Here is a 127550-nt window from a genome sequence, read left to right as displayed (position 1 = left end):
AATGTATATCAGTTCTCTTGGGAGTAGGCCAGTAACCTGACTAAAAAATACTACTTCCAATGTATACCAATTCTCTTAGGAGTAGACTTGAAACTTGACTTAAAAATACTACACTCAATGTCTACAAGTTCTCTTGGGAGTAGGCTTTGAATAAAAAATACTACACTCAATGTATACCAGTTCTCCTAGAAGCAGGCTTGTAACCTAACTAAAAAATACTACACTTAATGTATACCAACTCTGATGGGATCAAGTTGTAACCTGACTAAACAATACTAAACATGAATGTTTTCTATCGTCAAACTCAGGTGATGGCTGCCTAGTATTTTATCCTCAGGAAACTCATTAAGGAAGGCTCAAATAAGATATATTACTATTACTTTACACTATCCATCTTTCAAATGAATAATGATCTAACTATATGAAGCATTAAGGACTCAAATTCTAACATTAAGGGCTCAAATCAGAGCACTTAAGGCTCATATTTAAGCAATAAAGATTCATATTTTACTTGCCTTAAATTCAACTTGAGATTTTCCATATCCATAAATCAAGGGCTCGAATCCAATCAACAAAGGCTCGAATATGAGAATTGAAGACTCATATATGAGCAATGAGGTTTTATATTTTACTTGTCTTGGATTCAACCTGATTTATGAGCTTCATATATTATTTTTAGTATATTTTCCATATCCCTAATGGAAAAATAATTGTTAAGGATTCAATAAAAGAGAAGGTAATGAAACTATATGCAGGTGTTTTATTGTAAATTTGTCTACTCCAAGTGATATTTGTCCTTTTTCATTTTATATTTGCTTGGATAATTTTGCACCCATACTTAATGTGTGAACTATAAGGAATTGAGTATTTTCATTATATTTGTAAATTTGTTTGAAGAATTTTGTTTTAAGGAATGATATGTATATCTTTTTCTAATCGAGTACTTGTAATTAAAAATGATTTTTTTTAAAATTCATTTGTCCACTACTAAATATATGTATAGTATTTTATTTATATTTTTTTATTCTTAAATCTCTGTGTATATGAAAGCTTAAAAAGTATATTTGCTAATGTTTCAGTAATAGACTGAGATCTTTAAATCAAAGCACAATAATATAGTAAGCTCTCTTGACTCAAAGCTAATGATTACCTTAAATCAAGATAGTTTCGTCCACTGTTGATGAGAGTTAATATTTTATTTATAAATAAAACAATTACAAATCATCTTTATTTTCCGTAAAATAAGAAAATATTTTTAGTTACAAAAATAATAAAAAAATACAAAAAGATAGATAATAAAGAAAATATCAAATTTCTCTTTTACAATAATATTTCTTAATGAAATCTAGCACACAACTATATACAGGTGTCCACATTTAATAATATATTTAATAATATGATATAACAGTTACTATAATACGAACGTCAAACTTACAGTCGTTACAAAATACCTATTAAATTTTTCGTTTAACATTGCAAGAGCTTCCTATACCACTACCGAACGTTCAACATATAACCGAACGATTATATTTACAGAAAACAAAGAGTGAACGTTCGGTTCACCAAAACTATAATTCCTATACGACCGAACGATCATCAACTATTCAGCAGGAGTCTCATCGTCCAGCTCCTGCTCCAACGTAAGTCCTTCCCCCTCTGCTCACATCCAACAAGGATGATCATTGCAATAGAAGACCGGACGGCAACATGGATAAAACATAAAATAAGGGTAAGCTACTATAATTCAATTAAGCATGCATTCGTACATGAAATAAAGATACAAATCATTACAGACCGATTGCTTTAGTATACAAGAGCCAACATAGATATCACACATAACTTGAATATCATGATTCATGTACGACTGACACTTGACTTAACCATCCGGATTGTATGAATACGTAGCTTGAGGTCGTTCGTGCACTTGGGTGGTGGAGTAACTGAAAAACCATCAACTGTCACCCGAGGTTAGTCTGTTATAACTCACCCCAAGAACCTAGGGGCTAGGATCTCCCGCCATTCTCACACAATGACTTATCCATCTCTACTTGAGAACTGGTAATCATCAGAATATCAAGATGAACTCCGTGAATTTCACTGTCCGTATTCATACTTTACCACAACATTATCCTTACACTAAGACATTCCTCCCCGGAATTCTCTTCCACATTAATTGAAACATAAACTTTTACTTGAATACTAATAATACTTCCCATACATAATAGATCATTACGGAAAATAAACAACCAGCATCAAGCCATAACATCAGCATTAAAAGATCAACAACCTTTCACATAAGAAGATCAAACGCTCAAATAACACCAACCTTAATTACCAACTAACGGAAAGGATCTAAATAACAGACGAATATAACCGAACGTTTATTTAATAGATATAACTTTAACATGAGCTGAACACAACTTAAGGATAGAACACTCTAATTAAATCCAATACTTAATATAGGACTGAACCATATTTAACTATCCTCAATACTCGAACGAACGGTATTTCAATATCCTCAAAGTAATGACGAACGCTATTCTACTATACTCAAAACAAGAACGAACGGTATTTCACTATCTGACAAAACCGAACGCTTAGAGCTTATATCGAACACTTATAACTACTGATCCTTAGTGTAAAACCGAACAATATTTTACTTATTTTACAAAACCGAACGCCTAGAGTTTCTACCGAACACTTATAATTACTCCTACAAACTATTCATCAAACCTAGTACTTTTAAGGAAACCGAACGTTAAGACTTTTTACCTGAAATACCCATAAACTTGTATCTGATCATAAACGAACGTAATTTAAGCCTGGTCTAAGTACGAAGTCTACTAATAATAATATATGAGCTATCACAAACTGAAATACCAAATCCAACAAGACTGATTATAAAAGTATATAACTATCAACACTTGATATATTAATCACTTCCTATAAAACGAACGACTACAACTGGTAAGGTCAAAATGCTAACTCTATTGATAGTTTATTCACTGACCATAACCGAACGGTTGAAACTAAACACCCAACTATTCTACGAAATTTTTCAGAATCCTTATCGACTTATACAAAACCATCAAAATCCAGAAATCATATAAGTCATACGCTCATATACAAATCATCAATCCATTCATTCCATACATACACAAAATCAACACATGCATAATTAAATTTAATAGCTTCCCTTACCTCTGAGCGTGAACGAACGTTCCTAGAGACAAAATACGGTTTGCCTGACTACAATTTCCTTCTACCCTCAACGCTCAACAACTCTTCAAACCAAAATCAAACAACAGACCAAAATGGTTCAGAATGAGACTATGAACTCATGCAACCAGAACTTGGTTTGCATGTGCCAGAGAACGAACGGCAAGGACAAGAATAACTTACCAGTTCAGAACTCGAAATCGATCGGTTCAAACTGAAGCTCTGGACACCGGAAGTGCTTCTACGGTGCCTAAACGATGATCGAAGAAGAGAAAAGGTGAGATTTGGTAGAGAGAAGGGAGAGCTTTTAGTGAGAAGGATGAGAAATGAGATTTTCAGAGTTTGGGGAAGAAGGTGCATGCAGAGAGTGTGACGTAAATTTTTCCAAAACTTAATTTTGCTTTCCACGTCAAACGAACGTCCGCTCATCTACCGACACCTGCATTCCACTATCTGATTTCCGGATCCCCCGCTTGACACCTGACATCCGTCATCTGAGTGTCGAACCCCCTCTTGACACGTGAATTCCATTAAAACGAATCCTGAGTGCGTTTTAAATGGACTCTGACAAAATCTCAATTGATCACAAGACCAACTTAGATCCAAGTTGTAGGTTCATAAACTTTTATATCAGACTTCTTATTTATATTCAATTATGGGACTGGGATCTGGACAAACAGGATCAAGATAGTAAAGTTAACATTAATACATTATTGTTTTAAAGACATCTTAAGTGTGTATGCAGATTGATACATTATTGTTTTCAATATGAAAGAAACTTGTATCCTATGAAAACAAACAAAACCCCCAAGATAGATTGAATAACAAACCTAAACAACTCCATAACCAGATTACAATTTAGTTTAAGCAATACAGTCCACCTTTTGGCTAGCTTAATATGGTGACAAACATATTTGTATAGGACTTTCGGAAAACATGGGACGTAAATGTATAACTAATATTTGTTGGGAATATCGGCAACCACATTTTCTATTGAGAAAGTTTAAACTGAAACCTTTTAACCCAAGGAGGAAATCTAGTATCTTTTGGACCAAAGATGCTTTAATTTTTGAAGTTTAATTTAGAGAAGAGAAAGGTAAAGGTTTTAAAAGGAGGGGGGAGTTTGTATAAAACTATGAAAGGAATGTTTTAAAATAAAATGAAAGGTTTTTGAAAATGTGAAGGGTAGTGACGTAATTTAGTGAAGAAGAGAAGAGAGGATAGAGGTGGCACGTGCGGATGAAATGGAAGATTCGGAAAGTTGAGGTGGGCGCCGAAATGGAAGGTTCGTGATACGTTCAGAGCCAATGAAAGGTCACCTGTGTCAGAGTGAGTGAGTGACTCAGTTGAGTTGACTGTAGAATTATACAGCCGAATTCAACAAAAACCAAACCTTTATTCTCTCCGAAACAATACAAACAGAGAAACCTCGGTTTCCGTTCCCCCAAAATTCCCTCTCTCCATCATAATGGAATCTCGCAAATTAGCCGCAATACTTTCCTCCCTCATCTCGCAGCTCCTCCTCTTGCTCCTCCACATTTTACCACGCAATTCCCCTCTCCCCAATTCCTCCCATTCACTTCTCCCTCTCCTTCTCTTCTCCCACCAACTCACCACCACCCTCTCCCTTTCCCTCTCTCGCAAACGCAAACGCAAACGCGATTCCCAAGATGCTAATCCCCTTTCGCTTACTCTCACTCGCACTCCCGACTCCTTCCGCAACTCCTTCATGATGACCTCCTCCACCTTCCAATGGCTCTCCGGCCTCCTCGAGCCCCTCCTCGACTGCCGTGACCCCGCCGAACTCTTCCCCCTCAACCTCTCCCCCGCCCTCCGCCTCGCCATCGGTCTCTCCCGCCTAGCCGCCGGCCTCGACTACCCTGACATCTCCGCCCGATTCGCTGTCTCCGTTCCTGTCTCCAAATTCTGCGTCAAGCAACTCTGCCGCGTCCTCTGCACCAACTTCCGCTTCTGGGTCTCCTTCCCCAACCCCTCCGACCTCCGCTCCGTCTCCCAATCCTTCCAATCCCTCTCCGGCCTCCCCAACTGCTGCGGCGTCGTTTTCTGCACCCGCTTCCAAGTAGTCAACGCCCACACCAACTCCCCCTCCCGCGTTGCCGCCCAGATTGTCGTCGATTCCTCCTTCCGGATTCTCACCATCGCCGCCGGCTTCCTCGGAGACAAAACCGATTCCCAAATCCTTAAATCCTCCACTCTCTTCAACGACATCGAACAGGGAACCCTCCTCAACGCACCATTTACCCAGTACCTCGTCGCCGATTCCCAATACCCTTTGCTCCCCTGGCTCATCGTTCCTTTCGCCCAACCCCTCCCTGGCACCGTCCAAGCCGATTTCAACGCTGCTCATGCAACCATGCGCCTCCCTGCGCTCCGAACCGCCGCCAGTTTGAGGAATTGGGGGGTCCTCAGTCGACCCGTTACCGAGGAGCTTAAGATGGCCGTCGCGTATATCGGTGCGTGTTCCATTCTTCATAATAGTTTGCTCATGAGGGAGGACTTTTCGGCTTTGGCGTCGGGGTTTGAGGACTCTTACAATGGCCCGTGTGATTCGCTGGAGGGTGAGGCTGTGTCGTCCAAGGCTTTGGCTCTGCGTGACACCCTGGCTAAGAAACTTCATGATTCGAGGAACTCTTGATTGATGAATTATGAACAACGGTGCTTCAGGGTGTATGCTATTTTTCAGGTTCCATCATTGTTATGGTGAACTCGGGAATGTGAATATATTACCTACCTCTTGAGCATTGGGGATTGTTTTGTTTTGTTACTTCAGAAATGGTTCTTTACTTCTGGATTGATCCGCGTCTACTCTATATCAGGCCGCTTCATTCATATGTTGATGTTATTCTTTTGGGATCAATTTAAATGAACATGTGTTGATATGGATAGTTTATATGTTGATGAGGAGTGAACTCGTTGAGTTTGTATTTTAGTTTGTGTTGCCCATGTGGGTGTTTCTGTCAAAAGCAATCATAGTGCACCCAATTTTGGTGTACATATGTGAATATATATCTCTCCTTTTGTGAGAGTAATTTTTTTAGATTTTGTTGGTCACATTAGCATCTATGCCAACTATTTCCTGTAAATGCAGTCCTGATTGATTGATTCATTGCTTTGCAACTGACCAGTTGATATATTGTCATGCTGCAAATCTTTTTTAGTTTCAATACACGAAAAGTGTTTTGCAGATTGCACAAGCAATTCATGGGAGTTGCAGTCATACAGGATTGGTGGTTGGAATGTAATATATGCAAAACTTGATCCCTGCTATTGTACAAATGACAGTTATAGATGACACCCGGATGAACAGAAGGAAAAAAAGCTACAATGTTATATGTGCTTTGACCAACAAAACTAGTGCACTAGTCCCTAATTGATAATTTGTTTTCAGGGGAACTAAAACTCAGGATCTCTTATTATGTTTTTGTCCTCTGATCATTTAAATCTCTTAGAGGTTGCAAAGATACGTAGTTGATTACTGTATTGATTCCTCGTTACAGTAGTAAATTTTGTATTTTGCTGTCTTGTATATAGTTGATGAGTTTCTTCAGTATGGCACTCCAGTTTTCTGACTATAATTATGAGATTGCAAAAGAGAAAAGTGGGTGATGTGAGAGTTTTGTACTAACACGCAGATAAGCTAAGTGCTGAAAGGTATGAAATTAAGGCTGTTTCTAAAAGGACTGCAAATGTTAAACCTGTGTAATGCCACGCTAAGTTTACTGTGGTTGTCACTGAGATGAAAAGGTGTAGATGAGGATCAGTGCAGAAATTATCAGTATACTAAACGTCACTGAATATTCTACATTTTCTGAATTCTATAATTCCCTAGGCTCTAGTTTTTTGACAGTCATTATTAGCTTCAGAGTAATGGCTTTTTTATCATATAGCATCTTTTTGCAGCAGCAAAGAGGGACATCACAGAAATAGTGTATTTGATAGCCTTCTGTGGATTTGAGCGGTACCTGAAGGGCCATTTTTATGACAACGTTAGAATGATAAAGTAAATGTAAAATTGAAACAGAATTATTTTATAAATAATACCTAGTAAAACATATAACAGATTAAGTGTGAGAATTTTCTTTATAAATTAAAAAGAAATTTTAAGGATGGAGAACGAATATTTTTCAAATTAAAAGTTAAAAAAAAATTATGTGTAATCATAATTATAAAAGTTACACACACGTGTGTATATATATATATATATATATATATATATATAAGCTAACTTGCATAACGCTTTTTTTTTTTCAGTTGGTACATTTTAGCAGTGTGTACCAGGTTTTAGTAGACAAAAATACCCTCATAATGGATTCTAAGTTTTAAGGTCATGGGTATTCAAATAATTTTCATTCTCAAAATTTAAAAAAAAAAACAAGAAACCCCAAACCCTTACTCATCTCCCTCGTTATTCTCAACTCTTTCTCTTTCGTCTCTTTCACTCCAATCTTTTCTCTGTCATCCCTACTGTAGCCCCAACTAAAAAAATCAGAAACACTCGCCTAACTCTAATTCACATTCCTCACTTATCCAATTTGTTTCTCTCTCATCTCCATATTCTCTCTCTCTCCCACATACAGCAACTTACAACACCGTAATTTGTTGCTCTTGCTCTATTCGTTCATTTTGTTTTTCACTTTAATAACAAAATAATTGATGTTGTTGATGTTGATTTTTCATTGGAGGGCTGTGTTATATCTTTTCCCTTCTGATTGTTATTAAATTTCGTTTTTAAATTTTAGAATTAGTACTTTATCTTCAGGGAGATTTGATATTTTGACTATTAAGTTGTCCGAAAATATTGTCCAGAAGAGAAAAACCCTTGTGTGGAAAGGGAATTCTGGAATGGGTAAGTCATTGTCCAAAAAATGAATTTCTGAAGTCAGCTCTTAAAAATAATTTCAAAAACATATTTTCTGCTGAAAACACTATTTCAGAATATACTTTTCACCTTCGTACATATAACCAACGTCAAAACACAGCAAAAAAATGAAGGTCCTGCACACTGTACTAAATGATTTAACAAGAAAAAATTATTGAAGAGAGTTATGAACATAGAAAATTGTTGTTGTCGACTCCCTCCCCTTATTTAAAGAGACCATTGTTCGTTCCCTTTCGAATGTTTCGTATTGATAAGTATATTTTCATTTCATTTTTGAAAAAAAAATAAAATATTCTAACAAAATTACACATCTTCTATATCTGAGCAAATTGCAGAATATTGAATAGTTTCCAAGAAGAACTGCACTGATATACCAACAAATTAAAAATAAACTAGAAATTAGTAAACTAGTCATAATGAACCTCTTAGCTCTCAGTTGGACCAGGAAATTACTTTCCAAAGTAAATCACGTCATGTAATTTATTTTAAACAATTCACATCTCCAACTTGTTTGGTCAATATAAACATGATGTTTTCATTCTGATTTATCATTTGTCGTATAAGTGAAATTAAGAAAAACAAAACACACTGAATTTTAAATTGGAATTTAAACTTAATAAATTTGTTACCATCACGCTCATAGTTTAACTTATACTCTTTTCATTTCTATGATTTTATCAAAATTGATATTAGGAAACTAAATGTTTTGCAACTATTATGGGTTCATGCTAACGTCTTTTTGTGGGGGTTTTTGTTTTTTTTTTCAGTTTTGAAATTATTGAAATTATTGTAGATTTTAGGTTTTTACAAATTTAATAACAATCAGAAGGGAAAAGATATAACACAACCCTCAATTAAAAATCAACATCAACATCATCAATTATTTTATTATTAAAGTAGAAAACAAATGAACGAACAGAGCAAGAGCAACAAATTGCGGTGTCGCGGGTTACTGTGTTTGGGAGAGAGAGTATGGAGATGAGAGAGAAACAAATTGGATAAGTGAGGAAGGTGGATTAGGGTTGGGCAAATGTTTCTGATTTTTTTAGTTGGGGCTACAGTAGGGATGATAGAGAAAAGATTGGAGTGGGAGAGAGAAAGAGAAAGGGTTGAGAAGAATGAGGGAGGTGAGTAAGGGTTTGGGGGTTTCTTGTTTTTTTTTTTTAGTTTTGAGAATGAAAATTATTCAAATACCCTTGACCTTAACTTAGAATCCATAATATATGAGGATATTTTTGTCTACTAAAACCCGGTACACATTGCTAAAATGTACCAACTGAAAAAAGAGTGTATGCAAGTTAGCAAACTCATATATATATATATATATATATATATATATATATATATATATATATATATATATATATATATATATATATATATATATATATATATATATATATATATATATATATATATTATTTGTTTAAAATATTTCAACTCTTCAAATTGAGAAAATCTCATACAATATAGATAAATCTATTCATGTTTGGTGTTGATTTACAAGATTGGGGTAAAAAAAAGTCCATAAGATATAAAACCTCATAGACTACTCTACGTGAACGAGTCTTAGGTCAAGATAGATAGGATTGGTCAAAATCAAGACAAGTAGATTGTTTGAGTTAGGTCTAAGTAAAGTTGTTCCTAGGTTTGCCTAAAGTTAATAGAGTCCATATCGTGCTAAGTTGAATTAAGCCTATATTGAAAATAGTTAAGTAGGATCCAAGTCGAATCAAGTTAAGTCTAGCCCATAAAAGGTTGAGTTGATTTGGACTCGTGTAGGGTTGAGTCGGGTTGGACTTGCTTTAGGCAAGGCAAGCTGTACACACCTCATACCGACTTAAGTAGGTCCCACTTGAGCCTAGTTGAATCAAGTTGGATCCATGTTAGGGTCAATTAAGCTAGGCCCATATCAAGCTAAATAGAGTCAAACCCACATTACATTAGGTCAAGTTAAGCTCACACTGAACCCATATTAGGTCGAGTCAAGTTAGGGCCCCATTGGGTTTTGTTGAATCATCTATACCTGATAGTTGACTTGGGTCTACCCTCTCAATTGAGTCAAGCACACCTTAAGCTAAGTCAAGTCAAGCCCACAACGAGTTAAGGCAAGTCGGGTTCGCGTCAGGTTAAGTCAAGTTAAATCAAGTCAAACCCATGTTAGACAAAGTAGAGTTGGATCATCCTTACCTATGATTACGTAAAGTTGGACCCACCTCATACCAAGACCACCTCAGGCAAAGTCAAGTTAGGCTCACCTTAGGCCAAGTCGAGTTAGGCCCTCCTTTACCTGAGTTAGGCAAACCTATATTGTGATGGTGTTAGAGTTATGTTTTTCTAAATAATGAACGTTCTTTTACTTACATGTGGCATCCTAAATTGGAATGTTACAATGAATGAACTAAAGTTTTTCTCGGGATTGCAAATCAAGCAAGAAGCTGCTTAAGAAGTTCAAATTGGAAGAAGCAAAGGAGATGAAGACTCCAATGCATCCAACAACTAGCCTAGGGCTAGACGAGAGCTCTTAAAAAGTGGATAACACCATCTATCGTCAGATGATAGGTTCACTTCTATATCTTACAACATCTAAGCCTGATATTATATTTAGTGTTTGTTTGTGTGCTAAATTTCAATCAGATCCTAGAGAAACTCACTTAATTGTTGTTAAACGCATATTTCATTATCTCATTGGAACATCTAATCTTGATCTTTACTTTAAAGGAAGATAAATGTATATACTGCAGGGATATTGTGATGCAGATTATGTTGAAGAAAAAGTTGAAAGAAAAAGTACAAGTGGATGTTGTTACTTCAGAGGAGGAAACCTTGTCTCCTGGACAAGTAAGAAGCAATAAAAAATTGTTCTTTCCATAGCCGAAGTAGAGTACATATCAGCGGCTAGTTGTTACTTACAACTTCTTTGGGTCAAGAGTCGCTAGAAGACTATGGCCTCTATGAGAGAAAAATTCCTATATTTTATGATAATAATGTTGCTATTTGTTTATCTAAAAATCCTATTATGCATTTGAGCGTTAAACATATTGAAATAAAACATCACTTCATTTGTGATTATGTCCAAAAATAAATTATTGATTTACAATATATAAAAACTAAAGATCAGTTTGCTGATATTTTCACAAAACTATTAGTTGAAAAATAATTTGAATATTTGAAAAAATCTTTTTGGGCATGAAACATATTGAGTGAATGGTATATTTCAATGCAACTAATGCTCACACATTGCATCTAGTTCAAAACATCATAAGACATATCGTCTAGAGATGTCATAATCAGTTGTATGGTATAAGAAACATTGTCTAAAAACACCTCATATTTGCATGCATAATTGTGTTTAGTATTGAGCCCAACTACTTGACCCTTTTGAGGACCATCTAGGTTAAAGAAGGTTTCAAACCTCTGTCACCTTATCTAACCATACAAAATGCATTAATTATTTCCCAAAAACCATCATTACTCTAAAAAAGTAACCCCCCTTTTTCACTCTATAAATTTAAAGCCAGCATTTTAACTCTTTCATATCTTTTTTCCAAAAACTCCTAGATTTCTCATAATCTCTTAAGCCTTATGTTATCCCTCTCTTTCTCACTCTCAAAACACTCACTCTAAAAAACCCTAAAATCCTCAAACACTCTTACAAAAACCTTGTAACCTTTTTTCCCATGTCTTTGTGGATGATATCTTCATCGTAAGAAAACAAGATCAATCACCACCTATCTCTGGACAATAATCATCGTGCTTAATGATAATATGTCTGAACAATCAACTAGCATCTTACACTTATCAATTGATATCTTGGAAATCATTTCTTTTAACTATTACTGAGTTGCATTGCTTAATGAGTATGACTTACGTTGGTGTGGTGAAGTTTGGAAGATGACATACGATTATAGAGATGGTTGGTATTGGCACGAATTTCCTTTGATGGACCAGTTGTGTAGAGCTAATGGGTTGATCATGATTCCTTTTAAGGAATTGTATTGTTTGTTATGGTGTTGCTTGTTATAGTCTTATTATGTATTAATGTTATTTGTTGTGTGATGTAGACTTAATGGCTGGGATATAAATGTTGTATTAGTGTTTTTATGTTTATTCGATTAACTCACTCATATTTGTTTTTGTATGTATAATGTTTGTGTTGTACAGGAACATATGCATATATTATAGGTTTTGAGTAGACAGATATTATAGGTTTTGAGTAGACAGATATTATAGGTTTTGAGTAGACGCTTGCTAGAGGAGAAATGTTATCTCAAATTTCATATGAATTGTATTTTTCGTTGAGAAGGATTTTAAGAATTTATTTATTAGATACAATTGAATCTCAATAATTGGTTTTATACATATTAATTAACATTTGGAATTTATAAAATTTGGAATTTATTGATTGTATTTAGTTTATGTTTTTAGGATTTGGTTAATGTTGTAAAAAGTTTTTAGGCTTAATACCTTATTTTGTCCCCAGTTTCGCTCGAAAATGCAAATTAGTCCCCCCTTTAAAAAGTGCGTCAATTACGTCCTCACTTAATAAAATTTGCATCAATGAAATCCCTTCCGTTAAATCCGTACAAACGGCGTTAACTGTTTTATTAAGTAGAAGAGAAAAATAGTTAACGTCGTTTGTATGGATTTAACGGGAGGGATTTCATTGATGCAAATTTTATTAAGTGAGGACGTAATTGACACACTTTTTAAAGGATGGACTAATTTGACATTTTCGAGCAAAACTGGAGACAAAAGAGGGTATTAAGCCAAGTTTTTAAGTTTAAGGCTTTTCAGTGACTCTCCGAATTTAAGTGTTACACACATCTAACAAGTTTATATCACAATTGTCTACTCGTCATAACTCAAATAGTTTTTTTACTATAATTAGTTAATATTTATATTTATTGAAATATATTTAATCTTACTAAAATTAGTTAATCTTCAAATATATTTAATTTTTAAAATTTTTCTCTCATATATTTAATTTTTAAAATTTTTCTTTCAAATATATTTAACTTTTAAAATTTTTCTTTCAAATATATTTAATTTTAAAATTTTTTTCTTTCAAATATATTTAATTGTCAAAAACTTTCTTTCAAATATATTTAAGTTTTAAAAATTTTCTGTCAAATATATTTAATTTTTAAAAATTTTCTGTCAAATATATTTAATTTTTAAAATTTTTCTCTCAAATATATTTAATTTTAAAAATTTTTCTTTCAAATATATTTAATTTTTAAAATTTTTCTTTCAAATATATTTAATTTTAAATTTTTTTTCTTTCAAATATATTTAATTTTCAAAAATATTCTTCAAATATATTTCATTTTAAAAATTTTCTCTCAAATATATTTATTTTTTAAAAATTTTGCTTTCAAATATATTTAATTTTTAAAATTTTTCTTTCAAATACATTTAATTTTCAAAATTTAAAAGAAAAATTCTTTCAAATATATTAAGTGACCCTACCCTTTCTTTTACTCATCCATTCGTAACCTCGTATAACGAAATAAAAGTGAATAGTAATACTTAAAAGCCGCACGAAAATTAAGAATAAAAACTCCTTTTAACAAAAAAAAATTAAATATGGATAACTATGCCAAAAAGAAGTATTTTAAGCACGCCCGGTGGGACTCGAACCCACAATCGCCTGATTAGAAGTCAGGCGCCTTATCCATTAGGCCACAGGCGCTACTTAAATAAAATATTCTTTATAGAGTAATCATCCAATAGAAAACTGTTGACAATCATATCAATTTATTGAAGAAGGAGGTCATGGTTGCCGATTAAAAGGAAAACTAAGTTAAAAAGGTATAATATTGGTTTAATTGCTTCCTTTGTCCCCAGTTTGATTGAATTGTGTCAAATTCATCCTCATTTTTAAAAAAGTTTCATTGTCGTCCTCACGTGGTGTAAAAGTTTCATTGTCGTCCTCACGTGGTGTAAAAGTGTCAATTGAATCCAAACATAGAAAAAATTTGTGTCAAAATAGTCATTTTTCCTATATCTCTGTGTCTTCCTTTCATACAATCAAGTACAGATATTCATTTTACCTTATCCAATTTAAGGCTTTTCATAGCTCCAGAGAAGTGACATATGAAAGGAAGACACAGATATATAGGAAAAATGACTACTTTGACACAAATTTTTTCTATGTTTGGATTCAATTGACACTTTTATACCACGTGAGGACGACAATGAAACTTTTTTAAAAATGAGGATGAATTTGACACAATTCAACCAAACTGGGGACAAAGGAAGCAATTAAACCTATAATATTTAAGCACGGGATTTGTAGCCTTTGAGCTTGATGTAACCAAAGTTGAAGATGGAGTTATTGCTTGAAATAATGGAGATTGAGTTGTTGCTAATTAAACCAAAGATAGAGTTATTCTCGAAAAGATTGAGATGGAGGTTGAATTATCAAATTACATGTTATAAAGAAATTGTTTCATGGACATGTATTTATTCATAACAAACGACTGAGTTATTGACAACTGTAATGTAAATTCAACTTGTTAACATGTTAATTGTAAATAAGCCTTGAAACACATGTTTATAAATATGTAAATATTTGTAATAAAAAATGGAAAATTTCTAATAAATTTTATTCATATATTTCCTACCAATTACTTAAACTTATAAATTCTTTCATATATATTTTTTATAATTATTTTTTGGTTATCTTTTAAAATGAGGTTAGCTCTAGAGATGAGAAGAAGCCTAAATAACCTAAAATACTATGTTGAAAAATTTCACAAATTGTTATATTATTAAACGCTAAAAGGGTCGTCTAATGATTTTACAAAATGATTAACAATAATTTTTTTTACAACAGCCAATAGATGCAATGTGTGAATCATAGATAAAGATAATGAACACTTTAATTTTTATACTAACTCATCCCTGATCTAGGGTATGTCCAATTTTTCAATTCAAGTTGATTAGGATTTCACTAAATAAAATAAGTGTTTATAAGTTGTTTTTGTTAATTCTACCTCACGTAATGTTTAATAATGTGTACACAATGTCTTTTTAGTTTAAGTACACAAAGTCTCTTTAGCCATACGGAATTTTACAATAGTTATTAAATGTTGTCTCTCCTAATTTTGGAGTTAAACTACTATAGTTTAACTAAGCAATAGTTACTAAATGTTGTATTTATGAAAAGTTTTTGAAACACTATTTAAATCATCATTTCTCGTGTTTCCTTCTATTTCAGTTGCTATTGTTGTTAACTTCAAGGGTTAGTTCCTCGTCGGACTTAAGAAAACAACCTTAATAAGTGATGGAAAATGAAGGATATGTAGTAAATCGTCCTCCCTTGTTCAAGGGGGAAATGTTTGACTACTAGAAGCAACTGATGATTGATTTCCTTGAGTCCTTGATGAATGCATGTTTATGCCGTGATTTAGCCTTTAATATTGAATTCTTGATTGATTTTTGTACTTTAAAAGAATATATTTTCATGAAGATTTGTTATAATTGGATTTATTTAGCATGAGATACAAAAACATGTTAAAAATAGCTTTTTAGTTGCATAAATGTTCTTTGGATATTTTGAGGTGTGTTAGTACAACTATAACTTGAGTTCATTAAAATGTTGAAATAAATTTGTTAAATTTTCATGACAACTTAAAGATAAATCTAAAAATACAAATAATAAAAACCACAAGAAGTCAAGCCAAGTATAGCATGAAAAAGTGAAGAAATTTGGCTAAGTGAAGAAGAGAGAACAGACAACAAAAATTGGATCTTGAGATTTTCTCTATTTTTTTTCTACAAAAAATGGCTTTAATAATTGATAAATATTTATGATAAAGGATAATTTGGGGAAAATATATCATAAGAAATTTTATTTGATATTCTTAAATAATTATCTTATTTAAATATATCTGTAAATATCAAAAGATAATATTTGTCAAATGTTTTTAAATCTAGCAAAGATCTTCTCAAATATTTGTAGATCTCCATAATAATCAAATATATTTTGAAGATATTGGATTATTTAGAAGATAATTGGAGGAAATTACATTATCAAAAAGAAGATTATAAAAACAGAAAAGCCCAAAACAGAACCCAATCTAATTCCTATATAAAGAGACTTAGGAAAACACATTAGGGGAGCTGAGGAGTCCTTTGGGGGTTCAAATTTTGTCTTCTCTATTCTCTCACGTTCTCCCCCCTATCTTGTTATATTTTCATGTTATTTTTGTATTCCATGGAGTGTTGCGAATAATTGAATGGATTGTTGAGAATGTACTTTGATTAAAGGTGACAACTTTAACAACAATTAATCAAGAATGTATTTTGGTTAATTATCTTTTTACTTAAGAGGGAAACGAATAGACATGATTAAGCACAGTAATATTTAACTGAGAATGTACTTTGATTAAATTTACTATGATTAATCTTCAAAGTTTTTGTTTTTAATTGTTTAACAAGAATTTATCAAGAATTAAATTTACTATGATTAATCTTCAAAGTTTTTGTTTTTAATTGACAATGCATTTTGGTTAATAATGAGAATGACAACAAATTAATTGAGAATTTACTTTGATTAATTTGAAAATATAAGACAATAATTAATTGAGCTATAATATGTAGATAACCAATGATGAATCATATTTTGAAAACGTAGTAAATCAACCTATTGTTTTTATCTTTTTAAATCCTTTTATAATTTTATTTCTTTTTATCTTTTTTATTTTATTCTCTAATCTTTTATTGATCTTTATCTTTTTATTATTTTCGTTTTACTAACCCTTTTGTATGATTTTTATAAGAACTAATTTGTTATGAATCAATTCTATGTTCGTTAGGAGACAACATACGATTGAATTTATCCTTTCTATTTTGTTGGCTACTATTTTAGCAATATTGAAATTGTTATAGTTTAATAATATTAATTTGATCGTGTCAACGACAACATTATCAACGAGACTATAAATACATTAATTTGAATAGTATAACAAAAATATATTAGATGAGTCATTCCATACGTTGATTACATAAGTTTAGGAATACTTTGATTAGACGAGTTGTCGATGAATATATTAGACCAGTCTAGCAATACACATTAGACAAGTCATTCATATATTGATTAGAAGAGTTTAACAATATACATTAGACAATTTTTTTCATACATAAATTACACAAGTCTATTAATACACATTAGATGAGTATGTTTATTCACACTATTATATTAATATTCCAATTTATATTAGATGAGTATGTTCATACAATAATTAGACAAGTTTAACAATACACATTAAACGAGTCTATGCACTAATTAGACAAGTATTTTATGCATAAAACATAAAACAATTAATTCCATGCATTAATAAGATGAGTATAAGAATACACATTATGTGAGTCTATCCACACACTGATTAAACGAGTCTTGCAATGCACATTAGATGTGTTTGTTCATTCATTGTTTAAATGAGTCTAGCAATATATATTAAATGGTTTTGTTCATACATATATTATATGAGTCTATTAATACACATTAGACAACTTTATTCATTCTTTGATTAGACATGTCTTGCAATATATATTAGACGAGTTTGTCCATACACATTATACTAATGTAACAATATGTAAGGAGGGACAACACACACACATACACATAGATCTCCACACAGGTAAGATATTGTCCCCTTTGGGCTAAACCCTCACGGATTTGCTTTTGGTACCACTAAAAAAGGCCTCTTACCAATGGAGGTATCTTATGTGTATATAAACTCATCTTCATCTCTTATTTTATCTGATGTGGGACTTTGTTTGTACCCAACATCCTCCCTCAAACAAAGGACTATGGCTCTACTTTCTCATTTCTATCCAATGTGGGACTTGGACTCACACTTGAATTCCCAACAATCTCCCCGTCAAGGGACTATACTCGTCTGAGCCGGTCACTAAGACAAACCATCGGCTCTGATACCACTGTTGGGTCTTTCGAGGAGGAGGTTCCCTGTGGGTTACACACACCAATAACATCTGAGCCAACTATATAAGGGATCGACACCACTCTTTACCCAAAACCTTAAGGCAATGGGTTAATAAGTCTTTCATCTTTATATACTGCTCTACTTTCTCATTTCTATCCAATGTGGGACTTAGACTCACACTTGGATTTCCAACACACTACACATTAAGTCAATATATCCATAAACTGATTTATATTTATAATGAATATACTCAACATATTTTTGTATAGTTTACTCTTTATATTTTAGAGAATTTACTCTACCATTTTTCACATATTATATTCTTTTGTATTTTTATAGGTTTAAACCCTCATTTGGTCCTCGTATTTGTGTGTCAATCTCAAGTGGGTCATCACTTTTTTTCGGTCTCAATCGGGTCCATAAACTTGTAAAAATGAGCCAATTAAGCCCTCTCCGTTAAGTTTTCATTGACGCCATTTAATTGTGATGACGTGGTCCGCACATTATATGCTGATGTATAAATATTATATTAGGTGGAATTTGCTATTTAAATAAAAAGTGTTTAACATGGCACAAATGTAATTATTTCCTCCCTTCTCCTTTTTCTCTTCACTGTTGAGAGAAAAGCTCTATAGTTCCTCCGTCAACGATCGTCACCAGCGCCATCGGTCGCCGCCAAGCTCGCGGCCGGTCACAACTGTATCGTTTTGAAAGACGTTATACCAGGGACGCGGAGGAGACCTGAGGAAGAAAGGGAAGGGTTGGTGAGGCACGCGTGGGGGATCGACGCATTCGGCGAGGGCGACAGGGACCTCGGCGCGTAAGCCATCGAGCTCCTTTTTCTTGGTGCTGAGGAAAGCCCAAAAGCGGAAGGGTTGGCGGTTGTTGAGTCAATGAAAGGTGTTGATCAAAGTAATTTGAAACGAAACGGTAGTGGTTTTGGTTCATCATCCGGAGCAAATCTCAGGCCCCCAAATCGATTGAATATTGTTGTGCCTGTTAGTCAATTGGGTGTTGCTGAGAATCAGAAACCCTATGGTATACCACCCTCAAACCCTAATACGAATATTTCACCTTCTTCAGCCTATCCTCAGTTTTTTTGCCTCCCAATCCCATTCCAATTCGGTTTCTCAGCGTTTGGGTTCTCCCAATTTGAGTTCTGTTTCATACCATTCTAGGTCTCTGTCTCAGCCTTCTGAATTTGTTTAGTGTATACATGAATTTGGACAACATTGATACTCTGAATTTTTCTGGCCAAATTACACATTTGTCAACACCCAATTAATTCTTTTAATTTGTTAGTTTGAGCAGTGAATGGGCTTCATTTGTGGTTGATAGGATTTTTGAGATGGGTGCTATAAGTTTTGGTATTAATGTCTTGCTTTCTAATGCTTATGCTGCTGCTGGGAGATGGGAGGAGGCGGCGAGAGCGAGAAAAATGCTGAGGGATAAGGGAATAAAGAAAGAAACTGGTTTGAGTTGGGTGGAGGAGGGTAACAGGGTTCATACATTTGCTGCTGGGGATAGGTCTCATGGGAAGACCAAGGAAATTTATGAGAAGTTGGAGGAGCTGGGAGAGAAAATTGTGAAAGCTGGGTATGTTGCAGACACGTCTTTCATGTTAAAAGAAGTGGACGAAGATGACAAGAGTCAAATTATAAGGTATCATAGTGAAAGGTTGGCCATAGCGTTTGGACTTATTACTTTTCCTCAGGAGCGACCTATCAGAGTGGTGAAGAACTTGCGTGTTTGTGGTGATTGCCACACTGCCATCAAGTTTGTGGTGACCGGCAGCGAGCTTGGCGGCGGCAAGTTTGGTCCCTTTAAATATAGTTCTCCACGTGGAATGGTTGATTATACAACAGAAAACTCATTTAATTTAATACACATTGCCACCTCAACTAAAAAAAATTACAGCTCAGTAGACGGCGTCAATGAAAACTTAACGGAGAGGGCTTAATTGGCTCATTTTTACAAGTTTATGGACCCGATTGAGACGGAAAAAAAGAAACGATGACCCACTTGAGATTGACAAATGAGAATTTAAACCTATTTTTATATTTTTATACATATATCAACTTTCTAAACTTATAAATAATTTTTTATATTAATTTTGTTCAAAATTTAATTATAAACTGAAAAATATTATTATTATTTTATAAATGTCTAAATATCTTTTAATATAATATATATTTACTAAAAAAAAATACACAAGAAACATCAAAGTAAACACAGATTTAAAATTAGTTTTGAAAAAAATAATATTCTGCGTTCGTTGGTATCTCCTTTCGCTTCTCATTGACTAGCCACTACAAAATGGCTCGCCAATTCCGAGATCCATTCTCTTCCACGTTGTTCCCTTGTTTCTGTTTTCCTCTGCAACTGAATTGGACGTTAGCTTCAACTTTGTTTATAATAAATATTAATGAACTAGGAAAATCAAATTATAATCAATTTAATTTTTTAATATTTCAAATTCTTCAATGGTTTAATCCTCTAAATGCAATCTTATAATTTTAAAATATAATTTATTATTTACATGAAAAAATGGAATTAGATTTTAATAGAAACATATGTACAAACCTATTTATAATTAAAGAAAAACATGTTTAGTGGTTTCTAATGCCCTAAGAAAGCAAAAATATTCATCTTCACTTTCACTCTTTTTGCTGCCACTGAAGTAAATATCCAAGAATAAAAAAACCCACTCACCCACCCAAACCAAAACCCTCTACTACTCTATCTCATTCTTCAATAATCACGCGCTAATCATCTTCGGGATTCATCCTTTATTTGCTACCTAATCAGGATTGGGACTCCGGATTCTTGTTCGTGTGGCATCCGATTTGATTTCCCATCAACAACGTTTTAATTATTCTGCAATTACTGTCAATAATTATTGGTATCTTTCTTATTTGCATATTTTTGTCACCCTTCATTCTTTTTTCAATGAAATAAAAATATGTGTACCATAGACAGCACCGTTGTGGGATTTTGTGTTTGGGTTCCGGTTTTTATCTTACCAGAGCTCAAATTCTGTTCCGAATATTTTTTTTATTAGAAGAAATTTCCCTCTGTAATAAACCATTTGGAAGGGTATTCATGCTACCCGTTCCAGTATGTGTTTTTCTCTAATAGATTTCTGTGCTTTGAATTTTGTTTTTGCAGACCTAGGTTCAGGAATCAAATTTCTCTTTGGGCGGTTGAGGACTTTCCTTTTATAGGGGTAAGTGTTAGAAATTGCATAAAGTTTGTTTATTCTCAGTTGGCTGTTGGTGTTAAAATGTCAATGGAATTGGAAGGGAGTCTTGGTTCAATACATGCTGTAGTAATAGTTGAGTTTATGATTATTGATTGTGGGGTTTTGTTGATTTCATTTTCAATCGTTCAGTGGGGATACACTTTTATGATACTGTGATGGTGAACTAGGCTTTGTTTTGTAATTGTGATTCCTGGATGCGTATAAAATGGGGCGATGAATTGAAATCATTGTGTATATTGTATTTTTTATTTTCGAAAATGTTTCAGAACCTTTAATTTGGTAGGGATTTTTATTTCAAGAATCATGTTAGTTCTTAGTTTGATATTCTTCACCCATGTTTTGCACTGTGCAATCTCTGAATAGGGATACCTTGCATTGGACTCTCTTTGACAACCAGGCAGTTATGCTTCTTGCTCTAGCAGTTTAATCATTGTTTAGAAACCAGCGTTGATACTTAATAGTTCCTAGAATTGATTCTCTTAAGTCCTATCCTGTTTCTGGTTGAAGGGAAATAATCTGTTTTTATCCTAGTCCTGTGGGTCTTGTTCTCATAACCGCGGTTGCGTTCAGTGCCCCTATTTTTGGGTCATATGGCTAGATCATTCAAGCCTATATAGCATTACCTTATCAATGTGTTGCAACAAGATGTTTCAGGGATTTTTTTTGCTGAATGATCTCTTCACTCCATTATGCGTGCAGGAACATCTGAATTCCTAGTCATTGATGGCTACCCCTAGTAAATCAACACAAATAACATCTTCTGACACTTTTGAACAGAAGGGTAAGACTATGAGTGAGTCAAATGCAGCCATTCTTCAATGTCCTTTAAACCAGCAACTCCATAGCTCCTTAGATGGCCCAGTAGCAATCCTTTGGGATATTGAGAATTGTCCTGTTCCAAGTGATGTACGGCCTGAAGATGTAGCAGGTAATATAAGAATGGCTTTACGGGTGCACCCAGTAATTAAAGGAGCTGTTATGCTGTTTTCTGCTTATGGGGATTTCAATTCTTTCCCTAGGCGACTTAGAGAGGGCTGTCAGAGAACTGGTGTTAAACTTATTGATGTTCCAAATGGGAGAAAAGATGCTGCTGATAAAGCTATCTTGGTCGATATGTTCTTATTTGCTCTTGACAACCCTCCACCATCCTCTATTATGCTTATATCTGGAGATGTTGATTTTGCACCAGCACTTCACATCCTTGGTCAGCGAGGATATACTGTTATTCTTGTCATCCCTGCTGGGGTGGGTGTTTCGTCTGCCCTATGCAATGCTGGTAAATTTGTCTGGGACTGGCCTAGTGTGGCACGCGGGGAAGGCTTTGTGCCTCCCTCAAAGGCTTTAGTGCCACCCCGTGGAGGTCCAATTGAGCTTGCTGGATATCTGATGGGGTGCCAAATCAATGACAATTCTGAAGTATTAAATGAAGAAGAAGCAATAGTTTATAGAGGTATGTCACAGAACTATTACAACTCAAGGGAATTTTCATTAGTGTCACAATCACTGTCTGAATACAACTGTGGCACATCGAACATGACATGCTTGCCGACAACTATGAGATCACACAGCCTTCCATCTGTATTCAATGATGTTCAAGGAGGGTCTATGATGCCTTCTGGTGATCAAAATGAATGCCAGTTATGGGTACAACCTGGGGATTTAAATGGCCTCAAGGGGCAGCTGGTAAGATTGATTGAACATTTTGGAGGATGCCTGCCTCTCGCCCGAGTTCCGGCAGAGTACCAGAAAATTTATGGGAGACCTCTTTATGTTGCTGAATATGGGGCAATAAAGTTGGTCAATCTTTTCAAGAAGATGGGCGATGCCTTGGCTGTGGAAGGGAAGGGGCATCGGAAATTTGTGTATCTCAGAAACTGGAAGGCAGGCCCAAGTGCTCCCCCTCTCTCTCTGGCAAAGAAAGACAAGAAGGGAAAGGGAACCCAGGAAGAGAATGTGAATGTTGTCACTGGTGGGTGCTCTTCAGATGAGTTTTCAGATGAAGAAAGAGTAGTCATAGAAGAACATGACGAAAGAAGTTGCACAGGCAAGGGCAATCAGGAGAGTGCAGCAAAATGTGAAGTCGATGACTGTGTTATTGAGCACTTCAAGTATGAGCTGCAAGAGATTCTAGTAAGCTATTCTTGTCGAATATTCCTTGGTTGTTTTGAGGCTATATACCAGCAGCGATACAAGAAACAGCTGGAATATCAGAGATTTGGTGTGGACAAGTTGGAGGATTTGTTTGAGAAAGTGAGTGATGTGGTGGTATTGCATGAGGAACCAGTAAGCAGGAAGAAGTTCCTGGCTGCTGTGGGTGGTTAGAAAACTTGGCAACGAATTGCTATTCGCATTAACCGTTCTGATGTTTTAATCTTATGCTGAGAAATTAGTTTTCTCTTTAGCAACCTCAGCCTTTTCAGGTCATTTATTCCTTAGAAGACTTGTAAAAATGATATGCTGGACATATGTGTTTTTTTTATAGTCACTGTCCTGCATGTATCTGAAACTTTCCCCTCGAATTGGTGTTTATTTTCAGTCTCTGAAACCGATTAGCTACTTGTAGGAATCGGGAGACGTGTACAAGTAATAGCTTTTGTACTTGTATCTTGTATCGTATTTCAATATACAATTCTTCCATGTTGATTTATTTTTATACTGATTACTGGTTGAACATCATACCTTTTTATGCTTCCTGTACCTTGAAGTTTCAGTGGGAATCATTACTGAATATCGTAATAAAACTTGTGTACTCGTTCTTTTAATATCAATGTTACGGATATGCTTCTACAAATGTCAGAAGGCATTACAAAAATTGTGGCATGGGTGACCTGACTGGTAGCATAGGGAGAATCGTAGTCAAGAAAGATACATGGATTTATTTACTTTCAGCGTATTTGGAACTGCTTTGAGAGGCCCATTTGACGAAAAGAGTTCCGTTATAGACATCGCAGCTAGTTCTTGTTTTACATTTGTTTAATTTTGGACGTCAAAAATTACGTTCTCATTGTTTCCAAACACTCATGTATGCTAAGTTCACAGCTTCTCAATCAATATATCCCTTGCAAAGAGGAAATTTGCATGGATGACCATGATGAAATCGAAATCTGTTACTCTAAAAGGCACTTTGGTTTGAAGGGTTCTCTAATAAAAAGAAAATGAAGTACTATATTTCTCATTTCTCCCATGATTTTCATATAGACTTTCTCCTACTTCCCAAAAATCCACAAATTTGAAGTCAGAGTAAATGAGAAATTTAAAACTCAAGTCAACTTGAAGAATCTAACGATGTTTCACACAGAGAACATATTTGGCGGAGACTGTGGAGAGCCAGTCTCAAGTAAAAAACTTCTACTGCAATATGACCGGGATGTACTCGAAGATGAAGCAAGATATCTTCCCTCTCCGCTGTGAAACAATGCTTCATTTCTGAGCATTTTCCCCTTGCTTCTTCTGCCTCTGTGCTGACTTCCCTGACATTCTTCATCTTCAACAGTTTGTAGAAACTCACTGTGCATTGGTTCTGATGTTTCATACAGAAGCCTAAGTACCTGTTTTATTGAAGGCCTTGCCCTTCCTTCTCTATGGGTGCACCATGCTACTATAGATATTACTGTTTGGAGCTGATCCAAGTCAAAAGATTCCCTCACATTGGGATCTACTAGCTCCAATAATCTCGTATCTGATTCCATGTATGGTTGGGCCCATTCTACTAGATTCTTATTATCTTGAATGGCTCGTCTTCCTGTTACAATTTCAAGTAGTAATACCCCAAAACTGTATATGTCACTTTTCTCGGTGAGCTCTTGAGTAACAACATACTCAGGATCCATATAACCTGGAATTGAATTTAACATCCAAAATTAAGTATTGTCAATGATGAAGGTTTATAGCTGTAGTTCCCTGGATATAGAACCCTCCTTTAAATCACGTAAAAATCTAAAATCAGCTAAGTAAAATATAGTGAAGAAAAGAATTTGTTACCCGGAGTTCCCGAATTTCAGTGTTTACAGGTTCAAAGCATACCGATCCATCTTTTGAAGCTTGTGCAAGACCAAAATCAGCTATCTGTGAAAATGATGTAATACAGGTATAAAGGAATTAGTTAACAATTGACAGCATCTTACCCTATCCATACATAAATCAAAAATTCTTTGCAATGTTTCAAACTCGGGCTGAAAAGACAGTGAATATTAACAGGTGAAATGCTGGCATACAGTGCGAAAATCATCCAACCTTGGCAACAAAGTTCTCATCCAGTAAAGTGTTGCTAGATTTAATATCTCTGTGACACAGAGGAGGATCGCAATAGAAATGGAGGTACTCCTGCACGTGAAAGAATGTGAGGTTAAAAAGTAAAATCCATGCATAAAGAGAATAAAGGATGAAAAACATTCAGCCACTCGATTTTGATAAGCTTGAAATTAAACCAATGGCAGTTATTACCAGGGCATTGGCCACATCAATGGCAATTTGGATTCTTGTTCGCCAACTTAAAGGTGTTTTACCAGGGGCTGTACAAATGAACAAAAGTATCTTACGTGAGATTAAGGGGTTAACAGGGAAAAGAAGCAATGATAATTATCTGTTTCCTCGCTATTCAAATGCTATAGTTTTGTTGCACATGTTGAATTGTCATGTTTAATATGGCTGAAGGTACTGAGTTAGAAAAAAGATGCAGGAAAGAAAGCACATAAGATCCACATAATAGATACAAGCACAAGGGATGCAGATAGAAGTGCCATTTGTAATTTGACCAAATATTATCGAAAGTAGAATATTATTCAAAACAGTGAGCGTGAATGTATTTATTTGTTTTTTTTTTAAGGAACAACAATCTATGGAAATCGAGAGGCATACAATGAAGATGATCTTTCAAGCTTCCATTTCCCATGTACTCATACAATAGAAACCTGCCATAGACATTCAGAAGAGTTTGATTCATTGGTATATATGTCGAAGAATATAAAAAACACAGAAACAGATACCTCTCACGTTTTTGAATGCAAAAGCCTCTCAAGGAAACAAGATGCCGATGGTGCAGCCGGGCAAGAAGCTCAATTTCTCTGCAGAACTCATCCTCTCCCTGCTCAGATATTCTGTTCATCCGTTTTACTGCTGCGACCAGGCCATCAGAAAAATCAGCTTTATACACAGTTCCAAATCCCCCTTGACCAATGATAGTACTAAAATCCTCTGTAGCCCTTTTTATCTCCTTGTAGCTGAATTTTCGGAACATAGATGAAGAACCTGCTCAACACACCCCAACCAGGAAGCAAAATAAGAAAAAATGGTGTGCTAGTTTCAATAATATATCACTAACAAGAATGATCAACCAAAACCTTACCTTCCTGAAATTTCCATGTTGTACAAGGTGGTAAGGTTTTCGAACAGGGTTTACCAAAATTATCAGGCTTGTCTAGCTCTCTGCTTTTCTGGCGAATTAGAACTATCAAGACTATGAGTGTGATAACAGCAACAGCTGTAACTGCAATAGCAATACCTGGAACTAACGTCAAACGATATGAATGATGCTTTCCCTTTAAAGGTGCACTTAACAATGGTTGACTTGGGCCATCAGAAACAGGTGGGCTTGGAGAAGCCTTAGGAGCAGGCAAGGATGGGGTTGACTCTAAAACTGGCATCACAGTTGCAAAAAAGCATGATCAGCTATAAAATTTTAGTTTATTGGTAACTATACACAGACTTCATTGCATTCCTGGAATGAATATTTATTGGTGTAAAAAGAAAATAATACACATGCTTCATTTGGCACACATTAATTGTTATAACTACTAACTAGTACCCTTTACACAGTTTTTTCAATGCGTAGTTTAGTTATACTGTTTTCTATCCTTGTCATTCATACCAATGGAAAGTATATGTGCAACAATTGCTTGTTTATTTAGAAGCAATTACAAAGAGGAACTACAACATTCTGAAGTAGAGATCTCATCCATTTTATTGGCTTTACATCATAATAAATCTCAAGGCCATAATCATTTAATCTATGCAGTAGAATTAACACGTGAAGGAACTCATTCACACAGTGACCTGAAGAGGGAGCAGATCAAACTGATTATCATTAGCTTTTTTACTTTATAAAATTCTTACCAGGAAGCTTGAGAAGTCCTTGAACCCCAAAGAAACAAATTGCAATGTCAATGGTAGATATCTCATCAACTTGGCTTGCTAATGCAGCAAAAGTGGCATCACGACATGTACTAAGTGTTATATTATCTTCAATTCCGATATGATGCAGATAACCAATGCCAGCATTTAAACACTTCTTACATTTACTTTCCTCTCCAAGTGGCGCTTTGCAATTTTTTGTGACCTCCGTAAATCTGGGGGATTGCAACATTTGGACAACACTAGTTCTCCCCTTACATTCATAATTAACAGGAATTTTTGTTCCGAAACCACAGAAAGCTGTTGCATTTTGTGCAACTCCATTAAGTTGCAAGGTTTGAAATATGGTTTGGAGGCAGATGTCAGTCGCATTTTGAGAGACCCCTAGGTTGCCTGTTGCATTAGCAAAACGAGAAACAGCAATTGCAACATTAGTATTGATGTATCGGCAGCATTTTCCTCTGTCACCATGGTTAGAGCATAGAGAGGATGCAAGTGTGAAGTTTGAACCAGTAAAATTCAAAGGGCAATCTGCAAAAGGAGGAGCAATATTAGACCATTAAACCACATTTAATCCTTCACCTGAATTGCCAACAATTTACTATAGTACAATTAAAAGATTGACTAGTCAAGCTGAGATTATTAATATAAGGATGGCAGTTTTGCTAACCATTACGCTAAAGGAAATGGATGGTTCAAGAATCAAAAGGGAAAAATTTACTATAAAATATTACTTCCAAATATTACCATTGCATCTCTACCATGATTTCCAATAAAATCTTTCTATTTGTTAATCATTTCCCTCATGGCAACGGTTAGAGAAACTGTAAAAACATATTCAGTTTCTGTGGAAGTTTTCAGAATGCATGAGATAAAAACTACACCACAAAACAGGTCCAATCTTAGTTCATTTCATGACATTCTTGCAGTATTAGTTTTGAATACATAGTTCTATGATTATTACTGTTTAGTCTTTACAGTCACAATATGTGCACCATGAAAGTTTTTGGCACCTTGACCATGTCATGATTCCCCTAGAATAAATCTTGAACATGTCAAAATATTGTGGAAGAGCGTCTATCTCAATAAAATGATTTTACTGCTTAGGTTTGCAGTGCAAGCTCTGGGCCTGATGTTCAATAGGCAATAGGTATATATTATATTGGAGTAAAGATATACTTTGACATATAATGGAATGAAAATGAACTTATTACAATTTTATGGATTTTTTTTTACTCGTGAGCATTCTTATAGGATGGTTACGGCGAGTTCTTCAATTCACTTATTTTCCTTTTGCTGTGGAAAACAATAAGATTGTACGTGATTTATATCCCTAAAATGCAAGCAAATGACTTTTGGACTCAAAGCACAAGCCAAATAAATACTGATCTGAAATTATAATTTAAATGAACAGATTAAAGCCCCTTCCTAGAGAGACGCTAAAATTATACCATCCTCTATTCATATTTTAAAATTACACTTTCCTCCCCTCAGATTAATAATATGTGCTACAATTTAGTCCATCTTTACTTAAAGAAACCTCTTAAGGTCAAATGTTTCTCTTTTACTGACTGTCAACATTGTTTGAAACTGATTTTGAATCTTTTACCGTGAACATTGAGAGTATAGAAGATTAAATGAACACTTTTAAGGAAGTTTCAAGTTAATAATATGAATTCACAAACCATCATTTCATTTACTGAAGTCCAAAAATTCATAATAATCACAAAATTAGTTATCAGTGATTGTAAAAATTGGAATAAAAAGAAAAACAAACTTAGGAGGCCAATTCACAGTTAATCATCCTCACACACACTAATTATACTAAAACGGGGTAAAGTGAAACACTTATTGATCTCTGAATAGAGATGAGTGTAACTTTTTAACTGAGAAGTTGCGGGATAAGGGTGTATTTTACATTAATTGAAGTAAAATAATAGGGACAGCAATGATGAAATTCTTGACAATTGGGAAAGGCGTTGTAACTATTCTATGTCACCGATAACATGTTTTCAATTTCATCAGAGTTCAAAACAGTTCCATTTTCTAGAGTTTATATACCAGTAAAAAGTACAACACAATATCGGATTTGCAGGATAGCCTTATCTATTTCTAATATAGGTTAAATGTGGCCAAATGCTTCTGCTTTCTGCTCTTTTAGAAGGTAAAAACTCAGGTTTCTCTATGGGCAAACCTAGAGCAAATGTGAATTTGTGATAAAAGCTTTTGCATATTAATTTCTGCAACCATTCAGGTGGTAAAAGCTTTTGTTGTACCACAATTCCATCAAGATATTTGGTCCTAAATGTGACTTTGGTGTAGAAAAAGGGAAGAGAAACAAGGTGAGAGAAATGTTAGTAACAAATTGACAATGTGCATAACTGTCCAGATTCATTAACACCTGTCAATCCTTTCTCATCACATTGAAGTTTCCCAATAACGGGGAAAACAATCATAACTAAGACCAACGTATAAATGCGCCAAGAACATCACCCACAAGTTCCAAGTGTTAGCATTATTAAATAGCCGTTATCATTAATTCCTACCTCGACACCATTCCTTACCCGTGATGGGTAAAAGACATATTCCAGAAATGAATGCAGCAGTTTGTGTACCCAGTATCGTAATAAGGCAAAAGGGTGGAAGATATTGAAGCAAAGCTAAAAAAGGAAAGAACTTTTGAAGGAACTAACCAGCCATTATGACAGGAAGCTGCATTCCAAGAAAAGCCAACATTCCCAACAAAGGGAGAAGCCCGTAGAGCATGGTGGAGTAGTTGGTAGAGAAGAAAGATGAGGACTTGAAATGAAAGAGTGTGTTTATGTGTATTGTGTGTCTTAACCACCCATTTTGGGAACACCATTCACCGTTCTGGCTGCTACAATAGGTTTTATTAGACTTTTCAGAAAGACCGGTGGGTGTGTGGGCGTGTGAATGTGTGCGTGAGAGAGAGAGAGAGAGAGAGAGAGAGGGTTTTGTACTTTTGTTTGTTTGGCTCTGAATAAATGCGCACTGATGAGGAAGAACAACAATTTTAATTGATGCTTTCGTGGGGTATACCTTTATTTGTTTCATATTCCACAGTACACCAGAGGCTCTCCCTTTCATTTTTCTCATTCTTCATCAAACTTCTCAAAGACACTGCACACACCAAAAAGAAATTCATTCTTAATAAATATCAGTTTTTTAAATTAAATTTTAAATCTTTACGGTGTTTAATGGAGCACGTAATAAGAACAAATTATAATATAGATGTAAAATTCTCTCTTTACAAACGGTTGATTTGATAAGTGAGGAAGAGTTGAAACCAACACAAAGGAGAAAGACCTGTGAAATGGTGGTGTTGCATTTATGAGGCTAAATTTGATTACTATTTGATTTTATAACGTTAATTAGATTAAGTTTACCATTTGAGTAGTTTATCATTTTAGTTTGATACCACACAAGAAAATCTGAAAATTTCACATGAACAAAGCATTTGTTACTAGAACCAAATTAGTTTAAAAGATTTATAAGCTTTTCTGTAAATAATTTTGTTTATAAAAAAATGTTGGGAGCGTCGGCAGTGAGATTCTTTTCTTATGGAAGGTAAAAGTATAAAAAATGTTGAGTGTTTGTTATTGATATTTGGTTTTGTCTCATAAGTCTCCATCAGCATATGAATGATGGAAGAAAAATGTCATGGATTTAGTTGCAATGAGCATGTGAGCATGTGTGGGACCTATCACTTCATACATGTGCCTATATTATGTGCTTCTTCTCTTCTCTTGCCCTACAATGTCATCCTCCAATCCCTCCATATTCTCTTCAAATCAACCACTGCACATTTTTTTTACACTCTGGAAATCCATCCCTACCATTACCAATATAAAAAAACCAACACACCACGTTTCTTTAAAATCTAAATATTTACCATACATCCTTTTCTTCAAACTTTCCTATTAATGAGTTATATCATTCTAACATAAGTGAATTTTAAACCTAAGTTTCACATTAAAATAAAAGTGATTAAAAATTATTTGAAAAAAATTATAAAATTATTTTCTTAAAATTTTAAGTTAAAAATGATATTAATATTTTATGTAAATTAAATTCATAACCAATTGGTAATTTGTTATCCTCTTAAAAAAAACACATCAATTTCTTATAAATAGATATCAATTTTTTTTTATTTATTTTTAGTTAATGGAATACTTAATCCTCATACTAAAACTCTGAACATTCTTTTTCTTCTTCTTTCTTTCATACCCAAGTTTATATAATAAAAACTTGTATGGGAATCCAACTTACAATCCAACTTTTATAGCATAGTTGTTTCTGTTTGACATATGAAAAATCTCCGACTTATTTCATACAACACAAGAAATTATGAAAGTGTTACACTATTCATAGTCTTATTTTTCTATTCTGTTTACTAAATTAATATGCAATTTTGTCCAACTGGTTAATTAAATTTTAGTGTTTTTAATTTGGGTTGTTTTCATTTGTGTTAGGGTTATTTCTTCTTAATGTTCCCCTTTACTACTCAGTTATCATCCTTTTACAAATTTTGTCATTAAATTTCTTTTTAGTTTTGAAACTTTTGAATTACATGTACATTTTCTAATCTATTAATTTTGAAACAAAATGATAATGTGCCATAAAAAAATAATATAAGTCAAAACACGCTGTTTTTTGATAATAAAATGTCACTTCTTTTTTTTTTTACTTTCTACGGTCATACTTTAACATTTCGTCAGAACTTTGAGAAAAATTGATAAGGTGCGTAAATTTCTTAAAATATAATAATAAAATATAAGAGTGATAAATAATGGGAAATGACAATAATTTATTGATAAAATACCAAATTAGGTTTTATTTTTTATTTATTTATTTTTATGTTTTAAGGATCCTTAGATATTTAGATTACTTTCATCAAAACAAGCGCAAGTTAAACACAATCTTACATCTATAAGTTACTTTTTTTGTAAGATTTCTAAAAAAATTGTTTCGATCACGTTTAAGTTGACATTAATGTATTTTTATAATTTTTGTAGTATTTTAAGATTACATTTCTACCTACACACAAAAATACATTTGTATACTTATCCAGATATAAGCATATCGATTATTTGAACATTAATTTATCATTTTAAGATTTTAGTGATGCATTATTAAATTATTTACTTATTTTTATAGGTGTGCAACTTAACTTCAATAAGTTTGTCTTTGGTGAAAACTATGGTAAAAACAAACAAATAATTCACTTATTTTTTTAAAATGTTAAATAAAATAAGGATGTTAAAATACTATATATTATTTCTTATCAAATGATGAATAGTAAACTGTTAGTTGAATTAAAAAGGAAAATGTAATCTTTTCTATTTTGAGAGCATCTTTTGGAGACATGTTTTGCGAATAGATATTTCCTTAAAAAATTAGAGAAAGAAAAGGACAAACTTCATTATTCATTTGCCAATTAACGAAGTTCAGTAAAGCAATTCGAAGTGTGAATATTAAAGTATGAATTAAGAAATGTTAATATAGATTAGTGTGCAAAATCAAATTGTTTGGGGAAAGAAAAATGCCAAGAAGACCGGATCAATAAAATACATTACTGCTATTTGACAGCATGTGTGCCAGCTATTCTTATCTGTTTTTGGCGTTCAAAATTAAATTATTTTTTATTTTCAATAATTGGACTCAAAGTGTTTTAAAACTACGTTAAAAATAAATTCAATTCTACTTTTATAGAACGGTTTTTGTTTTTTAAATTTATATTTTAGAAAAAAAAAACTAAATTAAAAAGGTTATCTTCGTTAGTGTTTTTTTTTTCTCATTACTATTCTTATTATCGCAGTGATTATAACGATAAAAATATATTTATTATACGTGAAATAGCCTAAATGGTTCTCTACTGGAAGATAGAAATATATTTATTATTATTTCACAGATCTTAATATTCTAAATCTCCTTCCACTCAAAATTAAGAATAAAGTAAATTTGTATTTATAGATAAATTAAGGATACTACAATATTTTACATTGATATAAGGATAAGAATATATATATATATATATATATATATATATATATATATATATATATATCCATCTGATTTTTATCTATACATTCGTTTTGATTTAAATTTCTTAGACATTCTTAATTTATTAGTATATTTTAAAATTTATAAAATTATAAACTTTCTTTCACTGTTGTTGATATCGAAGAGAAGAAATTTGTGTTTTTAACTTTTCTCTAAAAGAAATATTTAATGAATATTTATTGATATGAGTGCAGTTATAATTATATTTATGTACATTAGAATGAAATATAGATTTTATACACGTTGAGTGTAAAGACAGGAATCAATATAGAATTTACTTAAAAAACGAGGATGAAGTTAGTCAAAACTCACATCCACTCATACTTGTCACCCTGGCCAAAACCACATATTTAGTGTTCACATATTTATTGTGCTTCTTCATGTTTAGGTGTTGAGAATCACAATATTCTATAATTCTTACATGCTCTAGAATAATATATTGCTTGTTATTCTTTCTTTTACTTCTATTTATCAATTAGTAAAATTCAATATTGAATAAAATATTTTGTACAAATATTAACATGAAAAAATCACATACAAGTCAAGAAAACCCATTAAATAATTCATAAACTTATTAAATGTGTATCATATACACCATCATCGACAGATGAAGTCGAAGTGGCTATCGAAAACATCTAATAATAAAGATAAAACATTAACATCTTAATTACACATTAACATCTTAATTACACATTAATAAGCATCGAAACTAATGATTATATTGGATAATAACTAATCAAAGATCAAGAATATATCACTACAATGGCAAAAATATCCGGATAAAATTAGTCATGGATAGTTGATATCATATTAGTCATACACTTAAGTATTCATTATCTGGAAAAAATTAATATAAAAATTTAATTTATATTTTATTAATTTAAATTTAATTTAAATTAAATATTATTTTATAATTAATTTAATTTATATTATATTTTATATTTTCTTTTGTAATTTTATTTAAGGTTAAATATGTTTTTGTCCCTCAGTTATCATGCGATTTTAGTTTTCGTCCCTCTCTGAAACTTTGATACACTTTCATCCTCTTCTTTTAAAAAGTGTCATATTTAGTCTTCCATGACTAGCAGAGTTAGTTTTTTTCTGACGTGGCTAACGGGTGCCACGTGTAAGGCTAATTTGAATTTTGTTTTTGATTTTAATTAAAATTAAAAAAAAAAATATTAAATTGTAAGGTCAAAATTGGAAACCTTTTCTTCTTGCTCACTGGTTCATCCTCATGGGGACACTCTTCCCTCTCCATCTTCAACGCAGTCATGGCCAACATCATGACAGAAAAACTCATAAGAGGGTTCAACCTCTTCCCCTAAAGACCCGAAAGACCCCATCAGCAAAGCTCACACTTGCATGGTTTTTTTTTACGCATCACACCATGCATGCTTACATCACAACAAATATAATTCTTAGACTAATTGATGAGCATTTTCAAAACTAATTTCAAAAATTTTTATTTGAATGTTTCTATTACTAATTCATGGTAAAATTCAATATACTTGTTTTTCCCAACATAATAATTATAAAAACATTATTTCACCTCAAAACTAAATTACGAATCTAGAATGAAAATAATGAACATATATTTATCTAAAATCACTTCAGTTGATTGTTGAATGTGATTCTGGAAACATGATGCGAGTTCAAACAAACAATTAATGTGTCTGTGATTTGGGTAGGGAATTTAAGGTGGGTTCAAGCAATGGAGTGGTCTGGTCAAAAAGAATTTGGGGCGTCTTGTGCGGTCCCATTTTTGATGGATGGTGAAGAAGCACTTCTTCAACATGACAAACTTCCACCATGAAATTGGGATAAGGAAAACTGGAATTTGGGAAATTTAGTCCAAAAGATGACATTATGCTTCATTTGCTTCTTTTTCCAAATCAAACTCCGATTCCATTCAAAGCCTCTCATACGCCCGAGTTTGCTCCCATTGTTGTTGCCAAGGCTGCCTCTAAGAGGTTTCCCAATCGGACTTCCACAACTACGTCATTCCTATCGCCAAAACCTACCATCGCTTCGAGGACATCTGTAACCACACCTCCAAGGAACAAATCAACGACCTCGCCAATGTCGTTGCCGCCTCTAAGGTCCCTGCGCTCTACTTCAAGGAGGACTTTTGCCTCGAGGACAGAGCTATGTTCCGTGCCGCCTTCCCCTTTGCCAACGTTGCCAAGAACCTCGCGCTGCAAGAGAAACTCTCACACTACCTCGATGTTGTGGACCTCCATCTCATGAAGGAGATCTCGCTCCTCTCGTCCTCATTCTTCAAGACGCAGGGCAGCTGTAGGATCTCGATCCGCTCATGACTGTTGGACCTGATGTTAGCCATGGCTGCCTTGAAGATAGAGAGGGAAGAATGCCCCCATCATGGTGAACCCGTGAACGAAGAAGAGAAGGTTTTCCGATTTTGACCATACAATTTAATATTTTTTCTTTTAATTTTAATTACAATAAGAAACAAAATTCAAATTAGCCTAACACATGGAACACCGTTAGCCACATTAGAAAAAAACTAACGTTGTTAGTCATGGAGGAGTAAACATGACACTTTTTAAAAGGAGAGGGATGAAAGTGTATCAAAGTTTCAGAGAAGGACGAAACTAAAATCGCATAATAGTTTAAGACTAAAAACATATTTAACCCTTTTATTTATATTTTATGTTAAACATTTATAAAATATCTTCTTCTTTTTTTATATATTTCCGGGTATCCACAAGTACCCTCGAGTTTTAAAATACCCGCAAATATAGTGGAATTCTTCTGCGGAGGAGACTGAATGTAGCTTACTTGGAGCGAATCGATATAAAAACACTTGTGTAATTATCTTTTCTCTTATCTAAATGATCCTCTTACAAAAACCTGTAGTTGCATTTTACTTACAAACACAACAATCTTCCAAGCTAAATGATAATTTTTCATAAAGGAAGTTCTTTAAAAACACTTGGCAATTATCTCTTCTCTTATCTAAACTATCTTCTTACAAAAACCTACAGTTGTGCTTTACTTCCAAACACAATAATCTTCTAAGCTAAACAATAATTTTTCATAAAGGAAGTTCTTACAAAACATTGCAAGATATATTCTGAATAGCACGACAAAAACTACTATTGTTTATTCATATTTATCAAGTCAAGCGTCTAAGCTTTTAAAAGAAAATTTTAGAGCTCGATAATGTACTATATTAGAAGGGTTGCAAAAAGTTTGTCATTAACAATATTCAACCCCCCTCTAGTGTTTTTCAGGTACTTCGAGAGTGACTACTCTCGAAATAGTACTTATTATTGTTGTTACTTGTTTTTATTGGATTGAGAGTTCACCATTGGACCAAAAGTTATGGTTAATAGTTAGGACACACCTCTTTCTACTTTTTATAGTGTACCATTTTAAATGTCATGATTTGATTATAACTTGGCCCACTTGACCTACACCATGGGAAAATTGATGCATTCTATAACAAAATTTTGCTTTACAATTGTTTTACTAGAAATCAAATTCTTTGATTATGAATGAACCCATTGGTCTACACCAAGAAATATATATGGAACATGAAATAGTCTCTCTTTAAACAATTTTTCAGTGAAAATCAAACTTAAAACCTTAAATCTAATACTAATTGTTGAATCAATCACTTACCACTAAACCAAAATTATAGGTCATAGCCATAACATAATTCTTTCTAGTTATGAGTATATCATCCCAAGTGTAATTTGATTGACTCGATCCACTTGACTTATTATAACATATAAAAATTTATAATGTAATATTTTTCATACATAAGCATTCTACTCTTTATAAATTATATAAATATTTTGTTATTATTTTTAAATAACATAAAGAAAAAAAAAATGGAAGGGGGTAGGAGCTTATCTCGTACTAATTTATAAGCGTGCTTGGTTAAAAATCTGAAAGTAATTAATACCTATAATGAAAGTAAATAAAAAAAATTAAGTATGGCTATAAATAGGAGGGATTTACGTAAAAAGATAAGGAGAAAGGGAAGAAAGAGAATGAAAACATGGAGAAGAAAATCAAAAGAGAAGAAAAGTAAAAGAAAGAGGAGAAAAGAGGGAAAAAATAATTTTAATATATTAGTCTCTAATTTCATTATATTTATTTATTTATATTTGTATTATTTATATTTATGTTAATGACGCTCCTAATCTCATTGTATTTATTTATTTATATGTATATCCAATTATGTACTACTTATATTTATTTATATTTATCTTTAATTACATACTAGTTATATCTGTTTATTTATATTATTATAGGTTTTTTAGTGATAGAAATGAAACAACGTGAGAACCAAAGTTCGATTTTGATTTTAAATGTGGTAAAAAGAACCTAAAGTTTTTACTACACAATATATTTTTATAAATAAACATTAGAAACCAAATAAAAAGAACATTGATGCAAATTTATGATTAAACTTCCCCATATATGGTCAGAAATGAAAATGGAAAGAGTAGCAAAAGCCAACAAAAATGTATAAATGAATCCCTAAACCACCATCATTTGGTTGTTAGAGATCGATCATAACTCGCAAAAACATTTTCGTTATTTTTCTATAATGAAAAAAGAAGAAGGAACCATGATTTTAATTTATAAAAAGAAATTTACATCAGACTTTCTATTATCAATGTAAAATATATAATTTATGTCAAACACTACAAAATCCAACATAAATTATATGTTTCACGTCAAATACTCAAACCTACGACATAAATCATTTTTTTTTATTTATAAAACGGTTAGTGTGATTTTTTTTATTATGAAGTCATTCATTATCAAAAATAAATTAGGTGAAGTAAATCACTAGTGATAGTAACACGAAAAATATTCAACTCTATATTGTTTTTAACTTGTTATCACAACTTTAATAAATATTGTTTTTAACTTGGTATCACAATTTTAATTAAGAGGACCTAAAGTTTTAACCATAACCTCATTTTATAGGTTAAAAAAATTGTAAAATATATTGTATATATTCTCAACTCAAACAAAGACTATCTCCAGGTTTCTTTTAAACATAAATAATTTTCACGAGATTAAATAACTATGTATAAACTCTTTCACAACTTCTTTTATTTCTATGTTGCTAAATCAAATTAGAAATCTTAATTTCAATTACTTGCTACGTATATTATGAGTCATGCTCAAATGATAGATAATAAAATTTAAATTAGATTAGCACAATTTTTTTTCTTGACTCTTTAATTTAGTTCAATATGAAAAATATAATCCCACGCCCCTAATGCACAGTGACCAGGACCATCACGAGTTTCATTGTTTTCTTTTTCTTTTTTAATTTTCTAGTTTATCTGGACTGTATTGTATATTAGAATAAAGTTAAATATTAAAAAATAAAAATAAAGATTTAAAATTAATTCATATTTTTTATAGGTTCCCTTACGTTATAAATATAGTAAATATCAAATAATAATAGATGATATTTTAATTCATAGAAACGATAATTATAGATTATGCCCCTAACATAAACTTTTATACAAACTAATTTTTATATTTTTATATGATTGTAAAATATTTTTCTTTTGAAAAAAAAAACTACACAAGTAAATCAGCCCTCTAGACCCAAAGACTAAAATTACCTAAATTGGCCCAACAAGTCTTTTGAAAATGTACTATAAACCTGTTACTATAAGCTATACCAAAATCACAAGGACATTCAATTTTATTCAATTTTTTTATAACCAAACATGTTAATTATGATATTATTAATTATTTTGCAAACAATAATTGTTCGTCCCCTCGTAATTGAATCTTCGAGCTAAACGTTTGTCGATTTTGGTCAATCAAACATTTATAACGAAATTATTGTACTATTTTGTTTGTCAAAAATAGCCATCCTTGTTCTACAAAATCTTAATGCAAATAACTCTTTCGGTAATATATCTTCTAGTAAAATCATAATTTCAATGGCTAATCTATATTCTCAAAGGTTAAACATTTCAAATTTTAATATTTAAGAGTTAGTTAATTAATTAATATATCAAACTTACACATATACAAGGGTGCATATAATTAATTTGAGCATTTGTTTACACCTTTTCTCTCCTTTAAAACTCTAATATTCAAATTACATTTTACTCTTCTTTTCCTCTTGAACGTATCATGCTTAATAATCCTACTGTTTTCTTCACCCATCTGATCAAATCTAAAATGCTTTTTCTTGTGAACATTCTACACAGATGAATATTGTATTATTTAAACGCAGAGATAGAAAAACAATTCTTTTTTATTTTTTCAATTTAACATTTATTCTGAAAAGGAAGACATGAATATAAACATAAATAATACATAAACACATCATTGCAACAAACAAGATTTTTTAGAACATTTTTAAAATTTTATCCATATATATATATAGAGGTGATAATAATTCGTTTTTAATTAGTATATTCTACATAATCGAGTTAGGAACAATTGCATAAGCCACTTCTATTTTTTGTTTTTTATTCCCGTAAGAGGAACATCTTGCAATAATACTAGGCTGTAGAACTGCCATATGATAATAATTGAATAATGCACGTTTTATAGTCATTTTCATTTTTTTTCTTTTTATTCTTGGGTCACCATCATGACGTTATTGTTTGGTTCAACTGTTTTATATTTTTTGAACGTACTTTTGCTATGTGATAAGACCAAAGCATTCCTAAATTACATAACCCTTTGGAACTGTTTTAGACAAATTAATGTTATCCGACAATCGAAATATGATTAAAATATATGTTAGCCATTCAAATATATGAAGTTTCATTTCCAATAAATATATATATATGAATTGGTTGGTTGCGTAAGTAATGCATAGAATAGCAAATAATGGAGGTACATTGCAATGTTAAGATTCTGCTCTGCATATTGCTTTACATTCAAACTTTCATCTTTGTTCTTTTGCAGAACTACCTTCTCATCGCTACTTTGATCAGCACAAGTCTTGTATTTGCTTGCTACATCGTTCTCATGGTAACTATAAGTATTTTGTATTTTCATAACATTTCATAAAAATAACTGTAAACATGTTCTAGTTACAGTTATATATATGTTCAATGCTTTCAGTGATTTATGAAAATCATGGTTATTGTGTGAAACTTGCTTGAATAGGTGGGAGAAACATGTTCTCGAGACATTAATGACTGTGACATGGGATTGCAGTGCATAGAATGCAACTCGAAAAATCGGTGTACACGAATTCGAACTATAAGTCCTATTTTAAGGGTCCTTACCATGTTCATCAACCTGTTTTGTACCTCTCAATAAATTTTGTATAACTAAGAGTATGGTGAATGATGTACAGGTGAAGGATCTTCCATTCAACCATTACTCATGGCTTACAACTCATAACTCGTTTGCATGGAGGGGAGTGAATTCAAGCATCGGTTTTCCAATTTTGGCCATCATGAACCAAGAAGATTCCATTACAGACCAACTCAAGGTATGTTAAGTAAATGTCAAAAACAGTAATGATTATCAGATGAATATCGTTTCAGATTTTCAAGACAACTTCATATGCTCATAGTATTTGTCAGACATTTTTGGTTGCAGAATGGTGTAAGAGGATTGATGTTGGACATGAGTGATTATAAAGATGACGTTTGGCTATGTCAAGGGATGTGCTCTAGATATACAGCTTTTGTAAGGCATTTTGTAAAAATTTCACAATCACCACTCTTCAAAGTTAAAGTGTTGTTTGATTTGGTAATGCTTAAACATGTCTTTGTTTGACATTCTTAAGGGTCCTATAATTTTGAAATACGAGGTACAATTTAACAGCAACCTGCCATTCATGTTCTAAAAGAGATCAGGGCATTCCTCGTAACACACCCAACACAAATCATCACCATTTTCATTGAGGATCATGTAACATCGCCAAATGGTGTGAATAAAGTTTTTAATGCAGCTGGGCTGAGGAAATTTTGGTTTCCAGTGTCGAAAATGCCCAAAAACGGTGGTGATTGGCCAACAGTCATAGAAATGATACGCAGGAATCATCGGTTAATTGTGTTCACTTCAAATGCAACTAAGGAGGATTACCAAAGAATTGCGTTTGTGTGGAATTATGTTGTCGAAAATCATTGTGAGTTTCACACATTCTTTCGGAATCAAATTCTACAATTAAATGGGTCTAATAATTTATACCAGTTTTGATAATATTGTAGATGGACATGATGGCATGAAAGGAGGTTCTTGTTCAAATCGAGCTGAATCACTTCCAATGAACACAACAACAAAGTCATTGGTCTTAATGAACTACTTTCGAAATGTCAAAAATTCTGAGGAAGCATGTAGGGATAACTCTTCTCCTTTGATGACCATGATGAATATGTGCTTCACTGCTGCAGGTAATCGATGGCCTAATTATGTTGCTGTTGACTTTTACAAGGTAAACATTTTATAGCACTTTGAAAACCACTTCCTTAATAGCATCAATTATAAGCTACATATTCATATATATATATATTCAATGGAACTTATACGTGGCTGAAACATCCAGAGAAGTGACGGTGGTGGAGCTCCTCAAGCATTAGACGTGGCAAATGAAAACTTGCTTCAGACATAAACAAGCTCATTGCAATCATCGTGGCAGGTATAGGGATACAACCAATGAATTGACTTAAGTTATTTTTTTATACATGTGATGAAGGATAACACACTTCAAATTAGGAAAAACTCTCTTTTAACGACTTTTTTTACAATAATCTGGATAGCACGTCATTAGTCTGTTTCAAATATATGAACTAATAAAATAATGACTCATAATCGGTTGTCAAAAAGTTGTTAAAATATCATGGTTCTTAAAAATATTTTTTTAGAAGTTTGTCTATTCTCACGCACCTAATATGCTTTAATTTGTCTCACGTATCTGAGTTGACGTATATTCATATCGACGTATATCCCCGTATATGAATTTTAGGATACTTTACTAATATTTATCAATAAATTATCTAATATATAAATCAATATATTAGTGGTAATAATATATAAGATTATGTTAAAAATTTTAATACATACGCTTTGATTTTAATTTGGATTCACAATAATAATTATATATTTATTATGTTTTTTAAAAATTTTATAATTTTTCAATATACATATATTACGTATCATACTTTGTTATTTTTAAAATAAGTATATTTATGTAAAACATACTTTTCGTATAACAAACATATCAAATTTTTGCATCATAAACTCACACAAGTTAATGTAATATCTAAAATTCACTTGAAAGTTTTTCTAGAAGGGTATGTGATGGATGTGAAGTTGCTTGTTTATTGGAATTAAAACTTGATTTACTTTTTTGTTTACAACAATGTAGTTTTTTACCCCTTAGCTTAAAATCAAGCATTCTTCAAATGAATCTTAGTCACGAAAGTTTATCCTTGGAATTTTTGTTTAGAGATATAAATAATTAAATAAACTGAGAATACAAGAATAAAATTGATGAGCATATCGTAATCTTGATTATGGTTGTCCTAATAATTTTTACCATTTTTAGTTTAACAATGTTCCAATTGAATTAAGTCTGAATTATGTTATTTTATGTTTGCTAAAGTTCATTATTAAAAATTAATCACTTTTATGAAAAAGTGTTTAAAAAATAATAAAAAGATTTATTTTCAAAAAATTGAACTTAACATTCACTTCATTTATAAAAGCATTTAATTTTACTTTTCAATATTTTTTTTTTCTTAAAGTCAACACCCTATTTATATTTCAAGATATAAATGAAAAGTGAATTAATTCACTTCAGAATATCAAAACAATTCACTTCACAAACTTAAGTTCACCTAAAAGTTTAGATTTTACTAAATTATGAGGGACAGACAAGTATATCATCTCCTGAATAATTTTATACAAGTCTTTCAGGTTAAATATGTTTTAGCATCTCAACTATCAAGTATTTTTGGGTTTAATTTCTCTTCCAAATTTTGGTTTACTTAGATTTAGTTCCTCTTCCAAACTTTGATTCACTTTAATCTTTGTCTTTAAGAAAACTATAATATTTTGTTCTCCATGACCAACGACAGTTAATTTTTTTCTGACATACGTGGAAGGCCAATTCAAATTTTGTTTCTAACTCTAATTAAAATTAAAAGAAAAATGATTAAATTGTAAGGTTAAAACTGGAATCTCTTTCTTCTTCGCTCAAGGGTTCATCTTATGGAACACTCTTTTCTTCTTCATCTTCAACCAGTCATGGCCAACACCAAGTCCATTTCCAACTATTACACTTACTTTCTTGTGACCATGATTCCATCTCATTTTGACCTCATTTTTTTTTCATCTATCATCAACTCAAATCACAAAATTTATCATATATTTTCCACTCTCACTTACTTTTTCTTTCCTTCCCTCTTTCCTAAACCTATTCCCCCAAAAATTAGGGTGGAGGGCATTCCACATTTCTTCCCCCTTCTCCAGCTATAATTATTAATTAACAAAGCGTTGTACCGAGAACACGAACAATCTCCGCAGTACTACCACCATCGTCGAAAACAGGAAGAACGTAAGCAACGCGGTTAGTGAAATTCTTGAGCACATCGTTGAAGGCGGTGCCTCCAGAGAAGACTAGCAAAACCCTAGAGTAAAGGAATCACTTGTGTGAGGGAGATCAACAACCTTTATTGTTCTGAAGAGTAATGAAAATGGGAATTAAAGGAAAGGAAGGTGGGGTTTCAAAGGAGTAAAGGAGAAGAAGAATCCTAGGAATTAATTCTAAGGTTCAAAAATTGTGTTTGGGGTGATGGAGGAAGCCTATAAAAGGGCAAGAAAATGAGGGTTAGAGGCATCAAAGCAAAGGTTTAGAACTTAAGAGTGAGAAAGAGATTTTATGAGGCACGAGTTGCAAGTTAGGAAGTTATTCAACTGGAATGCGAAATGTGTGAAGCTACGAAACCTAGTGGAAAGGGTAAAACAGTGAGGAAGAGCAAAGTGTCCAGGTTTGGGGGGTTATTTTATCTTGATGGGTTAATTGATTGGATAATAGTTTCACCTATGTCCTTTGTTCTAACTGTGAACGGATTGATGGTTTGTTAAATGTGTTTTTATAAAATGAAAATAGTGAGTACTTCAATAATTGTATAGGGGTTAGGGAGAAGATAAGAATGATATGATACATGTTCCTGTATTGGGTTTATACATTTAAAACTGGAATGTTTTGGTATGATTGTTTTCTAATGCGTAGTAATGGGAAAGGTTGGATATGTCTGGGTTTTGGGTGGTAACTTGAAATTGGTTTGGAACGTTAATTGGTCATGGTTGGTTGAAGATGGAGAAGAAAAGAGTATTCCCAGAAGATGAATCCATGAACGAAGAAGAGAAGGGATTCCACTTTTGACCCTACAATTTATTGTGTTTTCTTTTAATTTTAATTATAGTTAGAAACAAAATTAGAATTGGTCTTACACATGGCATACCATTAACCACTTCAGAAAAAAAAATTAACAAAGTTGGTCATGGAGGACGAAATATTACAATTTCTTTAAGGACAAAAATCAAAGTGAACCAAAGTTTGGAAGGGAGACTAAACCCAAAAACTCTTAATAGTTAAGAGACTAAAAACATATTTAACCCAAATCTTTAGTAATAACCCAATTCTTATTTGCTTCTCTTGTTTCCCATTCCCAAAATTATAAAAACCAGAAAAAATATTTAGTGTTATTAGAAGATTTCTAACAAAGAATAATAATAATAATAATAATAATAATAATAATAATAATAATAATAATAATTATTATTATTATTATTATTATTATTTTGTTATTATGTTAACGTGTCTAAATTAAATAAAGAATGAGATTAGAATGAAATAATTTTTACTATGAGATATATGATACTTTTTCATTCTTTGAATTCAGGTGTAAATATAAGCTCGAGACATTCTTGCATTACAAAGGGAAATGGAGCCTGTTATTCTCCATACATGTTAAGTTAACTTTCAACTCATGCATTTAATACAATAATACATTACTAATTTCTCCAATAAATTGTTTTTCGTGTTTCATGAGAATTCATTTTCATATATTTTCTTCTTTGTAATAAAGACTAAATTTTATGTCTTTTAAGAGCGTTTTATTATTTGTGTTCAATTAATCTATACGATTTCTAGAATTCACCATAAAAACTCAGTGATAATAATTATAATAAATAATAATAATAAAAAAAACAACAACAATAATAATAATAATAATAATAATAATAATAATAATATTATAATAAAAATAATGATAATGGTTATAATTATAATTATAATAATAATAATAATGGTTACACGAAATTTAGTTTATTGTACATGTAAATTTTAAATCATATATCTTAAATTTCATGAAATTTTGATATTATAAATCATAATTAAATATTCACTTGAAGATCATTGCAAAATACAATTGAATATATTCATGAATTAAGACATCTATATTAAAAATTATATGCACTAATAAACTATAAAAAGAATTATTAATTTTCTTAAATTGTCCAACTGGACAATTCAAGATTCAATATTATAAATTATTAGTATTATCTCCTTTTATATTTATTTTTAAATATTTCTTGTATTAAATATTAAATGGTAAACTAAGACTAACAACACAGCAAAACACACAATTAATCATACATCCAACGTACAAAAAATAAATAACCTACTACAAAATTATGGGCTCCTATTAAAAAATAAATTTTAAAAACCATATAGGAATTTAGAAGGTGAAAATCTGGCAACAATAAAGAAGGATACAATTACTCCCTTTATGTAACTACTTGGAGATAAATACAAGGATAATGATATTTTGACAATATTTTAACATCATGTCTCTAAAATTACTCCACAATCAATAATAATAATCATAAACACCAACATGGACCAATCACAAAATGACAAATAATGTTAAAATGTTATAAAAAAAATGTTGTCAAGTATCATTATCCTAAATACAAGCAACAGGTTAATCTTATGAAAAAAAAAAGAGAATCGCACTCACCAAAAGGAAGAAAATGAATAAGGAAAGGTTGTTTTTATGAATTAAGAAACTTAGTCCTACAAAAAACTATTAATATTTTAGTGGTTATTGTTTAATTTAAAATTATTAATGTTTGACAAATTTCAAGATTCAATGCTTAGCTTTTCACATTCCTTATATTTTAGACTAAATTTTTTAACATTTAAGACCAAATTCATTAATATTTTGATGAAACAAGTATAAAATAATATTTTTTTATCATGTGAAATCAATATAATTATATAACTATAAAATAATTGATAGTGAATATACATATATATATATATATATATATATATATATATATATATATATATATATATATATATATATATATATATTAGTACTCTTTATATCTAGTTATCCCTAACTAAATATGAGTTTTATTTGAAATGTCATCATTTTTGTTAAGACGGTATATTTTTAATAATGCATTAAGATTGAATATACTTTGGAACTCAACCATTCCAAGCAAAAAGTGATTAACATCCTAAAACAAATACAAGTTTGAGTAGATGACTATTAATACAAACAATATTCTTCTTCACACATAAAAGACTTAAGATTGCTTGAAAGCACCAACAATATATCTTCTTCACAAAGATTTTTTTTTATATAAAGATTAAAAGAAAAAAGTCTTTGCAAATGGTTTTAGAGTCGTTGTGAGGATTACGAGTCTTTGTCTTCTTTATTTATGGTCTATCCGTCAGACAATGTATATGATTAAGTGTTTTTTATGCAACACTAAATATACATAATTTCTTTACACAACTTTTTTTTGTACATAACATTGACTTATCAAAGTTACTTTCCACTTTCATTTAAAGTATATGATGAACAACTTGGATGCTTTTGCAAGACTCTTATTCTATCTTTTCAGAAAAGTTTTTTTTTGTATAGAAAAATTTTAAACACATTCTTAAAAAAAAGTTTGATGTAAACATAAGATTAATTTTTATAACCACTATATTGCCTTAGTTTTCTAAAAAAAATGGTTGACCTTGTAAGAAATAATTTTAAAGATCATGTGTACATTTGTCTTATAAATTAATAAATTAGCACACAAAATAAACAAAATCTCTTTTGATAAATTTTATTAGTACTTTATAACACAATGTCATTTAAATGGCTGTATGTATAATGATGATAAATATTAATAATAATCGTATCTAAAATTATTCATATTCTTAACAATATTTTTTAATAGTACTTTTTATATAGTGAGAAATGATTAATGTATTTTAAAATATGAACTTAACTTAAATGTCATAATACAAAGTAATACCTACTATATATTTTATATAACAAAAAGTAATTTTAACAAAAATCATATATAAAATTATAGAGATTCACAATTATGTAACACTTACCTAATATTACTCACAACTAGTATATATAGCATTTTCTCAAAGTATTTAATTTACACTTTGTACCTGTATTTTCTCTCTCTAATGTTTTGTTGGGTAGAAGTTATTTACTATTTGTAAGAGGGTAAGGAGATTGATTTAAGAATTTATGGGAATTGATTCGAAATGATTTGTAAGAATTATGTATATGTAGTGTTTATGCTGAAATGGGACGAGGATCTCCACCAAACGTCTTTCTGCCGAGCATTCTACCTTTCCTAACTCCAGTTAACCAAACACCGAATGAGGGTGACCTGCAGAAGATACTCCAATCCTCAAGTCAGAATTTTTCTTAGCAGGTATATTATGAGTAATCAAAAGTCAAAAAGTCCCCTTTTATCTCGAAAGTAAACCTCTGTTTGAATCTGACTAATTAATTTACCTCTTAAATGGTCATTAATCCAAATCTTAACCGCTCGACCGTAGCCGACGGTTGTCGGAATCGAGCGATTCCAAGACGTTTTCTTGAACGTCTATAGCTCATTTCTTTACAACCCTTATCGGTCGATCATAATTGGGCCTATAGTAACATGTAGTTTAATTGATTTGTGATGACTTGTATGAAAAATTTAAAAGAAAAATTGAAGTGTGAGATGAAAAAAAACATAATGAATTTAAGGAAGATTGATTAATAAATTACTATATCTGATGTTTAATTTTTTTTAACTTTATTATTTATTAAAAAAGTAATAAACAGTAATTTTAAATGATTAATATTTTTAATAAATAAATTGTTATTATTTTCTGAATTAATTGTTTTAATAAAAAATATTCTTTTAAAATTACATCGAACATTAGCTCTCACATTGCATTAAATACAACGTACCTACCCTTGTTAATTCAAGCAAATTAATCACATGTATAAATAAATTTTCTGCGCTTTCCATTAAATCAAGTTACATTCCTTGATGTTTCCTCCTGCCACCTGCAAAACAATGTTTCAAATTACATATCCTAATCCAGACAAAACATAAGTGGTACATAACTTTTACATGTATAAAATCATTTTTATTATCATTATCTTATTAATACTTGGTTTCCATTTAATCATATTATTTTCCTCTTATAAAAGTGGTGTAGGTTAGTTAGAATATCAGTAGTTACACCATAACAGATAAATATGTTGTGAAAAGGTTCACGTTCAGCTCACACGTCTTGCTCACATATTACACTCTTTGGAATTCAAATTTCGCATTCAATCTCTCTAACTGAAGATAAAGGCGACAGTATCTCATCTTTCCTCTCACCCTATCAGCACAACAAATAATCATCATGCAGGTATCTTTCTTCCTTCTTCCTCATCCTCTGTTCTTCCTCTGTTACAAAACACAGACTTCACTTTCCTCTTTCTTTCTCGCAGAATCCAACACTTGCGACAACCCTTTTCGCCATTTTGCTCCTTGTCCACTCCTCACTCGCTCTCAAGGTATAAACCAACAACTTCAATGCTTCTCGATAACCTTTTTGCCTCTAATTTCGATAAACTCGTCTCCCAACTCCACACTCTTCACAACAGGAAGGACAAACATGCGTAGCAGACAGGAACTGCGACTCGGGTTTGCACTGCGAAACGTGCGTGGCCAATGGGAACGTGCGACCAAGATGCACTCGCATTCAACCCATCAACCCCACTTCAAAGGTCTCACCTTTTTTATTGCGGTTGGGCTTTTTGAGTTTTGTTGTGTTGTGGCTTGAAAGTGCTGGTGATGAAGTTTTCAGTTTTTGAACAGGTAAAAGGGTTGCCGTTCAATCGGTATTCATGGCTGACGACGCATAATTCATTTGCGATTTTGGGTCAGAAACCAATGGCGGGTTCTGTTATTCTTGCTCCCACCAATCAACAAGACTCCATCACTAGCCAACTTAATGTGGGTTCTATTCTCTTTCATCGTTTTTCTTTTTCTTTAATTATAAAACTTTATATTAACTTGCTTACATCTTTATTTTTTCCATCCACTGGCAACTTAATATAACTTATACAACCAATTGAAAACCATTTATTTAATTATTTATCAAAATAATGTTATTAATTCACTTAAATGATAAAGCTGTCATGAAAAAGATTATATATAGAAAATAGGTTGTAAACACTTGTAATTATAATAAATTGTACATGATCTGAAATAAGATAAATTTATTAACAACTTATATTGAAAATGATTTTTATTAATTGGTGGATTAAAATGTCAAACTTTGTTTTCTTTAGAGAACAATGCCAAAAACATTTAATAAGCGTGTCTAGGTTTTGTACTTTATTTTTATTGCTCTTATATAATGGTGGTATTTGGATACTTGAAAAATTTTGAATTCCCGAGAAGTTTAAGTAAAGAAAAGAAAAGATTTCTGAAACTTTAAGCAGTTGTTGGAGATCATTTTGTCGTGTCTCTAATTGTGTCCATTCTACATTCCGGGAGAGTAACGTTTCTGCCTTCTGCTCATTGCAAAGAACATAAGGTCCCCACTATGTTTCTTTTCAATTCTTTAAAACTGAAAAGTTAGAAAGTGGTTGGCTATACGGTTGCTTGCTGCAGGATAAATCCCTATTGAAAACAGGCCAAGATTTTGTATTTTAAATAAATTGAACTACTAGAATTTGTTTACACGGTTGAATAGTTCAAGTGGTTCCTAGTTTAATTTCTTTAATGAGATGCTTGCATTGTTCAAGCCCACCAGTGATGAGGATGGCTTTATCTGTTTTCCTAGGTACAAAGAATGTCTTACATGAGGGAATTATATATTAATCTGACTAAACAATCAGGATTGTTTTTCCTGTGGTTGAATATTACAATCTGTTTCTAGTTTAACTGGATTAGTTAGTGCCTTTGTGTGAAACGCTGCTTATTTTTTAATAATTTTATAACGACACGTTTTGAGTTGGTAGAACAGAGATGAAGGAACGGCTCAAAGTTCAAACCTTTTTCCAAGTGAAACAGTAAACTCATCTTGTTTGTATTCTCACAGGAAAATAACTTCATTGAATAGCTTGACTTGACAACATTTGGTAACTTGGTGGGAATTACTCACCAATTTTTATAGAGATCAAGAACTGCTCATTCTTAAAGTACTCCCACAATCTAAGATACATAGTACAAATTGGATGAAAGAGAAGTTATCCCTTTTAATTTACATTTCACATTTCACGTAAAAGGAATCTAAAATGATTTCACTTCTAGAATTTTGGCACCTTATTCTTGTATTTCACTTTTGTTTTGAAGAATGGAGTACGAGGGTTGATGCTTGACATGTATGACTTCCAGAATGATGTTTGGCTGTGTCACTCTTTTGGTGGTCAGTGCTACAACTACACAGCTTTTGTAAGTAAGAAATAGCTTGGTTGTTGGTGATACGAATTAATGATAATGCAATTAAAAAGTTGTATTTTTCTGTGACCATGAAATCTGGTTATCAATAGTTGTCTGAAATATGAACAATACAGCAACCTGCCATTAATGTTCTGAAAGAGATTCTAGTATTTCTAGAGGCAAACCCATCAGAGATTGTTACCATTTTCATTGAGGATTACGTTACATCACCAAAAGGCCTAACAAAGGTGTTTGATGCTGCTGGACTGAGAAAATACTGGTTTCCAGTGTCTAGAATGCCCAAAAATGGTGGAAACTGGCCAACAATTGATGATATGATCAAGAAGAATCAGCGTTTAGTTGTCTTCACTTCAAAAGCATCCAAGGAATCTTCTGAAGGGATAGCCTATGAATGGCGATATTTAGTAGAAAACCAGTGTAAGTACAAGTTCCTATAATTTATGTTTACTGTGTGTGAGGAAATAAAATTATGGATAGAGAAATGTCAGACACACCCTCTAAGGCATTATTTTAAATATAACTTTATTATTGATTAAACTTCACGAAAAATCGTAAATTTGTTTGAATCATACTAAATTATAACCAATCTTAAGCATACTAAAAATGGCGAATACTGATGGGGTTCACAGATGGAAATGGCGGAATGAAGGTTGGTTCATGTCCGAATCGTGCAGAGTCATCATCTATGAATACAACTTCAAGATCATTAGTTCTGGTGAACTTCTTTCGAGATCTTCCTGATGTAACCAAGTCTTGCAAAGACAATTCAAGTCCTTTGCTTGATATGGTCAATACATGCTATGGAGCAGCTGGCAAACGTTGGCCTAATTTCATTGCTGCTGACTTCTACAAGGTATTACAATATTGGCCATGATTGGTATTCTCAACTTATAGAACGAGCAACTATTTGTACCAGTTTTTTCCTTAATAAAGAGCAAAAAAAAAATGGAATGGGATTTTTTTTGGTAAGATAAAAATAGCTTATACAGAGTTAAAACTAAAATTTTATGACAGTTTTGACAAACTGATTTGTACATAGGTTATTAATTTTAGCATAGTAACTTTTTCTTACATTGATGTTTCAGAGAAGTGATGGAGCAGGAGCCTTGGAAGCACTAGATGTTGCTAATGGTCATCTAGTGTGCGGATGTGAAAACATTGCCACCTGCAAGGTTTGCAGCAATCAACATGTGACAAAATTTTCCTCTCCCTCTCTAGAGGTTGTTGATAGAGTAATGAATTTGGATTTTTGCAGGCTAACATGACATTTGGAGCATGTGAGGTACCTGAGGCTGAAGCAACTCCTCCTGCTGCAGCAGGTGACACTAGCTTTGGTGTTGGAAATTGCAAGCAAGTTGATTTGTTGTGGTGTTTTGCCACCACTGTTTTTGGGGCCATGCTTGTGGCATTGTGAATAGACATTTCCCTTGAATATAAGTAGGAGAAAGTGTGTGAAGAAACCATTTTTGGTGCAGTGCAATGGTGTTATTTACAGTTATTTGAATTTTGAGAGCAACTTTGGAAATTGCAGTTGTAATTTTATAGTCACTCCCTAATTAATATTTGTTAGTCATCAGTTGTGTTGAAGAAGAACCCTTTTTTATGTACCACAGACCTTTTCTTTTATATATATTTATATATACTTTGCACCTTAGATAATGTGATCAGGTGAGACTGAACTTAAACGTCCTTTAAAAGTACAAGGATTTTATTTAGTCGCTTAAATTAAAAAAATTGTTTTAGTCTATAAAAAATATTAAAATATTAAATGTAAAATATTAAATGTAAAATATTAAAAACAGATATAAAAAATTTATTTCAATCTTTTGAATTTGCTGTTTAGTAATTAAAATTGTATTTTAAATTTTTTTGGGAGGCTACTTTTAAAGGTATAAAGGACCAAAATCAAAATAGTCTTGAATTTTAAAGACTAAATAAGACAACTGTAAAATATCAAATATATACTATACTTGTTAAATCAAGATTGCCCTCTACAGATATTTCTTAAATGATAATTTAGTGGTAAGGACAAATAAAATATGATATAAAAAAAAAAACTATAAATACCTTTCTATTATTGTTCATTTATTTATTTTTTAAATAAGGAATGTAAAACAAAGAGTAGCTAAAATAAAAATCAATAAGAGAGTGAATTGATTGAAAAATGATCTTTAAACAATTTCAAGGAAAATTCATCTTAAATTGTTGACTATATAAGAAATTTAGTGTAATAGTATAAATGAACAACGAGAATAACAGATTTAATATAATAAGGCACAAACTTTTCTACGTATTAGATTATGTTTGAATCTAAATCCAGACAAATCGAGTTGAATTTTTATATTAAAAATCTTAAATTATCTAATTAAAATAAACATATGTAATTAGAATAATAAATACAAATTACTCCTTAAAATATTCTTAATAAGATTTAGAAAAATAATGAAAGCACTCAATTACCAATCATACATACCAAAAATATCAATACAAATTAAAAAAACATATCATCTAAAATATGACAAATTTATAATGAAAAACTTATAGCATTTAATATTGTTTCTGATGTATAGAATCGAGATAATTCACTTAGAGTAGTCTGGCACATTTCCCATCTTTTTTTTCTTGTAATTTGGATACTCTAACCGATAGAATACACATATTAAAAATATTCCTACACTTAAAGCAATTTAGTATTTATTTGATTTAATAATTAATGTTATAATAAATGCATTGTAAAAGACTTAACAATCATATATTTAACTTATATTTATAGATTTTTTCATGAACTTTTAATTAGTATCGATCTAATCACACTCGAATTTGATTAAATCTTGTTATTAACATTGATTAATTTTCTCTCAAAGAATCAATTTAGGATAATTCGATTGATCTATACTAGACTATATATATATATATAACAATGATCACTTTTGTAAAATTAAATCTATAAGAGTCATATAATATATTTTTTCATAAAATAACAACAATCTATTTTTTAGACGTATGGAACGATTATAATGAATGAGAGAGCTCTTACTTTTTAAAAGAGTTTTATGATTGCTGATTAATATAATCAATTATAATTACATTATAATTAAACATAATCAATTCCCATAAAATGTTTTGGAGAGGACGATCACTTATTCACTATTATAATATTAGAAAACAAACAATTATAGATTTAGCTAAAATAGTTAATTATTGACTAATCATAATTAATTATATGTAAAAATGAACGTTTAAATTTAGTTGACATGAATTATTCATTGTTCATAATTAATTATTTGTAATATACGTTTTGATATAATTGTCATAATAAATTATTTCACTTTTCTTAATTAATTATTTCATAACTAGATAAAATTTAGGTTTAGTCTAATTTGACACAATAGATTAAAAAGTTAACTTAATCAATTATTATGTTCACAACGATAAAATGAGTTTTTAAATACAAAAATGTTCAAATTTTTCTTAAAGATTGATTCATTCCTTACATTTTGATCATACTAAGTTAGTAAGCAATGTAGTGAAAACTATAGAGAGAAGAGGTACACACCATCATCAAATCAACACATCATATTTGTTATACTTTACTAAGAAGAGTGATATTAGATATTTTTATATTAATATTAATAAATTTCTGTATATTTTATTTATTTGGAGTTATATATTTGTTATTTTATTTAAATTCTTTTATGTTATTTAATTTATTTTAAATAATACAATGGTCCTTTTCTTCTTAACTTTATTATTATCTTTATATTATTATTATTATTATTATTATTATTATTATTATTTAAATATCAGACACTGTGAAACAACCGGTAGCAACAACCGAAATTGTTGCTACAGTGAAAATGTTTGGCTATAACTAGAGTATTCCTCCGTGTTGAGCGACACTTGAGTCTCATAATGGAGCGTGAGTTTGCTATCCTTGAGTGTCCTTCGAGAGTGTCCTAATTTTGTGAGGAACCTCTCTCTAAGTGAGAATTTTGTAACATGATACAACTATAAGACTCAATAATAGTTGTATCATGTTACAAAATTAGCAAGTGTACCAAATCATGAATTAATAAAGATGATAAGTCTAGATATAATTTCCCATATACTTATGTTGTTTAGAAAAATAATGTTTATTCACTACAATGTTTAATGACTTTTGCATGAGTTAAACGGTCTACAATAGTTGTTAGACGCTATTATATTGGTTCGTTTCAACCTGAGCAACGTCCACTTCTTCCTTAAGACCTCTTAAAGGATTCCACTAATCTTTAACAAAGATTACACAAGTTTCACCATTTCTGGTTTAAAACGAATATCAACCACTACTGGTCTCAACACTAGTTTCACCATTAATCTTTTAAGTTTTTCTCTCTCTCTCTTTCTTTCTTTTTACTCAACAGGATCTGACTCTAGATAGTTTTAAGAGAACTCTTGATCTTCCATGATGATGATTTTTCTTTTCATTCCATAAGAATCAATCCTCATCTTCAGTTTTTTCTTTTTCTTCAAGGATATTCTATTTATACACCTTTTGACAATGTAACCGGTGGACGATGCTTGTCCTTAAGATTTGGTGATAATATATCTGTTAGATGAAGCTTGTCCTCGAGTTCATAGCTTTGTCATAGATGGCAGTCATAGCTTGATGTCTATTTGTCAGAGCAAACTTACTTTTTTAGTACTTCATCAAAAGTAGATTGTACTATCTCTTTGGCGTGACTTTTGATGAGATGATCGTTCCATAAGTGTCTTCTTGTCTTTAACATTTATTTCTGACTTGTACTTGATAGAGCAGGTTGACACTTGTAATAGGCAATCTGCAGAAGGTAGAGTATATATGCATGCAGCAAATATGTTCTTTCTTTTATTACTTTTGCTAGTTTTGAACATTGAACATTTAATGACATTTAACGCTTTTCGCATTCTCTACCGTTCAGGTAGGATTTGATTGTTTGAGCTTTCTAGTGAAGATACCAAATGTTTTATGAGAGCTTCATTGTTGGATGAAAACACGTTTGACACATGGTATCATTTAGCCTATGGGAGACTTCTCCTAACGACACTTTGTTTAGTAGATACTCGTTGAGTTCAAGAGCATTTTTAGTAAGACATCTTTTATCATGTGTTTTTGGAACAAGATTTGTCCTTTTTAGTGCATTTACCCAAAATATCATCTTATGATAAGATTTCGTCTACCTTATTTAACTAGGCATGCCACGAGTGCATTTAGCAAGACTCACATTAAATAGCTAAACCGTTTAATGGTGCGTCTTTTATAAAGACCTTTCTCTTAGCGGTTCTCTTATACCTTATTTTCTTATTTGTATTGTATAGAATAATACGTAGTCAGTTATCTTTTGTTAGTGTTGTTCATTAGTCCATAAGATGTGTGTAGTCGTTAAATGATCGTGGCCCATCCCTTAGCAACCTTTCTTTCTACCTACACTTATGTTTAGTTACGTGACTCTTTTCATAGGTGAATTCTTACATTTTGCATATAAGATTCTTTAGATTTTTTATGTTGTTACGCTTAGTGTTTTGTCGACTCGTTAATAGAAACACCATTTAGAAAACAAAAAATATTTAATATATAAAACGTTTAATATATGATCTTTAAACTATATAAAACGTTAAATTTTTTAAAAGGACTTTGGGCTAACCCAATTTTAATTTTATTATTTAAACTATATAATAATAATACTATTAACAATAATAATAATAATAAGTATTATTATTATTAGTTAGTCACGCACATACAACTCGATTCAAAGATATATAAAAAAGATAGTTTCAATGCTAACATGGAAAAGTGTTTTAAACCATATTAATTGAAGATGATTATTTATAGTTTTAATGAATTTTGAAAAATATGAATGTAACTAATGAAATTTATAAAAAAATATAAAATTTATAAAAAAATATAAAATTTATAAATTAATATTATAAAATTACAAAGTTTTTACGGAATTCACACCAGATGGACCATCCCAATTCTCTCCACTTCTCCCTACTTCCATAGATTCACAATTTTTTTTGTCTTTATCAAGAGAACATGCCTCACACCAACCACTTTCAATTCACCCTGTTTTGTCTAAAAGGGCTTTTGGTTGACCCAATTTTGCTTTCTACACTTTCTTCTGTTCTTGGCACTCCCATATTTGTTTCATTTTTAGTTCATGTTTCTCACCTGTTCTTAATATCTCTTTTGGTCTCTCGAAAAGGAGAAATGTTCAAAGTGATTATACGTTTATTAAAAAATTAGAAATGGTTCCAACTTGTGTAAAAATGGGTTAAGTTAATCCTTTTTGCTTATAACGTCAAAAATGTAACGGTGTAGGTGCCCCCTAGGCAAAACATAATGATCTGTCCAATTCTTGTCATTGTGTGACACTGTGAGGTTAAATGACGTGTAAAATTAAAATTGCGACAAAATAAATGGATTATGTGGCAATGTTTTAACATATGTTAAAAAAAGAGGAGTTAGGGTTGGGGTTCGTGCAACTTGGTTCCTGAGGTGATGAAAGTAGTTGTCATGAGATAGGAATGGCTTCTTGCATGAACCAAATTTGGGGTTCTTTAATTAATTATAAAATTAAAATGAAACACCTCACTATGTTGTTCCATCATTTAATTTAAAATTGTAATTTTAAATTTCATATCATAGTATGTCTAAGTTCTTTTCAAAATACTTATTTAAAAGTATTATTATGAATTCAAATTGTATAATTTATTTTTAAATTTGAAATCATTTTAAATTACAGATTTCAAATATATTTGAATAATAAATTTCAACACTTATAAATAAACTAGCTAAAGCACCTTACCTTAAGCGTCTCAAACTCTGAAAACAATCAAACTCTGAAAACAAACCAAATAAAGGATGGAAAACTAGACATTAACTAAGAAGTAAAATAAACAAAAAATGTTATTTACACCTTTAACTTTTAAAAACATTCTAAAAAATTTGAAAATTTTAGTACATTTGAGAAAGCTTCTTTTGAAAGTCAATTTTAAGAAGAAAAAGAATACCCATATATTATATTGAGAAAGCTTCTTAGATTATACAATTGATAATCTAAGTTGGAAACACATAACTTCTATCTGAATGAAACAAAATAAGATAGAAGTTCATGTTTCTCACCTGTTCTTAATATCTCTTTTGGTCTCTCGAAAAGGAGAAATGTTCAAAGTGATTATACGTTTATTAAAAAATTAGAAATGGTTCCAACTTGTGTAAAAATGGGTTAAGTTAATCCTTTTTGCTTATAACGTCAAAAATGTAACGGTGTAGGTGCTCCCTAGGCAAAACATAATGATCTGTCCAATTCTTGTCATTGTCTGACACTGTGAGGTTAAATGACGTGTAAAATTAAAATTGCGACAAAATAAATGGATTATGTGGCAATGTTTTAACATATGTTAAAAAAAGAGGAGTTAGGGTTGGGGTTCGTGCAACTTGGTTCCTGAGGTGATGAAAGTAGTTGTCATGAGATAGGAATGGCTTCTTGCATGAACCAAATTTGGGGTTCTTTAATTAATTATAAAATTAAAATGAAACACCTCACTATGTTGTTCCATCATTTAATTTAAAATTGTAATTTTAAATTTCATATCATAGTATGTCTAAGTTCTTTTCAAAATACTTATTTAAAAGTATTATTATGAATTCAAATTGTATAATTTATTTTTAAATTTGAAATCATTTTAAATTACAGATTTCAAATATATTTGAATAATAAATTTCAACACTTATAAATAAACTAGCTAAAGCACCTTACCTTAAGCGTCTCAAACTCTGAAAACAATCAAACTCTGAAAACAAACCAAATAAAGGATGGAAAACTAGACATTAACTAAGAAGTAAAATAAACAAAAAATGTTATTTACACCTTTAACTTTTAAAAACATTCTAAAAAATTTGAAAATTTTAGTACATTTGAGAAAGCTTCTTTTGAAAGTCAATTTTAAGAAGAAAAAGAATACCCATATATTATATTGAGAAAGCTTCTTAGATTATACAATTGATAATCTAAGTTGGAAACACATAACTTCTATCTGAATGAAACAAAATAAGATAGACACAAAATTATATGAACATATATATGAAAACTAAGAGGATGATGTTATTAATGATAAACTCTAAAATTTTGTAAAATTGGGAAATGTAAATTTTGTCTCACAAAATTGTAATAAAGTGAAAAAAAAAACATAAAAATACACCAAAAACAACAAGTTTGAGCCTTACAAAAAATTACGAAAATCTTAATAAAATGAAATGGTTCAAAGAAAAACCTTAGAGTAGTTTTCTAACTTTAAATAATAGGTCGAAACATTATACTCTTTTCCAGAAAAAAAAAACAAGACTATTTTTTGAATCTTTTATCTAAAGTCTACTATACATTATTGTTAAAACTATAATTAAAAAATATAAACGTACATTAATTTATAAATATATTTTGAAACCGTTAAAAAGAAAATATTTATGAATATAATATAAATACATAATTACATTAATGATAAAATTAAAACTTTCTATAAATAAATTATACGGCTATTAATTCCATGAAAACATACATATATCTATATCTATATAAGGCAATGAGTAGTGTTTGAAACTATAATTAAGAGAAAGAAGATGAAGGTGTGTTTGGTATTGCTGATTCTAATAGTTGTTTCCATTGAGATTGGTATGTGATATAAGGTTTGAAAGTTGATTTTTGGTTTAAAATAAGTTTGTAAAGTTAAGAGTCATGGTTTAACATTGAAATATATTATGTATGTTTTGTGAAACAGAAAGCCAAGGGCCATTGAAAATGATAGAAGGAAAAGTGTGTGAAGTGATGCTATCTGACGATTGTGAAATTGATAATTGCTTCGTTGATTGCCCCAAGAAATATGGAGCAGGTGCAAGTGCTCATTGTAGCCTTAAAGGGGAATGCTTATGCGATTATCCATGTTGAGATATTTTTACAACCTTTTCTTTCATTTAATATATAATTCCACACTTATAATGTCATATTCAAACTAAATAAAATTATTCTCTTATCATTATATTTATTTATGTTCTTCTTCTCAATCCTTCTCCACAGTCTAATTATTCTTTACTTCAAACAATAACTTTGAAGTTTAGTTAGTATATATGTCAATGTATGATGTTTATTTTTCTCTTATCTATATTAACTATAGAAAAAAAAATTAAACAACTTCAGACTTAATAAATTTTTGTTAGATAATGTAAAAACCGAATTTTTGTAATTTTTTTCTTTCCTAAATTTATGTATTTCCTTTTTTAAAAAAATCAATTTTTCACTTATTTTTCTAAAATTTATGTCTTTTATACTTTTTGAGTTCAATTGCAATTGAAATATCAATTTTTTCTTTTTTTTGTTTTTTACTTTTTATTAAAAAATGTATAACAAACATGTAGCCCTTTCACAAATCAAAATACCATACACAAGAAATTTATCCAATAATTTTTCATACTTCTCACGTATACCAATATTATTATTATTATTATTATTATATTATTATTATTATTATTATTATTATTTAAATATCAGACACTGTGAAACAACCGGTAGCAACAACCGAAATTGTTGCTATAGTGAAAATGTTTGGCTATAACTAGAGTATTCCTCCGCGTTGAGCGACACTTGAGTCTCATAATGGAGCGTGAGTTTGCTATCCTTGAGTGTCCTTCGAGAGTGTCCTAATTTTGTGAGGAACCTCTCTCTCTAAGTATGCCTTTTGTTTTCGCATTCTTGTAAGTGTTTCATCCTCTCAATCTTTCGTTTTGTTCCTTCTTTCCTTTAAGCTTTCTTTTAATCCATGTTCTTTTACATTTACGTTCGTTCGTTGTCTTGTTATACTTTTTTATTTGTTTTGTTATTTCACCACTCTTCACTTTTTTTTTATACTAATAAACTAATAATGGGGTATATAAGCTGGAAAACTGTTGTTAACCTCCCTTCGTGAACAATGCTACGTACCCTAAATCTGGTAAGATCCTTTGTGAAGACCGGGATACATCTGGTCTGGACTTCAAACTAGACTATGGACAAAATTGAGTTAAAAGAAAACTAATTGTATCAACCCTCTTTGACACAAACATAATATTTCTGCACTTTTGTTTCTTAGAAAAATGAACAAAAATTTTAAAAATTTGGAAGTTCAAGACAAGTTGGGATATAAACAATGGTCCTTTTCTTCTTAACTTTATTTTTACTATTTTTATAATTTAAATAATTTTATATTCATATTAATATTATTATTATTATTATTATTATTATTGTTATTGTTGTTATTATTGTTACTCATTATTTTTCTTCTAGTAATATATTGGTTCTTTTTGTCCTTTTAAGTTTTTATTATTTAATTTTACTTTTAATGATATATTGATCCTTTTACTATTTATATTCTTATTATTTAACTATATTCTGTCTACTATACTTTTTCAGTTCTTTAGTTTATTTATATTTTTTATTTAATTTATTTTTAATTATATACTAGTCCATTTCTCTTTATGTTTCTTTAATTAAATTATATTTAAAGCCTTTGTTTGAATTATTCTTTTATGTTTTAATTTTAAATATTATGCTTATAATTCAAGAAATTTATATAAAAAAAGCATAAAAATAAATAAATTTTAATTAAACAAACATTGATGAAAAGAAGTTATCTATATACTTTATTATTATCTTTATATTTTTCAATTATTCTTTCATATTTGTTTATATTATTATCTTTATATTTTTCAATTATTTGTTCATATTTGTTTATATTGTGTTTATAAATTATTGACTAAAATAATGTATGATGTATCCTAATAATAAAGTTTTAGTAATGCTTGAAACTATATTAAAATGTCTTAAGTAGGTTAGTTGAACTTAGGAAGAGTCCTTTGATTTGCTTGTGTTAATACATGAGTTTCTACATTTGAAAAGTAAGAGTCCTTTAGTTTGCTTGTGTTAACACATGACTTTCTACATTTGAAAAGTCATAATTTAGTATAGTGCATTATTAAAGGTAAGGATCATGATAAGGTTTAAGACAACAATTATTGTGCAGGGAATATCTATATAATTTAGAGTAGTATCCTAAATTAGGATATTCATAGACTAAATTTATGACTATTTAATACCTGCTCAACATGGTCAAAGTTATGTAATGAGTATATATGTTTTTATGGACTCTAAGAAGGTTAATATTCTTGAGAAAAAAAATTATTATAATTATAACACTAATTTTAGTGAAAAATATTCAACTACATAATATTTTTTTAATAACTTTTAATGTTTACAATGGATCATTGGATATAAGACATGAATCCATATGTTTGATAAAAAAATATATTGAGTCTTATAGTTGTATCATGTTACAAAATTAGCAAGTGTACCAAATCATGAATTAATAAAGATGATAAGTCTAGATATAATTTCCCATATACTTATGTTGTTTAGAAAAATAATGTTTATTCACTACAATGTTTAATGACTTTTGCATGAGTTAAACGGTCTACAATAGTTGTTAGACGCTATTATATTGGTTCGTTTCAACCTGAGCAACGTCCACTTCTTCCTTAAGACCTCTTAAAGGATTCCACTAATCTTTAACAAAGATTACACAAGTTTCACCATTTCTGGTTTAAAACGAATATCAACCACTACTGGTCTCAACACTAGTTTCACCATTAATCTTTTAAGTTTTTCTCTCTCTCTCTTTCTTTCTTTTTACTCAACAGGATCTGACTCTAGATAGTTTTAAGAGAACTCTTGATCTTCCATGATGATGATTTTTCTTTTCATTCCATAAGAATCAATCCTCATCTTCAGTTTTTTCTTTTTCTTCAAGGATATTCTATTTATACACCTTTTGACAATGTAACCGGTGGACGATGCTTGTCCTTAAGATTTGGTGATAATATATCTGTTAGATGAAGCTTGTCCTCGAGTTCATAGCTTTGTCATAGATGGCAGTCATAGCTTGATGTCTATTTGTCAGAGCAAACTTACTTTTTTAGTACTTCATCAAAAGTAGATTGTACTATCTCTTTGGCGTGACTTTTGATGAGATGATCGTTCCATAAGTGTCTTCTTGTCTTTAACATTTATTTCTGACTTGTACTTGATAGAGCAGGTTGACACTTGTAATAGGCAATCTGCAGAAGGTAGAGTATATATGCATGCAGCAAATATGTTCTTTCTTTTATTACTTTTGCTAGTTTTGAACATTGAACATTTAATGACATTTAACGCTTTTCGCATTCTCTACCGTTCAGGTAGGATTTGATTGTTTGAGCTTTCTAGTGAAGATACCAAATGTTTTATGAGAGCTTCATTGTTGGATGAAAACACGTTTGACACATGGTATCATTTAGCCTATGGGAGACTTCTCCTAACGACACTTTGTTTAGTAGATACTCGTTGAGTTCAAGAGCATTTTTAGTAAGACATCTTTTATCATGTGTTTTTGGAACAAGATTTGTCCTTTTTAGTGCATTTACCCAAAATATCATCTTATGATAAGATTTCGTCTACCTTATTTAACTAGGCATGCCACGAGTGCATTTAGCAAGACTCACATTAAATAGCTAAACCGTTTAATGGTGCGTCTTTTATAAAGACCTTTCTCTTAGCGGTTCTCTTATACCTTATTTTCTTATTTGTATTGTATAGAATAATACGTAGTCAGTTATCTTTTGTTAGTGTTGTTCATTAGTCCATAAGATGTGTGTAGTCGTTAAATGATCGTGGCCCATCCCTTAGCAACCTTTCTTTCTACCTACACTTATGTTTAGTTACGTGACTCTTTTCATAGGTGAATTCTTACATTTTGCATATAAGATTCTTTAGATTTTTTATGTTGTTACGCTTAGTGTTTTGTCGACTCGTTAATAGAAACACCATTTAGAAAACAAAAAATATTTAATATATAAAACGTTTAATATATGATCTTTAAACTATATAAAACGTTAAATTTTTTAAAAGGACTTTGGGCTAACCCAATTTTAATTTTATTATTTAAACTATATAATAATAATACTATTAACAATAATAATAATAATAAGTATTATTATTATTAGTTAGTCACGCACATACAACTCGATTCAAAGATATATAAAAAAGATAGTTTCAATGCTAACATGGAAAAGTGTTTTAAACCATATTAATTGAAGATGATTATTTATAGTTTTAATGAATTTTGAAAAATATGAATGTAACTAATGAAATTTATAAAAAAATATAAAATTTATAAAAAAATATAAAATTTATAAATTAATATTATAAAATTACAAAGTTTTTACGGAATTCACACCAGATGGACCATCCCAATTCTCTCCACTTCTCCCTACTTCCATAGATTCACAATTTTTTTTGTCTTTATCAAGAGAACATGCCTCACACCAACCACTTTCAATTCACCCTGTTTTGTCTAAAAGGGCTTTTGGTTGACCCAATTTTGCTTTCTACACTTTCTTCTGTTCTTGGCACTCCCATATTTGTTTCATTTTTAGTTCATGTTTCTCACCTGTTCTTAATATCTCTTTTGGTCTCTCGAAAAGGAGAAATGTTCAAAGTGATTATACGTTTATTAAAAAATTAGAAATGGTTCCAACTTGTGTAAAAATGGGTTAAGTTAATCCTTTTTGCTTATAACGTCAAAAATGTAACGGTGTAGGTGCCCCCTAGGCAAAACATAATGATCTGTCCAATTCTTGTCATTGTGTGACACTGTGAGGTTAAATGACGTGTAAAATTAAAATTGCGACAAAATAAATGGATTATGTGGCAATGTTTTAACATATGTTAAAAAAAGAGGAGTTAGGGTTGGGGTTCGTGCAACTTGGTTCCTGAGGTGATGAAAGTAGTTGTCATGAGATAGGAATGGCTTCTTGCATGAACCAAATTTGGGGTTCTTTAATTAATTATAAAATTAAAATGAAACACCTCACTATGTTGTTCCATCATTTAATTTAAAATTGTAATTTTAAATTTCATATCATAGTATGTCTAAGTTCTTTTCAAAATACTTATTTAAAAGTATTATTATGAATTCAAATTGTATAATTTATTTTTAAATTTGAAATCATTTTAAATTACAGATTTCAAATATATTTGAATAATAAATTTCAACACTTATAAATAAACTAGCTAAAGCACCTTACCTTAAGCGTCTCAAACTCTGAAAACAATCAAACTCTGAAAACAAACCAAATAAAGGATGGAAAACTAGACATTAACTAAGAAGTAAAATAAACAAAAAATGTTATTTACACCTTTAACTTTTAAAAACATTCTAAAAAATTTGAAAATTTTAGTACATTTGAGAAAGCTTCTTTTGAAAGTCAATTTTAAGAAGAAAAAGAATACCCATATATTATATTGAGAAAGCTTCTTAGATTATACAATTGATAATCTAAGTTGGAAACACATAACTTCTATCTGAATGAAACAAAATAAGATAGAAGTTCATGTTTCTCACCTGTTCTTAATATCTCTTTTGGTCTCTCGAAAAGGAGAAATGTTCAAAGTGATTATACGTTTATTAAAAAATTAGAAATGGTTCCAACTTGTGTAAAAATGGGTTAAGTTAATCCTTTTTGCTTATAACGTCAAAAATGTAACGGTGTAGGTGCCCCCTAGGCAAAACATAATGATCTGTCCAATTCTTGTCATTGTGTGACACTGTGAGGTTAAATGACGTGTAAAATTAAAATTGCGACAAAATAAATGGATTATGTGGCAATGTTTTAACATATGTTAAAAAAAGAGGAGTTAGGGTTGGGGTTCGTGCAACTTGGTTCCTGAGGTGATGAAAGTAGTTGTCATGAGATAGGAATGGCTTCTTGCATGAACCAAATTTGGGGTTCTTTAATTAATTATAAAATTAAAATGAAACACCTCACTATGTTGTTCCATCATTTAATTTAAAATTGTAATTTTAAATTTCATATCATAGTATGTCTAAGTTCTTTTCAAAATACTTATTTAAAAGTATTATTATGAATTCAAATTGTATAATTTATTTTTAAATTTGAAATCATTTTAAATTACAGATTTCAAATATATTTGAATAATAAATTTCAACACTTATAAATAAACTAGCTAAAGCACCTTACCTTAAGCGTCTCAAACTCTGAAAACAATCAAACTCTGAAAACAAACCAAATAAAGGATGGAAAACTAGACATTAACTAAGAAGTAAAATAAACAAAAAATGTTATTTACACCTTTAACTTTTAAAAACATTCTAAAAAATTTGAAAATTTTAGTACATTTGAGAAAGCTTCTTTTGAAAGTCAATTTTAAGAAGAAAAAGAATACCCATATATTATATTGAGAAAGCTTCTTAGATTATACAATTGATAATCTAAGTTGGAAACACATAACTTCTATCTGAATGAAACAAAATAAGATAGACACAAAATTATATGAACATATATATGAAAACTAAGAGGATGATGTTATTAATGATAAACTCTAAAATTTTGTAAAATTGGGAAATGTAAATTTTGTCTCACAAAATTGTAATAAAGTGAAAAAAAAAAACATAAAAATACACCAAAAACAACAAGTTTGAGCCTTACAAAAAATTACGAAAATCTTAATAAAATGAAATGGTTCAAAGAAAAACCTTAGAGTAGTTTTCTAACTTTAAATAATAGGTCGAAACATTATACTCTTTTCCAGAAAAAAAAACAAGACTATTTTTTGAATCTTTTATCTAAAGTCTACTATACATTATTGTTAAAACTATAATTAAAAAATATAAACGTACATTAATTTATAAATATATTTTGAAACCGTTAAAAAGAAAATATTTATGAATATAATATAAATACATAATTACATTAATGATAAAATTAAAACTTTCTATAAATAAATTATACGGCTATTAATTCCATGAAAACATACATATATCTATATCTATATAAGGCAATGAGTAGTGTTTGAAACTATAATTAAGAGAAAGAAGATGAAGGTGTGTTTGGTATTGCTGATTCTAATAGTTGTTTCCATTGAGATTGGTATGTGATATAAGGTTTGAAAGTTGATTTTTGGTTTAAAATAAGTTTGTAAAGTTAAGAGTCATGGTTTAACATTGAAATATATTATGTATGTTTTGTGAAACAGAAAGCCAAGGGCCATTGAAAATGATAGAAGGAAAAGTGTGTGAAGTGATGCTATCTGACGATTGTGAAATTGATAATTGCTTCGTTGATTGCCCCAAGAAATATGGAGCAGGTGCAAGTGCTCATTGTAGCCTTAAAGGGGAATGCTTATGCGATTATCCATGTTGAGATATTTTTACAACCTTTTCTTTCATTTAATATATAATTCCACACTTATAATGTCATATTCAAACTAAATAAAATTATTCTCTTATCATTATATTTATTTATGTTCTTCTTCTCAATCCTTCTCCACAGTCTAATTATTCTTTACTTCAACAATAACTTTGAAGTTTAGTTAGTATATATGTCAATGTATGATGTTTATTTTTCTCTTATCTATATTAACTATAGAAAAAAAAATTAAACAACTTCAGACTTAATAAATTTTTGTTAGATAATGTAAAAACCAAATTTTTGTAATTTTTTTCTTTCCTAAATTTATGTATTTCCTTTTTTAAAAAAATCAATTTTTCACTTATTTTTCTAAAATTTATGTCTTTTATACTTTTTGAGTTCAATTGCAATTGAAATATCAATTTTTTCTTTTTTTTTTTTTACTTTTTATTAAAAAATGTATAACAAACATGTAGCCCTTTCACAAATCAAAATACCATACACAAGAAATTTATCCAATAATTTTTCATACTTCTCACGTATACCAATATTATTATTATTATTATTATTATTATTATTATTATTATTTAAATATCAGACACTGTGAAACAACCGGTAGCAACAACCGAAATTGTTGCTATAGTGAAAATGTTTGGCTATAACTAGAGTATTCCTCCGCGTTGAGCGACACTTGAGTCTCATAATGGAGCGTGAGTTTGCTATCCTTGAGTGTCCTTCGAGAGTGTCCTAATTTTGTGAGGAACCTCTCTCTCTAAGTATGCCTTTTGTTTTCGCATTCTTGTAAGTGTTTCATCCTCTCAATCTTTCGTTTTGTTCCTTCTTTCCTTTAAGCTTTCTTTTAATCCATGTTCTTTTACATTTACGTTCGTTCGTTGTTCTTGTTATACTTTTTTATTTGTTTTGTTATTTCACCACTCTTCACTTTTTTTTTATACTAATAAACTAATAATGGGGTATATAAGCTGGAAAACTGTTGTTAACCTCCCTTCGTGAACAATGCTACGTACCCTAAATCTGGTAAGATCCTTTGTGAAGACCGGGATACATCTGGTCTGGACTTCAAACTAGACTATGGACAAAATTGAGTTAAAAGAAAACTAATTGTATCAACCCTCTTTGACACAAACATAATATTTCTGCACTTTTGTTTCTTAGAAAAATGAACAAAAATTTTAAAAATTTGGAAGTTCAAGACAAGTTGGGATATAAACAATGGTCCTTTTCTTCTTAACTTTATTTTTACTATTTTTATAATTTAAATAATTTTATATTCATATTAATATTATTATTATTATTATTATTATTGTTATTGTTGTTATTATTGTTACTCATTATTTTTCTTCTAGTAATATATTGGTTCTTTTTGTCCTTTTAAGTTTTTATTATTTAATTTTACTTTTAATGATATATTGATCCTTTTACTATTTATATTCTTATTATTTAACTATATTCTGTCTACTATACTTTTTCAGTTCTTTAGTTTATTTATATTTTTTATTTAATTTATTTTTAATTATATACTAGTCCATTTCTCTTTATGTTTCTTTAATTAAATTATATTTAAAGCCTTTGTTTGAATTATTCTTTTATGTTTTAATTTTAAATATTATGCTTATAATTCAAGAAATTTATATAAAAAAAGCATAAAAATAAATAAATTTTAATTAAACAAACATTGATGAAAAGAAGTTATCTATATACTTTATTATTATCTTTATATTTTTCAATTATTCTTTCATATTTGTTTATATTATTATCTTTATATTTTTCAATTATTTGTTCATATTTGTTTATATTGTGTTTATAAATTATTGACTAAAATAATGTATGATGTATCCTAATAATAAAGTTTTAGTAATGCTTGAAACTATATTAAAATGTCTTAAGTAGGTTAGTTGAACTTAGGAAGAGTCCTTTGATTTGCTTGTGTTAATACATGAGTTTCTACATTTGAAAAGTAAGAGTCCTTTAGTTTGCTTGTGTTAACACATGACTTTCTACATTTGAAAAGTCATAATTTAGTATAGTGCATTATTAAAGGTAAGGATCATGATAAGGTTTAAGACAACAATTATTGTGCAGGGAATATCTATATAATTTAGAGTAGTATCCTAAATTAGGATATTCATAGACTAAATTTATGACTATTTAATACCTGCTCAACATGGTCAAAGTTATGTAATGAGTATATATGTTTTTATGGACTCTAAGAAGGTTAATATTCTTGAGAAAAAAAATTATTATAATTATAACACTAATTTTAGTGAAAAATATTCAACTACATAATATTTTTTTAATAACTTTTAATGTTTACAATGGATCATTGGATATAAGACATGAATCCATATGTTTGATAAAAAAATATATTGAGTCTTATAGTTGTATCATGTTACAAAATTAGCAAGTGTACCAAATCATGAATTAATAAAGATGATAAGTCTAGATATAATTTCCCATATACTTATGTTGTTTAGAAAAATAATGTTTATTCACTACAATGTTTAATGACTTTTGCATGAGTTAAACGGTCTACAATAGTTGTTAGACGCTATTATATTGGTTCGTTTCAACCTGAGCAACGTCCACTTCTTCCTTAAGACCTCTTAAAGGATTCCACTAATCTTTAACAAAGATTACACAAGTTTCACCATTTCTGGTTTAAAACGAATATCAACCACTACTGGTCTCAACACTAGTTTCACCATTAATCTTTTAAGTTTTTCTCTCTCTCTCTTTCTTTCTTTTTACTCAACAGGATCTGACTCTAGATAGTTTTAAGAGAACTCTTGATCTTCCATGATGATGATTTTTCTTTTCATTCCATAAGAATCAATCCTCATCTTCAGTTTTTTCTTTTTCTTCAAGGATATTCTATTTATACACCTTTTGACAATGTAACCGGTGGACGATGCTTGTCCTTAAGATTTGGTTTAAAATAAGTTTGTAAAGTTAAGAGTCATGGTTTAACATTGAAATATATTATGTATGTTTTGTGAAACAGAAAGCCAAGGGCCATTGAAAATGATAGAAGGAAAAGTGTGTGAAGTGATGCTATCTGACGATTGTGAAATTGATAATTGCTTCGTTGATTGCCCCAAGAAATATGGAGCAGGTGCAAGTGCTCATTGTAGCCTTAAAGGGGAATGCTTATGCGATTATCCATGTTGAGATATTTTTACAACCTTTTCTTTCATTTAATATATAATTCCACACTTATAATGTCATATTCAAACTAAATAAAATTATTCTCTTATCATTATATTTATTTATGTTCTTCTTCTCAATCCTTCTCCACAGTCTAATTATTCTTTACTTCAAACAATAACTTTGAAGTTTAGTTAGTATATATGTCAATGTATGATGTTTATTTTTCTCTTATCTATATTAACTATAGAAAAAAAAATTAAACAACTTCAGACTTAATAAATTTTTGTTAGATAATGTAAAAACCGAATTTTTGTAATTTTTTTCTTTCCTAAATTTATGTATTTCCTTTTTTAAAAAAATCAATTTTTCACTTATTTTTCTAAAATTTATGTCTTTTATACTTTTTGAGTTCAATTGCAATTGAAATATCAATTTTTTCTTTTTTTTGTTTTTTAATTTTTATTAAAAAATGTATAACAAACATGTAGCCCTTTCACAAATCAAAATACCATACACAAGAAATTTATCCAATAATTTTTCATACTTCTCACGTATACCAATATTATTATTATTATTATTATTATTATTATTATTATTATTATTATTTAAATATCAGACACTGTGAAACAACCGGTAGCAACAACCGAAATTGTTGCTACAGTGAAAATGTTTGGCTATAACTAGAGTATTCCTCCGCGTTGAGCGACACTTGAGTCTCATAATGGAGCGTGAGTTTGCTATCCTTGAGTGTCCTTCGAGAGTGTCCTAATTTTGTGAGGAACCTCTCTCTCTAAGTATGCCTTTTGTTTTCGCATTCTTGTAAGTGTTTCATCCTCTCAATCTTTCGTTTTGTTCCTTCTTTCCTTTAAGCTTTCTTTTAATCCATGTTCTTTTACATTTACGTTCGTTCGTTGTTCTTGTTATAATTTTTTATTTGTTTTGTTATTTCACCACTCTTCACTTTTTTTTATACTAATAAACTAATAATGGGGTATATAAGGTGGAAAACTGTTGTTAACCTCCCTTCGTGAACAATGCTACGTACCCTAAATCTGGTAAGATCCTTTGTGAAGACCGGGATACATCTGGTCTGGACTTCAAACTAGACTATGGACAAAATTGAGTTAAAAGAAAACTAATTGTATCAACCCTCTTTGACACAAACATAATATTTCTGCACTTTTGTTTCTTAGAAAAATGAACAAAAATTTTAAAAATTTGGAAGTTCAAGACAAGTTGGGATATAAACAATGGTCCTTTTCTTCTTAACTTTATTTTTACTATTTTTATTATTTAAATAATTTTATATTCATATTAACATTATTATTATTATTATTATTATTATTATTATTATTATTATTATTGTTATTGTTGTTATTATTGTTACTCATTATTTTTCTTCTAGTAATATATTGGTTCTTTTTGTCCTTTTAAGTTTTTATTATTTAATTTTACTTTTAATGATATATTGATCCTTTTACTATTTATATTCTTATTATTTAACTATATTCTGTCTACTATACTTTTTCAGTTCTTTAGTTTGTTTATATTTTTTATTTAATTTATTTTTAATTATATACTAGTCCATTTCTCTTTATGTTTCTTTAATTAAATTATATTTAAAGCCTTTGTTTGAATTATTCTTTTATGTTTTAATTTTAAATATTATGCTTATAATTCAAGAAATTTATATAAAAAAAGCATAAAAATAAATAAATTTTAATTAAACAAACATTGATGAAAAGAAGTTATCTATATACTTTATTATTATCTTTATATTTTTCAATTATTCTTTCATATTTGTTTATATTATTATCTTTATATTTTTCAATTATTTGTTCATATTTGTTTATATTGTGTTTATAAATTATTGACTAAAATAATGTATGATGTATCCTAATAATAAAGTTTTAGTAATGCTTGAAACTATATTAAAATGTCTTAAGTAGGTTAGTTGAACTTAGGAAGAGTCCTTTGATTTGCTTGTGTTAATACATGAGTTTCTACATTTGAAAAATAAGAGTCCTTTAGTTTGCTTGTGTTAACACATGACTTTCTACATTTGAAAAGTCATAATTTAGTATAGTGCATTATTAAAGGTAAGGATCATGATAAGGTTTAAGACAATTGTGCAGGGAATATCTATATAATTTAGAGTAGTATCCTAAATTAGGATATTCATAGACTAAATTTATGACTATTTAATACCTGCTCAACATGGTCAAAGTTATGTAATGAGTATATATGTTTTTATGGACTCTAAGAAGGTTAATATTCTTGAGAAAAAAAATTATTATAATTATAACACTAATTTTAGTGAAAAATATTCAACTACATAATATTTTTTTAATAACTTTTAATGTTTACAATGGATCATTGGATATAAGACATGAATCCATATGTTTGATAAAAAAATATATTGAGTCTTATAGTTGTATCATGTTACAAAATTAGCAAGTGTACCAAATCATGAATTAATAAAGATGATAAGTCTAGATATAATTTCCCATATACTTATGTTGTTTAGAAAAATAATGTTTATTCACTACAATGTTTAATGACTTTTGCATGGGTTAAACGGTCTACAATAGTTGTTAGACGCTATTATATTGGTTCGTTTCAACCTGAGCAACGTCCACTTCTTCCTTAAGACCTCTTAAAGGATTCCACTAATCTTTAACAAAGATTACACAAGTTTCACCATTTCTGGTTTAAAACGAACACTACAAGAATCGCGCTTATTACCGGCGGAACATTATCGAAGGATTTTCGGCCGTCGGTACAACTGAATTACCGAAGGCCTTGGAAAGCATTACCGAAGCTGTGTGTTGATTTAATTTAGCGAGGGTGTTTGGCCGTCGATAAGTGGCCTGACTTAAGCATTTGGGCGTATTGGAGGAGTTTGTCTCCAATTTCGTGACACTCGAAAATTAGAAATTTCCCTCTCGTCCTTTGCTTCCATTCTCGCCCTCTCCCTTCGCGTTTATCTCCCTCTCCCTTGGCGTTTATCCGTACTGGCGGTCGTTGGCATTGTGTGCCGATATCATTGACAGCAATACCTTAGTGGGTGGTTGGGGTTGTTTGTTTGGTTAGGGTTCTTCGAAACGTTGTCGGTGTTGGGGTTGGGGTGGTGGTTGGTGGTGTGCGCTTCAGGCTGTTGCGGCAGTAGGGGTGCTGATTCGTGGTTGTTGGCGTGTGTAAGTCATTGCGGTGAAGCCAAGGTTGGTTGTTGCGTTGAGAGCTCGCAGTCTTCCTTCGATCATTCTGGAGTGCGAGGTAAGGTCTTTGTTTTAGAACGCGTCCTCAATAAATTGTTTGCCCAGTTCATGCCTATATGTGTGGAATGTGTTTTGTGTTTATGGATATTTTATAAATTGTTTGTGTTTCGCGTGGTTAAGCAGGTCTGATGTTCATTTATTGATGAATGGGCATGTGTCTAGAGTTGAATAAGAATGATTGTATGGAGTGAAGTAAGTTAAATTGAATCTAGTTAGGCTGTAAATGAACATTATAATGTAGTTACTAAATTATTCTGACTATGTCCTTCACTGTGTTAACTAATGAACATGTGTATTAGGTAAGGGAGGGGTTGGGTTCATGATAAATCAGGATTAACAGGGGTTTCATTAAATGAAATGGGGCTGTTTTGGGAAGTACGATAAAACTGAATGAAGTCTTATAATTGTTTCTTTACTGGTTGTCATAAACCAGTGGCTGCACTATCAACTCAACATTAAAAATGTTTCTCTTCATTTGAAACCTTCCCTTTCTCTAACTTTTTCATCTCCACCTTTGGTAGTGAATTCTGGTTTTGAATCCTATAATGCTGATGAGATAATTGTGCTGCCATCTGTGTTTCAGCCAATAATTTAGAAGCAACTTCTGCTACTTTTTTTTGTTAATTTCTTTTGCCCTGTTTGAAGCTGCTTTGTCAGCTCATTCTCCACTGGTCTGTTTGCTGCTTCAGCCATCTCAGTCCTTTTCAAGACTTCCTGTGTTTCATTTTTCATATCCTCAATTTCCTCTTGGGTTTCCTCTAACCTTTTTAGAACTTAATTTTCACTCACCTTTGTAGCTTCCACCTCTGCTTTGGCAGCATCCAATTTCATATCTTCTAATTTATCAGACTCCTCAACCTTATGAACTAAGGACTTAAAATCCTCCCCTGATATGTTGAACAGCACTTGCCTCAACTGTTTTTGCTACCTCTACTTCTTTCAATGCTGCTTTGAGCTTTATTTGGGCATCTTCTAAAACAAGTTCAGTGACTGCAACTTCCATCTTCAATTGTGCAGCCTCATTCTTCCAGTCTTGTGTTTCTTCCCTTGCATTTTCAGTTTTAGTGAACAACTGGTTCAATTTCCAAATCATTTCCTCTTATGCACCTCTAGCTTTTGATTCTTCTACAAATGTTGCTATACTTTGAACTTAACCATTTCAACAAGATTTAAATATCAAAACAAACTTGTTTGAGCTGCTAATGGACACTAATTCAAAATGTCACTTTTGCAACATTCAATTATGTAGAAAATTAACAGAACCTCATCACCAATTCTGAGTTTTAGGAATTCAAATGACCGGTTAACAATAAAAAAGACTCAAAGAACTTTGAACTAACTGAACTAAGCTAGAAAAGGTGCAACTAAGTATGAAGAGAGCATAAATGAACTTACAAAGAAATTTAGCACAATGAAAAACTAATTATAAGACCAAAAGAAGCATGATTCAGATTTGAGAATTTAATTTCTTGGGAGAATTGAATGAGAATCTGCACATATCAAGTTTCTGAATAGTTTCTTCCAATCAATGTAAAAGTATTGCACAAAAATGGTTATCTCTTAGTGTATAATGACAACACCCATATTAGCCTTAGTTTCCTAAATAGCTATTTTCTTATGTAAGCTAATTTTATAATTTTAAAGTTGATTCCTAGGCTTTTGACCTGCAATCAAAGTCTGTAACCACAAACAATTAGTGTGAAAGTGTTGTCTACTTAATTTTTGCCACAAAAATGACTCACAACTTGGTGGTTTAAGACACGAAATGTCACAGCAGTGACTGTATGTCAAAACTAATCACTGCTGCAACTTGGATTAAAGTTTTGAAACTTGTTCACAGTTTGAATTGGCTCAAATCCAAACTGTTATTCAAAAACACCTTGCCACTTCCCAATTTTGACTGAAAGTTGAGGGTTTAGTATACTATTATGCACTTAGACCATTATACCACTAATTGAACTTTGCTAGCAAGTTTTAAACATCATTTTAGACTTACTCAAACTGTCAGACAACATAGAAATGGTAGCATTCGAAATCTGACTTTGTTATGGCCAAAAATGCAGAAAAATCACTCCATCACAAAAGCAAAACTGAGTTTATAATATTCAATGGACTAGGAAATAAGTTTTGGTGATTTGTTTTGGTATAAGAGGAACTTTCAGTAGTTCCCTTATTATTATGCTTTAATCCAGTGCCTAGTTATTATGGTGTTGTTGTGAAGTGTTTAAAGTATACATGTGTTGCTATAAGGTTCGTAATCCAAATGCTTGGTGGTCAGATTGTTAAGACCAGTGTTCCAGTTGTTGTAAGGACCATTTTCAGTTGCTTAGTTGCTAAGAACCAATGTCTTTTTGTATTTCCAACGTGCCTTTATTGTATTAGGACCTAAGTTAGCAATTTTAGTTGTTGTAAGGCCTTTGTACAATAGTTCAGTTCCTTTAATTGGAAGGGTGAGTTTAGGGATGAGGAAGTGAGGGAGAAAGGGATTAAAGGGTGGTAATTTGTAGAGGAAAAAAACTGAACAGAGAGGAAATACTTGAACAGTGAACTGCTGCTTTTGGATTCAGAACCATGGCTTTGTTTGTTGATGCATCTAGGGGGATGTATTGAAGATGTGCCGTGAGATTGGAGGTGAATGGAGGCTTGGAAGGCAGTTGAAACCAAGGGAACAGTGGCGGCAGCAACTGCAGATTCTGGAGGAATTTCTAAATCAGTCCACACATGATTCTGTAATCACAAATCTGCATCACATTTGCTTCTCTGGTTTGATCACGTGCAATCTGTTTTGTCTAGATTTCTTTGCATCTAAAGCTTTGAACAGGTTTATTTGGTGATGTTAAACATGTTCCAGGCAGTGCCAACCAGTATTAATCACTACAATGCAATAAGCATAGTTGAGTTCCTCAAAAATCTGGTTTCAAGTGCTGTCACAGTTTTCATTCAATCTTTTTCACCGTGATTGTTGTCTTTGATGTGTCTTAGGTGTTTAAAATTCTTCTAGCTGATATTCTGTAGTTAGATCTAGTGTTAGGACATTCCTAGAGTCATTGTGTGTGCTTTCAAATTGTCATTTCCATGCTTTCAAAATCTGATGCAATTTTGGTCCAATTTTCTTGAATTTTGGCAACTGCTACTGTCATACAAAGTTGCTGGCTGTTTCTATGCATTATGAACAATTGAACAAGTATATTTTGTCATTTTCAACTTGTGTACACTGTTCAAATGGTTCTTGAGAAGCCTATATGCAGATTTCTTCTTTAAACCACCCTATTTTGTTGCATTTTTGGCTACAGCAGAGGTGATTTGATGACTCTGGTTGTTTCAGTGCAGTTTAACCATTTTTGAAAGTGTATTTTGCCATTCCAAACTTGTGTGCACTGTGCATTTGGTCAAATTTGAGCTGATATGAAAAATCACTTCCTAAACCATTAATTTTACCTAAATTTGGAAGTGAACTAGTGAATTTCAGCTGCAGTATGATTCCTTACTGTTTCAGTGTTTAAACATTTTCCATTTGATGATACAAACTTCCTTGAAGTGTCATTTGACCATTAGCATCACTCAAACTCATTTTAGCCACTGCTGTTAATTTTTCCAGCCACTTTATAAGGTGCAGAGTTCATTTTATTTCTGTTTGCCATTGTTCTTCTTTGGTTTTTCATCTTTGGATTGGCAAAAGCTGGGTTTAAGTTTCCAAATACATTTATATGCTTATCCAAGTGTATAGCAATCATAAAAAGCACTTTGAACCCTGCAATCCAGATTTGAAAGATCCAAAACCAGAAAACACCAAAATCTGCTGTTCTTTGTGGCATTTTGTCAAACAGTTTGGCATTTTCATCAAACACTTTCACTGCACTTGAATTTCCTCTTTGTTTTGAGTTTTCTTGTTTTTCTAATCTGTTCTAGACCTTATCTTAGGTTCCTTTTGTGTGCTAGCCTTTATTCCGGCCCCAAAGTGTTTAGAAATCACCTTTTCTTGACTTCTATAGCTGCTGTCATATTAATTCTGCATTTAAGTTGGATGCACCTTACTTTTAATCACTCACGGGTTTTTGTGAAATTGGTTGCTGGAATATCATTTGGTGGTGGAATTTTAACATCCAGCTAAGCTTTATCAAAGGGGTAGCATCTTAAGGAGTGGAGGTCTTGCTAACTTTGCTACAAGGGAACTTCAAGAGGACTTTCCATTGGCTGTCCAGCACTTCTTTGCAGCAGAAAAACATCACTTTAGAGTTATATTTCAGCTCATTTCTTTTGCTGTAGCAGCCACACTTGGCTTTGTATAAATTCTTTTACACTTCTTTGTATAAGTGGCATTCTATCACGGAACCTTTGATAATTGATTGCATCTTTGAGATGCACATTATGCATGTTTGTATGTGCTTGAAAACTGATATGCAGGTCTGTTTGTAATTGAAAGTTGATATGTCTGGGTTGCACAAGAAATACCATCTCTCTGAAACCTTCTCTGCAATTTACCGAAGGCTTTTGCCCTTCGGTAAATGCCCACAGTAGGTCATTACCGAAGGCTTCTGCCCTTCGGTAAATACCCTCGTATGGTCATTACCGAAGGCTTTCGCCCTTCGGTAATTATCGAGGGCTTCTGCCCTTCGGTAATTACCGAAGGCTTTTGGCCCTCGGTAATTACCGAAGGCTTTTGGCCCTCGGTAATTACCGAAGGTTTTTGGCCCTCGGTAATTACCGAAGGGCACAAGCCCTCGGTAATTATTAGCGACAAGAGATTTACCGAAGGATTTTTGGCCGTCGATAAGCCTTCGGTAAACACCCTTTATCGACGGCTTATGGCAGTTTCCGAGGGCTTCTGGCCTTCGGTAATGCCCAACTTTTTTGTAGTGGAATATCAACCACTACTGGTCTCAACACTAGTTTCACCATTAATCTTTTAAGTTTTTCTCTCTCTCTCTTTCTTTCTTTTTACTCAACAGGATCTAACTCTAGATAGTTTTAAGAGAACTCTTGATCTTCCATGATGATGATTTTTCTTTTCATTCCATAAGAATCAATCCTCATCTTCAGTTTTTTCTTTTTCTTCAAGGATATTCTATTTATACACCTTTTGACAATGTAACCGGTGGACGATGCTTGTCCTTAAGATTTGGTGATAATATATCTGTTAGATGAAGCTTGTCCTCGAGTTCATAGCTTTGTCATAGATGGCAGTCATAGCTTGATGTCTTTTTGTCAGAGCAAACTTACTTTTTTAGTACTTCATCAAAAGTAGATTGTACTATCTCTTTGGCGTGACTTTTGATGAGATGATCGTTCCATAAGTGTCTTCTTGTCTTTAACATTTATTTCTGACTTGTACTTGATAGAGCAGGTTGACACTTGTAATAGGCAATCTGCAGAAGGTAGAGTATATATGCATGCAGCAAATATGTTCTTTCTTTTATTACTTTTGCTAGTTTTGAACATTGAACATTTAATGACATTTAACGCTTTTCGCATTCTCTACCGTTCAGGTAGGATTTGATTGTTTGAGCTTTCTAGTGAAGATACCAAATGTTTTATGAGAGCTTCATTGTTGGATGAAAACACGTTTGACACATGGTATCATTTAGCCTATGGGAGACTTCTCCTAACGACACTTTGTTTAGTAGATACTCGTTGAGTTCAAGAGCATTTTTAGTAAGACATCTTTTATCATGTGTTTTTGGAACAAGATTTGTCCTTTTTAGTGCATTTACCCAAAATATCATCTTATGATAAGATTTCGTCTATCTTATTTAACTAGGCATGCCACGAGTGCATTTAGCAAGACTCACATTAAATAGCTAAACCGTTTAATGGTGCGTCTTTTATAAAGACCTTTCTCTTAGCGGTTCTCTTATACCTTATTTTCTTATTTGTATTGTATAGAATAATACGTAGTCAGTTATCTTTTGTTAGTGTTGTTCATTAGTCTATAAGATGTGTGTAGTCGTTAAATGATCGTGGCCCATCCCTTAGCAACCTTTCTTTCTACCTACACTTATGTTTAGTTACGTGACTCTTTTCATAGGTGAATTCTTACATTTTGCATATAAGATTCTTTAGATTTTTTATGTTGTTACGCTTAGTGTTTTGTCGACTCGTTAATAGAAACACCATTTAGAAAACAAAAATATTTAATATATAAAACGTTTAATATATGATCTTTAAACTATATAAAACGTTAAATTTTTTAAAAGGACTTTGGGGTAACCCAATTTTAATTTTATTATATAAACTATATAATAATAATACTATTAACAATAATAATAATAATAAGTATTATTATTATTAGTTAGTCACGCACATACAACTCGATTCAAAGATATATAAAAAAGATAGTTTCAATGCTAACATGGAAAAGTGTTTTAAACCATATTAATTGAAGATGATTATTTATAGTTTTAATGAATTTTGAAAAATATGAATGTAACTAATGAAATTTATAAAAAAATATAAAATTTATAAAAAAATATAAAATTTATAAATTAATATTATAAAATTACAAAGTTTTTACGGAATTCACACCAGATGGACCATCCCAATTCTCTCTACTTCTCCCTACTTCCAGAGATTCACAATTTTTTTTGTCTTTATCAAGAGAACATGCCTCACACCAACCACTTTCAATTCACCCTGTTTTGTCTAAAAGGGCTTTTGGTTGACCCAATTTTGCTTTCTACACTTTCTTCTGTTCTTGGCACTCCCATATTTGTTTCATTTTTAGTTCATGTTTCTCACCTGTTCTTAATATCTCTTTTGGTCTCTCGAAAAGGAGAAATGTTCAAAGTGATTATACGTTTATTAAAAAATTAGAAATGGTTCCAACTTGTGTAAAAATGGGTTAAGTTAATCCTTTTTGCTTATAACGTAAAAAATGTAACGGTGTAGGTGCCCCCTAGGCAAAACATAATGATCTGTCCAATTCTTGTCATTGTGTGACACTGTGAGGTTAAATGACGTGTAAAATTAAAATTGCGACAAAATAAATGGATTATGTGGCAATGTTTTAACATATGTTAAAAAAGAGGAGTTAGGGTTGGGATTCGTGCAACTTGGTTCCTGAGGTGATGAAAGTAGTTGTCATGAGATAGGAATGGCTTCTTGCATGAACCAAATTTGGGGTTCTTTAATTAATTATAAAATTAAAATGAAACACCTCACTATGTTGTTCCATCATTTAATTTAAAATTGTAATTTTAAATTTCATATCATAGTATCTCTAAGTTCTTTTCAAAATACTTATTTAAAAGTATTATTATGAATTCAAATTGTATAATTTATTTTTAAATTTGAAATCATTTTAAATTACAGATTTCAAATATATTTGAATAATAAATTTCAACACTTATAAATAAACTAGCTAAAGCACCTTACCTTAAGCGTCTCAAACTCTGAAAACAATCAAACTCTGAAAACAAACCAAATAAAGGATGGAAAACTAGACATTAACTAAGAAGTAAAATAAACAAAAAATGTTATTTACACCTTTAACTTTTAAAAACATTCTAAAAAATTTGAAAATTTTAGTACATTTGAGAAAGCTTCTTTTGAAAGTCAATTTTAAGAAGAAAAAGAATACCCATATATTATATTGAGAAAGCTTCTTAGATTATACAATTGATAATCTAAGTTGGAAACACATAACTTCTATCTGAATGAAACAAAATAAGATAGACACAAAATTATATGAACATATATATGAAAACTAAGAGGATGATGTTATTAATGATAAACTCTAAAATTTTGTAAAATTGGGAAATGTAAATTTTGTCTCACAAAATTGTAATAAAGTGAAAAAAAAAAACATAAAAATACACCAAAAACAACAAGTTTGAGCCTTACAAAAAATTACGAAAATCTTAATAAAATGAAATGGTTCAAAGAAAAACCTTAGAGTAGTTTTCTAACTTTAAATAATAGGTCGAAACATTATACTCTTTTCCAGAAAAAAAAAAAAACAAGACTATTTTTTGAATCTTTTATCTAAAGTCTACTATACATTATTGTTAAAACTATAATTAAAAAATATAAACGTACATTAATTTATAAATATATTTTGAAACCGTTAAAAAGAAAATATTTATGAATATAATATAAATACATAATTACATTAATGATAAAATTAAAACTTTCTATAAATAAATTATACGGCTATTAATTCCATGAAAACATACATATATCTATATCTATATAAGGCAATGAGTAGTGTTTGAAACTATAATTAAGAGAAAGAAGATGAAGGTGTGTTTGGTATTGCTGATTCTAATAGTTGTTTCCATTGAGATTGGTATGTGATATAAGGTTTGAAAGTTGATTTTTGGTTTAAAATAAGTTTGTAAAGTTAAGAGTCATGGTTTAACATTGAAATATATTATGTATGTTTTGTGAAACAGAAAGCCAAGGGCCATTGAAAATGATAGAAGGAAAAGTGTGTGAAGTGATGCTATCTGACGATTGTGAAATTGATAATTGCTTCGTTGATTGCCCCAAGAAATATGGAGCAGGTGCAAGTGCTCATTGTAGCCTTAAAGGGGAATGCTTATGCGATTATCCATGTTGAGATATTTTTACAACCTTTTCTTTCATTTAATATATAATTCCACACTTATAATGTCATATTCAAACTAAATAAAATTATTCTCTTATCATTATATTTATTTATGTTCTTCTTCTCAATCCTTCTCCACAGTCTAATTATTCTTTACTTCAAACAATAACTTTGAAGTTTAGTTAGTATATATGTCAATGTATGATGTTTATTTTTCTCTTATCTATATTAACTATAGAAAAAAAAATTAAACAACTTCAGACTTAATAAATTTTTGTTAGATAATGTAAAAACCGAATTTTTGTAATTTTTTTCTTTCCTAAATTTATGTATTTCCTTTTTTAAAAAAATCAATTTTTCACTTATTTTTCTAAAATTTATGTCTTTTATACTTTTTGAGTTCAATTGCAATTGAAATATCAATTTTTTCTTTTTTTTGTTTTTTACTTTTTATTAAAAAATGTATAACAAACATGTAGCCCTTTCACAAATCAAAATACCATACACAAGAAATTTATCCAATAATTTTTCATACTTCTCACGTATACCAATATTATTATTATTATTATTATTATTATTATTATTTAAATATCAGACACTGTGAAACAACCGGTAGCAACAACCGAAATTGTTGCTACAGTGAAAATGTTTGGCTATAACTAGAGTATTCCTCCGCGTTGAGCGACACTTGAGTCTCATAATGGAGCGTGAGTTTGCTATCCTTGAGTGTCCTTCGAGAGTGTCCTAATTTTGTGAGGAACCTCTCTCTCTAAGTATGCCTTTTGTTTTCGCATTCTTGTAAGTGTTTCATCCTCTCAATCTTTCGTTTTGTTCCTTCTTTCCTTTAAGCTTTCTTTTAATCCATGTTCTTTTACATTTACGTCCGTTCGTTGTTCTTGTTATACTTTTTTATTTGTTTTGTTATTTCACCACTCTTCACTTTTTTTTATACTAATAAACTAATAATGGGGTATATAAGCTGGAAAACTGTTGTTAACCTCCCTTCGTGAACAATGCTACGTACCCTAAATCTGGTAAGATCCTTTGTGAAGACCGGGATACATCTGGTCTGGACTTCAACCTAGACTATGGACAAAATTGAGTTAAAAGAAAACTAATTGTATCAACCCTCTTTGACACAAACATAATATTTCTGCACTTTTGTTTCTTAGAAAAATGAACAAAAATTTTAAAAATTTGGAAGTTCAAGACAAGTTGGGATATAAACAATGGTCCTTTTCTTCTTAACTTTATTTTTACTATTTTTATTATTTAAATAATTTTATATTCATATTAACATTATTATTATTATTATTATTATTATTATTATTATTATTGTTATTGTTGTTATTATTGTTACTCATTATTTTTCTTCTAGTAATATATTGGTTCTTTTTGTCCTTTTAAGTTTTTATTATTTAATTTTACTTTTAATGATATATTGATCCTTTTACTATTTATATTCTTATTATTTAACTATATTCTGTCTACTATACTTTTTCAGTTCTTTAGTTTGTTTATATTTTTTATTTAATTTATTTTTAATTATATACTAGTCCATTTCTCTTTATGTTTCTTTAATTAAATTATATTTAAAGCCTTTGTTTGAATTATTCTTTTATGTTTTAATTTTAAATATTATGCTTATAATTCAAGAAATTTATATAAAAAAAGCATAAAAATAAATAAATTTTAATTAAACAAACATTGATGAAAAGAAGTTATCTATATACTTTATTATTATCTTTATATTTTTCAATTATTCTTTCATATTTGTTTATATTATTATCTTTATATTTTTCAATTATTTGTTCATATTTGTTTATATTGTGTTTATAAATTATTGACTAAAATAATGTATGATGTATCCTAATAATAAAGTTTTAGTAATGCTTGAAACTATATTAAAATGTCTTAAGTAGGTTAGTTGAACTTAGGAAGAGTCCTTTGATTTGCTTGTGTTAATACATGAGTTTCTACATTTGAAAAGTAAGAGTCCTTTAGTTTGCTTGTGTTAACACATGACTTTCTACATTTGAAAAGTCATAATTTAGTATAGTGCATTATTAAAGGTAAGGATCATGATAAGGTTTAAGACAATTGTGCAGGGAATATCTATATAATTTAGAGTAGTATCCTAAATTAGGATATTCATAGACTAAATTTATGACTATTTAATACCTGCTCAACATGGTCAAAGTTATGTAATGAGTATATATGTTTTTATGGACTCTAAGAAGGTTAATATTCTTGAGAAAAAAAATTATTATAATTATAACACTAATTTTAGTGAAAAATATTCAACTACATAATATTTTTTAATAACTTTTAATGTTTACAATGGATCATTGGATATAAGACATGAATCCATATGTTTGATAAAAAAATATATTGAGTCTTATAGTTGTATCATGTTACAAAATTAGCAAGTGTACCAAATCATGAATTAATAAAGATGATAAGTCTAGATATAATTTCCCATATACTTATGTTGTTTAGAAAAATAATGTTTATTCACTACAATGTTTAATGACTTTTGCATGGGTTAAACGGTCTACAATAGTTGTTAGACGCTATTATATTGGTTCGTTTCAACCTGAGCAACGTCCACTTCTTCCTTAAGACCTCTTAAAGGATTCCACTAATCTTTAACAAAGATTACACAAGTTTCACCATTTCTGGTTTAAAACGAATATCAACCACTACTGGTCTCAACACTAGTTTCACCATTAATCTTTTAAGTTTTTCTCTCTCTCTCTTTCTTTCTTTTTACTCAACAGGATCTGACTCTAGATAGTTTTAAGAGAACTCTTGATCTTCCATGATGATGATTTTTCTTTTCATTCCATAAGAATCAATCCTCATCTTCAGTTTTTTCTTTTTCTTCAAGGATATTCTATTTATACACCTTTTGACAATGTAACCGGTGGACGATGCTTGTCCTTAAGATTTGGTGATAATATATCTGTTAGATGAAGCTTGTCCTCGAGTTCATAGCTTTGTCATAGATGGCAGTCATAGCTTGATGTCTTTTTGTCAGAGCAAACTTACTTTTTTAGTACTTCATCAAAAGTAGATTGTACTATCTCTTTGGCGTGACTTTTGATGAGATGATCGTTCCATAAGTGTCTTCTTGTCTTTAACATTTATTTCTGACTTGTACTTGATAGAGCAGGTTGACACTTGTAATAGGCAATCTGCAGAAGGTAGAGTATATATGCATGCAGCAAATATGTTCTTTCTTTTATTACTTTTGCTAGTTTTGAACATTGAACATTTAATGACATTTAACGCTTTTCGCATTCTCTACCGTTCAGGTAGGATTTGATTGTTTGAGCTTTCTAGTGAAGATACCAAATGTTTTATGAGAGCTTCATTGCTGGATGAAAACACGTTTGACACATGGTATCATTTAGCCTATGGAGACTTCTCCTAACGACACTTTGTTTAGTAGATACTCGTTGAGTTCAAGAGCATTTTTAGTAAGACATCTTTTATCATGTGTTTTTGGAACAAGATTTGTCCTTTTTAGTGCATTTACCCAAAATATCATCTTATGATAAGATTTCGTCTACCTTATTTAACTAGGCATGCCACGAGTGCATTTAGCAAGACTCACATTAAATAGCTAAACCGTTTAATGGTGCGTCTTTTATAAAGACCTTTCTCTTAGCGGTTCTCTTATACCTTATTTTCTTATTTGTATTGTGAATTTTAGAATAATACGTAGTCAGTTATCTTTTGTTAGTGTTGTTCATTAGTCCTATAAGATGTGTGTAGTCGTTAAATGATCGTGGCCCATCCCTTAGCAACCTTTCTTTCTACCTACACTTATGTTTAGTTACGTGACTCTTTTCATAGGTGAATTCTTACATTTTGCATATAAGATTCTTTAGATTTTTTATGTTGTTACGCTTAGTGTTTTGTCGACTCGTTAATAGAAACACCATTTAGAAAACAAAAAATATTTAATATATAAAACGTTTAATATATGATCTTTAAACTATATAAAACGTTAAATTTTTTAAAAGGACTTTGGGCTAACCCAATTTTAATTTTATTATTTAAACTATATAATAATAATACTATTAACAATAATAATAATAATAAGTATTATTATTATTAGTTAGTCACGCACATACAACTCGATTCAAAGATATATAAAAAAGATAGTTTCATACCTAACATGGAAAAGTGTTTTAAACCATATTAATTGAAGATGATTATTTATAGTTTTAATGAATTTTGAAAAATATGAATGTAACTAATGAAATTTATAAAAAAATATAAAATTTATAAAAAAAATATAAAATTTATAAATTAATATTATAAAATTACAAAGTTTTTACGGAATTCACACCAGATGGACCATCCCAATTCTCTCTACTTCTCCCTACTTCCAGAGATTCACAATTTTTTTTGTCTTTATCAAGAGAACATGCCTCACACCAACCACTTTCAATTCACCCTGTTTTGTCTAAAAGGGCTTTTGGTTGACCCAATTTTGCTTTCTACACTTTCTTCTGTTCTTGGCACTCCCATATTTGTTTCATTTTTAGTTCATGTTTCTCACCTGTTCTTAATATCTCTTTTGGTCTCTCGAAAAGGAGAAATGTTCAAAGTGATTATACGTTTATTAAAAAATTAGAAATGGTTCCAACTTGTGTAAAAATGGGTTAAGTTAATCCTTTTTGCTTATAACGTCAAAAATGTAACGGTGTAGGTGCCCCCTAGGCAAAAACATAATGATCTGTCCAATTCTTGTCATTGTGTGACACTGTGAGGTTAAATGACGTGTAAAATTAAAATTGCGATAAAATAAATGGATTATGTGGCAATGTTTTAACATATGTTAAAAAAAGAGGAGTTAGGGTTGGGGTTCGTGCAACTTGGTTCCTGAGGTGATGAAAGTAGTTGTCATGAGATAGGAATGGCTTCTTGCATGAACCAAATTTGGGGTTCTTTAATTAATTATAAAATTAAAATGAAACACCTCACTATGTTGTTCCATCATTTAGTTTAAAATTGTAATTTTAAATTTCATATCATAGTATCTCTAAGTTCTTTTCAAAATACTTATTTAAAAGTATTATTATGAATTCAAATTGTATAATTTATTTTAAATTTGAAATCATTTTAAATTACAGATTTCAAATATATTTGAATAATAAATTTCAACACTTATAAATAAACTAGCTAAAGCACCTTACCTTAAGCGTCTCAAACTCTGAAAACAATCAAACTCTGAAAACAAACCAAATAAAGGATGGAAAACTAGACATTAACTAAGAAGTAAAATAAACAAAAAATGTTATTTACACCTTTAACTTTTAAAAACATTCTAAAAAATTTGAAAATTTTAGTACATTTGAGAAAGCTTCTTTTGAAAGTCAATTTTAAGAAGAAAAAGAATACCCATATATTATATTGAGAAAGCTTCTTAGATTATACAATTGATAATCTAAGTTGGAAACACATAACTTCTATCTGAATGAAACAAAATAAGATAGACACAAAATTATATGAACATATATATGAAAACTAAGAGGATGATGTTATTAATGATAAACTCTAAAATTTTGTAAAATTGGGAAATGTAAATTTTGTCTCACAAAATTGTAATAAAGTGAAAAAAAAAACATAAAAATACACCAAAAACAACAAGTTTGAGCCTTACAAAAAATTACGAAAATCTTAATAAAATGAAATGGTTCAAAGAAAAACCTTAGAGTAGTTTTCTAACTTTAAATAATAGGTCGAAACATTATACTCTTTTCCAGAAAAAAAAAACAAGACTATTTTTTGAATCTTTTATCTAAAGTCTACTATACATTATTGTTAAAACTATAATTAAAAAATATAAACGTACATTAATTTATAAATATATTTTGAAACCGTTAAAAAGAAAATATTTATGAATATAATATAAATACATAATTACATTAATGATAAAATTAAAACTTTCTATAAATAAATTATACGGCTATTAATTCCATGAAAACATACATATATCTATATCTATATAAGGCAATGAGTAGTGTTTGAAACTATAATTAAGAGAAAGAAGATGAAGGTGTGTTTGGTATTGCTGATTCTAATAGTTGTTTCCATTGAGATTGGTATGTGATATAAGGTTTGAAAGTTGATTTTTGGTTTAAAATAAGTTTGTAAAGTTAAGAGTCATGGTTTAACATTGAAATATATTATGTATGTTTTGTGAAACAGAAAGCCAAGGGCCATTGAAAATGATAGAAGGAAAAGTGTGTGAAGTGATGCTATCTGACGATTGTGAAATTGATAATTGCTTCGTTGATTGCCCCAAGAAATATGGAGCAGGTGCAAGTGCTCATTGTAGCCTTAAAGGGGAATGCTTATGCGATTATCCATGTTGAGATATTTTTACAACCTTTTCTTTCATTTAATATATAATTCCACACTTATAATGTCATATTCAAACTAAATAAAATTATTCTCTTATCATTATATTTATTTGTTCTTCTTCTCAATCCTTCTCCACAGTCTAATTATTCTTTACTTCAAACAATAACTTTGAAGTTTAGTTAGTATATATGTCAATGTATGATGTTTATTTTTCTCTTATCTATATTAACTATAGAAAAAAAAATTAAACAACTTCAGACTTAATAAATTTTTGTTAGATAATGTAAAAACCGAATTTTTGTAATTTTTTTCTTTCCTAAATTTATGTATTTCCTTTTTTAAAAAAATCAATTTTTCACTTATTTTTCTAAAATTTATGTCTTTTATACTTTTTGAGTTCAATTGCAATTGAAATATCAATTTTTCTTTTTTTTGTTTTTTACTTTTTATTAAAAAATGTATAACAAACATGTAGCCCTTTCACAAATCAAAATACCATACACAAGAAATTTATCCAATAATTTTTCATACTTCTCACGTATACCATTATTATTATTATTATTATTATTATTATTATTATTATTATTATTATTATTATTATTATTATTATTATTATTTAAATATCAGACACTGTGAAACAACCGGTAGCAACAACCGAAATTGTTGCTACAGTGAAAATGTTTGGCTATAACTAGAGTATTCCTCCGCGTTGAGCGACACTTGAGTCTCATAATGGAGCGTGAGTTTGCTATCCTTGAGTGTCCTTCGAGAGTGTCCTAATTTTGTGAGGAACCTCTCTCTCTAAGTATGCCTTTTGTTTTCGCATTCTTGTAAGTGTTTCATCCTCTCAATCTTTCGTTTTGTTCCTTCTTTCCTTTAAGCTTTCTTTTAATCCATGTTCTTTTACATTTACGTCCGTTCGTTGTTCTTGTTATACTTTTTTATTTGTTTTGTTATTTCACCACTCTTCACTTTTTTTATACTAATAAACTAATAATGGGGTATATAAGCTGGAAAACTGTTGTTAACCTCCCTTCGTGAACAATGCTACGTACCCTAAATCTGGTAAGATCCTTTGTGAAGACCGGGATACATCTGGTCTGGACTTCAAACTAGACTATGGACAAAATTGAGTTAAAAGAAAACTAATTGTATCAACCCTCTTTGACACAAACATAATATTTCTGCACTTTTGTTTCTTAGAAAAATGAACAAAAATTTTAAAAATTTGGAAGTTCAAGACAAGTTGGGATATAAACAATGGTCCTTTTCTTCTTAACTTTATTTTTACTATTTTTATAATTTAAATAATTTTATATTCATATTAATATTATTATTATATTATTATTATTATTATTATTGTTATTGTTGTTATTATTGTTACTCATTATTTTTCTTCTAGTAATATATTGGTTCTTTTTGTCCTTTTAAGTTTTATTATTTAATTTTACTTTTAATGATATATTGATCCTTTTACTATTTATATTCTTATTATTTAACTATATTCTGTCTACTATACTTTTTCAGTTCTTTAGTTTGTTTATATTTTTTATTTAATTTATTTTTAATTATATACTAGTCCATTTCTCTTTATGTTTCTTTAATTAAATTATATTTAAAGCCTTTGTTTGAATTATTCTTTTATGTTTTAATTTTAAATATTATGCTTATAATTCAAGAAATTTATATAAAAAAAGCATAAAAATAAATAAATTTTAATTAAACAAACATTGATGAAAAGAAGTTATCTATATACTTTATTATTATCTTTATATTTTTCAATTATTCTTTCATATTTGTTTATATTATTATCTTTATATTTTTCAATTATTTGTTCATATTTGTTTATATTGTGTTTATAAATTATTGACTAAAATAATGTATGATGTATCCTAATAATAAAGTTTTAGTAATGCTTGAAACTATATTAAAATGTCTTAAGTAGGTTAGTTGAACTTAGGAAGAGTCCTTTGATTTGCTTGTGTTAATACATGAGTTTCTACATTTGAAAAGTAAGAGTCCTTTAGTTTGCTTGTGTTAACACATGACTTTCTACATTTGAAAAGTCATAATTTAGTATAGTGCATTATTAAAGGTAAGGATCATGATAAGGTTTAAGACAACAATTATTGTGCAGGGAATATCTATATAATTTAGAGTAGTATCCTAAATTAGGATATTCATAGACTAAATTTATGACTATTTAATACCTGCTCAACATGGTCAAAGTTATGTAATGAGTATATATGTTTTTATGGACTCTAAGAAGGTTAATATTCTTGAGAAAAAAAATTATTATAATTATAACACTAATTTTAGTGAAAAATATTCAACTACATAATATTTTTTTAATAACTTTTAATGTTTACAATGGATCATTGGATATAAGACATGAATCCATATGTTTGATAAAAAAATATATTGAGTCTTATAGTTGTATCATGTTACAAAATTAGCAAGTGTACCAAATCATGAATTAATAAAGATGATAAGTCTAGATATAATTTCCCATATACTTATGTTGTTTAGAAAAATAATGTTTATTCACTACAATGTTTAATGACTTTTGCATGGGTTAAACGGTCTACAATAGTTGTTAGACGCTATTATATTGGTTCGTTTCAACCTGAGCAACGTCCACTTCTTCCTTAAGACCTCTTAAAGGATTCCACTAATCTTTAACAAAGATTACACAAGTTTCACCATTTCTGGTTTAAAACAAATATCAACCACTACTGGTCTCAACACTAGTTTCACCATTAATCTTTTAAGTTTTTCTCTCTCTCTCTTTCTTTCTTTTTACTCAACAGGATCTGACTCTAGATAGTTTTAAGAGAACTCTTGATCTTCCATGATGATGATTTTTCTTTTCATTCCATAAGAATCAATCCTCATCTTCAGTTTTTTCTTTTTCTTCAAGGATATTCTATTTATAAACCTTTTGACAATGTAACCGGTGGACGATGCTTGTCCTTAAGATTTGGTGATAATATATCTGTTAGATGAAGCTTGTCCTCGAGTTCATAGCTTTGTCATAGATGGCAGTTGTAACACCCAAATATTTTAAAGGGTATTACTGATAGTAGAGACTAAATTAATTTAATATCTCATATAAACAATCAAACTTTATTTCAATTACTCCAAAGTACAATACCAAACATACAAACTTTAAACAATATAGTCTTCACCATTGAAATTTCAACTTATAAGTTTTACACAACATAATCTTCCCAATACAAATTTATTCTTTTTACAAAAATTCCTGAAAGTTTTCCCCGCATCTCTCTCATCTCTAAGCTTTTTCAACCGCATCTGCAACATTATCTAATCACATATAACATGAGTTATATGATCATAGTACAAACAAATAAGGGTAAGCCAACCATATCATAAAATCATTAAACTTTTAATAAAAATATTATAATCATGTATTTTTGCAATTGATAAAATATCATTATTCCGATGTCATTAATTCATCATTATCAAAATCATCTTCCTCATTCCCATAAATCTTACAAGTGTACCATGCTTACTCATGAAGCCTTATGGTCAGACCGCTCTCTGCCTGCTTCCTTAAGCCTCACTTATATACTATGTCTTACTTTCTGAAGCCTTATGGTCAGACCCCTCTCTGCCTGCTTCTATAAACCTCAATGTTACTTTGTTCATACCAAACTCTCATGGTATAACTCGATCATACTACTCCCGGTAGTAACATCATTTCATAAGTAATGAATTTCTCATATCCACCCCAACATTTCATAAAACCAACAATTCATACCCTCTTATCCACCTAACTCAATCATGTTCATTCTTTAATCATGAATTCATAATAACCCGTTTTGGTATCAATAAATTAAACATATTGCCAAATATCATGCTTCATATTATAAACTCATTTTGCCCATAACGAGTATAACTCAACATATTTTCACCAAACAAAGATTATGGATCAACAAAAATATATCAACATATCTTAGGAACTACATAATAAAGTCTGGGCTCAATGTAATAACAAATAAATATATATGAAGTTTTTACCATGATAACGTTATGCATCTACAATTGACTTTTTATTTTATTTTCATCCTATTAGAGATCTTTCTTTACCCCAATTGGTCACCGGAGAGGACCCAGATGTCTGAACGCATCAAACTCACCTTCGACGCCAGCACATATGACTAGTCACAACTGACTGGACCAGGCCAGGGCTGCTCTATGATCAGGGATGTGCCAACTCAGGTTTTTAAGGTTCCTCTATCCTACCAACAAAGGGAGGCCCTTAATAATTTACAATTTATTTATTTAATTTATCTACCTTGTTCTCTTATGCTCTAAATCTAAAATACCTAATTTTAATATTTTACTTCCTCTCACAACAACCTCAAACAGTATCTGTATATTTAATACCCATGTACAAGTTATTACAGAACCCTTTCTCCAAACCTTCCAACAAGATCAATTTCAGTCAACAAACTCATTCAATAAATTCATCACAATAAACATCCATAATAGAATTCATACAAGATAATTATAAATAATTAACAATAATAAAATATTACTATAAATGGTCATAGAAGAATACAATATTTGACAATCATAAAAATAATCTTAATATAAAATTTTATGGGGAAACAAGAAGTTGAATCTGGCAGAGCCGGTTAGACAACTTCTAATCCATCAAACAATACAATATAATTAAATAACAAGAACAATACATGTTTGGGGAAATAAGAAGTTGAATCTGGCAGAGCCGGTTAGACAACTTCTAATCCATCCAACAATACGATATAATTAAATAACAAGAACAATACATGTCTGGGGAAATAAGAAGTTGAATCTGGCAGAGCCGGTTAGACAACTTCTAATCCTTCCAAAAATTGCAATAAAATAAATAAGTAAAGCAATAAATAGTTTGGGGAAACAGGAAGTTGAATCTGGCAGAGCCGGTTAGACAACTTCTAATCCTTCCAAAAATGTAATAAAATAAGTAAGGAAAGAAAAAAAAAAATTTGGGGAATCAAGAAATTGAATCTGGCAGAGCCGGTTAGACAATTTCTAATCCTTCCAAACTACAATAAAAATAAATAAGGAAAACAATAAAATGTTTGGGGAAACAAGAAATTGAATCTGGCAGAGCCGGTTAGACAATTTCTAATCCTTCCAAATTACAAAAATAAACAACTAATAACATACAAATGGCATAACATATTCAACATCACAATTTACAACTATCACACTCGGATATCAACACAAAAGCATACTCTCATTTAAATTCAAGATCATACATAAACAAAATATTCCATATTCAAGATTTAAGATCAAACAAAAGCAAAATATAGCATATTCAAGACTCAAGATAATATAAAAGGAATTACTCAAAGTAGCTCCCCTTACCTCTATTCCAGACTTAGTTTCCTCTTCTCAAACCGTTCTCCGGAAACTTCCAGAATTTCCCCTCTTCAACTAGAATTTCCTCCAACTCTCTTCTCTCACAATTTCTCTAGAATTTTGGTGTAAATCTTCAGCCTCCCCCCTTGGCTATTTATAGCCAAAAATTTTACTATTCATTTTTACTATTCATTTTTACTATTCACTTTTACTATTCATTTTTACTATTCAAAAATTATTTTTTTATTCACCATTCTTATCTCTGAATGATTAATTCTACGTGGAGTGTTCTCTTCCACAAATTATTTTAATATTTTTTTTTTACCATTCACTATTCACTATTTACTATTTACTATTTACTATTCACTATTCACTTTTCTAAAAAAAATCCTAAATAAGTTATCAAAATTTTGAAGCTCTCCCTCTAGAATTACTATAATTTTATATCCAAAAATATACATTTTTCTATCCATTAAAATTATTATTACTAATAAAATGCTAAAAATTACTATTAGAAATATATATATATATATATATATATTTTTTTATGGGTCTTACAGCAGTCATAGCTTGATGTCTTTTTGTCAGAGCAAACTTACTTTTTTAGTACTTCATCAAAAGTAGATTGTACTATCTCTTTGGCGTGACTTTTGATGAGATGATCGTTCCATAAGTGTCTTCTTGTCTTTAACATTTATTTCTGACTTGTACTTGATAGAGCAGGTTGACACTTGTAATAGGCAATCTGCAGAAGGTAGAGTATATATGCATGCAGCAAATATGTTCTTTCTTTTATTACTTTTGCTAGTTTTGAACATTGAACATTTAATGACATTTAACGCTTTTCGCATTCTCTACCGTTCAGGTAGGATTTGATTGTTTGAGCTTTCTAGTGAAGATACCAAATGTTTTATGAGAGCTTCATTGCTGGATGAAAACACGTTTGACACATGGTATCATTTAGCCTATGGGAGACTTCTCCTAACGACACTTTGTTTAGTAGATACTCGTTGAGTTCAAGAGCATTTTTAGTAAGACATCTTTTATCATGTGTTTTTGGAACAAGATTTGTCCTTTTTAGTGCATTTACCGAAAATATCATCTTATGATAAGATTTCGTCTACCTTATTTAACTAGGCATGCCACGAGTGCATTTAGCAAGACTCACATTAAATAGCTAAACCGTTTAATGGTGCGTCTTTTATAAAGACCTTTCTCTTAGCGGTTCTCTTATACCTTATTTTCTTATTTGTATTGTGAATTTTAGAATAATACGTAGTCAGTTATCTTTTGTTAGTGTTGTTCATTAGTCTATAAGATGTGTGTAGTCGTTAAATGATCGTGGCCCATCCCTTAGCAACCTTTCTTTCTACCTACACTTATGTTTAGTTACGTGACTCTTTTCATAGGTGAATTCTTACATTTTGCATATAAGATTCTTTAGATTTTTTATGTTGTTACGCTTAGTGTTTTGTCGACTCGTTAATAGAAACACCATTTAGAAAACAAAAAATATTTAATATATAAAACGTTTAATATATGATCTTTAAACTATATAAAACGTTAAATTTTTAAAAGGACTTTGGGCTAACCCAATTTTAATTTTATTATTTAAACTATAATAATAATACTATTAACAATAATAATAATAATAAGTATTATTATTATTAGTTAGTCACGCACATACAACTCGATTCAAAGATATATAAAAAAGATAGTTTCATACCTAACATGGAAAAGTGTTTTAAACCATATTAATTGAAGATGATTATTTATAGTTTTAATGAATTTTGAAAAATATGAATGTAACTAATGAAATTTATAAAAAAATATAAAATTTATAAAAAAAATATAAAATTTATAAATTAATATTATAAAATTACAAAGTTTTTACGGAATTCACACCAAATGGACCATCCCAATTCTCTCTACTTCTCCCTACTTCCAGAGATTCACAATTTTTTTTGTCTTTATCAAGAGAACATGTCTCACACCAACCACTTTCAACCCTGTTTTGTCTAAAAGGGCTTTTGGTTGACCCAATTTTGCTTTCTACACTTTCTTCTGTTCTTGGCACTCCCATATTTGTTTCATTTTTAGTTCATGTTTCTCACCTGTTCTTAATATCTCTTTTGGTCTCTCGAAAAGGAGAAATGTTCAAAGTGATTATACGTTTATTAAAAAATTAGAAATGGTTCCAACTTGTGTAAAAATGGGTTAAGTTAATCCTTTTTGCTTATAACGTCAAAAATGTAACGGTGTAGGTGCCCCCTAGGCAAAACATAATGATCTGTCCAATTCTTGTCATTGTGTGACACTGTGAGGTTAAATGACGTGTAAAATTAAAATTGCGATAAAATAAATGGATTATGTGGCAATGTTTTAACATATGTTAAAAAAAGAGGAGTTAGGGTTGGGGTTCGTGCAACTTGGTTCCTGAGGTGATGAAAGTAGTTGTCATGAGTAGGGATGGCAACGGATCGGGTCGGGCACGGATAGTGCCTACCCGCAACCCGACCCGATAAAAAAAAATCCACCCGCTACCCGACCCGCTACCCGCACGGATATCCGCTTAAAAAATATCCGCGGATATTTTAAAACCCGCGGATATCCGTGGATACCCGTGGATATCCCATAAATATTTAAAAAAATATATTTTTATAAAATATTATAATAAAATTTAAATAAAATTACAAAAAATATATAAAATATATAATATTAAATTAAATATAAATTAAAATATAATTTTAATTATATTTAACTTTATAAAATATAAATTAATGTTAATTTTAATTAAATTTAACTTAATAAAATATAAATTAAATTTTTATTTTTATTTTTTGCGGGTAGCGGATATCCGTGGATACGGATAGTATAATACCCGCACCCGACCCGTTTATAAGCGGGTATTAAAAAACCCGCTACCCGCAACCCGCGGATAGTAAATATCCGCGGGTACCAACTATCCGTCGCGGATTTTATCCGCGGATATCCGCGGGCGCGGATTTTTTTGCCATCCCTAGTCATGAGATAGGAATGGCTTCTTGCATGAACCAAATTTGGGGTTCTTTAATTAATTATAAATTAAAATGAAACACCTCACTATGTTGTTCCATCATTTAATTTAAAATTGTAATTTTAAATTTCATATCATAGTATGTCTAAGTTCTTTTCAAAATACTTATTTAAAAGTATTATTATGAATTCAAATTGTATAATTTATTTTTAAATTTGAAATCATTTTAAATTACAGATTTCAAATATATTTGAATAATAAATTTCAACACTTATAAATAAACTAGCTAAAGCACCTTACCTTAAGCGTCTCAAACTCTGAAAACAATCAAACTCTGAAAACAAACCAAATAAAGGATGGAAAACTAGACATTAACTAAGAAGTAAAATAAACAAAAAATGTTATTTACACCTTTAACTTTTAAAAACATTCTAAAAAATTTGAAAATTTTAGTACATTTGAGAAAGCTTCTTTTGAAAGTCAATTTTAAGAAGAAAAAGAATACCCATATATTATATTGAGAAAGCTTCTTAGATTATACAATTGATAATCTAAGTTGGAAACACATAACTTCTATCTGAATGAAACAAAATAAGATAGACACAAAATTATATGAACATATATATGAAAACTAAGAGGATGATGTTATTAATGATAAACTCTAAAATTTTGTAAAATTGGGAAATGTAAATTTTGTCTCACAAAATTGTAATAAAGTGAAAAAAAAAACATAAAAATACACCAAAAACAACAAGTTTGAGCCTTACAAAAAATTACGAAAATCTTAATAAAATGAAATGGTTCAAAGAAAAACCTTAGAGTAGTTTTCTAACTTTAAATAATAGGTCGAAACATTATACTCTTTTCCAGAAAAAAAAAACAAGACTATTTTTTGAATCTTTTATCTAAAGTCTACTATACATTATTGTTAAAACTATAATTAAAAATATAAACGTACATTAATTTATAAATATATTTTGAAACCGTTAAAAAGAAAATATTTATGAATATAATATAAATACATAATTACATTAATGATAAAATTAAAACTTTCTATAAATAAATTATACGGCTATTAATTCCATGAAAACATACATATATCTATATCTATATAAGGCAATGAGTAGTGTTTGAAACTATAATTAAGAGAAAGAAGATGAAGGTGTGTTTGGTATTGCTGATTCTAATAGTTGTTTCCATTGAGATTGGTATGTGATATAAGGTTTGAAAGTTGATTTTTGGTTTAAAATAAGTTTGTAAAGTTAAGAGTCATGGTTTAACATTGAAATATATTATGTATGTTTTGTGAAACAGAAAGCCAAGGGCCATTGAAAATGATAGAAGGAAAAGTGTGTGAAGTGATGCTATCTGACGATTGTGAAATTGATAATTGCTTCGTTGATTGCCCCAAGAAATATGGAGCAGGTGCAAGTGCTCATTGTAGCCTTAAAGGGGAATGCTTATGCGATTATCCATGTTGAGATATTTTTACAACCTTTTCTTTCATTTAATATATAATTCCACACTTATAATGTCATATTCAAACTAAATAAAATTATTCTCTTATCATTATATTTATTTATGTTCTTCTTCTCAATCCTTCTCCACAGTCTAATTATTCTTTACTTCAAACAATAACTTTGAAGTTTAGTTAGTATATATGTCAATGTATGATGTTTATTTTTCTCTTATCTATATTAACTATAGAAAAAAAAATTAAACAACTTCAGACTTAATAAATTTTTGTTAGATAATGTAAAAACCGAATTTTTGTAATTTTTTTCTTTCCTAAATTTATGTATTTCCTTTTTTAAAAAAATCAATTTTTCACTTATTTTTCTAAAATTTATGTCTTTTATACTTTTTGAGTTCAATTGCAATTGAAATATCAATTTTTTCTTTTTTTTTTTTTTACTTTTTATTAAAAAATGTATAACAAACATGTAGCCCTTTCACAAATCAAAATACCATACACAAGAAATTTATCCAATAATTTTTCATACTTCTCACGTATACCAATATTATTATTATTATTTTATTATTATTATTATTATTATATTATTATTATATTAAATATCACACTGTGAAACAACCGGTAGCAACAACCGAAATTGTTGCTACAGTGAAAATGTTTGGCTATAACTAGAGTATTCCTCCGCGTTGAGCGACACTTGAGTCTCATAATGGAGCGTGAGTTTGCTATCCTTGAGTGTCCTTCGAGAGTGTCCTAATTTTGTGAGGAACCTCTCTCTCTAAGTATGCCTTTTGTTTTCGCATTCTTGTAAGTGTTTCATCCTCTCAATCTTTCGTTTTGTTCCTTCTTTCCTTTAAGCTTTCTTTTAATCCATGTTCTTTTACATTTACGTTCGTTCGTTGTTCTTGTTATACTTTTTTATTTGTTTTGTTATTTCACCACTCTTCACTTTTTTTTTATACTAATAAACTAATAATGGGGTATATAAGCTGGAAAACTGTTGTTAACCTCCCTTCGTGAACAATGCTACGTACCCTAAATCTGGTAAGATCCTTTGTGAAGACCGGGATACATCTGGTCTGGACTTCAAACTAGACTATGGACAAAATTGAGTTAAAAGAAAACTAATTGTATCAACCCTCTTTGACACAAACATAATATTTCTGCACTTTTGTTTCTTAGAAAAATGAACAAAAATTTTAAAAATTTGGAAGTTCAAGACAAGTTGGGATATAAACAATGGTCCTTTTCTTCTTAACTTTATTTTTACTATTTTTATAATTTAAATAATTTTATATTCATATTAATATTATTATTATTATTATTATTATTGTTATTGTTGTTATTATTGTTACTCATTATTTTTCTTCTAGTAATATATTGGTTCTTTTGTCCTTTTAAGTTTTTATTATTTAATTTTACTTTTAATGATATATTGATCCTTTTACTATTTATATTCTTATTATTTAACTATATTCTGTCTACTATACTTTTTCAGTTCTTTAGTTTATTTATATTTTTTATTTAATTTATTTTTAATTATATACTAGTCCATTTCTCTTTATGTTTCTTTAATTAAATTATATTTAAAGCCTTTGTTTGAATTATTCTTTTATGTTTTAATTTTAAATATTATGCTTATAATTCAAGAAATTTATATAAAAAAGCATAAAAATAAATAAATTTTAATTAAACAAACATTGATGAAAAGAAGTTATCTATATACTTTATTATTATCTTTATATTTTTCAATTATTCTTTCATATTTGTTTATATTATTATCTTTATATTTTTCAATTATTTGTTCATATTTGTTTATATTGTGTTTATAAATTATTGACTAAAATAATGTATGATGTATCCTAATAATAAAGTTTTAGTAATGCTTGAAACTATATTAAAATGTCTTAAGTAGGTTAGTTGAACTTAGGAAGAGTCCTTTGATTTGCTTGTGTTAATACATGAGTTTCTACATTTGAAAAGTAAGAGTCCTTTAGTTTGCTTGTGTTAACACATGACTTTCTACATTTGAAAAGTCATAATTTAGTATAGTGCATTATTAAAGGTAAGGATCATGATAAGGTTTAAGACAACAATTATTGTGCAGGGAATATCTATATAATTTAGAGTAGTATCCTAAATTAGGATATTCATAGACTAAATTTATGACTATTTAATACCTGCTCAACATGGTCAAAGTTATGTAATGAGTATATATGTTTTTATGGACTCTAAGAAGGTTAATATTCTTGAGAAAAAAAATTATTATAATTATAACACTAATTTTAGTGAAAAATATTCAACTACATAATATTTTTTAATAACTTTTAATGTTTACAATGGATCATTGGATATAAGACATGAATCCATATGTTTGATAAAAAAATATATTGAGTCTTATAGTTGTATCATGTTACAAAATTAGCAAGTGTACCAAATCATGAATTAATAAAGATGATAAGTCTAGATATAATTTCCCATATACTTATGTTGTTTAGAAAAATAATGTTTATTCACTACAATGTTTAATGACTTTTGCATGAGTTAAACGGTCTACAATAGTTGTTAGACGCTATTATATTGGTTCGTTTCAACCTGAGCAACGTCCACTTCTTCCTTAAGACCTCTTAAAGGATTCCACTAATCTTTAACAAAGATTACACAAGTTTCACCATTTCTGGTTTAAAACGAATATCAACCACTACTGGTCTCAACACTAGTTTCACCATTAATCTTTTAAGTTTTTCTCTCTCTCTCTTTCTTTCTTTTTACTCAACAGGATCTGACTCTAGATAGTTTTAAGAGAACTCTTGATCTTCCATGATGATGATTTTTCTTTCATTCCATAAGAATCAATCCTCATCTTCAGTTTTTTCTTTTTCTTCAAGGATATTCTATTTATACACCTTTTGACAATGTAACCGGTGGACGATGCTTGTCCTTAAGATTTGGTGATAATATATCTGTTAGATGAAGCTTGTCCTCGAGTTCATAGCTTTGTCATAGATGGCAGTCATAGCTTGATGTCTTTTTGTCAGAGCAAACTTACTTTTTTAGTACTTCATCAAAAGTAGATTGTACTATCTCTTTGGCGTGACTTTTGATGAGATGATCGTTCCATAAGTGTCTTCTTGTCTTTAACATTTATTTCTGACTTGTACTTGATAGAGCAGGTTGACACTTGTAATAGGCAATCTGCAGAAGGTAGAGTATATATGCATGCAGCAAATATGTTCTTTCTTTTATTACTTTTGCTAGTTTTGAACATTGAACATTTAATGACATTTAACGCTTTTCGCATTCTCTACCGTTCAGGTAGGATTTGATTGTTTGAGCTTTCTAGTGAAGATACCAAATGTTTTATGAGAGCTTCATTGCTGGATGAAAACACGTTTAACACATGGTATCATTTAGCCTATGGGAGACTTCTCCTAACGACACTTTGTTTAGTAGATACTCGTTGAGTTCAAGAGCATTTTTAGTAAGACATCTTTTATCATGTGTTTTTGGAACAAGATTTGTCCTTTTTAGTGCATTTACCCAAAATATCATCTTATGATAAGATTTCGTCTACCTTATTTAACTAGGCATGCCACGAGTGCATTTAGCAAGACTCACATTAAATAGCTAAACCGTTTAATGGTGCGTCTTTTATAAAGACCTTTCTCTTAGCGGTTCTCTTATACCTTATTTTCTTATTTGTATTGTGAATTTTAGAATAATACGTAGTCAGTTATCTTTTGTTAGTGTTGTTCATTAGTCTATAAGATGTGTGTAGTCGTTAAATGATCGTGGCCCATCCCTTAGCAACCTTTCTTTCTACCTACACTTATGTTTAGTTACGTGACTCTTTTCATAGGTGAATTCTTACATTTTGCATATAAGATTCTTTAGATTTTTTATGTTGTTACGCTTAGTGTTTTGTCGACTCGTTAATAGAAACACCATTTAGAAAACAAAAAATATTTAATATATAAAACGTTTAATATATGATCTTTAAACTATATAAAACGTTAAATTTTTTAAAAGGACTTTGGGCTAACCCAATTTTAATTTTATTATTTAAACTATATAATAATAATACTATTAACAATAATAATAATAATAAGTATTATTATTATTAGTTAGTCACGCACATACAACTCGATTCAAAGATATATAAAAAAGATAGTTTCAATGCTAACATGGAAAAGTGTTTTAAACCATATTAATTGAAGATGATTATTTATAGTTTTAATGAATTTTGAAAAATATGAATGTAACTAATGAAATTTATAAAAAAATATAAAATTTATAAAAAAATATAAAATTTATAAATTAATATTATAAAATTACAAAGTTTTTACGGAATTCACACCAGATGGACCATCCCAATTCTCTCCACTTCTCCCTACTTCCAGAGAATCACAATTTTTTTTGTCTTTATCAAGAGAACATGCCTCACACCAACCACTTTCAATTCACCCTGTTTTGTCTAAAAGGGCTTTTGGTTGACCCAATTTTGCTTTCTACACTTTCTTCTGTTCTTGGCACTCTCATATTTGTTTCATTTTTAGTTCATGTTTCTCACCTGTTCTTAATATCTCTTTTGGTCTCTCGAAAAGGAGAAATGTTCAAAGTGATTATACGTTTATTAAAAAATTAGAAATGGTTCCAACTTGTGTAAAAATGGGTTAAGTTAATCCTTTTTGCTTATAACGTCAAAAATGTAACGGTGTAGGTGCCCCCTAGGCAAAACATAATGATCTGTCCAATTCTTGTCATTGTGTGACACTGTGAGGTTAAATGACGTGTAAAATTAAAATTGCGACAAAATAAATGGATTATGTGGCAATGTTTTAACATATGTTAAAAAAAGAGGAGTTAGGGTTGGGGTTCGTGCAACTTGGTTCCTGAGGTGATGAAAGTAGTTGTCATGAGATAGGAATGGCTTCTTGCATGAACCAAATTTGGGGTTCTTTAATTAATTATAAAATTAAAATGAAACACCTCACTATGTTGTTCCATCATTTAATTTAAAATTGTAATTTTAAATTTCATATCATAGTATGTCTAAGTTCTTTTCAAAATACTTATTTAAAAGTATTATTATGAATTCAAATTGTATAATTTATTTTTAAATTTGAAATCATTTTAAATTACAGATTTCAAATATATTTGAATAATAAATTTCAACACTTATAAATAAACTAGCTAAAGCACCTTACCTTAAGCGTCTCAAACTCTGAAAACAATCAAACTCTGAAAACAAACCAAATAAAGGATGGAAAACTAGACATTAACTAAGAAGTAAAATAAACAAAAAATGTTATTTACACCTTTAACTTTTAAAAACATTCTAAAAAATTTGAAAATTTTAGTACATTTGAGAAAGCTTCTTTTGAAAGTCAATTTTAAGAAGAAAAAGAATACCCATATATTATATTGAGAAAGCTTCTTAGATTATACAATTGATAATCTAAGTTGGAAACACATAACTTCTATCTGAATGAAACAAAATAAGATAGACACAAAATTATATGAACATATATATGAAAACTAAGAGGATGATGTTATTAATGATAAACTCTAAAATTTTGTAAAATTGGGAAATGTAAATTTTGTCTCACAAAATTGTAATAAAGTGAAAAAAAAAACATAAAAATACACCAAAAACAACAAGTTTGAGCCTTACAAAAAATTACGAAAATCTTAATAAAATGAAATGGTTCAAAGAAAAACCTTAGAGTAGTTTTCTAACTTTAAATAATAGGTCGAAACATTATACTCTTTTCCAGAAAAAAAAAACAAGACTATTTTTTGAATCTTTTATCTAAAGTCTACTATACATTATTGTTAAAACTATAATTAAAAAATATAAACGTACATTAATTTATAAATATATTTTGAAACCGTTAAAAAGAAAATATTTATGAATATAATATAAATACATAATTACATTAATGATAAAATTAAAACTTTCTATAAATAAATTATACGGCTATTAATTCCATGAAAACATACATATATCTATATCTATATAAGGCAATGAGTAGTGTTTGAAACTATAATTAAGAGAAAGAAGATGAAGGTGTGTTTGGTATTGCTGATTCTAATAGTTGTTTCCATTGAGATTGGTATGTGATATAAGGTTTGAAAGTTGATTTTTGGTTTAAAATAAGTTTGTAAAGTTAAGAGTCATGGTTTAACATTGAAATATATTATGTATGTTTTGTGAAACAGAAAGCCAAGGGCCATTGAAAATGATAGAAGGAAAAGTGTGTGAAGTGATGCTATCTGACGATTGTGAAATTGATAATTGCTTCGTTGATTGCCCCAAGAAATATGGAGCAGGTGCAAGTGCTCATTGTAGCCTTAAAGGGGAATGCTTATGCGATTATCCATGTTGAGATATTTTTACAACCTTTTCTTTCATTTAATATATAATTCCACACTTATAATGTCATATTCAAACTAAATAAAATTATTCTCTTATCATTATATTTATTTATGTTCTTCTTCTCAATCCTTCTCCACAGTCTAATTATTCTTTACTTCAAACAATAACTTTGAAGTTTAGTTAGTATATATGTCAATGTATGATGTTTATTTTTCTCTTATCTATATTAACTATAGAAAAAAAAATTAAACAACTTCAGACTTAATAAATTTTTGTTAGATAATGTAAAAACCAAATTTTTGTAATTTTTTTCTTTCCTAAATTTATGTATTTCCTTTTTTAAAAAAATCAATTTTTCACTTATTTTTCTAAAATTTATGTCTTTTATACTTTTTGAGTTCAATTGCAATTGAAATATCAATTTTTTCTTTTTTTGTTTTTTACTTTTTATTAAAAAATGTATAACAAACATGTAGCCCTTTCACAAATCAAAATACCATACACAAGAAATTTATCCAATAATTTTTCATACTTCTCACGTATACCAATATTATTATTATTATTATTATTATTATTATTATTATTATTATTTAAATATCAGACACTGTGAAACAACCGGTAGCAACAACCGAAATTGTTGCTATAGTGAAAATGTTTGGCTATAACTAGAGTATTCCTCCGCGTTGAGCGACACTTGAGTCTCATAATGGAGCGTGAGTTTGCTATCCTTGAGTGTCCTTCGAGAGTGTCCTAATTTTGTGAGGAACCTCTCTCTCTAAGTATGCCTTTTGTTTTCGCATTCTTGTAAGTGTTTCATCCTCTCAATCTTTCGTTTTGTTCCTTCTTTCCTTTAAGCTTTCTTTTAATCCATGTTCTTTTACATTTACGTTCGTTCGTTGTTCTTGTTATACTTTTTTATTTGTTTTGTTATTTCACCACTCTTCACTTTTTTTTTATACTAATAAACTAATAATGGGGTATATAAGCTGGAAAACTGTTGTTAACCTCCCTTCGTGAACAATGCTACGTACCCTAAATCTGGTAAGATCCTTTGTGAAGACCGGGATACATCTGGTCTGGACTTCAAACTAGACTATGGACAAAATTGAGTTAAAAGAAAACTAATTGTATCAACCCTCTTTGACACAAACATAATATTTCTGCACTTTTGTTTCTTAGAAAAATGAACAAAAATTTTAAAAATTTGGAAGTTCAAGACAAGTTGGGATATAAACAATGGTCCTTTTCTTCTTAACTTTATTTTTACTATTTTTATAATTTAAATAATTTTATATTCATATTAATAATATTATTATTATTATTATTATTATTATTGTTATTGTTGTTATTATTGTTACTCATTATTTTTCTTCTAGTAATATATTGGTTCTTTTTGTCCTTTTAAGTTTTTATTATTTAATTTTACTTTTAATGATATATTGATCCTTTTACTATTTATATTCTTATTATTTAACTATATTCTGTCTACTATACTTTTTCAGTTCTTTAGTTTATTTATATTTTTTATTTAATTTATTTTTAATTATATACTAGTCCATTTCTCTTTATGTTTCTTTAATTAAATTATATTTAAAGCCTTTGTTTGAATTATTCTTTTATGTTTTAATTTTAAATATTATGCTTATAATTCAAGAAATTTATATAAAAAAAGCATAAAAATAAATAAATTTTAATTAAACAAACATTGATGAAAAGAAGTTATCTATATACTTTATTATTATCTTTATATTTTTCAATTATTCTTTCATATTTGTTTATATTATTATCTTTATATTTTTCAATTATTTGTTCATATTTGTTTATATTGTGTTTATAAATTATTGACTAAAATAATGTATGATGTATCCTAATAATAAAGTTTTAGTAATGCTTGAAACTATATTAAAATGTCTTAAGTAGGTTAGTTGAACTTAGGAAGAGTCCTTTGATTTGCTTGTGTTAATACATGAGTTTCTACATTTGAAAAGTAAGAGTCCTTTAGTTTGCTTGTGTTAACACATGACTTTCTACATTTGAAAAGTCATAATTTAGTATAGTGCATTATTAAAGGTAAGGATCATGATAAGGTTTAAGACAACAATTATTGTGCAGGGAATATCTATATAATTTAGAGTAGTATCCTAAATTAGGATATTCATAGACTAAATTTATGACTATTTAATACCTGCTCAACATGGTCAAAGTTATGTAATGAGTATATATGTTTTTATGGACTCTAAGAAGGTTAATATTCTTGAGAAAAAAAATTATTATAATTATAACACTAATTTTAGTGAAAAATATTCAACTACATAATATTTTTTTAATAACTTTTAATGTTTACAATGGATCATTGGATATAAGACATGAATCCATATGTTTGATAAAAAAATATATTGAGTCTTATAGTTGTATCATGTTACAAAATTAGCAAGTGTACCAAATCATGAATTAATAAAGATGATAAGTCTAGATATAATTTCCCATATACTTATGTTGTTTAGAAAAATAATGTTTATTCACTACAATGTTTAATGACTTTTGCATGAGTTAAACGGTCTACAATAGTTGTTAGACGCTATTATATTGGTTCGTTTCAACCTGAGCAACGTCCACTTCTTCCTTAAGACCTCTTAAAGGATTCCACTAATCTTTAACAAAGATTACACAAGTTTCACCATTTCTGGTTTAAAACGAATATCAACCACTACTGGTCTCAACACTAGTTTCACCATTAATCTTTTAAGTTTTTCTCTCTCTCTCTTTCTTTCTTTTTACTCAACAGGATCTGACTCTAGATAGTTTTAAGAGAACTCTTGATCTTCCATGATGATGATTTTTCTTTTCATTCCATAAGAATCAATCCTCATCTTCAGTTTTTTCTTTTTCTTCAAGGATATTCTATTTATACACCTTTTGACAATGTAACCGGTGGACGATGCTTGTCCTTAAGATTTGGTTTAAAATAAGTTTGTAAAGTTAAGAGTCATGGTTTAACATTGAAATATATTATGTATGTTTTGTGAAACAGAAAGCCAAGGGCCATTGAAAATGATAGAAGGAAAAGTGTGTGAAGTGATGCTATCTGACGATTGTGAAATTGATAATTGCTTCGTTGATTGCCCCAAGAAATATGGAGCAGGTGCAAGTGCTCATTGTAGCCTTAAAGGGGAATGCTTATGCGATTATCCATGTTGAGATATTTTTACAACCTTTTCTTTCATTTAATATATAATTCCACACTTATAATGTCATATTCAAACTAAATAAAATTATTCTCTTATCATTATATTTATTTATGTTCTTCTTCTCAATCCTTCTCCACAGTCTAATTATTCTTTACTTCAAACAATAACTTTGAAGTTTAGTTAGTATATATGTCAATGTATGATGTTTATTTTTCTCTTATCTATATTAACTATAGAAAAAAAAATTAAACAACTTCAGACTTAATAAATTTTTGTTAGATAATGTAAAAACCGAATTTTTGTAATTTTTTTCTTTCCTAAATTTATGTATTTCCTTTTTTAAAAAAATCAATTTTTCACTTATTTTTCTAAAATTTATGTCTTTTATACTTTTTGAGTTCAATTGCAATTGAAATATCAATTTTTTCTTTTTTTTGTTTTTTAATTTTTATTAAAAAATGTATAACAAACATGTAGCCCTTTCACAAATCAAAATACCATACACAAGAAATTTATCCAATAATTTTTCATACTTCTCACGTATACCAATATTATTATTATTATTATTATTATTATTATTATTATTATTATTTAAATATCAGACACTGTGAAACAACCGGTAGCAACAACCGAAATTGTTGCTACAGTGAAAATGTTTGGCTATAACTAGAGTATTCCTCCGCGTTGAGCGACACTTGAGTCTCATAATGGAGCGTGAGTTTGCTATCCTTGAGTGTCCTTCGAGAGTGTCCTAATTTTGTGAGGAACCTCTCTCTCTAAGTATGCCTTTTGTTTTCGCATTCTTGTAAGTGTTTCATCCTCTCAATCTTTCGTTTTGTTCCTTCTTTCCTTTAAGCTTTCTTTTAATCCATGTTCTTTTACATTTACGTTCGTTCGTTGTTCTTGTTATAATTTTTTATTTGTTTTGTTATTTCACCACTCTTCACTTTTTTTTATACTAATAAACTAATAATGGGGTATATAAGGTGGAAAACTGTTGTTAACCTCCCTTCGTGAACAATGCTACGTACCCTAAATCTGGTAAGATCCTTTGTGAAGACCGGGATACATCTGGTCTGGACTTCAAACTAGACTATGGACAAAATTGAGTTAAAAGAAAACTAATTGTATCAACCCTCTTTGACACAAACATAATATTTCTGCACTTTTGTTTCTTAGAAAAATGAACAAAAATTTTAAAAATTTGGAAGTTCAAGACAAGTTGGGATATAAACAATGGTCCTTTTCTTCTTAACTTTATTTTTACTATTTTTATTATTTAAATAATTTTATATTCATATTAACATTATTATTATTATTATTATTATTATTATTATTATTATTATTATTATTATTATTGTTATTGTTGTTATTATTGTTACTCATTATTTTTCTTCTAGTAATATATTGGTTCTTTTTGTCCTTTTAAGTTTTTATTATTTAATTTTACTTTTAATGATATATTGATCCTTTTACTATTTATATTCTTATTATTTAACTATATTCTGTCTACTATACTTTTTCAGTTCTTTAGTTTGTTTATATTTTTTATTTAATTTATTTTTAATTATATACTAGTCCATTTCTCTTTATGTTTCTTTAATTAAATTATATTTAAAGCCTTTGTTTGAATTATTCTTTTATGTTTTAATTTTAAATATTATGCTTATAATTCAAGAAATTTATATAAAAAAAGCATAAAAATAAATAAATTTTAATTAAACAAACATTGATGAAAAGAAGTTATCTATATACTTTATTATTATCTTTATATTTTTCAATTATTCTTTCATATTTGTTTATATTATTATCTTTATATTTTTCAATTATTTGTTCATATTTGTTTATATTGTGTTTATAAATTATTGACTAAAATAATGTATGATGTATCCTAATAATAAAGTTTTAGTAATGCTTGAAACTATATTAAAATGTCTTAAGTAGGTTAGTTGAACTTAGGAAGAGTCCTTTGATTTGCTTGTGTTAATACATGAGTTTCTACATTTGAAAAGTAAGAGTCCTTTAGTTTGCTTGTGTTAACACATGACTTTCTACATTTGAAAAGTCATAATTTAGTATAGTGCATTATTAAAGGTAAGGATCATGATAAGGTTTAAGACAATTGTGCAGGGAATATCTATATAATTTAGAGTAGTATCCTAAATTAGGATATTCATAGACTAAATTTATGACTATTTAATACCTGCTCAACATGGTCAAAGTTATGTAATGAGTATATATGTTTTTATGGACTCTAAGAAGGTTAATATTCTTGAGAAAAAAAATTATTATAATTATAACACTAATTTTAGTGAAAAATATTCAACTACATAATATTTTTTTAATAACTTTTAATGTTTACAATGGATCATTGGATATAAGACATGAATCCATATGTTTGATAAAAAAATATATTGAGTCTTATAGTTGTATCATGTTACAAAATTAGCAAGTGTACCAAATCATGAATTAATAAAGATGATAAGTCTAGATATAATTTCCCATATACTTATGTTGTTTAGAAAAATAATGTTTATTCACTACAATGTTTAATGACTTTTGCATGGGTTAAACGGTCTACAATAGTTGTTAGACGCTATTATATTGGTTCGTTTCAACCTGAGCAACGTCCACTTCTTCCTTAAGACCTCTTAAAGGATTCCACTAATCTTTAACAAAGATTACACAAGTTTCACCATTTCTGGTTTAAAACGAACACTACAAGAATCGCGCTTATTACCGGCGGAACATTATCGAAGGATTTTCGGCCGTCGGTACAACTGAATTACCGAAGGCCTTGGAAAGCATTACCGAAGCTGTGTGTTGATTTAATTTAGCGAGGGTGTTTGGCCGTCGATAAGTGGCCTGACTTAAGCATTTGGGCGTATTGGAGGAGTTTGTCTCCAATTTCGTGACACTCGAAAATTAGAAATTTCCCTCTCGTCCTTTGCTTCCATTCTCGCCCTCTCCCTTCGCGTTTATCTCCCTCTCCCTTGGCGTTTATCCGTACTGGCGGTCGTTGGCATTGTGTGCCGATATCATTGACAGCAATACCTTAGTGGGTGGTTGGGGTTGTTTGTTTGGTTAGGGTTCTTCGAAACGTTGTCGGTGTTGGGGTTGGGGTGGTGGTTGGTGGTGTGCGCTTCAGGCTGTTGCGGCAGTAGGGGTGCTGATTCGTGGTTGTTGGCGTGTGTAAGTCATTGCGGTGAAGCCAAGGTTGGTTGTTGCGTTGAGAGCTCGCAGTCTTCCTTCGATCATTCTGGAGTGCGAGGTAAGGTCTTTGTTTTAGAACGCGTCCTCAATAAATTGTTTGCCCAGTTCATGCCTATATGTGTGGAATGTGTTTTGTGTTTATGGATATTTTATAAATTGTTTGTGTTTCGCGTGGTTAAGCAGGTCTGATGTTCATTTATTGATGAATGGGCATGTGTCTAGAGTTGAATAAGAATGATTGTATGGAGTGAAGTAAGTTAAATTGAATCTAGTTAGGCTGTAAATGAACATTATAATGTAGTTACTAAATTATTCTGACTATGTCCTTCACTGTGTTAACTAATGAACATGTGTATTAGGTAAGGGAGGGGTTGGGTTCATGATAAATCAGGATTAACAGGGGTTTCATTAAATGAAATGGGGCTGTTTTGGGAAGTACGATAAAACTGAATGAAGTCTTATAATTGTTTCTTTACTGGTTGTCATAAACCAGTGGCTGCACTATCAACTCAACATTAAAAATGTTTCTCTTCATTTGAAACCTTCCCTTTCTCTAACTTTTTCATCTCCACCTTTGGTAGTGAATTCTGGTTTTGAATCCTATAATGCTGATGAGATAATTGTGCTGCCATCTGTGTTTCAGCCAATAATTTAGAAGCAACTTCTGCTACTTTTTTTTGTTAATTTCTTTTGCCCTGTTTGAAGCTGCTTTGTCAGCTCATTCTCCACTGGTCTGTTTGCTGCTTCAGCCATCTCAGTCCTTTTCAAGACTTCCTGTGTTTCATTTTTCATATCCTCAATTTCCTCTTGGGTTTCCTCTAACCTTTTTAGAACTTAATTTTCACTCACCTTTGTAGCTTCCACCTCTGCTTTGGCAGCATCCAATTTCATATCTTCTAATTTATCAGACTCCTCAACCTTATGAACTAAGGACTTAAAATCCTCCCCTGATATGTTGAACAGCACTTGCCTCAACTGTTTTTGCTACCTCTACTTCTTTCAATGCTGCTTTGAGCTTTATTTGGGCATCTTCTAAAACAAGTTCAGTGACTGCAACTTCCATCTTCAATTGTGCAGCCTCATTCTTCCAGTCTTGTGTTTCTTCCCTTGCATTTTCAGTTTTAGTGAACAACTGGTTCAATTTCCAAATCATTTCCTCTTATGCACCTCTAGCTTTTGATTCTTCTACAAATGTTGCTATACTTTGAACTTAACCATTTCAACAAGATTTAAATATCAAAACAAACTTGTTTGAGCTGCTAATGGACACTAATTCAAAATGTCACTTTTGCAACATTCAATTATGTAGAAAATTAACAGAACCTCATCACCAATTCTGAGTTTTAGGAATTCAAATGACCGGTTAACAATAAAAAAGACTCAAAGAACTTTGAACTAACTGAACTAAGCTAGAAAAGGTGCAACTAAGTATGAAGAGAGCATAAATGAACTTACAAAGAAATTTAGCACAATGAAAAACTAATTATAAGACCAAAAGAAGCATGATTCAGATTTGAGAATTTAATTTCTTGGGAGAATTGAATGAGAATCTGCACATATCAAGTTTCTGAATAGTTTCTTCCAATCAATGTAAAAGTATTGCACAAAAAATGGTTATCTCTTAGTGTATAATGACAACACCCATATTAGCCTTAGTTTCCTAAATAGCTATTTTCTTATGTAAGCTAATTTTATAATTTTAAAGTTGATTCCTAGGCTTTTGACCTGCAATCAAAGTCTGTAACCACAAACAATTAGTGTGAAAGTGTTGTCTACTTAATTTTTGCCACAAAAATGACTCACAACTTGGTGGTTTAAGACACGAAATGTCACAGCAGTGACTGTATGTCAAAACTAATCACTGCTGCAACTTGGATTAAAGTTTTGAAACTTGTTCACAGTTTGAATTGGCTCAAATCCAAACTGTTATTCAAAAACACCTTGCCACTTCCCAATTTTGACTGAAAGTTGAGGGTTTAGTATACTATTATGCACTTAGACCATTATACCACTAATTGAACTTTGCTAGCAAGTTTTAAACATCATTTTAGACTTACTCAAACTGTCAGACAACATAGAAATGGTAGCATTCGAAATCTGACTTTGTTATGGCCAAAAATGCAGAAAAATCACTCCATCACAAAAGCAAAACTGAGTTTATAATATTCAATGGACTAGGAAATAAGTTTTGGTGATTTGTTTTGGTATAAGAGGAACTTTCAGTAGTTCCCTTATTATTATGCTTTAATCCAGTGCCTAGTTATTATGGTGTTGTTGTGAAGTGTTTAAAGTATACATGTGTTGCTATAAGGTTCGTAATCCAAATGCTTGGTGGTCAGATTGTTAAGACCAGTGTTCCAGTTGTTGTAAGGACCATTTTCAGTTGCTTAGTTGCTAAGAACCAATGTCTTTTTGTATTTCCAACGTGCCTTTATTGTATTAGGACCTAAGTTAGCAATTTTAGTTGTTGTAAGGCCTTTGTACAATAGTTCAGTTCCTTTAATTGGAAGGGTGAGTTTAGGGATGAGGAAGTGAGGGAGAAAGGGATTAAAGGGTGGTAATTTGTAGAGGAAAAAAACTGAACAGAGAGGAAATACTTGAACAGTGAACTGCTGCTTTTGGATTCAGAACCATGGCTTTGTTTGTTGATGCATCTAGGGGGATGTATTGAAGATGTGCCGTGAGATTGGAGGTGAATGGAGGCTTGGAAGGCAGTTGAAACCAAGGGAACAGTGGCGGCAGCAACTGCAGATTCTGGAGGAATTTCTAAATCAGTCCACACATGATTCTGTAATCACAAATCTGCATCACATTTGCTTCTCTGGTTTGATCACGTGCAATCTGTTTTGTCTAGATTTCTTTGCATCTAAAGCTTTGAACAGGTTTATTTGGTGATGTTAAACATGTTCCAGGCAGTGCCAACCAGTATTAATCACTACAATGCAATAAGCATAGTTGAGTTCCTCAAAAATCTGGTTTCAAGTGCTGTCACAGTTTTCATTCAATCTTTTTCACCGTGATTGTTGTCTTTGATGTGTCTTAGGTGTTTAAAATTCTTCTAGCTGATATTCTGTAGTTAGATCTAGTGTTAGGACATTCCTAGAGTCATTGTGTGTGCTTTCAAATTGTCATTTCCATGCTTTCAAAATCTGATGCAATTTTGGTCCAATTTCTTGAATTTTGGCAACTGCTACTGTCATACAAAGTTGCTGGCTGTTTCTATGCATTATGAACAATTGAACAAGTATATTTTGTCATTTTCAACTTGTGTACACTGTTCAAATGGTTCTTGAGAAGCCTATATGCAGATTTCTTCTTTAAACCACCCTATTTTGTTGCATTTTTGGCTACAGCAGAGGTGATTTGATGACTCTGGTTGTTTCAGTGCAGTTTAACCATTTTTGAAAGTGTATTTTGCCATTCCAAACTTGTGTGCACTGTGCATTTGGTCAAATTTGAGCTGATATGAAAAATCACTTCCTAAACCATTAATTTTACCTAAATTTGGAAGTGAACTAGTGAATTTCAGCTGCAGTATGATTCCTTACTGTTTCAGTGTTTAAACATTTTCCATTTGATGATACAAACTTCCTTGAAGTGTCATTTGACCATTAGCATCACTCAAACTCATTTTAGCCACTGCTGTTAATTTTTCCAGCCACTTTATAAGGTGCAGAGTTCATTTTATTTCTGTTTGCCATTGTTCTTCTTTGGTTTTTCATCTTTGGATTGGCAAAAGCTGGGTTTAAGTTTCCAAATACATTTATATGCTTATCCAAGTGTATAGCAATCATAAAAAGCACTTTGAACCCTGCAATCCAGATTTGAAAGATCCAAAACCAGAAAACACCAAAATCTGCTGTTCTTTGTGGCATTTTGTCAAACAGTTTGGCATTTTCATCAAACACTTTCACTGCACTTGAATTTCCTCTTTGTTTTGAGTTTTCTTGTTTTTCTAATCTGTTCTAGACCTTATCTTAGGTTCCTTTTGTGTGCTAGCCTTTATTCCGGCCCCAAAGTGTTTAGAAATCACCTTTTCTTGACTTCTATAGCTGCTGTCATATTAATTCTGCATTTAAGTTGGATGCACCTTACTTTTAATCACTCACGGGTTTTTGTGAAATTGGTTGCTGGAATATCATTTGGTGGTGGAATTTTAACATCCAGCTAAGCTTTATCAAAGGGGTAGCATCTTAAGGAGTGGAGGTCTTGCTAACTTTGCTACAAGGGAACTTCAAGAGGACTTTCCATTGGCTGTCCAGCACTTCTTTGCAGCAGAAAAACATCACTTTAGAGTTATATTTCAGCTCATTTCTTTTGCTGTAGCAGCCACACTTGGCTTTGTATAAATTCTTTTACACTTCTTTGTATAAGTGGCATTCTATCACGGAACCTTTGATAATTGATTGCATCTTTGAGATGCACATTATGCATGTTTGTATGTGCTTGAAAACTGATATGCAGGTCTGTTTGTAATTGAAAGTTGATATGTCTGGGTTGCACAAGAAATACCATCTCTCTGAAACCTTCTCTGCAATTTACCGAAGGCTTTTGCCCTTCGGTAAATGCCCACAGTAGGTCATTACCGAAGGCTTCTGCCCTTCGGTAAATACCCTCGTATGGTCATTACCGAAGGCTTTCGCCCTTCGGTAATTATCGAGGGCTTCTGCCCTTCGGTAATTACCGAAGGCTTTTGGCCCTCGGTAATTACCGAAGGCTTTTGGCCCTCGGTAATTACCGAAGGTTTTTGGCCCTCGGTAATTACCGAAGGGCACAAGCCCTCGGTAATTATTAGCGACAAGAGATTTACCGAAGGATTTTTGGCCGTCGATAAGCCTTCGGTAAACACCCTTTATCGACGGCTTATGGCAGTTTCCGAGGGCTTCTGGCCTTCGGTAATGCCCAACTTTTTTGTAGTGGAATATCAACCACTACTGGTCTCAACACTAGTTTCACCATTAATCTTTTAAGTTTTTCTCTCTCTCTCTTTCTTTCTTTTTACTCAACAGGATCTAACTCTAGATAGTTTTAAGAGAACTCTTGATCTTCCATGATGATGATTTTTCTTTTCATTCCATAAGAATCAATCCTCATCTTCAGTTTTTTCTTTTTCTTCAAGGATATTCTATTTATACACCTTTTGACAATGTAACCGGTGGACGATGCTTGTCCTTAAGATTTGGTGATAATATATCTGTTAGATGAAGCTTGTCCTCGAGTTCATAGCTTTGTCATAGATGGCAGTCATAGCTTGATGTCTTTTTGTCAGAGCAAACTTACTTTTTTAGTACTTCATCAAAAGTAGATTGTACTATCTCTTTGGCGTGACTTTTGATGAGATGATCGTTCCATAAGTGTCTTCTTGTCTTTAACATTTATTTCTGACTTGTACTTGATAGAGCAGGTTGACACTTGTAATAGGCAATCTGCAGAAGGTAGAGTATATATGCATGCAGCAAATATGTTCTTTCTTTTATTACTTTTGCTAGTTTTGAACATTGAACATTTAATGACATTTAACGCTTTTCGCATTCTCTACCGTTCAGGTAGGATTTGATTGTTTGAGCTTTCTAGTGAAGATACCAAATGTTTTATGAGAGCTTCATTGTTGGATGAAAACACGTTTGACACATGGTATCATTTAGCCTATGGGAGACTTCTCCTAACGACACTTTGTTTAGTAGATACTCGTTGAGTTCAAGAGCATTTTTAGTAAGACATCTTTTATCATGTGTTTTTGGAACAAGATTTGTCCTTTTTAGTGCATTTACCCAAAATATCATCTTATGATAAGATTTCGTCTATCTTATTTAACTAGGCATGCCACGAGTGCATTTAGCAAGACTCACATTAAATAGCTAAACCGTTTAATGGTGCGTCTTTTATAAAGACCTTTCTCTTAGCGGTTCTCTTATACCTTATTTTCTTATTTGTATTGTATAGAATAATACGTAGTCAGTTATCTTTTGTTAGTGTTGTTCATTAGTCTATAAGATGTGTGTAGTCGTTAAATGATCGTGGCCCATCCCTTAGCAACCTTTCTTTCTACCTACACTTATGTTTAGTTACGTGACTCTTTTCATAGGTGAATTCTTACATTTTGCATATAAGATTCTTTAGATTTTTTATGTTGTTACGCTTAGTGTTTTGTCGACTCGTTAATAGAAACACCATTTAGAAAACAAAAATATTTAATATATAAAACGTTTAATATATGATCTTTAAACTATATAAAACGTTAAATTTTTTAAAAGGACTTTGGGGTAACCCAATTTTAATTTTATTATATAAACTATATAATAATAATACTATTAACAATAATAATAATAATAAGTATTATTATTATTAGTTAGTCACGCACATACAACTCGATTCAAAGATATATAAAAAAGATAGTTTCAATGCTAACATGGAAAAGTGTTTTAAACCATATTAATTGAAGATGATTATTTATAGTTTTAATGAATTTTGAAAAATATGAATGTAACTAATGAAATTTATAAAAAAATATAAAATTTATAAAAAAATATAAAATTTATAAATTAATATTATAAAATTACAAAGTTTTTACGGAATTCACACCAGATGGACCATCCCAATTCTCTCTACTTCTCCCTACTTCCAGAGATTCACAATTTTTTTTGTCTTTATCAAGAGAACATGCCTCACACCAACCACTTTCAATTCACCCTGTTTTGTCTAAAAGGGCTTTTGGTTGACCCAATTTTGCTTTCTACACTTTCTTCTGTTCTTGGCACTCCCATATTTGTTTCATTTTTAGTTCATGTTTCTCACCTGTTCTTAATATCTCTTTTGGTCTCTCGAAAAGGAGAAATGTTCAAAGTGATTATACGTTTATTAAAAAATTAGAAATGGTTCCAACTTGTGTAAAAATGGGTTAAGTTAATCCTTTTTGCTTATAACGTCAAAAAATGTAACGGTGTAGGTGCCCCCTAGGCAAAACATAATGATCTGTCCAATTCTTGTCATTGTGTGACACTGTGAGGTTAAATGACGTGTAAAATTAAAATTGCGACAAAATAAATGGATTATGTGGCAATGTTTTAACATATGTTAAAAAAAGAGGAGTTAGGGTTGGGGTTCGTGCAACTTGGTTCCTGAGGTGATGAAAGTAGTTGTCATGAGATAGGAATGGCTTCTTGCATGAACCAAATTTGGGGTTCTTTAATTAATTATAAAATTAAAATGAAACACCTCACTATGTTGTTCCATCATTTAATTTAAAATTGTAATTTTAAATTTCATATCATAGTATCTCTAAGTTCTTTTCAAAATACTTATTTAAAAGTATTATTATGAATTCAAATTGTATAATTTATTTTTAAATTTGAAATCATTTTAAATTACAGATTTCAAATATATTTGAATAATAAATTTCAACACTTATAAATAAACTAGCTAAAGCACCTTACCTTAAGCGTCTCAAACTCTGAAAACAATCAAACTCTGAAAACAAACCAAATAAAGGATGGAAAACTAGACATTAACTAAGAAGTAAAATAAACAAAAAATGTTATTTACACCTTTAACTTTTAAAAACATTCTAAAAAATTTGAAAATTTTAGTACATTTGAGAAAGCTTCTTTTGAAAGTCAATTTAAGAAGAAAAAGAATACCCATATATTATATTGAGAAAGCTTCTTAGATTATACAATTGATAATCTAAGTTGGAAACACATAACTTCTATCTGAATGAAACAAAATAAGATAGACACAAAATTATATGAACATATATATGAAAACTAAGAGGATGATGTTATTAATGATAAACTCTAAAATTTTGTAAAATTGGGAAATGTAAATTTTGTCTCACAAAATTGTAATAAAGTGAAAAAAAAAACATAAAAATACACCAAAAACAACAAGTTTGAGCCTTACAAAAAATTACGAAAATCTTAATAAAATGAAATGGTTCAAAGAAAAACCTTAGAGTAGTTTTCTAACTTTAAATAATAGGTCGAAACATTATACTCTTTTCCAGAAAAAAAAAAACAAGACTATTTTTTGAATCTTTTATCTAAAGTCTACTATACATTATTGTTAAAACTATAATTAAAACATATAAACGTACATTAATTTATAAATATATTTTGAAACCGTTAAAAAGAAAATATTTATGAATATAATATAAATACATAATTACATTAATGATAAAATTAAAACTTTCTATAAATAAATTATACGGCTATTAATTCCATGAAAACATACATATATCTATATCTATATAAGGCAATGAGTAGTGTTTGAAACTATAATTAAGAGAAAGAAGATGAAGGTGTGTTTGGTATTGCTGATTCTAATAGTTGTTTCCATTGAGATTGGTATGTGATATAAGGTTTGAAAGTTGATTTTTGGTTTAAAATAAGTTTGTAAAGTTAAGAGTCATGGTTTAACATTGAAATATATTATGTATGTTTTGTGAAACAGAAAGCCAAGGGCCATTGAAAATGATAGAAGGAAAAGTGTGTGAAGTGATGCTATCTGACGATTGTGAAATTGATAATTGCTTCGTTGATTGCCCCAAGAAATATGGAGCAGGTGCAAGTGCTCATTGTAGCCTTAAAGGGGAATGCTTATGCGATTATCCATGTTGAGATATTTTTACAACCTTTTCTTTCATTTAATATATAATTCCACACTTATAATGTCATATTCAAACTAAATAAAATTATTCTCTTATCATTATATTTATTTATGTTCTTCTTCTCAATCCTTCTCCACAGTCTAATTATTCTTTACTTCAAACAATAACTTTGAAGTTTAGTTAGTATATATGTCAATGTATGATGTTTATTTTTCTCTTATCTATATTAACTATAGAAAAAAAAATTAAACAACTTCAGACTTAATAAATTTTTGTTAGATAATGTAAAAACCAAATTTTTGTAATTTTTTTCTTTCCTAAATTTATGTATTTCCTTTTTTAAAAAAATCAATTTTTCACTTATTTTTCTAAAATTTATGTCTTTTATACTTTTTGAGTTCAATTGCAATTGAAATATCAATTTTTTCTTTTTTTTTTTTTTACTTTTTATTAAAAAATGTATAACAAACATGTAGCCCTTTCACAAATCAAAATACCATACACAAGAAATTTATCCAATAATTTTTCATACTTCTCACGTATACCAATATTATTATTATTATTATTATTATTATTATTATTATTATTATTATTATTATTATTTAAATATCATACACTGTGAAACAACCGGTAGCAACAACCGAAATTGTTGCTACAGTGAAAATGTTTGGCTATAACTAGAGTATTCCTCCGCGTTGAGCGACACTTGAGTCTCATAATGGAGCGTGAGTTTGCTATCCTTGAGTGTCCTTCGAGAGTGTCCTAATTTTGTGAGGAACCTCTCTCTCTAAGTATGCCTTTTGTTTTCGCATTCTTGTAAGTGTTTCATCCTCTCAATCTTTCGTTTTGTTCCTTCTTTCCTTTAAGCTTTCTTTTAATCCATGTTCTTTTACATTTACGTTCGTTCGTTGTTCTTGTTATACTTTTTTATTTGTTTTGTTATTTCACCACTCTTCACTTTTTTTTATACTAATAAACTAATAATGGGGTATATAAGCTGGAAAACTGTTGTTAACCTCCCTTCGTGAACAATGCTACGTACCCTAAATCTGGTAAGATCCTTTGTGAAGACCGGGATACATCTGGTCTGGACTTCAAACTAGACTATGGACAAAATTGAGTTAAAAGAAAACTAATTGTATCAACCCTCTTTGACACAAACATAATATTTCTGCACTTTTGTTTCTTAGAAAAATGAACAAAAATTTTAAAAATTTGGAAGTTCAAGACAAGTTGGGATATAAACAATGGTCCTTTTCTTCTTAACTTTATTTTTACTATTTTTATAATTTAAATAATTTTATATTCATATTAATATTATTATTATTATTATTATTATTATTGTTATTGTTGTTATTATTGTTACTCATTATTTTTCTTCTAGTAATATATTGGTTCTTTTTGTCCTTTTAAGTTTTTATTATTTAATTTTACTTTTAATGATATATTGATCCTTTTACTATTTATATTCTTATTATTTAACTATATTCTGTCTACTATACTTTTTCAGTTCTTTAGTTTATTTATATTTTTTATTTAATTTATTTTTAATTATATACTAGTCCATTTCTCTTTATGTTTCTTTAATTAAATTATATTTAAAGCCTTTGTTTGAATTATTCTTTTATGTTTTAATTTTAAATATTATGCTTATAATTCAAGAAATTTATATAAAAAAAGCATAAAAATAAATAAATTTTAATTAAACAAACATTGATGAAAAGAAGTTATCTATATACTTTATTATTATCTTTATATTTTTCAATTATTCTTTCATATTTGTTTATATTATTATCTTTATATTTTTCAATTATTTGTTCATATTTGTTTATATTGTGTTTATAAATTATTGACTAAAATAATGTATGATGTATCCTAATAATAAAGTTTTAGTAATGCTTGAAACTATATTAAAATGTCTTAAGTAGGTTAGTTGAACTTAGGAAGAGTCCTTTGATTTGCTTGTGTTAATACATGAGTTTCTACATTTGAAAAGTAAGAGTCCTTTAGTTTGCTTGTGTTAACACATGACTTTCTACATTTGAAAAGTCATAATTTAGTATAGTGCATTATTAAAGGTAAGGATCATGATAAGGTTTAAGACAACAATTATTGTGCAGGGAATATCTATATAATTTAGAGTAGTATCCTAAATTAGGATATTCATAGACTAAATTTATGACTATTTAATACCTGCTCAACATGGTCAAAGTTATGTAATGAGTATATATGTTTTTATGGACTCTAAGAAGGTTAATATTCTTGAGAAAAAAAATTATTATAATTATAACACTAATTTTAGTGAAAAATATTCAACTACATAATATTTTTTTAATAACTTTTAATGTTTACAATGGATCATTGGATATAAGACATGAATCCATATGTTTGATAAAAAAATATATTGAGTCTTATAGTTGTATCATGTTACAAAATTAGCAAGTGTACCAAATCATGAATTAATAAAGATGATAAGTCTAGATATAATTTCCCATATACTTATGTTGTTTAGAAAAATAATGTTTATTCACTACAATGTTTAATGACTTTTGCATGAGTTAAACGGTCTACAATAGTTGTTAGACGCTATTATATTGGTTCGTTTCAACCTGAGCAACGTCCACTTCTTCCTTAAGACCTCTTAAAGGATTCCACTAATCTTTAACAAAGATTACACAAGTTTCACCATTTCTGGTTTAAAACGAATATCAACCACTACTGGTCTCAACACTAGTTTCACCATTAATCTTTTAAGTTTTTCTCTCTCTCTCTTTCTTTCTTTTTACTCAACAGGATCTGACTCTAGATAGTTTTAAGAGAACTCTTGATCTTCCATGATGATGATTTTTCTTTTCATTCCATAAGAATCAATCCTCATCTTCAGTTTTTTCTTTTTCTTCAAGGATATTCTATTTATACACCTTTTGACAATGTAACCGGTGGACGATGCTTGTCCTTAAGATTTGGTGATAATATATCTGTTAGATGAAGCTTGTCCTCGAGTTCATAGCTTTGTCATAGATGGCAGTCATAGCTTGATGTCTTTTTGTCAGAGCAAACTTACTTTTTTAGTACTTCATCAAAAGTAGATTGTACTATCTCTTTGGCGTGACTTTTGATGAGATGATCGTTCCATAAGTGTCTTCTTGTCTTTAACATTTATTTCTGACTTGTACTTGATAGAGCAGGTTGACACTTGTAATAGGCAATCTGCAGAAGGTAGAGTATATATGCATGCAGCAAATATGTTCTTTCTTTTATTACTTTTGCTAGTTTTGAACATTGAACATTTAATGACATTTAACGCTTTTCGCATTCTCTACCGTTCAGGTAGGATTTGATTGTTTGAGCTTTCTAGTGAAGATACCAAATGTTTTATGAGAGCTTCATTGCTGGATGAAAACACGTTTAACACATGGTATCATTTAGCCTATGGGAGACTTCTCCTAACGACACTTTGTTTAGTAGATACTCGTTGAGTTCAAGAGCATTTTTAGTAAGACATCTTTTATCATGTGTTTTTGGAACAAGATTTGTCCTTTTTAGTGCATTTACCCAAAATATCATCTTATGATAAGATTTCGTCTACCTTATTTAACTAGGCATGCCACGAGTGCATTTAGCAAGACTCACATTAAATAGCTAAACCGTTTAATGGTGCATCTTTTATAAAGACCTTTCTCTTAGCGGTTCTCTTATACCTTATTTTCTTATTTGTATTGTGAATTTTAGAATAATACGTAGTCAGTTATCTTTTGTTAGTGTTGTTCATTAGTCTATAAGATGTGTGTAGTCGTTAAATGATCGTGGCCCATCCCTTAGCAACCTTTCTTTCTACCTACACTTATGTTTAGTTACGTGACTCTTTTCATAGGTGAATTCTTACATTTTGCATATAAGATTCTTTAGATTTTTTATGTTGTTACGCTTAGTGTTTTGTCGACTCGTTAATAGAAACACCATTTAGAAAACAAAAAATATTTAATATATAAAACGTTTAATATATGATCTTTAAACTATATAAAACGTTAAATTTTTTAAAAGGACTTTGGGCTAACCCAATTTTAATTTTATTATTTAAACTATATAATAATAATACTATTAACAATAATAATAATAATAAGTATTATTATTATTAGTTAGTCACGCACATACAACTCGATTCAAAGATATATAAAAAAGATAGTTTCAATGCTAACATGGAAAAGTGTTTTAAACCATATTAATTGAAGATGATTATTTATAGTTTTAATGAATTTTGAAAAATATGAATGTAACTAATGAAATTTATAAAAAAATATAAAATTTATAAAAAAATATAAAATTTATAAATTAATATTATAAAATTACAAAGTTTTTACGGAATTCACACCAGATGGACCATCCCAATTCTCTCCACTTCTCCCTACTTCCAGAGAATCACAATTTTTTTTGTCTTTATCAAGAGAACATGCCTCACACCAACCACTTTCAATTCACCCTGTTTTGTCTAAAAGGGCTTTTGGTTGACCCAATTTTGCTTTCTACACTTTCTTCTGTTCTTGGCACTCTCATATTTGTTTCATTTTTAGTTCATGTTTCTCACCTGTTCTTAATATCTCTTTTGGTCTCTCGAAAAGGAGAAATGTTCAAAGTGATTATACGTTTATTAAAAAATTAGAAATGGTTCCAACTTGTGTAAAAATGGGTTAAGTTAATCCTTTTTGCTTATAACGTCAAAAATGTAACGGTGTAGGTGCCCCCTAGGCAAAACATAATGATCTGTCCAATTCTTGTCATTGTGTGACACTGTGAGGTTAAATGACGTGTAAAATTAAAATTGCGACAAAATAAATGGATTATGTGGCAATGTTTTAACATATGTTAAAAAAAGAGGAGTTAGGGTTGGGGTTCGTGCAACTTGGTTCCTGAGGTGATGAAAGTAGTTGTCATGAGATAGGAATGGCTTCTTGCATGAACCAAATTTGGGGTTCTTTAATTAATTATAAAATTAAAATGAAACACCTCACTATGTTGTTCCATCATTTAATTTAAAATTGTAATTTTAAATTTCATATCATAGTATGTCTAAGTTCTTTTCAAAATACTTATTTAAAAGTATTATTATGAATTCAAATTGTATAATTTATTTTTAAATTTGAAATCATTTTAAATTACAGATTTCAAATATATTTGAATAATAAATTTCAACACTTATAAATAAACTAGCTAAAGCACCTTACCTTAAGCGTCTCAAACTCTGAAAACAATCAAACTCTGAAAACAAACCAAATAAAGGATGGAAAACTAGACATTAACTAAGAAGTAAAATAAACAAAAAATGTTATTTACACCTTTAACTTTTAAAAACATTCTAAAAAATTTGAAAATTTTAGTACATTTGAGAAAGCTTCTTTTGAAAGTCAATTTTAAGAAGAAAAAGAATACCCATATATTATATTGAGAAAGCTTCTTAGATTATACAATTGATAATCTAAGTTGGAAACACATAACTTCTATCTGAATGAAACAAAATAAGATAGACACAAAATTATATGAACATATATATGAAAACTAAGAGGATGATGTTATTAATGATAAACTCTAAAATTTTGTAAAATTGGGAAATGTAAATTTTGTCTCACAAAATTGTAATAAAGTGAAAAAAAAAACATAAAAATACACCAAAAACAACAAGTTTGAGCCTTACAAAAAATTACGAAAATCTTAATAAAATGAAATGGTTCAAAGAAAAACCTTAGAGTAGTTTTCTAACTTTAAATAATAGGTCGAAACATTATACTCTTTTCCAGAAAAAAAAAAACAAGACTATTTTTTGAATCTTTTATCTAAAGTCTACTATACATTATTGTTAAAACTATAATTAAAAAATATAAACGTACATTAATTTATAAATATATTTTGAAACCGTTAAAAAGAAAATATTTATGAATATAATATAAATACATAATTACATTAATGATAAAATTAAAACTTTCTATAAATAAATTATACGGCTATTAATTCCATGAAAACATACATATATCTATATCTATATAAGGCAATGAGTAGTGTTTGAAACTATAATTAAGAGAAAGAAGATGAAGGTGTGTTTGGTATTGCTGATTCTAATAGTTGTTTCCATTGAGATTGGTATGTGATATAAGGTTTGAAAGTTGATTTTTGGTTTAAAATAAGTTTGTAAAGTTAAGAGTCATGGTTTAACATTGAAATATATTATGTATGTTTTGTGAAACAGAAAGCCAAGGGCCATTGAAAATGATAGAAGGAAAAGTGTGTGAAGTGATGCTATCTGACGATTGTGAAATTGATAATTGCTTCGTTGATTGCCCCAAGAAATATGGAGCAGGTGCAAGTGCTCATTGTAGCCTTAAAGGGGAATGCTTATGCGATTATCCATGTTGAGATATTTTTACAACCTTTTCTTTCATTTAATATATAATTCCACACTTATAATGTCATATTCAAACTAAATAAAATTATTCTCTTATCATTATATTTATTTATGTTCTTCTTCTCAATCCTTCTCCACAGTCTAATTATTCTTTACTTCAAACAATAACTTTGAAGTTTAGTTAGTATATATGTCAATGTATGATGTTTATTTTTCTCTTATCTATATTAACTATAGAAAAAAAAATTAAACAACTTCAGACTTAATAAATTTTTGTTAGATAATGTAAAAACCGAATTTTTGTAATTTTTTTCTTTCCTAAATTTATGTATTTCCTTTTTTAAAAAAATCAATTTTTCACTTATTTTTCTAAAATTTATGTCTTTTATACTTTTTGAGTTCAATTGCAATTGAAATATCAATTTTTTCTTTTTTTTGTTTTTTAATTTTTATTAAAAAATGTATAACAAACATGTAGCCCTTTCACAAATCAAAATACCATACACAAGAAATTTATCCAATAATTTTTCATACTTCTCACGTATACCAATATTATTATTATTATTATTATTATTATTATTATTATTATTATTATTATTTAAATATCAGACACTGTGAAACAACCGGTAGCAACAACCGAAATTGTTGCTACAGTGAAAATGTTTGGCTATAACTAGAGTATTCCTCCGCGTTGAGCGACACTTGAGTCTCATAATGGAGCGTGAGTTTGCTATCCTTGAGTGTCCTTCGAGAGTGTCCTAATTTTGTGAGGAACCTCTCTCTCTAAGTATGCCTTTTGTTTTCGCATTCTTGTAAGTGTTTCATCCTCTCAATCTTTCGTTTTGTTCCTTCTTTCCTTTAAGCTTTCTTTTAATCCATGTTCTTTTACATTTACGTTCGTTCGTTGTTCTTGTTATAAT

At 29.9% G+C, this 127550-nt stretch overlaps 4 protein-coding genes, 2 long non-coding RNA genes, 1 other non-coding gene and 2 pseudogenes across 9 annotated transcripts; 5 read left to right on the top strand and 4 right to left on the bottom strand.

Annotated features, from left to right (window-relative positions):
• Window positions 1-13741: 13741 nt before the first annotated feature.
• TRNAR-UCU (transfer RNA arginine (anticodon UCU)) lies at window positions 13742-13814 on the bottom strand. Its single transcript has one exon. It is a non-coding gene; the product is annotated as a tRNA-Arg (tRNA).
• Window positions 13815-20742: 6928 nt separating this feature from the next.
• On the top strand, window positions 20743-23990 carry LOC148206548 (uncharacterized). Its single transcript, XM_088104362.1, has 3 exons — window positions 20743-20977; window positions 21244-21301; window positions 22037-23990. The coding sequence occupies exon 3, from the start codon at window positions 22061-22063 to the stop codon at window positions 23657-23659; it is 1599 nt and encodes a 532-aa protein (XP_087960488.1). The 5' UTR covers window positions 20743-20977; window positions 21244-21301; window positions 22037-22060; the 3' UTR covers window positions 23660-23990.
• A 494-nt stretch (window positions 23991-24484) lies between these two features.
• LOC148206547 (putative receptor-like protein kinase At1g49730) lies at window positions 24485-30432 on the bottom strand. Of its 2 annotated transcripts, XM_088104361.1 has the most exons (9): window positions 30160-30430; window positions 27449-27997; window positions 26682-26972; window positions 26323-26584; window positions 26195-26247; window positions 25781-25848; window positions 25571-25660; window positions 25329-25402; window positions 24485-25183 (listed from the first exon to the last, which is right to left on the bottom strand). In XM_088104361.1, the coding sequence occupies exons 1-9, from the start codon at window positions 30230-30232 to the stop codon at window positions 24628-24630; spliced, it is 2016 nt and encodes a 671-aa protein (XP_087960487.1). In that variant the 5' UTR covers window positions 30233-30430; the 3' UTR covers window positions 24485-24627. The 2 variants fall into 2 exon arrangements, with proteins under 2 accessions (XP_087960487.1, XP_087960486.1); XM_088104360.1 differs by having other exon boundaries at window positions 26195-26584; window positions 30160-30432.
• A 5460-nt stretch (window positions 30433-35892) lies between these two features.
• LOC148206546 (PI-PLC X domain-containing protein At5g67130-like) lies at window positions 35893-42227 on the top strand. Its single transcript, XM_088108054.1, has 8 exons — window positions 35893-35961; window positions 40484-40549; window positions 40688-40801; window positions 40881-41018; window positions 41129-41218; window positions 41357-41660; window positions 41743-41966; window positions 42078-42227. Exons 1-8 carry the CDS (start codon window positions 35893-35895, stop codon window positions 42141-42143), a joined length of 1071 nt encoding a protein of 356 aa, XP_087964180.1. The 3' UTR covers window positions 42144-42227.
• A 6903-nt stretch (window positions 42228-49130) lies between these two features.
• Window positions 49131-52955, top strand: LOC124821637 (PI-PLC X domain-containing protein At5g67130-like). Its single transcript, XM_047293554.2, has 9 exons — window positions 49131-49262; window positions 49345-49410; window positions 49501-49623; window positions 49715-49852; window positions 51200-51298; window positions 51421-51724; window positions 51937-52160; window positions 52393-52479; window positions 52563-52955. The coding sequence occupies exons 1-9, from the start codon at window positions 49257-49259 to the stop codon at window positions 52719-52721; spliced, it is 1206 nt and encodes a 401-aa protein (XP_047149510.1). The 5' UTR covers window positions 49131-49256; the 3' UTR covers window positions 52722-52955.
• Window positions 52956-73462: 20507 nt separating this feature from the next.
• On the top strand, window positions 73463-78413 carry LOC148206544 (uncharacterized). 2 transcript variants are annotated; one of them, XR_015783601.1, is made up of 2 exons: window positions 73463-74042; window positions 78152-78413. It is a non-coding gene; the product is annotated as an uncharacterized LOC148206544 (long non-coding RNA). The 2 variants fall into 2 exon arrangements; XR_015783602.1 differs by having other exon boundaries at window positions 76642-78413.
• LOC148206545 (WEB family protein At5g55860-like) lies at window positions 74049-76617 on the bottom strand (annotated as a pseudogene).
• Window positions 78414-111109: 32696 nt separating the features above from the next.
• Window positions 111110-116060, top strand: LOC148206542 (uncharacterized). Its single transcript, XR_015783600.1, has 2 exons — window positions 111110-111689; window positions 115799-116060. It is a non-coding gene; the product is annotated as an uncharacterized LOC148206542 (long non-coding RNA).
• LOC148206543 (WEB family protein At5g55860-like) lies at window positions 111696-114265 on the bottom strand (annotated as a pseudogene).
• Window positions 116061-127550: the final 11490 nt, after the last annotated feature.

This window comes from Vigna umbellata, chromosome 1 (assembly GCF_029865625.1).
Source record: "Vigna umbellata cultivar VRB3 chromosome 1, Vumbellata_1.0, whole genome shotgun sequence".
Taxonomy (NCBI): domain Eukaryota; kingdom Viridiplantae; phylum Streptophyta; class Magnoliopsida; order Fabales; family Fabaceae; genus Vigna; species Vigna umbellata.
The sequence above is the reverse complement of the archived record's forward strand: the minus strand, read 5'-3'. Positions and strand labels throughout refer to the sequence as shown.

Excerpts from the sequence above, each read along its gene's own strand:
- LOC148206548 (XM_088104362.1), top strand. The coding sequence starts at position 22,061 with ATGGCTACCCCTAGTAAATCAACACAAATAACATCTTCTGACACTTTT.
- LOC148206547 (XM_088104360.1), bottom strand. The coding sequence starts at position 30,232 with ATGCTCTACGGGCTTCTCCCTTTGTTGGGAATGTTGGCTTTTCTTGGA. Across the intron at positions 26,973-27,448 it reads AGGACTTCTCAAGCTTCCTG|TTTTAGAGTCAACCCCATCC; the intron begins GTAAGAATTTTA and ends CTGTGATGCCAG. Across the intron at positions 26,585-26,681 it reads AACATGGAAATTTCAGGAAG|GTTCTTCATCTATGTTCCGA; the intron begins GTAAGGTTTTGG and ends TGTGTTGAGCAG.
- LOC148206546 (XM_088108054.1), top strand. The coding sequence starts at position 35,893 with ATGGCTGCCTTGAAGATAGAGAGGGAAGAATGCCCCCATCATGGTGAA. Across the intron at positions 41,019-41,128 it reads CCATTACAGACCAACTCAAG|AATGGTGTAAGAGGATTGAT; the intron begins GTATGTTAAGTA and ends TTTTGGTTGCAG. Across the intron at positions 41,661-41,742 it reads TTATGTTGTCGAAAATCATT|ATGGACATGATGGCATGAAA; the intron begins GTGAGTTTCACA and ends ATAATATTGTAG.
- LOC124821637 (XM_047293554.2), top strand. Across the intron at positions 49,853-51,199 it reads CCATCACTAGCCAACTTAAT|AATGGAGTACGAGGGTTGAT; the intron begins GTGGGTTCTATT and ends TTTGTTTTGAAG. Across the intron at positions 52,480-52,562 it reads AAAACATTGCCACCTGCAAG|GCTAACATGACATTTGGAGC; the intron begins GTTTGCAGCAAT and ends GGATTTTTGCAG.